The sequence below is a fragment of the Centropristis striata genome, chromosome 11 (genome assembly GCF_030273125.1).
Source record: "Centropristis striata isolate RG_2023a ecotype Rhode Island chromosome 11, C.striata_1.0, whole genome shotgun sequence".
In the NCBI taxonomy this organism is placed as follows: domain Eukaryota; kingdom Metazoa; phylum Chordata; class Actinopteri; order Perciformes; family Serranidae; genus Centropristis; species Centropristis striata.
This window is the reverse complement of record NC_081527.1, coordinates 38,457,998-38,597,635: the sequence shown is the minus strand read 5'-3', so window position 1 is coordinate 38,597,635 and position 139,638 is coordinate 38,457,998. Positions and strand designations below refer to the sequence as shown.

Sequence of the window (139,638 nt, the reverse complement as noted above, 5' to 3'; positions counted from 1 at the left end):
AGAAACTAAATTACGTAAAAAAGACACAAAATTACCAAAAAAAAAAGACACATAATTACTTAAAAAAAAAAAAAAGACACATAATTACTTAAAAAAAAAAAGACACAAAATTACCAAAAAAAGACACAAAATTACCAAAAAAGACACAAAATGACAGAAAAAAACACTAAATTACTTTAAAAAGACACAAAATTATTTTTTTAAAGACACAAAATGACCCAAAAAAGGACACAAAATTACCACAAAAAAAAAAGTAATTAAAGGGACCTTATACACACAACACGGTAAAGTGCCATTCATATAAAACTCACATTAAACTTTCATATCAAGGTGGGGGCCACAAAATATCGTCACGAGGGCCACAATTGGCCCGCGGGCCGCCAGTTTGAGACCCCTGGTTTAGATAATGCCAGTAACATCATGCCATGTGCTTTGGTTGGAGACTTTACATACAAACAAATAAAAGCAGACCAGAACAGTCCTAATGAGTCCCAGCAGCAGTAGCTGGTCTCAGTGCCAGCTGACTGGCTCAGTCTGACCCTGCTGCCACATGGGGACCAAACCATCAACAAGGTCATTGATTTCCTTCAACAGACTGACCTCAAACCCTGCTGTGACTCTTCACGGTGATGTGGTTTTGTTGATTAAACAGTGGTTTTAGATGTTTCTCTACATATGAGTGAGTCTGATAATGGGGTTCATGCAAAGCTTTGAAGTTTAAAGCTGCTTTTTGTCAACCTGGAGTAAATAACAGCCATAACATCAGAACAACTTTATAACATATCAGATTATACCACTCATTTATAAGTTCAGACTGAAAAAGTGTCTCAAATCCACATTTCTTTGCTCATATGTCAGATGGAATCAGATTTTTTAAATCAGACCTGGACCACTGTCATAGTCTGATGTTTCCAGTGTGAACAGTCTTTTAATGGAACTTTTACGTCACTCTAGATTAACTAATTCCACCATTCATACTATGTTGCTCTGCAGCAGCAGCAGCTTCACTGGATGAGTCTCTCTGTTCTCTAAACCAAATATTAATGCAGCTTTAACTCTCAGCACTTATCACCCAGTTGTGTTTTCCAATAACCTCAATTAATTAAAACAATGTTAGAGAACACATTCTAAAGTGAGAAGTGATGCAGGATGATAATCTGATGCTGCTGTAAGACTCTGACATAATAGCATCTTGGCCTTTTGCACATTTCAGAATGAGTCAATAGAGAGCAATGAAACTTTTCTTTCCAAACACATTAGAAAGGTCATCGTTAGTGAAACGTGACGTTAATGTGGTGCCGTTGTGCATTAATCACTATTAAAGCTCCACATCTTCTTTAATACAACCATTGATTATAGCAGTGATTATATTTTCTCTGTCTACAGTAACAGAGCTGTCAGGGTTTACTGTAAACTTTATGTACAGTCATGGAAAAAATTATTAGACCACCCTTGTTTTATTCAATTTCTTGTTCATTTTAATGCCTGGTACAACTAAAGGTACATTTGTTTTGACAAATATAATGATAACAACAAAAATAGGTCTTAAGAGTTTAATTGAAGAGCTGATATCTAGACATTTAACATGGTTTTATTGATAATTACCAAAATCATTATCAGGAAAACCATTGTAAATGTCTAGATATCAGCTCTTAAATTAAACTCTTAGTAGCTAGTTTTGTTGTTGTCATTATATTTATCTGAACAAATGAACCTTTAGTTGTACCAGGCATTAAAATGAACAAGACATTGAAGAAAACAATGGTCTAATAATATTTTTCCATGACTGTACATGTACTTGGTATGGAGTTTGTGTGTCTGTGGACACTTTTATTTACAGTAATGTGCATCAGTGACACAAAATGTAAAAGAAAGTGTGAAATGAACTTTAATGCTGTGATACATGTTGGTAGCACTGCTGCTGTTATAAATATTGTGGGATGTTTCTGTTTAAACGGACATTTCCATCTGAATCAGTAACTGAACTGTAGTTATTTTACAGCAGGAAGTATAAAACATTAAATGAGTGAATGTGTGGTTAATGCTGTAAATATTTAACCACTCAGAGAGAAGAAGCCGTGTGTTAGTAACATCCAGTAATCATGGAGCTGTCTGAGTGTCTGAGGTGTTCCTCTCTGGTCCAGCTGCTCTCTTTACTCTCCTCTCTGACCTGAGCTGCTGCAGGCTCTCTGCTCCAGCTGATACTCTCACATCTGACACACACCTCCAGCTCTCCTAATGCTAGCAGCTCCCAGGGTGTGTGTGTGTGTGTGTGTGTGTGTGTGTGTGTGTGTGTGCTGCATGGTGTGTGTCAGCCTGTGAATATGATGCATCATCATCAGCATCCAAATCTTCAGAAGGGCCAGAAATTATCATCACCACACACACACACACACACACACACACACACACACACACACATTCTTGTACTTCTATCTTTGTGAGGACCCTCATTGGAACAGTGAATTCCCTAGCAAGGTTATAATAGTTTGGGATTTTTCATTAGTTTTAGTTTTAATTTTCATTGTGAATTTTTGTTTTCAAATTTAGTTTTTATTAGTTTTTAGAGTGAGTTTGCTAGTTTTAGTCTAGTTTTTATTAGTTTTAGTGTTAGTTGTAGTTTTTTGTAATGGGGTATTTGTTGGGTGGGAGATTAAAAGAGGTCACAGTAAATGTTTTCTTTATTTCCTTTGCCTTATCATCTTCATTATGTATGAAAAAAGTTGACAAAGACGAAAACGAAGGACATTTTCATTATAATTTTAGTTCGTTTTGTAACCTCACAATACAGTTTCAGTTAATTATCATTATCATGTGACCTTTAACCCTTAAAACAAAGTCTGAAATCTAAAAAAAAAACCTTTAAAGAAGTGAGGACCGGCCGAAATGTCCTCACTTTGCAAAAATGTCCTCACTCTGTTGGATAAAAACATGTTCCAGTCCTCACTATGTACGAAGTACAAGAACACACACACACACACACACACACCCTAACCAAGTGTGGACTTCTGTTTCTGGTCATTTTTTTTAAAGAATTAGCAACTTTAAATGACCTCTACCTATGAAAGAGGGGACATCTATTGACTGAAGGTGCAAACAATTACACACAAACAACAGAGAGACACACACACACACACACACACACACACACACACTTGGTATATTGAGTTACTGATTCACTCCAATGTGTTGATAGTTAAACCTGTTATATGCATTAAACATGTTTTATAGTACTGCAAATGTGCATTTGCAGTAAGTTGAGAGTATGCATCGTTCGTATGCATCGGATAATTACACTGATTTTAAAGTAACTAATTTAAGCCATTGTGTAATTCTGATACATTGATGCACATCCTCCAGCCAATTATCATCTTTGATTTAAATACAGATTCAATATTGTTACAGTATTTCTTCTTGTATCAAATAAATCCATTTATTCACATACCATGTGTAGTAAATGATCAGTGGTCAAACTAAACATGTAGGAAACTTGCAACCATACACTTTTCTCTTTTTATCCACTCAAGGCAACATTTTATTTTATTATTTGTATAAAGGTGCATCCAGTACTCCATCAACATGTTCTACTGCTGCTGGGAGAAAATATCTCCAGGTGAAAAGCCACAGAGCAACATAATGAAATGTCTCCACCTTGATATTACTCTGAAGGAGGCACTTCAGAGTAATATCAAGTTCAACTTTACTCTAATGTGTCAAAAGTCATTAATGTCTCCATATTCACAGAGAATATAATCATATAGGTTTGAAAAGTAGATTTTTCTATAGGAAAACAGTGTATTTGCATAGATTGTTGGCTTTACATTTTACTAGCTGTGGCCTTGTATTTCTCTGAAATATGTATAATATTTATAAATAACTCCTGCAGGCTTTTATTATTATTTTATCAAGGCTTTTATTAGAATAAACAGGAATCTACAGTATATCTGCAAGTGTCATGGATATTGGAAAGAAAATTGGGTCTCCACATGCTAAACATATTTAACTATTTGTACTTTTACAGCCTCTCCTGTCCTCTCCTCTCTGCTCTGTGTAAACAGCCTCTCCTGTCCTCTCCTCTCAGCTCTGTGTAAGCAGCCTCTCCTGTCCTCTCCTCTCAGCTCTGTGTAAGCAGCCTCTCCTGTCCTCTCCTCTCAGCTCTGTGTAAACAGCCTCTCCTGTCCTCTCCTCTCTGCTCTGTGTAAACAGCCTCTCCTGTCCTCTCCTCTCTGCTCTGTGTAAACAGATTTTCAGTGGATATTTAGTGAATTTAATGTTTTTAACAGGATCTGGTTAGTGCAAACTGTTTTTTGGGTTGATTTTTTAAATGTGACATGTAAAATAGAGAGATTTTAAGAGAAGTATCCCAATTTTAAGCTCCGTTGTCGTTACTTTTTCTAATAGAAATGTTGGTAAGCTATGATCAAGGACTGTTGGAGAGATCAAACTATGACGATGATGTCTGTTATTACAGTTTTTCTGTAATAGAATAGAGAATAAGGAGATTTTGACAGAATTATCACTCTTTTAGCCTAATTTTGGTTACTTTTTATATACAGATTTACGAGTAATGCCTGTTGTTACAGTTTCTTTCTTTGATAAATGATGCATTTTTGGCATTTTTTTATACAGAAAACATACTTTAATAGAGTGCAGAATGCATTTATGTCGATATGTGTATATAAAAAGTTACACTATGAACATATATTAAACAATAGGAGGCTTCAGTATTTTACAGAACTTACCTGATGGCTCTACAGAGACTTGGCTCTTCATATACGCATCAGATAAATGGTGATTCAGGTGGAGGTTATATTAAATTTAAAGCGATTCCATACATTTATCTGGCTGTAGCTCCCTACTGAACATCACATTATGTTTCTCGCTGTGCTCTTTGCCAAACCAGTGTGACGGAGACATTCTGGGCTGGAAAATGTCTGAAAGTTCTGTGTTATTTTCATTTGAAAACCTCTTTGTTCTCTCCAGAACATCAGGAGACCACGCAGCTCAAACTAATGCCGACCCGGGAGAGTTTCTGCTGCTCTCGCGGCCCGGCCGGCAGCTGATTAAACCTGCAACTCTTAAAGAAAGAAAGAAAGAAAGAAAGAGCTGCTGGGGTGAATTTGTGTTCTTTGTTGTATTTGGGAGCATCAGAATCTTTGGAGCTAATCAGAGTCTTGATCACAGCTGGAGAGCTCAGAACAGAGTCAGGACGCTGTGATCGGCCTGCAGACCACACACACACACACACACACACACACACACACACACACACACACATCCCTGCTACTGTGTGTGTGCAATATGTGACTCTATTGACATGCTGCCATTATTGATCTCTCCTCTGTTAAAAAGGGCTGTAAAGCCTAATAATCCCCCAAACAGTCAGATCTCAGGTGTCAGAAACAAACCAATCTGCATCTCTGGAGTATTTGTATGAAAAGGACCAGTGGAGTGATCTGCAAACACTCAATGCTGCTGTTGGACACCAACAGCTCAGCATCAGTAGTCAGTAAACACACAGTTTCTCCATGAGGAACTTTCAATGACAATCAATATCTCCATGAATAAATTATGATTACAAATTACATGTAGCATCTCCTTTTCACTGTGCCTGAGCAGCAGTAGTTAACTTCTAATGAGGCCTTAATGTGATGTAATGTGATGTAATGTGCCCTTTGGCAGCGGTATTGGAGGTCATCAGTTCATGTGCAAGGATAAATGTCAACAGCTGATGGTATTCAGCATTTACTCTGCCGGCTCAGACAAACAGCCAGAGCAAATGTCCACTTCTGTTCTGGGGAGCCAGCATTTAAACAGTGATCGGGCCATTACTGATCAATTTACTGTTTATATAACTAGATCTACAACACGTCTGATCTGCACACAGAGACGTGTTGTATCAACATTAATCAATGTGATTAATTAACAAAAGCTGCTTCGTTAAATGAGACAGTTTGTTCAAGGTGTGAGATGATTCATCTTAAACTACAGCTCAGTGTCTTGTGAAGGTGAAACTAGAGATGTGCTACAAAATGTATCAGAATCGACTGAGCAGCGGCCTCTTTCAGTCTATTTTAGCATCGTGTTAAGCTGGATGAGGACTCAAAAGCAGACTCAGGATCCAAACCAGCAGACAGAATCCAAAAAAGATCAGAAAACACAGAGTTAAACTCACCAAAGGAACCCTAGAACGAATGACACGAGGGGACACAGTGCTAACAGGCTAACAGTTAGCTCTGTAGCAGTACAGTGTGTATGTGCTAATAGGCTAACAGTTAGCTCTGTAGCAGTACAGTGTGTATGTGCTAACAGGCTAACAGTTAGCTCTGTAGCAGTACAGTGTGTATGTGCTAACAGGCTAACAGTTAGCTCTGTAGCAGTACAGTGTGTATGTGCTGCAGCAGGATGTGTTCAGTTAGCGACTTCGGTTTGTTTACAACAAGCACCGGACGCTCAGCGTACAGTTATCATGCTGGTTTGTTTACAGATGCTGTGCACAGTTAGCGAAGGCCGCAGGGAGCAGTGATTGGATGACTGTCGGACCAAGTGGGAGGTGTGTTAGACACCTTGTCGGGACGTCCCGTTCATAGAGCTATGGTTAAAATTCGATTTTTGGCGTCTCATCGGACTTCTGTCCTTGTTCCAGTTTACATGCAACTGAGGAAATTTAATAACTGACACCTCCTCAACACTAGGTGGCGATGTGCGTCGTTTTAGCAGGTTAATACAGCCCCCATTCCAGTTGACCTATGAAACGTTAGGGTTAGGTGTGTTAACCCTAACGGGGGGGGGTGGAGCATGTGTTTTAGTTATGGCTAAATCAAATTCCAGTCGCATTATCTGGGTGTCCTAATCAGAGATTGACTGGAGAACTCCAACATTAGTCAGACAAACACGTTTACATGCACTTCAGTAGTCCAGTTATAGTCGGATCAAGGCAATAATTTGTTTTTTTCACGTGTCATGTAAACGTCCTGACAGAGAGCAAGAAGTGAAGAGACCTGATACAAGACAAGATAACATGAAAAATGTAACACAAGGGAAACAAGAACAGAACAAGGAACAGGACACTTACAGCCCAGAAGTCTTCTCAACATTGTTTAAAGCTGATGCTGAGAAAGCTTTATTGTATCCTTGTCTTAATGTATAGTTTAGAGTTAGAGTTAGAGTATAATTTGAGCCAATCCCTGTGTCCTGCTGCCATAAATACTCAGCCCAGCAGCATATTGATCGGAGGCTGAAAGCAGTCCCAACAAATACTCTGTTTCCTCCTCTGAGTGAGCAAACGCTGCTGAAATGTAAAGTCCCCAGCCGCTCACACATCTGAGGGCAGTTTTTTTAGAGATTGACTCTTCCAGTGGAAGCCAGTGGGCCGAGTGTCAAAGACACAGAAGTCAGAAAGAGTTGTGACTCTGAACAACACTTAGCACAGAGCAGATCTGAAGACCTGTGAAAAACATTGTACAGTTGTTCATAACAGTGTCAAAACAGTGGAGGACACATTGTTTTCATGATTAAGTGCTGAAAGTCTTTTCATTTTTACTCCTTCATGAAAAAACTAATGTTGTAATCGATACAGCATAGTATCGCAATATATTGCATGGAAATAATATATTGATTCATGGCCGCCAGGTATCAATATTTAGTGTTAAGAGTAAACTATGGAGATACTGGTATCAGAAACTAGAAGATCTGAGGAGTCTAGAGGCACCAGTTAGTCAGATATCATGTCGGGAAGTTTGGCTTTTTTATGTTTCATTCAAAATAAATCCAGAGCAGTGAAGCTTGTTGTTTGTGAAAGTTTGATAAAATGCTGCAGTTGTTGTCGTCCAACATGTTTGATATCAGTTCAGTTCAGTTTGACTGAATACTTTGTTGGTCAGTCTGTGGGTTTGACTCTCATTGTGGAGAAATAAAAAGACTGAAGTGAGATGAATACTCTGAGAATTCTCTCTGATTGGACAAAACAATTCTTGATTCAATTTAAGTCTGTGGACGCAAAAAACAGTTAAACAGTTAAATCACAGTATATTGTATCAATACTCACCATATCATAAAATCCTTAAAATCGCAATAATATCATATTGTGAGTCAAGTGTCGGGATTAAATCGTAACGTGGGGATTAACACCTCTAGTGCTAACACGCTCATAAAGCTTTGAAGCAGAGCACAATTTGCCTCTTTCATAGATATGACAGCAATAATCCAAGTGGCTCAGTATAAATGCATTGAATTTTCGTGCTCATTTAACTGCAAACATATGAACGTGTGTTCAGAGAGACAGTGTGCACTACAGCTGATCTCCATTGATTATTTTTTAATCGACAGTCAGACCAGCTGATCGATCAGGACCTGATATTAATCAATGTTCTGTGGTTTTTGTTTACACATCCAAAATATCACACACACAGTCCACTTCCACACAGCGAGCATATGTGAGTGGATCAGTTGTGGACAACACAAGAGTCTCAGTCGACCTTTTATTGGTCCTCATAACGACACTTCATGGACCACCTGCTCTCTGGAGACACTGATTACTTCTCTCTAACTACATGTGGCTATTAGAGCTGGTCTTTGTGAGTTGGACTTTTACAATGAGGTTAATTTGCATAGAAAAGGGGCAATTTTGCACCAAATGTCTGCATGTTAGCTGCAAAAGCCCTGCAATCCTTTGAATTTGCCCCCAGTCTTATTTTGTAGGCAGGTCATGTGATTGGTCAGTTTACCACTTTGGTCCAGAGTTTAATCTCAATAACTCATATAACTCTAAATTGTCACTAGCACTTATTGATGCACTAATTATTATTGCACTAGACCTTGATTGTTTGCTTTTACTCTTCCTGTAAGTCGCTTTGGATAAAAGCGTCTGCTAAATGACTAAATGTAAATGTAAACTCTCCATGCTCCTCCAGGATGAATCCCTCAGACTCCAGTGATCCCGTCTTTTCATTCAGCATCATGCTAGTGTGACAGCTCAGGGATCTGAGGTGGTTGTCAGATCTGATCATTGAACAGAGTCTCCTCCAAACCTTGTGATGTCACTATTGGGGAAAGGGCAGTAAGGAGCATTAATATGTCTAGAACACAATAATAAAGTCTGAATTTACAGATTTGGAGCTACTAATTGGAAACAGACAGATATTTCCACGCCGATGTGACTTGTTTAAAATGAGAGTTATCTAGGTTCCTCATAATCATAACCCAGTTATGATGTTTACATACTGTTTCCTCAGACTGAACATGTATTAACTGTTCACCTCACTGAGTGGTTTAATGACACTGTGTTTCTATGTTCCTAATGTCTGGACTGTGTGAGAGAGAGTGATTCATGCTGGTGTCATGTGGATCACAAAAAAAGTTGCTGGAAAAAGTTCACTCTTTAAAAACTTGTATTCAAGTGTCTAAAGTCAAGGTGCAGCTTCTGCACCTCGTTTATGGTTTATTCATAATGAGACTTCATACTCCCAAGGACCAAGGACTGGACTGTGTGACGGCTGTGTGTGTGTGTGTGTGTGTGTGTGTGTGTGTGTGTGTGTGTGTGTGTGTGTGAGGGAGAGACAGTAAGAGTGTGTGAGTTAAAACTGGACAGGCGTTGTGGATGCTGTTGGCTGCCTTCAGATGGCTGGTCTGTTCTGATGGAAAGGGGTGGCTGGGTTTGTACTTGTCACACACACACACACACACACACACACACACACACACACACACACACACACACACACACACACACACACATACACACAAGCTGCTCGGTGGCTGACATTCTCCTTTTTTCACCTCTAATTGGTCCTCTGGGAGTTGTCAGAGGTCTCAGTTGCTGTCTGCAAGGTGGCAACACACACACACACACACACACACACACACACACACACACACACACACACACTGCCATGCATCAGGAGAAGTAGGAGATGGAGGCGACAAAGGAGGAGAGGTGGCGTGATTGTCACCTGAAGGTCATGAACATTTATCAGTGTTTGTAGAGCGACAGGAGGAAATCTCATGTTGCTGCTGCTGTTCTCAACCAGCAGACTGTTGGTGCTTTAATAACAGGCTCACTGCTCTCACTACTACACATCAGCTCATACACATATATATATATATATATATATATATACCTGAGATCCTCCTGCAGGTGATGTGTGTTGCAGGTGTAAATGGATGATTGCATCTCTCAACAGATCAGTCCTGATTTCATCATGCAGCTCTGCACTGTAAAAAATGTTTGTAGAAATAACAGTAAAAAACTGTCAATTTGCATCAGAAATAGGTCGTAAAATTAAACATTCTACTGCCATAAACTGTAGAAAACACACAGTTTTGCTGCAAAAAATATAAATTTTTCATGTAAAGTTAATGGAGAAATACCACGATGACACAATTATCCTAAAAGTAACGAGATTATTCAGTATAAATTACAGTTTTTGCTGATATTTACATTAACATACGCTCACTGTATTTTTTACGGTGATGTTCTGGCAACTACAGCTGCCGGTATTTTACCGTAAATTAAACAGATTTTTTTTACAGTGTGTGTTTGGTGCACAGTGTTTGCTTGTGGAAAGGCTCATTATATTAGTAGGTTGAAGAATTATGATTGACTGGACAAATGCATCACATGCTTGGTCGCCTTGGCTGGAAAAATATGGCAGTTGTTGTAAGATTATTTTTTACATGCACACTCTGTTACAGCAGGTCGTCTAAATCCTAAACTACAAAACAAATCTGGTGTCTGAAGACGTTTCAGGTGCATCAAACCAGAGGTTTGACCTCAGTTTGAACATTTTGAACATTTCTCAGGATTAGGATTTGAAATCCTAAATCTCTTTTGCCTGCTGGCAGAATTTTAATGAAGACATATTAGAGAGCAAACTAGAACCCCACTATGCTGCATAAAGCTGCTCAGACCATCTCTCCTCCAGTCTGGTAACCCATGCAGACTCGTTGGTTAAAGTCCTGCCTCAGTCTCTGCTAGGAGGCAATGCAAAGTAATTGGGAAGGTGCCAAACACTTTTCTGGTAGACACTTAGCCACATGAACACAGTATTTCTACTTTTTACCTCACAATTGTTTGTAAATTCACATATTTCCATGTATTATAATATACAGCTGCATCTCAATACATTATAATATCCTGTCAATTTCCAGTAGCTCAAGTCAAACAGCCCCAACCAAGTATTGAGTCATATGGACATACTCTTCAGAGGACAACATTTCCATATTAAACATACTTATTTTAAATTGGTCTTTTGTAATTTTACATTTATGTCATTACTGACATTAATAATCTTTCTATGACATTCTAATTTATTGAGATGCACCTGTATATTTGCACAAGTACCAGCAGTCACAGTTACCTGTTGAATCAGCGTTTCTGATTCTGTTCTGCTGTTACCTCATTCTGAGTCCTGATTGGTTGATGGACTGACATGTGATGAGGAACAGGGAAGTTGTTGGGTTGTGATTGTGGAGCTGGCTGAGCATGGACCAGAGTCTCATTTAATGTGAGTTTAACTAACCACCATACACCCAACCCTCAAGTTACTCTCAGAACAGGATCACTTTCTGCTTCACTTCACTTGATACTTTCAGGTGTTCTGGTGGCACACTGACCTGCTAATCAGCCAAAGACTGGATAGATAATAATACTCACCGTGATGTCACCAGTTGGTTTGTGGCCCGTTGGAAGCCTCGAGTTCAGCGTTCCACTGGTCTCCATCTTGTTTCTGATACGGGGAGCAGACCATATCTGGACTGTGGAGGAGGAGAGGGATCTGATCACTGACTACAGCCTCTCTACACCTCAACCTGACTGAGAGAAGCTGCTGATAATTACTGTTAGCATTAGCTGGAGCATTAACTGGGATGGTAGTTTTGGCAAAAAACAAAAACTAAATGTTTGTTACTTAACCGTCAGCGCCCCCTGTTGGAATTTTAGGAGAATGCAGCTTAAGGCACTTCCTGTTTGCCTCCCTGCTCAGACCAGGAGGTTGCCGCCTCTATTACATGTTGCATGTGGCTGCATTGGTAATGGGACATTAACCTCAGCAACACCTTAGAAATAGTCATTTTCTTCTTGATCTGGGTACAGCTGTGGCTCAGTTGGTAGAGTGGGTTGCCCCCCAACCGGAGGGTTGGTGGTTCGATCCCCAACCATGGCAGCCTACATGTCGAAGTGTCCTTGAGCAAGATACTGAACCCCAAATGGCTCCCGATGCTGCGTGAATGAATTCCCAGTGGTGGCAGGTGGCAGCGTTTAGGGTAGCCTCTGCCACCAGGATGAATGTGTGAACGGCTGAATGAGTCAGTCTGTAGTGTAAAGAGCTCTGAGTGGCTGCAAAGCGACTAGAAACCGCTATATAGGTGCAGGTCCATTACCATTTAGAAAGACTGTAATGCAGGTGTGGTTTTACTGGAGGAGTTTTGATTGTAATTGGATCCGGGTTATTTCAGTCTGTGTAAACAGCCTCTCCTGTCCTCTCCTCTCAGCTCTGTGTAAACAGCCTCTCCTGTCCTCTCCTCTCAGCTCTGTGTAAACAGCCTCTCCTGTCCTCTCCTCTCAGCTCTGTGTAAACAGCCTCTCCTGTCCTCTCCTCTCTGCTCTGTGTAAACAGCCTCTCCTGTCCTCTCCTCTCTGCTCTGTGTAAACAGCCTCTCCTGTCCTCTCCTCTCAGCTCTGTGTAAACAGCCTCTCCTGTCCTCTCCTCTCAGCTCTGTGTAAACAGCCTCTCCTGTCCTCTCCTCTCTGCTCTGTGTAAACAGCCTCTCCTGTCCTCTCCTCTCTGCTCTGTGTAAACAGCCTCTCCTGTCCTCTCCTCTCAGCTCTGTGTAAACAGCCTCTCCTGTCCTCTCCTCTCTGCTCTGTGTAAACAGCCTCTCCTGTCCTCTCCTCTCAGCTCTGTGTAAACAGCCTCTCCTGTCCTCTCCTCTCTGCTCTGTGTAAACAGCCTCTCCTGTCCTCTCCTCTCTGCTCTGTGTAAACAGCCTCTCCTGTCCTCTCCCCTCAGCTCTGTGTAAACAGCCTCTCCTGTCCTCTCCTCTCTGCTCTGTGTAAACAGCCTCTCCTGTCCTCTCCCCTCAGCTCTGTGTAAACAGCCTCTCCTGTCCTCTCCTCTCAGCTCTGTGTAAACAGCCTCTCCTGTCCTCTCCTCTCTGCTCTGTGTAAACAGATTTCCAGTGAATATTTGTCACCTGACCGTTCGTCTCAGCAGAATCAATCATGTCTTTTCAGTTGCGCTGAGGAATGCAGAATTTAATGTTTTTAACAGGATCTGGTTATTCCAAAGAGTTTGTTTTTGCCAACATTTTAAATGAGACGTGTAGAATAAAGTCATTTTGACAGAAATATTTCAATTTTAAGCTTTGTTTTAGTCACTTTTTCTAATGGAAATGTTGGTAACCGACGATCAAGGACAGTTGGAAAGTTCAAACTGTGACGATAAGATCTGTTATTATCAGTGGTGGAAGAAGTATTCAGGTCCTTTACTGCAGTAAAAGTACTAATACCACACTGTGATATTACTCCACAACAGTAAAAGTCCTGCATTCAAAACTTACTGAAGTAAAAGTATCAGCATCAAAATGTACTTGAAGTATCAAAAGTAAAAGTACTCTTTTGCAGAATGAACCCACTCAGATTGTTGTATATATTCCAAATATATTACTGTATTATTTTTATTGATGCATTTATGTTAATTTTCTCAAGGTGGGGCTCATTTTAAATACTTAATTTACTGTTATAAGGTTTAATTTGTAAAAATGTCTAATTCATTTTAATTTATCATGTTTTCTATGTTAAATCTTAGACTGAAAAGTAACTAAGTAAGTAAGTAAGTAAGTATAGAGTTACATAAAATTTAAATACTCAACTAAAGTACCTCAAAATTGTACTTAGGTACAGTACTTGAGTAAATGTACTTACATTTCACCACTGCTTATTTCACTGGTGGTTTCTTTTTACGATTAAAAGTGTATTTTGGTGATCCACTAAAGAAAACCTACTCTACAACTGTTTCAAGGGTTATAAAGGAACATTGACTATGAATAACGTGATATTTTAACACGTTCTGCAGGATGAAGTCCTGCGTGGCTGTAATCTGAGCGTGACTAATCACTGTGTCCGTCTGATTTGTTTACATCCAGTCTCGATGGCGGTTTGTTGAGCTAAGCCCTGCGAGCAGATGGTGCTCAAGATCAACTGCTGATAGATTTTTTAGTGTCAAGAGTTCCACTGATATTTGTACAGCGACACTCTGTCAACATGTTGGAAAAGCTCCTATAAATAAAAAGAGGAATCATAGTGGAGTATCTGGAAAGTTTCCAATCCAGTCAGCACTCTGATTATCACGTAATGAGCCTGTTGGGAATGAGCAGTGTAGCAGGAGATAATCAGATCTTTGGGGGCTGCTCCCATATTCAGCCTACAGTTTACTCTGTTTACTGTATATATGAGCATTAATTAATCCACATCAGTGTGATGGAGCTCACCACATCCACCTCAGTCATTTTAAACTCTTGCCTGACAACAGAAACACTTTGGTTTGAAAAATGATTAGCATCGATGTAAAATATTTGGGATTTTTTAGTAACCTCAGTGTGCAAAAAACAGTTGAAAGGTTCTTTACAAATATCAACTGTTGGAATTTGTATTTTCTTTGAAAACCTCTGTTTTTTATTTTGTCATGGGAAAATATGAAAACACATGTCAAGGTTTTCCTTTAAGGCATTGCAGATTCTGATCTGTTGTTTGGTAAAAAAACAAGATAGTGAGTGAGTTTGTTTCACTGATGAACTGAATTAAAAATGAGAAAGTATCAGCAGACCTGAGTGTTTGGCTTGTGGAGGGCTTGGACCTGAGCCAGTGATGCTTTCAGAGCATTTTAGTGACTTCACACACATTCAGATACACACTGAATAACCAGGCGAAGGGGGAAATCCCTTTGAACCAGAAAACTTGAAGGCTGCAGCCTCTTTGACTGCACAATAATAGAGCGGTGAGGCTCGTTAAAAAGCCAGTGAAGGCGTCCGGCCAAAATCAATCAGTCTCCTGTGTGTTCTTCACCTGATTAAATTACAGCCGTTTCATACAACACATGGGACTAAACCAGCAGGCAGAGAGTGGCAGAGCAAACACGTAAGGGCCAAGGACAGCCAGGATGTTTGGTGAGGCTTCAACAACTTCCTTGAATAACATTAACCCTATAAAGCCTGAACCGGGAAATAATTGCCAGAAAATTCTACATTTTCAAAACTGGTGTTTGTTGAACTGGCTAAAAAATTTTTAAATTCAATATCAATTTTCATATATGAATTTAATTTGGATCATATCTGATACATCAGGTCTTTTTGTGCAATTTGTTGCTCACAATTTGCTTTTCTTGAACTCACATAATCACATAAAACCTAATATTTTTAACCAAATAAAACTTTGACTTTCCTTTTAACATTTTCCTCAAACATACAAAATATTTTTTTCCATATAAAACAACATCATACATCTGCTGATATGAAGTTTTCACGCAGCAATGACAGATCCACCAGTGGAACCAGCAAATCATTTTTGTTACATCTGGTATTTTTGTGAAATTTGTTGCTCAGTTTTTTTAATCATCAGTTCATGTATTCATCAGGTTTTTGATGTAGAGGTCTCAAAAACTTATGTATCAAATATGATACACTTGGCTTTATAGGGTTAAGGAGATAAAAAGTCTTTACACTGCAGAATATGAGAGTATTTTCTGTGCATACGTGTGTTGTGATGGCTGTAGTATATCAGGGCTGCTCCCTAGTGCTGGAAATGAGAACTGATGTGGTGGATTATCCTTCAGATGGAGCTCTGCAAGGTCAGTGCTCAATGAGTGAAGTTAGTTGATTAGTCCCTTTAATCAGTCCATCACGTCTGTTTTTCCTTGATGAGCAGCTCAAAGAAGCCTCACACTCACACAAACACAGTTTATTGGCCTGTGTGAGTCCTAAACACTGAACAAAGTGTCGCTGTGCTGTGTCAACTGAACGCATCGAGTGCATTTGTATGGAAAGTAGCCCAGATACAAAAAAAGGCACATTATTTTGCTTGTTGCAGCAAGACACAGACGGAGCTGTGTGTGGGTAGATAAAAGCACATTTCCTTTCAGTGTTTCAGGTTGTAATTGCTGTGTAAGCGTTCCTTCCAGATCCTTCATCGTGAATGCGTATGGATTTATTGATCCAGTGCAGTTTTTAAGTGCACAAAGGCAGTTTTTGGGAAGTGTTTTTTTTGTTCAGATGCTACAACCACTAAGTCAGCGGTCAATCAGATCAGATATTTGAGGGGAAACTATTATTTATAGCAATCTGTCTCTCTGAAATGATGCAGGCAGGAGACTGAGGGAGGAGATGTGCTGAACCTGAACCACTCTACTGATACCTACAACAGACTGGAGATGGCATGTTGTTTCCTGTGAACAGCAGAGAGAGAATCTGGATATGAGGCTGAAACCTTTTTGCCTGGGTGAACCAATAAGGATTAAGTCAGCACGATTTAACTGATAAATCTGATGATTACACCTTCAAACCAAACCAGATCAATTAATATAGTTAATTTTGGCAAATTTTTCCAGCAACTCTTTGAGGCCAACTGAAAGTCCTCCTCATATATATATATATATATATATAATGCATATTTTAATCATCAAGCATTGATTTCTTCAGGGAATATACAGTCTTGTGATCACAAAGATGTAAGTCATTTTCATTGCTGTATTTGCAAGAGAATTCTTACCAATTTCGCCAATCAACGCCGTTTTCTGAACCTCAGTTAATACTCAAAAGCTAAAAAAATTCCAGATAGTTGCTTTACTATGTTCAGTAATCTATCTGTGTCTGTCAGCTGTTTGGTGCTGTTGTGTGAACACTAAAACAATGAGTTAGAGAAGCTGAAACGCTCCATAAAGTTGGTGTTAGAGCAGTTTTCAGCGGATGGATGGATGGACGGACGGACGGACGGACGGACAGATAGATAGATAGATAGATAGATAGATCACTGTGTCTTTGTTACAGGTTTTCTGCCTTTTGTTGTGTTAATGTCAGATCCTAGACTGGTTCTGTTGCTTTAGTTAAACTCTTTCTCTCCGTGTGTCACTAATGACGGTTGGGCTGAGCGCTGGAACTGTGAGTGCATTTATATGTCGTCCGGGCAAAAAGAAAGCTGTGTTTATGGAGAAACAAATGTGGTAAATATAACATTTAGTGTTCGGCTGTGTGTCTCTGAGTTTATGAGATTTAGAGAACTGTCTCTGGAGCGGTGTGGGTGTCTGACTTTGTTTTTTTGTGGTTCATCCGAGGTACTTAGCCTGTGTGATTTACTGTAGCTGTTGGGGATCAAATTACACATCATGAAGCATAAATCATCCTCCGTTTGCTGGTTGGCTTTTAATTTGAAGCATTTTCAGGCAGCGTTGCATTTTACTGACTGACAGAACCTGAAAAACAGCAAACGAGTTGCCATGGGACTCTCTGAGTGAATGAAAGCAGAATTTCAATGCATCAAATATCTGCAGGAGGTGCTGTGTTCCATGACAGTTCCTTCAAAACACTCAAACACAAACCATAGAAGAGTGGAAGCAACTGAAATTAATTAGTAAATGAATTAGGAAAAGAGAAAAAGTGTTTTCATGGTAGCAATCAGAATGAGCAGAAAGATATTGGGTTTGTTAGTGATGCTTTTACTTCACTGTGTATTTTATGGCAGTGCCTGTTGTTATAGGGTTCTTAAACCCTAAAGGAAGTTAGCATGTTAGCATGTTAGCACCCTGGGGTCTCTCCTCTTAAACTCAATGAGGATTTAGAAAGTGATGAAATAAAGCCTGTGGTTAACACAAGCTGAAGAGATGTTTGTGTTTTGTTCTATGACATAAAATATGTTAGTTAAAACCCCCGACTGGTGAATTTTTAAGTCTTTATGTGTCTTAAAAAGGCGAATGCTAACAAGTGGCTAAATGAGACAACAGTGGTTGTCGAGGACATAAAACGTCTTCATACTCTCTAGAAAAGTTTTACAGTGCTCTTAAAAACTTTTGTTGATTGTAGATTAGGTTAATAAACAATTAATTAGGCTACAGTTTTGCTAGCATAATATTAGCTTCTTACTTCTTCACTGCAGTTAACTATCTGGTTTGGCTAGCTAGCTTACTGGCTGCTGCTTATAAAGTAAAACTGAACAACTTAATGCTTCATCCACACTCTCTTCTCTCAGTGGAGGAAAGGTTATTGCTATCAACAGAAGAGTGACAAAGTTTTTCAGCTTTGTTTGGCTCATTTTGTGTAACCAGTGTAGCATGAAAACATTAAGCTATCAAGAGGTTAAATAAATATGTCGAGGCCAGGAGTACTCTTTTAAAAAACTTTATTGAGGAAAAAGATACAACCCATTTATAAAGCCTTGTGTATAGAAAATGAGTCTATAATTACAAACAACCACGGGACTAACAAGTACACCATTTTTACAATTTAGAATGGTCTAAGAATACCAAGAAGAGAAAGAGAAAAAATAACAGAAAATGTTAATACATATAAATAAATATCTATTAAAATTTACACTGATGAGGCAACGGGATGTGTCGCGACACGCTCAACATTTTTTAACCCTATAAAGGCAAGTGTATCATATTTGATACACAAGTTGTTGAGACCTCTACATCATTACAGTGATATATTTTTTTCCTGAAAAACCTGATGTATACATGTGTTGGAGATTAAAAAAAACAACTGAGCAACAAATTGCACACAAATACCAGATGTAGCAAAAATGATACAGGTTCATTGCTGGGTGAAAACGTCATATCAGCAGATAAATAATTTTTTTCTTGCATATTTGAATTAAATGTTAAAAGGAAAGTCTTAATAGGATAAAAATGTTCGGTTTTATGTTTTTGTTAGTTCAAGGAAAACAAACTGTGAGCAACAAATTGTACAAAAAGAGCTGATGTATCAAATATGATACAAATTAGAATTCATATATGCAAATTGATTTATTTTTTTGTCAGCAGGTTCAAAAAATACTCTAGTTTTTAAAAAATATAATTTTCTGGCAATTATTTCATGGTTCAGGCTTTATAGGGTTAATACACAGTATTGAAGCAAAACGTGCAATGGAGATGAGACCTTTATGGAGTTGATTTAACTAAAGTTGAAATGCTCTTTCTAAATGAAGTGACAGGCAGACTGATGCACCACCTGCTGCTCCATTGACATGAGTTAGTAGTTAGAGTTAGTACCAGTCAGACCAATGTGCTGCAACTATAAATGGTTAAAAACCTGCTTGTTCCTTCTGTCACAACTTGGTTTGCACACATTTCCAAATCAACAAGATGAAAACTCCCACATCAAGCAGCTCAGGATCCAGAACACATGTAGAGGTATTAACTGTTCTCACTCTGTCTCTCTGCTTCTCTTCCAGCTCCATCATCTCCTATCACCTCCTATCAGCCAACACCTGGAGGACTATGACTGATAGAATCTCCTCCCAAGTGAAGGTGATCCAGCTGGGAAGATAAAACTCTTGTGATCTGTATAATCATACGTCTCCTCCAGAGACATGAGGACTATCTGTCTGGTCGTGGTGTGGCTCTGTCTCAGTCTGTCCCTGGACGCTTTGTCTCTGAGTGGACGGAGAACAGAGACGCTGGATGAAGAGGGAAGTGAAGCTCTGATCAGAGGAGAGAAGAGGCTCAGAAGAGTGAGGCGAGGCTGGATGTGGAACCAGTTCTTCCTGCAGGAGGAGTACACCGGCAGCGACTACCAGTACATCGGCAAGGTGAGAGCTGAGGCCAGCACTGGCACCAGTAAAACCATCTCTGGTACTCAGAAAGACTCTTTATTGGTATTAATTGATGCTAAAGTTAATCACTCTTCACCCATTCTGCTCATGACATCATGACTTACCCTCTGCTGATTATACTAACACTAGTGAACTTTGGACATTACTGAGTCATTACTGAGACTCTGCTGATGATTGTAGAATTAACATAATCCTGTACACTCTTAAAAAAATAATACACTGACTCAACTTAACCCATAAGAACCCAGACCCAGTTATCCTTAAAGGATGTGTTCTATAAGTGGACCACATAGAACACAATTCTGATGTTTTTAAAAAAAATACTATCCCTAAATGTCAAAGATCTGTGATGTGACATAAATGTTACAATGAGCGTTTATGGAATTTATGTTTATGATAGTTCTTATTTTAAAATAGAAAAAAACTGGACACATTTTCTGCTTACAGAGACACAAATTTACCTTTTTCTTTTGCATCTCCACAACATATATCACATTTGTGACTTTAATTTGTTCAGGAAATCTGGTCAGAACAAGTTAAATGCAATACAGGACATTAACGGATTAGAAAAAATAAGCTTTTTAAAATTTTTCACATTTCTGTTTCCAGTCACAGCCACATTTTGGAGAAGTCACTTCTTGTCAAAGTCACATGACCACACCAGGTGTTGAGTATGTGTTGCTTAGGGATTTAATGAGTTAATGTGAAGCATAAAGCTGAATATGGGAGATTCTAGAAGATTTAAAGTGTTTGTTACACAGGTGTCACCATAGGTTCTTATGGGTTAAAATAAATTGAGGTAACAATTTTCTTCCATCTTTTTAAGTAATTCCAACAATGTTCTGATGAAGTAAATCCTCTGAGTCTTTTAATGTCTGACTAACTTAACTTAATTAAGTTGAGCAAACTTAATATTTTTGGTGATATTTAGCGGTAATAATTGCCTAATTTAAGCTATTCAGTTTAATTAAATCCTACTCAAATATGTCAGTGTAAACTGTTACCTTCATTTTTTTGAGTAACTCATTTATATAAATAACACATTTCAGGTCCAGTTTCTCAGATTATCACTTGTGGCCACAGTTATTTTACATGAAGTGTTACTCATTGTGACAAACCCAGAGATTTACTGAACTCTTAAGAAACGTTGTTGTTGTTTGTTTGGTTTTATGGCGTTTGTCACGACACGTTTAGTTGAGTCTCACGGCTCTCATCAGCCTTGATTCAGATCTAACAACACTGAGATAAATGGGGCTCAGTGTTAGTGTTGAGCTGTTACATTTTATTAGAATGTCACAATGCCTATATGTGCCGTCCCTGTCGAGTACACACACACACACACACACACACACACACACACACACACACACACACACACACACACACACACACTCACACACACACACACACACACACACACACACACACACATATAGCTGTGCAGACTGACAGCCGACGGTGTACCATCTGTATTTTCGGTGAGCAGTTGCTGCTGCAGGAACGTTTCATCTGGTGCCAGTGTGAGAAGTTTTCACAACACAAATAATGGGATCTCTAAAACTGTTACAGTGGGATATTTTTGCTCCTCCAAAACTTGTGTTGATGTGTTTGTGGCCCAGAGACTCTGAGCACGATGCAGCATGTATTCAGGGAGAGAGGCTGACAGGAAGGGAACAGACAGAATGTGCAGTGTGACGGGAATATATCAAGAAGATGTATGTTAGAGTGTTTCAGCTCACTATAATCACTCTGTGGTCATTAGTTAATGTCTGGACCATCCTGGGTCTATGTACCTCTCCTCATTCTCTCATTGCTATCAACAGTTTGTTATACGTTGCATACACATAGCAACCTGGTCTCACAGGAATCCGTGGAATAGCCACGGATTCTCTTAACTCAAAATCCGTGGAATAGTCACGGAATCACTCAAATTTCCGTGAAACTGACACGGATTTGGCTACAATGCAAGTTAATGCCAGTCATATCCCGTGGCTATTCCAACATACAAAGTGATTATGTACATTCACTGAGTGAATATTTAGAAAATAAAACATTTTTTCACTAAAAATGAGAGAACTGTCCGCCATGTTTTTTGTTCTGACCGCCGGGACCTTGAAAGTCACGTGACTTGGAACAAACCAATAGGAAGAAATATTAACTTGCATTTTAGCGAAATCTGTGTCAGTTTCACGTTAATTTGAGTGATTCCGTGGCTATTCCACGGATTTTGAGTTAAGCAAATCCGTGGCTTTTTCACAGATTCCTGTGAGACCAGGTTCACAAATGTCAATACTTAAAATGTTAAATGTATCTATATATTGTGCATACTTAATAATAAATGCCAGGTGAACAATATTGCCCAAGCACAAAGGTTAATATGACTCAATAATGAGAAGAGACTAAAAAAGAACATTTTTTTCATCAACTTATATAAATAAATATATAAAAGAATCAACAAAATGGGAGAAAACATTAAAGAATTTCTGCATTTGTGATGATGTTGATCCCTGTAGCAGTGAAACTTGATCTCAGTGTATAAAATGATCTGTTCTGACCTCTAGAACCATCATAGCCTCATCAAACTTTACAACCACTAACTAGACACTAAGATGGTTGGTCAGCAGTTTAAACAACAGAATTGTCACCATTTAATCACTGAAAATGGCTGTTCATTCAACTCATTGCTCCTCCAGATTTTGATTTCTTGATGTGGTATTTTGGAGGGAATTTTTACATTTTTTCCCCATTTTTGGGTGAAATAAATGATTTAGTACCAAATGTGTTGAACAAAAAAAACAAGAATTGCTGCAACAACTTGTGGGGCATATTTCAGCATAACTGTAGCATTAACTGGGATGTTAGCTTTAGCTAGCAAAAAACAAAAACAAAATGTACCTTACTTACTTAAGAAAACTGAGCAGCGACTCTGTTAGTCCAACCAAACGCAGAAAAAGACATTTTAATGAACAAAACGTTCAAATAAACTGTCATTAAGTGAAAATACAGTGAAAGGGTCAAAGTTATGAGACCAAACCGCTAAACGTCCTGACGGCCTTGTTAGCCACCTGTCAATCAAAGGTAGCCCCGCCCCAAATCATACGATTCTTTATCATCTATTTTTTTCTAAATGGGGCCATTATTTACACTATTAACACCATATTGTCTTGAAGAGGATTTTTTACTAGTGATTGAGACCATAGTGTTGTCCTAAAAAAAATCTGAGGTGATAAATCAAGTGAGAAGTTTTCTCATTTTGTATTAAAATGAATGGACCCAAATGCTTCTGCAGCCGCCATCAGCGGCCCCTGCTGGAATTTTGGGTAGAATGCAGCTGAAGACACATTAATTCATTAATTGATGAGTGTTCATTACAGATTAATGACTAGAACAACTTGACACACAGTGCTGATCTTCATGTTCTTTCAGATGCTCCCACCACATCTACTGTTGACCTGCTATCTCCCCTTAAAAACCCACCACTCTATATCTATATTCCATTCATAACCCATAACTGATGACGGCTTTTTACTGCAGAATCTCAAGTATTTTCCAGCGCTACATTAGAAGTGTGGGTGTTCTGTTTGCTGAGTGTGGAGTTTTGTCATTATGTTGATTAATGAATGAAGGTCTGGAATCTATCAACATACACAAGTTAATACAATGAACACAGTGTGTCTCATACAAATTATATGAAGAAAAAAACATTTATATATTACTATATAGAAGATCCGTCTTCCTAATGCTCTTCGTGAAGCTGAAACATGCTGTTACTGATATATTACTGCACTCCTTATTATCAGGTGTGTGTAGTTCAGGTGCTTTGTGTTTCTAATGGCTGCTCTGTTTAATATCTAAAGCAGATTCTCACTCATCGGCCTATTAGTGGAGTTAGCACACAGTGCAGCGTGAGGATGGTTGCAGCGCTGCTGTTTGATCAGCAGCCAGATGCCGGGAGGTATTGTGCTGCTCTGTATGAAGCCTGCTGTCTGACAGCACAAAACAAAGTACGCTTTGAAACAAACAGGAGTTTGCCATGATTGAGGTAAACACGGGGAGAAGCGAGACGGAGTCAGCAGACGTCCCTCCCTGCTGGGTGTTGCTCCTCTGCAGGAGGTCTGCTGCTGCTTCAGATAGGAGCTGGTGACAACAACATGCTTAGAGACAGATTAGCAGGGACAGGGGTATGTTTAGCACAGGAGAAGTTTCTCTTATAGGCATTTTAGACAAAATATTTATCTCAGTGTATTAATATTCAGTTACAGCGTTACCTTCACTCAGTAAACAGTAAACAACAAACTACTTCTGACCTTCATCAACTCCTGGAAGCCAAACCATCCATTCCTCTGCAGTAATATTAATAATATACTATTATATAATATACTCTCCAACCCTCTGCTCACTCACCAGCCCACTGTGTTCACCTGTGCTCTCAGGTAGTGATGGGCAAATGAAGCTTTTGTGAAGCACTGAACCTCTTGAAAAGACCTTTACTTGTTCTGAAGCATTTCTGCTTTCATCACCCTTGGATTTAAAGTATCTTTGCTTTGAAAGTTATTGCATACACACTCTGAACATCATGTTCTATTTACAAATAAAGATTAATTAATGTGTGTATTGTGTTCTTGAAGACGAGTGCTGGAAAATATGGCATATGTTGGGTGTGGTTGTGTAACTATGGCAGGGGGGATTATGTGGGATGGGGAACACTCAAAGATTTTTTATTGAGGCATTCTTTGCCTCCAAGCTGTTTCCTTTGGACTGATCTCATGTTGCTGACCCTGCCTGCCTCTGACGTACCTGCCTCGTCATTTTCCCGGTAAACTATTCAGCTTTCTGTCTCCGACCACGATCTCTAGGCGTGTTTCCACTGAGTACTTTTTTGCTCCGTCCACTAGTTAGTTCCCCTCAGCCTCTGTTCCCATGCAGGTACTTTTGTAACGGCTAACCGACAGAGAATGTGGCAACAGATTGACACAGCAAGCATAGTTGCCAACTTACTGACTTTGTCTCTATATTTAGCAACTATTCACACTATAGAGACTAGCGACAAATCTAGCGACTTTTCTGGTGTTATTGGAGACTCGTTCTTCTCTTCTTTACGAGTAGCGCCGTCCCAAAGCACTCACAAGCGGCCCAGTCCTCTGGCATCGGTCTCTCCCAGCTGCAGTCAGAGCAGGAGATGTTAACCCCTCAATGTCCAGCTTGCAGTCTGCAAATGAATCACACATGTGCAAAATCACCGCTCAGTGGCGGCTCAGAAAGTACCGACCCAAGACTAGGTACTTTCTGAGCTGCTAACCAGTGACGTTGGGTGGATCCTGCCTCCAAAGCCACACCCATAGCGGCTCACTGGAGGGAAAGTACCTGATGGAAATGTGCCTTCTGTCTGAACCCTTCCTGGTGTTAGCCTGCTGCTACACTGCTGGGTTGCATCAACTTGTTGGACTTATATGAGAGGTCATCTCAGCCTCAGGAGACTCTGTGATTCAGCCCTCAGTTAGTTTCTGGACTGCAAACCTATCGCCTGTTTGCTGTAAAGACCATTCAAGAAGAGATTAAAGACTCTGTAGTCAATAATCCTGTGGTTTGGGTTACTGCAGTTAGCTCCTCACACACCTGTTACCATCCAGGCACAAGTGCAGAGTCAACTGTGGTCAAAGATAATTCTGGTCTTTAACTTGGTAGTTATTTTTGTAGCTTTGTCCAACAATCCTGTGTGACTGACATGCAGTTAATGAGACGGACACAAACAGAGAGACAATCAGAACAACTCCCCAGGACAGACACACTGACATCATCACAGTTTACAGACCTGCTGTTGGTCTCAGCAGTGGGACAGTGTTCTCATGAGGAACATGAGCCCAAATGGCCCAAGTGATTAAAAAAAAAGACCCGAGCTGAAATGAATTCCCTGCTGTCACCAGCTGGAAAACAACAAGACATGATGATCAACGCTGAACGCTGTTTTGAGATCAGAACTGTCAAAATGTCATCAATGTTCAGATGTTTCAACAGTCGGCATATTCATTCATTCATCAGCAGCTTCAGATCATCCTCCTTCATCCTTTAATGTGTGGATTCACCAGGGTGTTTATGTCCATTCATTGATATTTTTCCGTGTCCAATATTTGTGGCTAAAGGTGCCCTGGTGTTTATTATCAGCTGTGGTGATAACAGTGGCAAAGAACATACTTTATTTGTATTTTTACCGTAACAAATGAAAACTTGTTGGTCCAATTACAAGATGAAATCCAAGTGTGGGTCTCTGAGCCTCAGCAGCACAGCGAGGCCCACCGCTGCAGGGTTTTTCATTAAAAGTTAGAAAAAACAATGAGAAGAAAGTCTTTCCGTGGTACCAAATAAAGGCGGTGTATTGTCAGCATGAAAGTGATTGTATGGTTGAGATATATAGTGGAGAATCAGCAGCAGAGACAGTAATCTGGGACATGTAAGGACTCAGGAACATACTCTGCTCTGGATATGTGCTGTGGTGAAATGTCCGCAGGCTTCGTCAGCTCGTGTTAGGTGAAAGCATGGAGGTGTTGGAGCCCTGCAGACTGACAGATCAAATCAGACTGAACACTGCTGCAGAGGAAAGGCAGCAAGGATCAAAAGGAAAGAGGGAGGGAGGGAAAGAAGGGCAGAGAGGGAGTGAGGGGGAGGGAAGGAAAGGCAGCGGAGGAAATTAGGGAAGAAAAGAAGAAACAGAAGATTTAAGTTTTGTAATGTGAGCAACATTCACAGAAAAGCTGCTGTTGAAAAGAAGCTGAGAAGTTGAGGACAGGTAGAACAAAAGAACAAGAGGAAGGAAACAAGACAGAAAGGTGAGAGGAAGGAGAGAGGAAGGAGAGAAGGTGAAACACTGCAGCTGAACACAAACAGCAACATTTAATAGGATCTCCTCACTATCCGTCAGTGGCTCCAATAATCCTGTTTGATATAGAATGATACAGGCAATAGTGATATTTGATATTTCAGTTTTTAAACAATACATCCAATATGGCATGAATGGATTATTCTGTTGTGATTGTGTGATGTCGTAAAATATGAGAGCAGCTTCCTATTCTATAGAGAAAGAAAATCTTTGTCTACTGAAATCATGGTATAAATCTTCTACTGGGGACAAAATGTGCACTAATCTTCAGATGGAATAGACACAGTGCACTGGGGGCATTCAGTTTTAACATGCTTTTTAAATCCTTTACACTGGCATTACAAAAAAAAAATCATGTCTCCCACCTGGTCTAATACACCCAAAGATATTACAACAAAGAGATAGATTCCTATATAAGTATATACTGCATGGCAATATCTCATAAACCTAACTAGCTCCCTTTAGCTCCCTTTGTTAGCTGTACCTGATAATAAAGTGTCAGTCTGGTGTTGTGTGTTTAGAGATGGTCTTGAGTTAAGGTGGTTATCTGAGTTCCAGTTGAACCAGTCTGTTCATTCTCCTCTGACCTCTGACTTCTGGCATCAACAAGGCATCAAGGCTCTCTGGATATTTTCTCTGTAAACTCTGGAGGAAATCCCAGTAGATCATCATATCAGACCAACAACGTGCCACGTTCAAACTCACGTAAATCACATTTGTTCCCCATTCTGATGCTCTTTGAACCCAGCAGCTGCTCTTCACCATGACTACATGCCGATATCATGGACTAACTGCCATGTGATTGGCTGATTAGAATCTAATGAAACGGTCTGTAAGTGTAGATTCCTCGGTACACTCTGCATGGAAGATCTCAGACATATTAACTTGTACAGTACAGGCCAAAAGTTTGGACACACACCTTCTCATTCAATGCGTTTTTCTTTATTTTCATGACTATTTACATTGTAGATTCATCAAAACTATGAATGAACACATGTGGAATTATGTACTTAACAAAAAAGTGTAAAATAACTGAAAACATGTATTTTAGATTCCTCAAAGTAACCACCCTTTGCTTACTAGAATATAAGACATGTTTTCAGTTATTTCACACTTTTTTTGTTAAGTACATAATTCCACATGTGTTCATTCATAGTTTTGATGAATCTACAATGTAAATAGTCATGAAAATAAAGGAAACGCATTGAATGAGAAGGTGTGTCCAAACTTTTGGCCTGTACTGTATATAATGTCAAGATGTATGCATGTACAGTCAATAGGTGGACCGATAGAAAATGTATATATTAATAGTGTGAGTCGAGGTTTTGAAGCTGCCAGTTGATGATTACAATATCTAGAATATCATAAATGTGTGTCCTTCTACTACAACATAGTTTCTTTGGACTCTTGCAGCCAGTCCAACAGTCTCCAGGTGGGTTTGTTGAGCTCAGTGGTCCTGTGGTCAGATCTGCTAGCTGTCATTGGTTCATAGCTGTTTGTGTGTATTGCGTTGGCCTAATAGTTAAACATGAACATTTGTTAATTCTTGAGCTGGGAAATTATATTTGAAAAAAAAAACCCACACATGCTGTGGAAAACAGCCAGAAAGAAACCTTGAGTTGGCATCTAAAACTGTTTCCAAGGTCAAGAGAATGGAGTAAGCCAGTAGTTCTCAACCTTTTTGAGTCGCGACCCCCAATTTAACATGCATGTTGTCCAAGACCCCCACTCACTGAACACAATCTCACACGCACAGTTCAGATCACCCAAAAAAGAAACAAAATGACCAAAAAAGGAAACAAAATGAGCAAAAAAGACACAAATTGACCACAAAATGAGCAAGAAAAGACACAAAATTACCAGAAAAGACACAAAATTACCAAAAAAAGACACAAAATGACAAAAAAACAAACATAAAATGACTCAAAAATACACAAAATGACCCAAAAAAGACACAAAATGACTAAAAAAAGACACAAAATTACCAAAAAAAGGAAACAAAATTACCAAAAAAGACAGAAATTGACCACAAAATGATTAAAAAAAAGACACAAAATGACCTAAAAAGACACAAAATGACCAAAAAAAGACATTAAATGACCAAAAAGACTAAAACACATGAACACTTTAACACAGTGGAGACAGAGCTGACTTCCAAAATGATTTGGCGACCCCCAGAAATCATCTCGCGACCCCAATTGGGGTCCCGACCCCAAGGTTGAGAATAGCTGGAGTAAGTGACCTGGAGTACTGCAGCATAAACTGGTGGCTGCATTTCCTGTCAACATTCTCCTGGCTGCTATCAAGTTAAGGCAGAAAATACCCCAAAATAATGTCCCATTACTGGTGATCAGATGGAGAAGCTGCAGCCAGCAGGCTGGTAAACACAGCCAGCTCCTCTCAGCTGCTGAGGTACAAACACAGACTCAGACGTTGATTTGAGATGACGTGAGATTTTCTGGATTTGGATTCAAAGACACACCTGCACCACTGCAGACAGATATTATACAATCCTCTCAGCCTGCTGTAGTGGAGCAGCAGCAGGAGCTTGATATCCTAAAAGACTAAATGTTGATCCTGTACTTTATAACAATACATTAGAATAATACAGAGTTTTATAACGTTAACGATCAATTCATCAATTCATCGCTATGTTTGCATACATACTCCAGTATGTGTAAAAACATGCATACATGGGCAAAATAAAATATATATACAGTACTATGCAAAAGCATGGTTTGATAATGGACGCTTTTATTTTGAAAGGACGACAAGAGACTTCCTGTGGATGGTAAAACTAACTGATACTGTAAAGAAAACGTCAAGGAGTTCAATGTTTTTATGTTTTAGCCCCAAAGAGGCATGAGGTTAGTTTTCACAGTAATCTTTTATTTGAATGTGTTTTGTGTTTAAATAAGTTTTGGATCAAATTAAACTCAGTAATTAATGCTAACAAGGTTTGATACAGTAAGCTAGTTTTGCTCAAATGTATCCTCCTTGTATTTCTCTGTGTTTTATAATTGTTATTGCAACTTTCAGTTTGCAAACTGCAGCTTTATCCAACTTCATTCTCAGCTCATTGGCTTATTGTTTCAGTTCAGTGATTCTGATACACAGTCAGATAGAATTTAAAAATACACAGATCCATTAAAAATCTATCGGACCATTTATGCAGAGAGAAATAAAGCACATTCAGGTCTGTGTGAACCTGATCAGTGACATTATCACCTTGATCCTCCCTGCTATTAATAGAGACGGTGTAAAATATGGTTTTCATACAACAAACCCTGCATTTATTCTGCATTATCACTGCACCTGTTCAGCAATCTGTTCAACGGTTCCTCCGGCTCACAGGCTCAGGATAAAATAATAAAACCCTTAAAGGTGGAGGGGAAAGGTGCAGCAGGTGAGAGTGGAGCAGCAGGTATTGATGATGTCAGAGGCTCAGAATGTTTACATGAACATCACAAAACAGCCTCCATGTTTGACTCAGTGACACAATTATTTCTGTTCACGCACCAGAAGCAGACAGATGAAGTGTGACCCATCCCTCCACACTGCTGGTTTATAATGGTGTGTGTGTGTGTGTGTGTGTGTGTGTGTGTGTGTGTGTGTGTGTGTGTGTGTGTGTGTGTGTGTGGTTAAGTGGGGGGTTATCAGCAGCGAGCCAGGAAGACCCCGAGGAAGAAACTCGCTTTTTGCTGTCTTTGAAATGTGGCGTAAGTGTGGAAGAGTCTAATTATCCCCTCAGTCTCATCAGAGTCTACAGAACTCAGTTTTTAGTGGTTTGGTTGTTCCTCATCCATCATGTCCAGCCCAAGTTTTATTAAAATGATTACTCTCCACTGGAGGAATCGTTTTAATCCAGTTTCGTGCAGCATTCCAGTATTTGTTTCATACATGCAATTACACTGCATTCAATCTTTCAGCCTTCTTCATTTAAAGAGGAACTACAGCACATTAGACAACTTGGATGCATTATAGGAAGTGTAGTTCAGTGTTGTTGTTATTTAAATTAGACTTGTTACTTTTGATGAACAGTATGGCTGCAAGTGACAACTATGGGATCATAATAAATAAGTGGAGAAGTGATGAGATGGAGATGATTCTTCTCAAACCAGTAACATTTGACACATCAGCCTCTTGACAGCCTCTTGTTGCACGTTCTCAAAGTTTTCCACTCTATAAAAGGACATATACCAAAAAACACATGATTTTATCCTGATACTTGACTCACGATATGACATTATTGTGATTTTAAGCATTTTGCGATACAACATATTGAGATTGAACTGTTTAATTGCATTTTGTCTTGGCTGTATATTATTTGCATTAGATTGGAGCAAAACACATCCATTGTTACAAAAAGTTAGAAACAAAACTAACAAAGTGCACATGGTGCCTTTAGACTTCTTAGTGTTTCTAGTTTCATATGATACCAGTTTCTCCAGTATATTCATAAAAGTGAGATGGAGATGATTCTTCTCAAACCATTTGTCATAGCAGCCTCTTGACAGAGTTTAATTTGTTGTGTGAAACATGGCGAGGCTGCTTTCTCTCACCATCATTTTAATTGAGCCACCATCACATGTTGCTGGACCTGATGGTTTGAGACCAGTGGCTCCCAACAGCCAGCAGCTGTGTTTCCAGTAAAGTTGAATTTTGAAGTGACATCTTTAGAGAAAATGTGAATGAGAGAGTTTCCATCAACTGGGTTAGAGCGAATAAACAAACAGAGAAATAAACAAAGCTGTAGTAACGTCCTGTGGTCAGTAGAGGGCAGTGTGATGTGTTGCTGGAGACTAATCCATCAGTAAACAGGAGAAGAAGAAGAGATTGAGCAAAAATATTATAAAACTGGTTGATAATGGGACAACTTTGGCCACACTAGTAGTGTAATGGATGGAATAAGGGTGCATTTGTTGCTTCTATTTTTATTTGTAACTGAAACAATTTTCTTATTTTGTGCACAGTCTTGCTTTAATAGGTTTAATTGATTTATTACCTGATTAATTATGCAGGTTTGTTAGAGATTTATGAGGAGAATAACGTGACGTATGGTGCTGAACTGCATCTCAAAGTCATCTTCAGTTTGCAGCTTTCAGATGTCTGACCTGCTAGCTCCCCCTAAAACTGCACTGCACACCAACCACAACTCTTTCTGAAGGGAGGCCGATCACTAAGGGGTAGACAATCACAAAACGGCTGTAATTTGAGTTCAAGACTAAAAGTAATAATGAATAAACTGGAGGTAACAAATCAGATGTGGAGTTTATACTGAAGCTGTTCAAGCAGCTCACACTGTCTGCTGCTCTCTCCTTTCATTTGTCTCTTGTCTTCTGGGCAAACACCAGATGAAATCAGTGTCAACCCGAGCAGAAGAGCAGCGAGGCAGGCACCAAGTCAAACAGGAGTAAAACCCAGAGAGTCTGTTTGGTGGGTCATGTGTGTGTGTGTGTGTGTGTGTGTGTGTGTGTGTGGCAGCAGTAAGCAGATCTGCAGTCAGCTACATCTGTATAACATCAGCAGCTTCAGCAGGACTTTTTTATCAGGACCTGTTTGTTTTTTGGTCTTCTGTGAGTTCAAATGAAAATCCTCTCATTGACATCCCAGTAAAACTCTCCGACAGGCCGACTCTGCAGATTTTTTTATTTCATTTATTCTTTTTGAAGAGGGAGAAGAGGCTGGGAGCCGACAGGCTTGTTTCCCATCAAGACTCATTGGAGAAGTGAGCTTTGAATGCTGACAGTGTTGCATGTATTTACTGGTTAACAAATGAGTGTGTGGAGCAGAGCAGAGCCCAGAGTCCCACTGAAAGCTGCAGAGCCTGAACGCATCACGTCAGAGTGATCCACATGTGAAACAGCTACTGATCATCTGCAGCAGATATAGTATTATAGATATTAATATCTAGTCCTGCTACAGAGGGAGGCTGCTTCTGAAGGTTTTGCTAGAACTAGTTCTGTTATAACTCTGTGTTAGCGAAGTCCTTATAGTGATTATAAGTCCTTTCATACGGCCATTTCAAGTTGTGATATTTACGCCTCTGCAGCATCTCGTTATCTGAGCAGCAGCAGAGAGGAGGTCAAAAACCTTTTCAGCAGCTCCAAAACCATCTACAGTCTGTCTGAGCTTCTGTTTTGAGCACTGGGGAAGAGCAACATGTAGTATTGGGTGTTGGTGATAATTAGATAACCCAAGTAAGAAATGTCTCTAAGAGCTGAATCACTGAACAGTTCCAAACTTATAATGTAGCTGCTGGTTATTATCATGTATGTCTGGCTTTTTCTTTCTTTTTCCATCATTTTTTAACTCTAGTTTCATATTTTTGTTGCACATTCTCAAAGTTTTCCACTCTATAAAAGGACATATACCAAAAAACTAATGATTTTATACCAATACTTGACTCACGATATGATATTATTGTGATTTTAAGCGTTTTGCGATACAACATATTGAGATTTAACTGTTTAACTGCAGTTTGTGTTGGCTGTATATTATTTGCATTAGATTGGAGCAAAACACATCCATTGTTACAAAAAGGTTAGAAACCAAACTAACAAAGTGCACATGGTGCCTTTAGACTTCTTAGTGCTTCTAGTTTCATATGATACCAGTTTCTCCAGTATATTCATGAAAGTGAGTCCGCTATGGCCTCTGGCAGAAAACAGCCAAAATACTGCCGCTGGAACGCTAAATATTGATACTTGATGGTCATGAATCGATATATTATTGCCATGCAAAATATCTTAACACTATGCTGTATCAGTGTTTTAGCCCACCTCCACTAGCTAGCTCTGTCCTTTCATTCTACAACAACCTGGTTCATTCCAACGTGGGCTGGATAAATGATAGACGTGTAAAGTTAGGAAGGGAAGAGCAACAGAACCAGTCCATGTCGACACCCTGAGCCCAGTTTAACAGTTTACACTCTGGTAGAACAGCCTGCGATGAGCCATGATCTGCAAACACAGAACCCCAAGACAGAACTACAGACGTGTGACATTTAATCCAAATTAAGATTAAGAAGACACAGAACCCCACTGGCCCATAAAAACATTTATAAAAAGTAATTTCTACCATCTGCAGTCGCTATAGTAAATAGTGGCCGGTAACACTGAACCCCACGTCATTCTTTTTATTGATGTTGTGTTTTTACTGAAGTGTTGTTGTTTTATCTCACTTCATGTAATTGTTGGGTGTTTTGCATGAATTTTTATAGCCGTGTCGAAAGACAAATTTCTGCTCTGTTGAACAGACAATAAAGATATATTCTATTCTATATTCTATTCTAATTATACTTAGATTCAGCTGAGATTCTTCTCATAGGAAAGTAGCTCACACCTTCCAAAGGTAGCAATAATCTCTCTCTCTCTCTCTCTCTCTCTCTCTCTCTCTCTCTCTCTCTCTCTCTCTCTCTCTCTCACACACACACACACACACACACACACACACACACACACATGCGTGTAATCAAAGCTTCACCTGAACACCTGGCCTGGAGGAGTAAAGCAGGAATGAAGGGATGAAAGGTGAACAGCGAGCCACTTGAGGTGGAGAGATGCAGACAGAGAGAGAGAGAAAGAGCTGAGGCTAGAGAGTCAGAGAGAAAGAGCTGAGGCTAGAGAGTCACAGCAGCAGATCTCATAGATGTTTACAGCTTCAGGCGCAACACAAACTCTGCTTTCTGCTGCTTCTCTTCATTTGCAGCGCGCTTTTTGCCTTCAGAAGATTTTTGTTTTGTTTCTCAGTCTTGAGCTGACTCTTGGTCTTTCTTTTGTCTTTCTGTCTTTGCTCTTCTTTGTTTCTGTCTTATATAAAGCTGTCAGCATCATCCAGCAGCCGGTCCAGCCTCTCGGCCTCCCAAACATGTATACATACAGTCATGGAAAACATTATTACGACCTTGTTTTCTTCAATTTCTTGTTCCTTTTAATGCCTGCTACAACTACAGGTACATTTGTTTGGACAAATATAACATTATCATTATATTTGTCCAAACAAATGTACCTGTAGTTGTACCAGGCATTAAAATGAACAAGAAATTAGAGAAAACAAGGGTGGTCTTTTTGGGCCTTTTTCTGTAAAAGAACTGTAGAATCACATGTTAACCTGCAAAGAAAAGCATCTTTGCATTGGTTCATTCCATTCATTAATGTCCCTCCACTGAGGAGGCAGCAGTAGTTTTAACAGACTTATTTAAGCCCTTAAACTCAGCAGCTTCAGACTTCATTATCCATTGCTTTCCAAAGAATGATTTCCAGTCTGCCAATACTATCTGACCTCCTCACTCTGCAGCAAGTCCATCTGAGCCAGTTTTGTTTTCTTTTATTTTGAAGGCTCTGTCATTTCTTAAACCAGCTGGTCACTGTAGGAGAAATAATGCATCTGTGTGGGACAGAGGTGGAAGAAGTATTCAGATGCCTTACTTCAGTAACAGTACTAATACCACACTGTGAAATTACTCCACTACAAGTACATTTACCATGTTGTTTTGTTAAATCTCGAGCTGTAAAGTAACTAAAGCTGTCAGCTAAATATAGTGGAATAAGAAGTTCAATATTTGTCCTTTAAATGTAGTGGAGTAGAAATATAAAATTACAAATGTGGAAATACTCAAGTAAAGTAAAAGTACCTCAAAATTGTACTTAAGTACAGTACTTGAGTAAATGTATTCTGTTACATGCCACCAGTGGTCTGGGACTATTTTCAGAGGCGGATGAATCCACATCAGGACTATTCACAGCAGCAGGATGGTGTGTGTGTGTGTGTGTGTGTGTGTGTGTGTGTGTGTGTGTGATGTGCTTTTAATAGTTTTTGAAACATGGAGTTCAATGTGACAGAGAAAGAGATATGTCAGCTTTGATACACATTATACTTGTTAATGGATACATGCACTGTTGGTTTGGCTTCTGCACAAAAATAAAAATATAGAATGTCACACTGATGCTTTAATGTCAGGAACAGATATTGATAGGATGCCATGTTGTGGTTTGATGAAGTAGGAACACTAGTAGAGAAGTTACTGTTTAATGCACATTTATTCTCATCTGACTCATCTCTGACATGCTGACACTAAATGTTACAGAGTCGTCATTGCACAGTGCCACTTTAACTTACAGTCATGGAAAAAATAATTTGACCCTTGTTTTCTTCAATTTCTTGTTCATTTTAATGTCTGGTACAACATTTGTTTGGACAAATATAATGATAACAACAAAAATAGCTGATAAGAGTTTAATTTAAGAGCTGATATCTAGATATTTTCCATGTTTTTCTTGATAATAACCATAATCATTAACTAGAAAACCATGTTAAATGTCTAGATATCAGCTCTAAAATTAAACTCTTATGACCTATTTTTGTTGTTATCATTATATTTGTCCAAACAAATGTATCTTTAGTTGTACCAGGCATTAAATGAACAAGGAATCAGAGAAAACATGGCTGTCTAATATTTTTTCCATGACTGTATATGTCTGGTCAGGTTGGATTGTCAGTGCATGGTCAGCATATCAATATCTGACTCAGGTTTTCAGTGTAGACACAAGTCTAGTTCCTCAAATACCACATACCATAAGAATCACTGAGCCTCAGAGTATAAGCTGTGCAGAAACCCTAAAAATGCATTAAAACAGATAGATGTTCATGGTTAAAGTAGAGAAACATCACGGTATGGAGTCACGGTTGGCTGATACACCATCTGCATGGCACATTATGTCATGATACTATGAGCATACATAAGCTACAGAGGGAGTTGTGTATGAGATGAGAACATATCCAACATGTGACCACGTCACTCAGATACACTGATAACGGCTTTGAAGCCCAGCTGGAACTAACTGTAATACTGCTACTGATGCATGGTCTGAACAGAGTTTGTGTCTGTTCTAGGATCATTTGTGTGGTTTGATGAAGTAGAACTAAAGTGTAGAAGTGATTGTTTAATGCACATTTATTCCACCTAAAGAGGGAGTAATCTCTGACATGCTGACAGAGATTAAATGAACGTTACAGAGACTGATACACCTGTCATGGCCCGGGGACAGGTAGTCTGGGACGCTGCAGGCTGCTGAACATTGATGTTCACACAGATGTTACATATAAGTCTTGTACCTTTATGGAATCACCACCATAATTGCAGCAGTAGGAACAGACCAAAAATGTATTTTGTGCAGAATAACACAGTTATAATGGCATGCATCATAAAGAAAAAGAAAAAAACAACAGCTGAATTTCTTCGATATTTTTTTTTATATGTGATTAAAATGGAATTTATATACACAATACATTCCTACACGGTGGTCTGGTGGTTAGCATCACATCAGGAGGGTTGCTGGTTTGGTTCTTCTGTGGTTAGTTCTCATGTTCTCCATGTCAGCGTGGTTCTCTCCAGGTTCTCCTGCTTCCTCCCACAGTCCAGAAACATGCACTTAGGTTTAATTGGCGACTCTAAATTGCCCGTAGGAGTGAATGAGAGCTTGATTATCTGTCTCTATGTGTCAGCCCTCCTTCTGCTATACAAATTGAACTATTTGCATTTTTACAACGTCTCCTGTCCTCTCCTCTCAGCTCTGTGTAAACAGCCTGCTGTTCTCTTATTCTCATATTATAAAAAAAAATTAAACTGTTCTCAAAAACTTAGATTGTCCTTTCCTAAAACTGGTTTTAATAGATATAATAAAAAGATAATAATAAAACCAGCAGTTAATTTACATGAATGGGCTCATCCATAAAGAACATTTATATATTTATATTTATATTGATCTGTCTGCAGCTCCAGTCGGACCAGGACCGCAGCAACGGCGTTCTGAAGTACGTCCTGTCTGGCGAGGGCGCCGGCACCATCTTCGTCATCGATGAGAATAACGGCGACCTGCACGCCACGCGGCGCCTGGACCGCGAGGAGAAGGCGTCCTACGTCCTCAGAGCCACCGTGGTCAACAAGCAGACGGGCATCAAGCTGGAGCCGGAGACCGAGTTCATCGTCAAACTCCACGACATCAACGACAACGAGCCGCACTTCAGCAGAGAAGTTTACACCGGCAGCGTCCCCGAGAGGTCCGACATCGGTGAGTAGCTCCCAGCTCTACAGCGCCGATTAGGGCCGAACCTCATCAATATGATACTCTTTTCTCATAGATTTGCAACTTTAAATCCCATGAACCTGCGACTTTTTTCTCATTGATTAACCACTTTTAATTTCATAAATCTGCAACTTTTGTCTTGTAGGTTTGCCACTTTTTCTCATAAATCTGCAACTTTTTTCTCCTAGATTTGCCACTTTTAATCTGATAAATCTGCAACTTTTTTCTCATAGATTTGACACTTTTTTTCTCATGAATCTGCAATTTGTTCTCGTAGATTTGCCACTTTTAATCTCATAAATCTGCGACTTTTGTCTTGTAGGTTTGCCACTTTTTTTCATAAATCTGCGACTTCTTTCTCCTAGATTAGCCACTTTTAATCCCATAAATTGGCGACTTTTTTCTTTTATATTTGCCATTTTTCATCTCATAAATCTGCAACTTCTTTCTCCTAGATTTGAGACTTTTTTCTCATAAATCTACAACTTCTGTCTTGTAGATTTGCCACTTTTAATCTGATAAATTTGCTACTTATTTCTCAAAATATTCCCCCCCTCCCCAGGTCCATATTTTATTTAATTTTTTTCATACTTGGCCCGAACACACCGTCATAGACCTCTGACCCCTCTGAGTTAGTGTGTTTTTTATTGTACAGTACAGGCCAAAAGTTTGGACACACCTTCTCATTCAATGCGTTTCCTTTATTTTCATGACTATTTACATTGTAGATTCATCAGAACTATTAATGAACACATGTGGAATTATGTACTTAACAAAAAAAGTGTGAAATAACTGAAAACATGTCTTATATTCTAGCAAGCAAAGGGTGGTTACTTTGAGGAATCTAAAATACAAGACATGTTTTCAGTTATTTCACACTTTTTTGTTAAGTACATAATTCCATATGTGTTCATTCATAGTTTTGATGCCTTCAGTGAGAATCTACAATGTAAATAGTCATGAAAATAAAGAAAAACGCATTGAATGAGAAGGTGTGTCCAAACTTTTGGCCTGTACTGTATGTACATCTCATTATAAATCTAATAATAACCCAGATGTTTAATATGTGTCCTCAGGTACGTCAGTGATCCAGGTGACAGCTACAGATGCTGATGACAGCATGTACGGGAACAGCGCCAAGCTGGTGTACAGCATCAGCCAGGGACACCCGTACTTCTCCGTGGACCCAAACACAGGTCAGTCTGACACCAGCAGCATCAGCCCACTGCCTACTACACAATGTTTTTATTTTTATTTTTTATAATTAAAGTATTTATTTAATTTTTAATTTTTCAACATATAATACAAACACTTACAAACAGCCAAGACAGACACCAAAAACAGACAGAAAAAAAAATATTTAAATAAATAAATAAAAAATAAAAAAACAACAAGACAAGTCCTTAATGTATCGAACGAAATAATCCCATACTAAATGGAAATTCCCTTTAACCTGCTGAGACCCTGCGTCCTCATATGTGGACATTTCATTTTAGGTTTTCTGGACCTTATACTTCATTCTGCTTAACTATATATGCACTCTAGAATAAGAACAATACATCAATCAGTGTAAAAATCAGATGGCAGCATCTTGGTAAAGTCAATTAACAGCTTTTAACCAGACAACAGTGGACCAGGTACCAAAGCTGATCAGATTTTATGGCTAAAACTTGTGTATTTGTGCTTAATATGGTTTGTAGTTTGATGTTCTGTGCAAGTTTGACTATTTTTAGCATTAGCAACAAGTTCCGACTCTGCTAATCAGGAAGTATTCATTTGAAAACGAATAGACTTTTACTATCATTCTTCAAATGAGAGGGTGTAAATGTAAGGAAATAAAAAGTTTTATTCACTGGTGAATTAATTGCGTTATACAGTAAAATGAACCCATTGTTTTTTTTCAAAAACTAATTCCTGTTCAAAGACAATGCTTAGTTTTTGTATTTATCAGGTCCTACAAATCCTAAATATCTAGGAGAAACTAACAATACATACCAAACAAAAGCTTGGCTCTCAGGAGGTTAACTTTGTTTTTCCTGGCAATCAATATATTCAAAAGATGCCGTCTCTGTCATCCTACACAATGATTTATACTTACAGGAAGAAAACAAAAGCAGTCTTACGCAGCCCAAATATCTAGCAGACGTTCATCAACACAGTGATGCAGAGAGACATGAACATCAGAGATCTTTTATAAAGTCTTGGTATCCAAACACAGAGCATAAACACCTTTCAGACTGGATTCATGCCTCTTTACAAACCAAGAACAAATAGTCCACGCTGTTAAACTGCACCATGCTGTTAGTCTGAGGTCCAACCAGTAAGAACGCCTCGTATCATTCAGCTTTTTGTTCATTTCAATGAAAGATAAATCTAACTCTTAAATTCCACTCAGCCGTTCTGCAGAATGAGTCTTTGTCTGAAACAGGCTCATAGTGCTTTCACATTTCAAACGTCCTCTTTTTTTGATAAATAAATCATATTTTACTAAAAGCCTCTCTGTTAACTGATCTGTTCCTTTGATGGTTTTAGCTGTTAATGCACGCTGAACACTTAATACATTTAGTATATATCCTGTCATCCTCACTCTCCTCCAGCAGAAACTCTGTTTTCATTCACTAATTATCTGCACTCTGTCTCTCATTAAGCTTCACTATTATTATTATTATTATAACCACTGTCCAACCTTTCCTTCAGAAGTGTTTTACTGGTGCCTCTTACTCTGTGAAAACTGGCTTTTAAGATTAAGAACTAAAGAGGAAAGTTGTTTTTCTGTAGACTGAGTTCTTCATTCATCAAAAGAAGCCAAACTCACATTGAACTTGTTCTTCTGTGCTGAACACAGAGATGAAACTGATCTCAGCCTCCATCTGACAGCAAACTCTAACGGCCAAAGCTTTGCTCTGAAGAGAGAGAGAATTAAAACTCTGACCTCAAGTAAAATCTACAAGAAGTGACAAATAAAACCTGAGTCACTAACACTGAGTCTCATTTACATTTGGATTGCTGACTGTAAACTTCCCTCTGCATTCATCTGATCAGATATGTGAGGAGGAGAGGACAGGCAGCAGGAACAGGATGTTAAAGACATCTATTATTATTATTATTATTAATATACATCTCACACACTGAACCGTGCCTGATCTCATGTACTTTCTCTGTAAAAGTTAGTCATCCATTTAGAGCAGTAGTTCTCAACCTTTTTGAGTCGCGACCCCCAATTTAACATGCATGTTGTCCACGACCCCCACTCACTGAACACAATCTCACACGCACAGTTCAGCTCACCCGAAAAAGAAACAAAATGACCAAAAAAAGGAAACAAATGACCAAAAAAGACACAAAATGACAAAAAAAAGACACAAAATGACCAAAAAAGACACAAAATGACAAAAAAAAGACACAAAATGACCAAAAAAGACACAAAATGACAAAAAAAAGACACAAAATGACCAAAAAAGACACAAAATGGCAAAAAAAGACACAAAATTACCAAAAAAAGGAAACAAAATGACCAAAAAAGGAAACAAATGACCAAAAAAGACACAAAATTACCACAAAAAAAGGACAAAATGACTAAAAAAACACAAAATTACCAAAAAAAGACACTAAGTGACCAAAAAGACTAAAACACATTAACACATGAACACTTTAACACAGTGGAGACAGAGCTGACTTCCAAAATGATTTGGCGACCCCCAGAAATCATCTCAAGACCCCAATTGGGGTCCCGACCCCAAGGTTGAGAACAGCTGATCTAGATAACCAGGCCTGTAATCTTCCTCTCTCTGTTTGTTTCTGACCAATAAAAGGCTGCAGATTATTGCTGCCTGGATTAAACACATATCTGAGACCATGTTCTCATAGACAACAACAACAACATATAATATTTAATCACTTTTAAACAGTTGTTTTGTTTTGGTTGTGCAGCAGCAGTAGATTATATTTGTTATTGTCCAAAAATAAGAAAGCAGTGCACGACTTTGTGGCCTCATACGAGCTCAGAGGAAGTCTGAACCAGGAGGAGGTGATTATTCTCTCCACAAGTCTTCAGGTTAGAAGTGACATTAGATTTATCCAGAACAAGAAGTCAGACTCCATCCAGGCGCTTTGGGAACATTTGGAGTGGAGACGTGGAAATGTCCGGGGGAAAAAAACTAAATATTGCAAAGATGGTGCTGCTGTGTCTGGTGTGTTTTCTGATGAGTGGAGCGACTGGAACCTTCCTCACATTAATACAATATAAACAACCAGAAATGCCACATTTCCATCACGTTTTCCACCATTTGAGGCATTTATTTATCATAAGATGCATGTTTCTATGGTGACCCTCTTGCTGTGAGGCCACTACACCACCATGATAACTAAACTCATTTTACCCATTTAATCAAATAAATGGTAGTAGTAATAAACCTGCTGCTATTTTCCAAGATAAAAACCACAAAAATCATTTTTATTAGAGGTGTGTACCATTTTTTTCCGATACCTGAGTCACGATACAATGCGATTTAAATGTTTAATTGAATTCATCTGACTTCAGTCTTTTTATTTCTCCTTTTATTTCTCTTTTTATGTCAAACCCACAGACTGACCAACAAAGTATTCAGTCAAACTGAACTGAACTGATATCAAACATGTTGGACGACAACAACTGCAGCATTTTATCAAACTTTCACCAACAACAAGCTTCACTGCTCACAATGTTTCTGAATGAAACATAAAAAAGCTGAACTTTTCTGATGCACATGGTGCCTATAGATTCATTAGATCTTCTAGTTTTATATGATACCAGGATCTAAATTATATATCATTAAAAAAACGGTAAAAATACTGATGGCACTAACACTAAATATTGATACTTTGCGGCCATCAATATAATATTGCCACGCAAAATACTATACTGTATCGATTTTTTCTCTCACCTCTAATTCTTTATGTTTATGTGATGTGTGTTTAAGACAGAGCCAGGCTGGTCTTTAACCCTTTAACTGTTTCTGCAGACACATGACTCTCATGTTCATGTTCCCTGCTCCGTCTCAGGTCTTATTAGTTTGTTCACCAGAAGATTTGTAAATCTAGACACGCTTTAAAAGTCAAGCTCCTTGTCAGCTGATTTAAACTATTGTATATATGCCCAATTTCATCTGCAGAACACGCGTAGCAAGCTGTGTATTGACTGGAAACTTCAGAATATGAATGTGACAGATGGCTGGGTCCGTCTCAACAACCCACAGGAGAGAAACAACTGTTGCAGCAGAGGAAGTCAGCTGTGTTCCCTCTAGTCTTACCTTGACAAATGCATTTTAATTGGAAACAGCATGTTCTCTGATTGTTCTGTGAAGTTTAACTTGATGTAGCATTCTGCTCAGAAGGAGGGAGGAGGTGGAGAGTTTTAACTAATGCTGGGATAAAACATTTACACAGATAAAAAACTGAAAGTCTTAAAACGATTAAAAAGATAGATGAGCACAAGAAAGGTCCACGGTGCCAGTAAAACCACTTCCACAGGAAAAAGTAACATCACAATACTGCTAGTAAGCTCAGTCCTCAATACAAATATAGTGATGTCATAGATTTAGATGTTTCTTAGTAAAGAGAACAGTCAGGAGACCCAGTTAAAATGTATAAATAAATGCAGGCTATACATAAATATGTAATAAATAATCAATGATAAATGTATGATTAACTAAATTAAAGTTAATAGAGCTGATAAATATAATTATTCAATTAAACAAATTATAATTAAATAGGACATAAATGTATATCATGAATTCATTTCTTCATTTTCCTTTCCTTCATTCTTCCTTATGTCTATTTTTACTGTAAAATAGTCAACTTTTCATGTGATAAAAACAGAAACCCTTTTTGCTTTGTGAGGGGCATTTAGTGGCGTCTTCTCTTCTTTTTGTTGTTGTTTTTTAATCACAAACCACTGAGTCACACATTAAAGCAGCTGGAGACAAAAGCTGCTTCTCCTCCATTTAGTCAGTTTTTACTAAGAGCATGATGGGAAATAAATTGCATGATATAAAAAAAACTGCTAAAAGAATCCAGATGTAGTCTTGTAAATAGATAGATAGATAGATAGATAGATAGATAGATAGATAGATAGATAGATAGATAGATAGATAGATAGATAGATAGATAGATAGATGATAGATAGATAGATAGATAGATAGATAGATAGATAGATAGATAGATAGATAGATAGATGATAGATAGATAGATAGATAGATAGATAGATAGATAACAACACAATTAAATAAAAAGAACAACCTAGGCATACTTCAAGCAATAAAATATAAAAATACAATAAAATATAAAGTGTCTAAAGAAGGAGTATGTATTAGAATTCCAGTGCAGAATAAATATGAATATACAGTATAAAAATAAAAATGTTGGTGCTACGAAACAAATAAGGTGCAATGAACAGTATTAGTATCAAATAGTGACTCAGTATTATTTAGTCTGTCTAAAACCTCAGTGTGAGACTAGACAGGACTAAACACTCTAAACACTTTAGATGTGAGCAGGTGTGACACCATAGTTTTTTCCAGGATTCTTTTACTATTTTTCTATAAGTCTTGTGGTGTCTCTGTAGCATTGAGCATGTTGTTGTGTGCAGGCGTGATCCGGACGGCCCTGGGTCCTGGGGACATGGACCGGGAGCAGCGGGAGCACTACCAGGTGGTGATCGAGGCTAAAGACATGGCGGGGCAGAGAGGAGGACTAACGGGGACCACCGTGGTCAACATCTCCCTCACTGACGTCAACGACAACCCTCCACGCTTCACCCAGAGTAAGACATGATCAAACACTAGTCACTCTCATCCATTATACAGGGAGGAAGACCAGGAGAAGCTAGTTATCAAGCGTTTACCCATCATCAGCTCTCGTCTCTCACATTGGTTCAGTCAAAATCTGCTGTTCACTTTAAATTGAACAATGCAAAACAAAAGGGCAAGATATGGAACAGAAGCTGGTTTATGTCCCCTCAGGAGTTTATCTAGTGTTTCACCTGCTTCATTATACAGAACAAATGAGCTCTAGAGGCACAAAATACATTTAAAACTCAACAGGCCACATCTGAAAGCATTTATATCTTTTAATCTAATGACAAAATCATCTAATGTTATGGATTTTGCATGGACAAATCAATACTATCTGCTCTACTATCTGCTGCTTTATGCTTTATGCTATATGCTATATGCTTTATGCTACATGCTTTATGTTGGTTGAATTGATTGTGAGGTTTCCAGATTGACATCTGCAGCATGTGATGTCTTCTTCTTTCATGTCTGGTTGCTCTGCTAAAGAGGAATGTATGTGGTTGATATTAAAACAGCCGTGCTGAACGTTTATGTGCCGCTGATGGAAAGATTAAACCAAACTGCAGCCGGTCTGGATCACCAAGAATCAGGATCTGAGAAAGAAAAAAGCAAGAGTAAAAGGAGGAGAAGAAGATGAAAGGAGCAGAGAGGAGGAGGTGAAGCTGAAGGAGGTGAGGAGCAGAGGAGCAGGTAGATCTGCTGCTGAGGCTCAGAGAGAAGATATGAAGATATCTGACTACATGATCTGATGCTGGTAGAACGCTGTCTAGTGAGAAAGAGGCTGAAGAATGCTCCTAAATTAAGCAAAATCTTGGTGAGAAGAAATGGCATTCCCTCCTGAATGAAGGAATAAAACTGTCACCATCTAAATGGAATCATAATTATTATGTATGCAAAACAGATCCATGCAGCATGGCTGGGATTTGGAAACGGTTATTGTAGACTCCATCACTGACTCTATGAGACTGACTGGGCTCCAGGAGCTCTAGAGGACCTCTGTTGGTAGAAGAAGTCAGAGTGACCAATAGGAAATGCTGTCAAAGTCCAGAACGGTCGTCTAAAACAGTAGTTCTCAACCTTTTTGAGTCGCGACCCCCAATTTAACATGCATGTTGTCCGTGACCCCCACTCACTGAACACAATCTCACACACACAGTTCAGATCACCCAAAAAAGAAACAAAATGACCAAAAAAGACATAAATTGACCACAAAATTGTCAAAAAAGACACAAAATGACCAAAAAAGACCCAAAATGACCCAAAAGAGAAACTAAATGACCAAAAAAAGACACAAAATGACCAAAAAAGACAAAAAAATACAAAAAAAAAGGAAACAAAATTACCAAAAAAGACACAAAATGACCAATAAAGACACAAATTGACCACAAAATGATTAAAAAAAGACACAAAATGACCCAAAAAAAAAGACATTAAGTGACCAAAAAGACTAAAACACATTAACACATGAACACTTTAACACAGTGGAGACAGAGCTGACTTCCAAAATGATTTGGTGACTGCAAGAAAATGTCAAATAGGAAGTGTCAGGAGAAAGATGGCTGCTAAGAATCAAAAGGGAAGAGGAGGAGGCATTAAAATGTAAAAAGCTTTCTGTGTTATTTAGTGTTGGACCACCTAGTCAGACTGGAGGAAGATGAACCTACATTATCAGGGTTCTGTTGATATGAACCAATAAAATCAGGAATCAAAATAAGGAATATTGAAAGCAATATTTACAATAAATTATTATAATTCTATTATTCATTTGAAAAGAAAAGAAAAACTAATAACAATAAAAGAAAGCAATATTTACAATCATTTAATTACAATCAACATATAATTTATACAATCTAACTGTCCCAGCAAAGAGTCTCTCTCTCTCTCTCTCTCTCTCTTTTATTTTGAAGGTGTAGTTGTGTTTGGGTTGTGGGCCTGAGTTTAGTAAATGTGCAAGGCCTTCTGTAGTCCCAGCCTGTCCCTGGTGCTGCTGGTGCTGGAGCTGGTTTGGTTGGAGAGTCTCTTCCCCTTCCATGATTCTTCATGTCTGGTTTAGTAATGAGTGAAGTCATGTAGTGAAGTGAAGTCATGTAGTGAAGTGAAGTCATGTAGTGAAGTGAAGTGTTGAACCTCTTCATACATCTGTTCACACCTTTTATCAGAAGCGTCTCCAGGATGAAACAAGCCCTTCAGCTGCTTTTTTACACTAAATCCCTGGATGCAGCACCTTCCTCAGGGCTCCAGGGAGGTGTGTCTGTGTTTATTCTTTATAAAGACGTAGCTGCTGTGAAAACAATCAGATCATGTATTCCTCTGATTCACAGCTTTGTTTTCACTAGTGCTGCTCCCTCTCTTCGTTCAGTGTCGAGCTCGCTCAGCCACCATTGCTCTATCTTATTCTGGAGGGGACAAAAGTTGGGTTGTTGTCTAAAATAAATATCAATAATCAATAAAACAGAATGTGAGCATGTGCCAATCCTTTGTGACAGATATTCTGTTGGAAAGTGGAGACAAGACAGGATGTTTTTTTTGGTGCAAACTGACAACTGACATTCTGTTTTCTGATTAATATTTACAGCGAACCAAACTTTTTTTGGAATTGTATTTGTAGCTTTAAACATAAAACACGTTGGTTGCAGTCTTGGTGTTGTCTGGATCTGTTAGGACGTCTGGAGGTTTGTGTCTCAGTGGTTCAGACAGAAGAGATGTGTGATTGATAGTGAAGAACTCTGTTTCTATGAATAGTGTCAGAGCTTTTTGTCAGATGAAGACCAGCAGCTGGACTGATGACTTCCTGAGCTTCTCTGCTGCTTCAGTCACTCTGACAGCTTCCAAAGTTTAGCACCTGAAGTTTCTTAAGACACAGTAGTGGAATGGAAAGGAAATATCTTTGAAATGTGTAGAAAAATAGAAAAATTTCATTTCAGATTTCCATCTGAAAAGTTATACGCTTATTTAATGAATATCATTCTCTGAGAAGTTACACAGTAATTAAGAGTTATTAATGGCATAAAGGTTTTTTGTTTTTTTAGGTTTTTTTGGAGCATTTTCATATGCTATACATCAATACAACAATCCAATATTTTAATAATATATATGGACTTGTGTCATACTAATGAAGTAAATTGCTAAAGTGCCAATAAAACACACAAAAAATAAAAATATTTTTTTTACTCATATTCTTCTAAATACAGAAATGTCATAACTGTATCCCTCAAAAGTATATATGAAAAAAAAGTTGCACAAAATCCTTTAAAACCACAGGACATTTATTTACTAACTAACTATAACCAAAATGAAAATAAAATGCACATTGTGCACATTTGCAAGAACACAGTATACACACACACACATATGAGACCACAAAGTTTTATTGAACACCATTTATATTTACATTTTCATTTTAATTTATCATTGATGTAGGCCCAAAGCAATTTGTATTCTTCAATTGTAAAAATGGGAAGCTTATATAAGACCATAAAGCATTTTTTGCACATATTAGTCATCTAAAATGTGCATCATATCTTACATTTTAAAAAAGCCTAAACCTATAAACCTTTACATTTTACCAACTTCACTTCACTACTTTTCCAGAGCGCTAAGCTAGCTTTCGATTCCAAACTCCAAAATCTTATGAGTAAATGCTCATTTTGACCAATTAGTCATGTTGGTAGACTAATTTAGACTCAGTAGGCTATTTTATTTTCATTCAAAATCAGGTTTACTGCTCAACAATGGCTCTTTTGTTAGTGCAGGTTGCCGACCCCTGTACTAGCCTGTATGTGACTATTTAATAATCATATGTGGCTATAGCTGCAATCACAAGTCAAGCTACTGACTGACTAACTGTACGTAGACTAATAGAGTAGTAGTAGAGTAGTAAACTCCTCATGCAAACAATAATGTCGCTTCGTATTTTCTCTGGACCTCAAGTTCACTTTACACCTGTTGGCACCAACTCATGTTGAAAAAGGAGAACAAGGCAACCATTCTGGTAACTGCTGGCTTTTATCTGACACAATTACTACTCACAGAACAGTTATGGATCAGTAAATCACTGGACTCAGAGGCCAGATGTCTTGGATGTCAGAGGCCTGAAATTGCTGCAGGCCAGCCGCAGCAGCAGACAATGATGTTTCTAACTAACTCTATAAGTCTTCCTGTCCATCACAGCAGGAGCAGCGTGTTGATTCATTAAGAGTCCGGCTCTTTGTGCTGGAGAGTGGAAATGAGTTCACCAGTTGTTTGGTCCTTCCAGGGGAATTACACCAAGTAACATTAATTCTTCCCGAAAGCCTTCTTAATCAATTAAACTTAATTAATCCTTAATCACAGGAGCATTCTCACTGTAAACATGTGGGCTTTGGACCAAGAACTCCAAACTCTCTGCACAGTGTGTGAGCTGGAGACAGGCTGGGATTAAATCTGAGTCAAAAAATCTATTAACTATCTTTATTGTTGTTGATTAATCTTCTAGTGATAAATATATATATATATATATATATAAAATAATTATTTGAATGACAGCCTTTATTCCAGAGGCTTGGGGAGAGTTTTATCCAGTTGTATCACTGAGGAAACGTACAGAGTTTTACATTTAAAGAAGTTACATTAAAAGTATAAAGTATAGTCATAATCCAGCATAATAACTCAGGAGCCAGAATGAAATGTGACAGCATGCACTTTGGATTATCCACAGTAACAAGAGCCCTGTCTCTGGAAAAAGATGTTGCTGCTGAATTTTTTAAACGTCACTTTTTTTAGTGCTGAGAGGCGAGACAGGATCAGGGCAGAGCAGGCAGCGTCCCCGGGGCCCGGCCCTCCGGGGCCCGAGGCTTCTGTGTGCCACAGAGTCTCTGGTAATTTTATGGAATTAAAATGTGTTTGGGAATATGCACTACCAGCCCACAGAGTAACCTGAAGTGACAGGAACCTGAAGCTGGCCTCTGCATTTTTATTTTCATGTAATCTTGAGGGTCTCTTGAGTTTTTATCACTTTAGTCAATGCTATGCAAAAAAAGTGCATGCTGTATTAATCAAATTACCATGAGAGAATTCCTAATTCTTGCGGGTTTTATGAGCTTTTAGTAGCCAGACATACAGTCGCTCACTGCTGCAGCAGCTCCCGGCTGCACACTGGGACTGATGATGACTTTTTTCATGTGAAATGTGTGTGTAGGGAACCAACTTCCACTAGTAGAACTAGAGAACTTTAAACTCAAATATCCACAGAGTGTTTCCTGATTCAGCAGCACTGAAACGACTCATTCTGCAGACAATACGTCCACATTTCAAATCAGACGTGCAAGTGCAACATACAAGAGCAGCCAGTTTAAAAAGCACTTCAATCATTAAGCCCCAAACAAGAAGCCCACCAGTCAGCCAGGTAGTGACAGGTCATGCAAAGCTTCGTACCTGAGCGTTTGCACTTTCACCACATCTTCAGAATGGACCTCTTCTTGGTGAGTTTTTGCTTTTATACACGGATCACTGAATGGTTCTAGCAGGCTTTGGTCGGGCTTTTAGGCTCTGCAGAGGGATTAGAGGTCTGTTTTTTTCAGTGAAAGAATTTCTGCAAATTAGGAAAGAAAACTTTCCTATGGCACCTTTTAGTATTTTTATTATTAGTTCTGTGCCATAATGATGTCATTTGGGTTAAAATATCTTTGTTTGTTTGTTGGCCCAGGCGTGGAACCTCTCCACCAATCACACCACGGCTATGGCACACTCCAATCTGCATATAAAAAAGGAAAACAAAGACACAGGGCACACATACAAATGCAGTTTGCTAAACAATAACTATAATAATGACCACAGTCATAACAGTTGTCCTGAGGAGAAGCAGTTGAGAAACTAGTTCCAGTAGCTGCTGTGGAGCTTCCAGTCGGACCACATGGGGCCTTACTGGGATGATCTCTAGTAATGGTCTGAAGTGGTTAATATTTAACCTGTTATCTGCCTCTTAACTCCTCCCACATGTGTCATACATACATACATGAATGAAGGCAGTCCGTGTCCTATCCTGTTCCCTTCACCAGCCTGGTGCTTCTGTACCTGCTGCTCTTCATTTGGCAGATTCAGCAAATTGGAGCAGCGAGCTGATTTCTGCTGAGGAAACAAATCTGTGAAAAAAAAGTGAAAGTGCAGCACAGCAGTGACTTTGACAGGAAGCCTGAGTGCAAAGGGACAGCTGGCATTAGTCTCCTTCACCTGACAACAGTAGAGAGCTGCAGCCTGCTGGGACCAGCAACATTAGAGGAGCTGCAGCCTGCTGGGACCAGCAACATTAGAGGAGCTGCAGCCTGCTGGGACCAGCAACATTAGAGGAGCTGCAGCCTGCTGGGACCAGCAACATTAGAGGAGCTGCAGCCTGCTGGGACCAGCAACATTAGAGGAGCTGCAGCCTGCTGGGACCAGCAACCTCCTGCAGCCTGCTGGGACCAGCAACCTCCTGCAGCCTGCTGGGACCAGCAACCTCCTGCAGCCTGCTGGGACCAGCAACCTCCTGCAGCCTGCTGGGACCAGCAACCTTCTGCAGCCTGCTGGGACCAGCAACATTAGAGGAGCTGCAGCCTGCTGGGACCAGCAACCTCCTGCAGCCTGCTGGGACCAGCAACCTCCTGCAGCCTGCTGGGACCAGCAACCTTCTGCAGCCTGCTGGGACCAGCAACCTTCTGCAGCCTGCTGGGACCAGCAACCTTCTGCAGTAGGCTGGGACCAGCAACCTCCTGCAGCAGGCTGGTCTTCAGCGTGATGTGGCAGATATGTGAGCCTCGTGCTCTGCAAGCCACCGGGCCAATCAGGCTCAAGACATTTATTTCTTTATAGATTGGACTTGTGACTTCATTGATTATTAAATGACTCTGACAGATCTCATGTTAATGAATGCAACCTGCGTCTCCAGAGCCTCATGTGGCTCCCTGTGGCTCTGACAAAAAAATTATACAACATGAACACTTATTAACAGTATTAACCTTCTTCTTGTGTTAGGGTCACCTGTTTTAGGTTTTAAATGCATAAAAGTACCACACAACTTGTGTTTATTGCATCAAGGCTTTTTGACTTTGTCAGGAACTTTCCCAGAAACTATCACGATAAACTACAGTATCGTTGTATCAATGTCGTTTTAGTTTTATAACAATATTAGAGCAAAATAAGTACATCCTTTAACACAGCAATTCATTTTTAAATTGAATGTGAATGTGGAAAATAAATATTAAAATATTCTAGATAAATAAAACATAAATAAATATACAACCAAAACAAATAAAATAGACGTTCATTATGTATGATATTATTCTATTCTTAAAATCAAATATAAACAGCTGGAATGGCTGCTTGGGAAATATAGTTGTTTTTTTTCAGCCATTCGTACTGCCTGTCAAACATCTGCAGCATTACTTTAAACAATAACACAAAAAAGCACAAAAAGTCACGCATGTAAACGACAATATTGAGTCCAGTAAAAAACTATTGTGTCCATTTTTATGTATCGAACGATAAGTCGATATAGTAATTATCGTGACAGGCCTAACTGTGGTGTGAAATTAGCTTTTTTAATCCAACATTGATGAGAGAAAAACTATACACTATGTTCTATCTTGAAGAGGTTCATTAGGCCTACTAATATACTTTTTCACACTGTTTCTCTATATAAGGCCAATATAGCAAATAGTTTCTTGTACCTGACAAGTTTCGGCTACCTGATGAAGGCTACAGAGGCAAGGTAGCCGAAACTTGTCAGGTACAAGAAACTATTTGCTATATTGGCCTTATATAGAGAAACAGTGTAAAAAAAATATATATATATATATATATATATATATATATATATATATATACACTATGTTGCATTGTATTTAGTTGTCAAGACAACATTCAATTTGCTATATTATTAGCGTCACTCAGCTAACAGCAGCTACGTCTGTCAGAAGTGGTTTGTACGCTGCATCTCAGTGTAAATCATCACTAATCCACCTTCAGTAGAAGCATTATAACATATATTATAACAGGGGAAGTTAGCACGCAGCAACAGCTGGCGTCAATGTGACAGATTCTCATCAAGAGGTGTGTGTTTGTGTGTGTGTGTGTGTGTGTGTGTGTGTGTGTGTTTCAGCGCCTATAGCAGTGTTAAAGAAGTGAGTAAATTGCTTCTGCGTTGGCCTCGATCAAGTCACTCATTCTCTGGTCTAATCCTGGTGAGCTGACATGAAGCCAGTTCTCCCTCTCTGCCGTTCTGGATCCATCTCTTCATCTTCTAATTGTTTTCCTCTTCATCCATCTCTGCCTCTCTGGATCCATCTCTTCATCTTCTAATTGTTTTCCTCTTCATCTCTGCCTCTCTGGATCCATCTCTTCATCTTCTAATTGTTTTTCCTCTTCATCTCTGCCTCGTTCCATCATCGTCTCTGTGTCTCAGTCTCCTCCTCCTCTCTACGCACCATTACCACTAGTTCACCCACTGTTTCCTTCTCCACTGAATCACCGCAGGATCTGCTGCCAAGATTGCAAGTGGCATGATCATTCTGTTTAGGTCACACACACACACACACACACACACACACACACACACATTCTTGTACTTCTATCTTTGTGAGGACCCTCATTGGAACAATGCATTCCCTAGCAAAGTTATAATAGTTTTGAATTTTTCATCAGTTTTAGTTTTAATTTTGTTGTGAATTTTTGTTTTCAAATTCTGTTAGTTTTAGTTAGTTCTTAGAGTGAGTTTGCTAGTTTTAGTTTAGTTTTTTTATTAGTTTTAGCTCTTTGTAATGGGGTATTTGTTGGGTGGGAGATTAAAAGAGGTCACAGTAAATTTTGCCTTTATTTCCTTTGTCTGATCCATCTTCATTATGTTTGAAAAAAGTTGACAAAGACGAAAACGAAAGACATGTTCACTGTAATTTTAGTTAGTTTTGTAACCACACAAAACAGTTTCAGTTAATTATCATTATCATGTAACCTTTAACCCTTAAAACAAAGTCTGAAATCTCTAAAAAAAAGCCTTAAAAGAAATGAGGACCGGCCGAAATGTCCTCACTTTGCAAAAATGTCCTCACTCTGTTGGTTAAAAACGTGTTCCGGTCCTCACTATGTAGGAAGTACAAGAACACACACACACACACACACACACACACACACACACACACACAGGCTCGTGTGCTGTATTTCCTGTCCCTTAACTCCACATCCTGTCCTTCACTCTGAAGGTTCTCATCAAAGTGGGACACACACCTTGGTCCTCACATGTCAATTCATCTCAGTTCACAGCAGGACTCCAATCAGCTGTTGGGAGGAAACACAATCTCTAACCAGCCAGAGAGAAGAGAGAGAGAGAGAAGAGAGAGAGAAGAGAGAGAGAAGAGAGAGAAGAGAGAGAGAAGAGAGAGAGAGAGAGAGAGAGAGAAGAGAGAGAAAACTGGGAGCAGATGAAGTCTCTCTGCTGTCTCTAACTCTGCTGTCACACAGGACTGTTTCTCTTTGTTAGTTGTTGTTTTTTTTAGCATTTTGGTAAGAAATAGGTACGTCAATAGACCAGAAATATTCAAATAGTCAAAATATAAATAGTAAAATTTGCTTTTTGTTGTCATTGATATACAACAGTATTTATAACCATAAACTGAGACTGTAAAGGCCTCACAGCTTGTAGATTGGAAGCCCAAGAGATGAAGTAAGGTCTCAATGTCAGCCTTTATTTTGGTCACAGGTAAAGATGCAGCCCTCGTCTCATCATTAGAGTGAGCCACGAACACTATAGAAGTTTACATTTAATTCTTCTTGGGCTAGACAAGAACTGGACGTACAGACACGAGTTCTCTTGGCCAGTTACTACTAACAACAGCTGCTCATGTGTTCGTTATAAACCATGTGTGAGAGTGTGTACATGTTGTGTATCTATGAGTTACCAAGCTAGCTAGCCAGGTGGAAAGTTACTCTGCACACTATTATAATTATCCAAATATAACAAAACTACGCTACGTTCAGACTGCAGGCAAAAATGGACAAAATGTAATGTTTATCTGTCCATAATAACTCACAAACAGCACAAATCACATGGATTTAGATGGATTTTTCAAATCAATTTTTCCAATGTGACCTCAGTCTTAACAGTCATGACTCACTCATTTAGGTCACTGTGGATCATTACCACCCCACCACTCTGGACAGACTGAGCAGACATCACTCCACTAAAGACATAATTAGATCTGTTGCTCTCTTTCTCCACATCATTCTTCTCATTCATCTGTTCAGAACGTCTCCAGCTACGACTGTGAGCTGGTCACATTGAAGTCTGATAAAGGCCAAATTTAAAAATAATGTGAACCAAACAAGAGAATCTAAATGGAGACGTAAGAGCTGCAGAGTGAGCGTAGCCTCAGAGCATCCAGAGGACGGATGGCTGTCAGAGGTGTATTGACTAAAAGATGTCAAAAGTTCAAAAGTTTTGAAACCAAATTGCAGCATGGCTTCTTCTTTTTGGCTTGGCTGATTGGACTCGGCCCATTTATTTTATTTTAGTTTGGTTTGTTTGTGTGACTTGGCTTGGTGGTTTTATTCTGGTGAGTTATGTTTGGTAGAAAGATTTGGTTTGATTAAGATAGTTGGTATTAAAAATGGATACAGCATCGTATTGCCATATTTTCATGGCGATATCATATCGATTCATGGCTGCCAAGCATCGATATTTAGTGTTTATTTAGCATCAGTTTTTTCGCCGTTTTTGTTTCTTTCCGCAGGTCATAGCGGGCTCACTTTAAAGAATATACTGGATACACTGGTATCATATGAAAGTAGAAGATCGAAGCTTGTGAAAGTTTGATAAAATGCTGCAGTTGTTGTCGTCCAACATGTTTGATATCAGTTCAGTTCAGTTTGACTGAATACTTTGTTGGTCAGTCTGTGGGTTTGACTCTCATTGTGGAGAAATAAAAAGACTGAAGTCAGATGAATACACTGAATGCTTAAAATCTGGATAGAATTCGAATAAAAATGGTATCGTGGGGATTCACACCCAGCAGGTTGTTGGTTTAGTTTGAGTTCAGCTCTGAAACACAACTGTCCTCAGATCACTGTCCAGTTCTTGTTGTCCTCTGTGGACACACAGCTGGACAGAGAAACATATGTACATAAGTGTGTGTGTGTGTGTGTGTGTGTGTGTGTGTGTGTGTGTGTGTGTGTGTGTGTGATGAAAGTAGTGAAATTATCCCTTGTTAAATAAGATAGTTGGTGCTGGCAGCTGCAGCTGTGTCAGTGTGATAATGTGTGTACTGTGTTTACACATTAGCACACACTTTATCTCACTCTCTCTCTACACACACACACACACACACACACACACACACACTAACACATAGAAGTATACCCAAACAGTAGCAGGTTGAGTGTGTGTGGCTGCCAGGGTGTATGACGCCCGCTGTGTCACAGCAGCATATAATTACTCACTCAAGTGGTTTATACACACCACTAGATTTCTGAGATGGAGTGTATGCACACACACACACACACACACACACACACACACACAGACACACACCCAGCGAGCAGAGGAAGCGTCCTGATATGGAACTGCCTCGGGTTCTTTCAGCAGAGTGACATCTCATTTGCATTAATTTAAACGTGTTTGTGTGCTTGGACTCATTCAGAGACTCGATGCTGAATATTCCACTCAGGAAGAGGTTGTGTTTGTTTCACAATGAGGAGGAGAACTGTTAGCGGGGCCATCTCACACTGCCATAACAAACTGATGGCAAAACACAGTGTTAGCACTTATTCCAGAGAACAAAAGGAAACATCACACCCACAAAAATACATTGAAATGCTTTTTTTAATGATAGTCAGCAGTCTGGCAGAGAGACATTGTTCCAGCGCCTGGCTTCCATCAGCATTTACACTACTTTCTTTTTTTAAAGAATGCTCTTTTGTTCTTGCTGTCTACCTGTCTAACCTTCTTTATGAAGTTGGAAGACAACAGGAAGATGTTGTTTCTTCGTTTATGCTGTCATATGAGTTTTTTCAGCCGAGGAAACTTTCCTGATGTCTTTGTTTAAGTTTGTGCTCTACCTGCTCCAGTAGTGACTCAGCCTGTATGAAAGGTTCTTAATCAGCAGCAGTCAGTCAGCCAGCCTGACTCAGGTGGTGATGTTTGGGCTTTTATGTTAAGTCAAGCTTACAGGAGTCCCTTTTAATCCCAGTAACATTTTAGCAGGGCCTCCCAGGGCCACATTAGAGCAGAAACACAAACACCTAGCTAAGTGAACAACAGAACAAATCCCTCACAGAAACCCCCAAAGGAGAGAATAATATAAAAAAAACAACCTTTAGATGAATTACACGAGACAAAACCCCCTCCAGTGTTAAAAGGCAACAATGAGCAAATGACAGGGTGGTGGCTCATTGACACACTCACACTCTGTAATATAGCTCTCCTTTATGAGATAAAGAGGCAGGAACATCAGTCTGAGAGGACCAGGAGGAATCTGGAGCTCAGCAGCCTGCAGGAGCCGTTTGTTTCTTCTGATCTTATTACGTCTCAACACTTTTATCAGATAGATTTCTTTTGTGCCACCATCAGAATACAGAAGAATAATTGTGATGCACATTTTATGTCGGAGCACATAAGCAATAACACTCAAAGGATTCACAGAGAACAGTTGATGGCAACATGAGTTGCTAATCATTTGCTCTCTGCTCCATCTGAAGGACAAGCTCACAGAAAATACTGAGCTAATGACATTACAGTCTGACTCCTCTTTACATTACTGCTTTTATCTAAAGAGGCTCTCACACCTCAGCTGTTCGGTCCGTTTGAAACCAACTCTGGGGCATTTTGTTGGATGGACCACTTGGTTCTTGCTGTGTGAATGCTCAAAGGAACCAAAGAACCAAACTCTGATCCACTAAGAAATGGGGGTCTTGGTTGGCTTTCAAATGCAGCAGAGTTAATTTCACTGCAACACTGCAACCAAAGGAAGGAAGTCCACCAACACACCATTCTGGGTTGCATTTGTGCGGAAATTTGAGAATTAACAGCAGGAAAGTTAGTAGCAGGCCTGAAAAATGTCCTGGACAGACATGGTCTGAAGGAAAAGTCCTTAATGGAATATGGACATATTGTATTTGAATATTTCTGCATGCTGGAGTCCCTAAAAGACTTTGAATTGTAAAAACTTGTGTCTGACCAGAACACCGAGACTCTTGTGGAGTCAATGAGTCCAGTGTTGTCCATGTGTGATGATAGTAGCCATTTCATTGCAGTGAAAGCATGTTTGGAGACTTTGGAGAGTTTTTCTGAATGTGTGTTATCTTTGAATAGTAGTCTAGACGGATTTCAGAATAAAGGCCTCCTATAAGAAGTGAGGAGCATTTATGGGTACAAGTCAGGAACCGGCCTACCTTACAGATCTCAAGGGTGCTGAGTCCAAAAAAAATGGTTCCCAAGCGAAATTTTGAGTTTTTGACCTTCTAATTTGTATCAAATGGCCAAATTGCCCATCTTGCTCAGTCATTGGACCATTTCCCCTTAGTTTTTTTGTCAGTAGGCAATCAAAGATGAGGAAATTAAGTTTCTAGATCTATAGTCTAGGGTCAGAGCAAGGATATAGTGGAGGCTCAGTGTCTTTTTAATGTATAGGGTTAGGGTTAGGGTTAGGGTTAGGGTTAGGGAACCATTTTTTTAGATTCAGCACCCTTGAAATAAGTAAAGTAGGCCGGTTCCTGACTTGTACCCATAAATGCTCCTCACTTTCACTTTTTGGACAATTCCGTCTAGACTATAGTGAGTCCAGTCTGGAGGCGCCCAACAACAATGACCTCAGCATTAATGCATCAAAGCATCACCAGTCTTATACCAGTCACCTGATGGCCCTGTTGTTTCCTTTATTACAGGTATTTACCAGTTCAGAGTTCCTGAGTCGTCCAAGTCTGGCGCTGCCGTGGGGAGGATCGTGGCCACGGACAGAGACATCGGGAAGAACGCGGAGATGTTCTTCACCATCGTCAGTGGAGACGGCATGGACATGTTCGACATCTCCACCGACAGAGACACACAGGAGGGAGTCATCACCGTCAGCAAGGTGAGGAACAGCACCGCAGCAGGTTACAGACGGAGTGGTTAAAAGATGCTTTATGGTTAAAAGATGCTTTATTTAGGGTGCTTTCACACCTGAAAGTCCGAACCAAGGTCCGTGTTCTGTTCCAGTGTCTACATTTGGTCCTGTTGGTTTTGGTTTCACACTGCAAAAGGAAAAACGACTTTACAAGACAGTTCTACTGGACACGTCATCTCCCTGTGGACTTCTGCAGCTCGCTTTATTGTGGTTACGCTGCGTTGTTAGGCCGGCCGGCATCTGACCTCAGAGTTACTTCCTGAACGTGTTTACACTAAATGAATCCAGCGAGACACCTTTTACTCTGTTTGACTCCTTTCCCCATGCGTTATTTCAGTCTTGTGGCAGTCAGTTGTGGCCTTGTGTGCACAAGGCTGCTTGTGCACACAACTAAATGTTTGTCCTTGGTCTTGTGTTACCTGCCGCTGATTAGTGATTGTGCTCACCTGCTGAGGCGCCGCGGAGCAACGCACAGCTGCACCTCCAGGCAGATCGCCGCAACTAATACTGTTGCTGGTCTTTTGCTACCAGCAGCACCAGCTTAATGAGCAATACGTGAGTGCTTGGTATTCACAAGTACCGTAATTCGAGAGCAGAAGAAGAAAAAAACGTGTTGATACGAAGGTCCGAACTATAAAAAAGTTGTTTTCACACTGCAAAAGGTTCGGACCTTGGTTGGTTTGGTCCGAGACCACCTCTTCTGGTCGGACCAAACTTTGGTCCTTTGGTCCGGACCGTGGTCCGCGGCACCTTTCACACCTGGAATTTAGGTTCGGATCAAACTGAAAAGTCCGAAAGTCTGGACCAAACGAGATAGGTGCACTGTAAAACTTTTTACTGTAAAATTACAGTAAATTACTGGCAGCAGTTTCGCCAGTAAGTTACTGTAAAATTTACAGTACCTCTACTGTTTTATAGAAATACAGGTCCATTTACTGACATTTAGCATGAGATTTAAATGTTTAACTCTAAATTATGTTACAACTAATCCATTTAAACTCTATATTAGGATTGCTGGAAAAACACCACATTGTGATTATTTCAGCCCAGACAAAAAATAAATAAAATAAAACTTGTCTTCTTTTCGAAAATAATGAATTTATTTTCCTGACATGCTCAGCTGAAAACCTGAAAAAAATATATAATTTTGATCGTTGGAATGCCTGAGCAATCATGATAACTCCCACAATGCTTTGTTTTCACAGCAATATACTGTACAATCATAATACAGCAAGTTACTGTTAGAATTTGACTGTAAATTTACAGCAAAGTCTTACAGTGTGTGAAGGCGCACTAAAAGAAGCTTTATGGTTAAAGAAGCTTTATTTCATCAGTAATGTGTTCTCAGCAGTAGAACACTAAGCAGAGAGTGAAAGCAGAAGTCAAACAGCGTTCTGGTAAATAATGTGAGATGTGTTGCGTTGCTGATGCCCGTGTTCAGATGAGGCTAGATTTTAATTATCTTGATATTTTTCTCACGGCTGCTGTTAAATCAGATGAATGTAAAGCAGTGATTCAGCAGATCCCACACTCTGGACTCATCAGGATCCTGCCCACGTCCTCTGTTTTACACGTACTGTTAAATATGCAAAGCCTGGGCATGCTTGACAGATGAAAGAAACCAAATTAAACTTATTCATCTTTACCTTCACAACCCCCAGCCACACACACACACTCACACACACACACACTCACACACACACACACACACTCACAGGGCTGCAGCTCTTATCACCGTGTCCTGACAGAGTGCCTGTTTACTCCTGTACAATCAAAATTGATATTTAGAAATTCTTTTGTTCCTCTTGCTGACACAACCAGAGAAAGTAACAAAGACAGAATGATCTTCTGTCAGCAGGACGAGGACGATGTTCAGGATTCTTCGTTCCTGTAGAGCTCTTCAACACAATCTGAGCTGTGTTCTGGTTCTAAACAACAACAGGCAGCACACGGCAACAACAACAACAACAACAACACACTTTATTCAACATTATTTGCACTTTTTTGAAAATTACTGTCATTTCTCATCAGACTAAATCTGAATTTAGCTGCTTTATATCACATTTTTATTATATTTGTTAGATTTTATATCACATTTTTATTATAATGTTAGATTTTACATCGCATTTTTATCACATTTGTTAGATTTTATATCACATTTTATTATAATGTTTGATTTTATATCAACTTTTATTATAATAAATCTGACTTAAGCAGTTTTATATCACATTTTTTATAATAATGTTAGATTTTACACATATTTTTATTTTACTGTTAGATTTTATATCACATTTTGTATTATAATGTTTTATTTTATATCAAATTTTATTATAATAAATCTAACAAATGCTGCTTTATATCACATTTTTATTAAAATGTTTGATTTCATATCAAATTTTATTATAATAAATCTAACAAAAGCTGCTTTATATCACATTTTTATTATAATGTTAGATTTTACATCACATCTTTATTATATTTGTTAGATTTTATATCACATTTTATTGTAAGGTTTGATTTTATATCAAATTTTGTTATAATAAATCTGACTTAAGCTGTTTTACATCACATTTTTTATAATAATGTTTTATTTTATATCAAATTTTATTTTATTTTTTAATAAATCTAACAAATGCTGCTTTATATCACATTTTTTATTAAAATGTTAGACTTTACATCATAATAAAAATGTGATAAAAATGTATTTGTTAGATTTTATATCACATTTGTATTATAATGTTTGATTTCATATCAAATGTTGTTGTAATAAATCTCACTAAAGCGGTTTTATATCACATTTATTATAATGTAAGATTTCACACCACATTTTAATGATAATGTTAGATTTGATATCAAATGTTTTTCATAATAATTCTGACACACACACACACACACACACAAACACACACACACTGTGAGAGAAATGTGTATTATATTAACTTAAATACCACGAGGTGCTCACATGAACAGTAGAGTAAAAACACAAAAAACATTCACAAAACCATTAAATAATTAATTATATAACCCAACACACACACACACACACACACACACACACACACCCAACAGTCCTGTCTGTCCTGAACCAAGATGGCGGTGGAACCACTGTGTGTTTGAGGATGTATCAGTGTTTTAGAACAGACTGTAACTTCCACATCTACCAACACGCTGCCTCTTCTTCTCTCTGCAGAACTGAACTAAACTCTGTTTCTCTGGTTTCTTCTGTGTGTGTGTGTGTGTGTGTGTGTGTGTGTGTGTGTGTGTGTGTGTGTGTGTGTGTGCAGCCTCTGGACTTTGAGAAGAAGCCGTCCTACACGGTGGAGATCCAGGTCCAGAACACGGCGGTGGACCCTCGCTTCCTGTCGGCGGGCTCCAAGGACATGGCCACGGTGCGGATCGGCGTGGACGACGTGGACGAGCCGCCGCTGTTCGACAAGGCCAGCTACCTGATGGAGCTGAAGGAGGACGCCGCCGTGGGCGTGGCCGTGGGCTCCGTCAGCGCCATGGACCCCGACGCAGCACGCAGCATGGTCAAGTAAGGACACATATTATTATTATTATATCATATAAGATATTATATAATATATTCTCATAATGTCCCTGAATATAGAACCGAAGTCTCATTCTGCTACTTTCTCCTGACTGCAGTTCAGATTTATTCTCTTTCTATCATATTATGAGCAAAGTTTTTAGCAAATTGTGAAAAATCCACCATTAATCTATACTTTGGTTTTTCTGCAGGATTGACATAAATCACTGTCACATTTTTATTCCAATTATGGAGATAAAAGATTATTGATGTCAAAGTCAAAGTAAATCTCACTAAAGCTGCTTATATCACATTTTTATTATAATATTTGATTTTATGTCACTTTTTTTTTATTATAATGTTAGATTTTACATCACATTTTTATTATAATGTTAAATTTTACATCACATTTTTTATTATAATGTTTGATTTTACATCACATTTTTATCACATTTTTATTATATTTGTTAGATTTTATATCACATTTTTATTATAATGTTAGATTGTACATCACATTTGTATTATACTATGATGTTTCACATCACATTTTTATTATAATATTAGATTTTTCTCTGTGCCGTTCTTTCAGTTGTTTGACATCACTGAACCGTTTTGAGAGTTTTGAGGTCCAGTCTCATTCTTCTACATTCTCCTGACTACTGATCAGATTTACACTGTTTCTATCATTTTACCAGCAAAGTTTTTAGCAAATTGTGAAATCTGTACTTGGTTTTTCTGCAGGATTGATATAAATCACTGTCACATTTTATTATTTTATTCTCTAGATAACAGATTATTGGTGTCAGTGCTTCCTGACAGATGGGACATGTTGTATGTTTCAATTCATTTCCAGCTTTGAAAAGAAAAAAAATGCAGCGGTCACAGCTGTGACACCAACTGGATCTAATTTGAGCCGGATAAACCTTAAATTAACCATTTCCTGTCCCTTTCTCATTATTTTTATATACTTTGTTTTTAACTGGGCTTTAAATAGAGGTCTGAATCAGCATATCGGCCCCATGATCAGTTTTATCCTGATACTTGAGTCACAATATGATATTATTGCGATTTTAAGCATTTTGCGATACAGTGAGTATTGTGATACAATTTAAGGCTTTGAAACTCCCCTCTGAGTGACACAAGGGTCTCAGATGCACTTGCTAGATATTTGCTTGCCTGCAAAATATCAATGTTTTGTTTTTGGAGACTTTGTGAAACAATAGTTTCCAGAATTTTACCCTGTATCACTGTTTTTATTTTAAATATTCGTTTTATTTTACGCTCAAAATACAGACAATATCATGACCTGAACCCTAAATGTTACGGTAAAAAAAAAAAAAGTAAACAAAAATAAAATAAAATAAAAAAATTTTGTTTTACAGGCAGGGACGGGGTATACTTTACGGCCCAGATATATATATATATATATATATATATATATATATATATATATATATATATATATATCAGACAACAGGAACCCTGTTTCTGCAGAAAGTTAACATTTCCTCATTTCTTGATGTAAAAATCTCAGCAGAACCACAAAGACATGAAATGAACCTGAATCCTCTAAAGGCTGGTGAGGAGTTGTGATAAGAGTCTGAAAAGAGAAATATGAAGTAGGTTAAAAGATAACTAGTATAGTGATTATAGATTATAGATTAGAGAGCAGGCTGTCTGACTGCTCCTACAGGCTATAGAAGCTCTGTGCAGCAGGCCCAGTATTGATGCTGGCATCAGGACAGTTTGAACTGTGTTCCTGCTGTTAGTAACGACCATCAGTCAAACAGCATCATACATCTGGTAAATCTGCTCATGTTTACCCAGTAAACTCTGCAGCCTTGAGCTGATCTGATCTGTTTCTGCTGCTATAGAAGCTTTAATGATCTTGGAGGGCTCTGCCAAAAAAAAAGGGAATAGGACACAGCAAAAGCTTTAATATAAATCTGTATCAAAATTAAATCACAAAAGGTGCAGTGTAGACAGAGAGGTGTAGGATAAAGTAAAGGAGATAATGGTGATGTAAGGATGGAGGAGGACAGCAGTGAAGGAGTTAAAGGGACGGAGACAGGACGGAGCCCAGCTGGAGGCTCAGCTCAGCTCTTATTCTGCACATTTAAAGCAGGCGAGATGATGAGGAACGTATTCCAATTAAAACAAGCAGGGAACCATGGAGTGCTCTTAAAATGATGTGTCACAAGGGGCACACACACACACACACACACTCCAATTACAGCAGTGTTTGTGCCTTTGTATGTGCGACTGTATCATCCATTCACAATGTGTCAGTGAACTATTATTTTACCACTGAGTGCTTTCTAATTATGATGGAGCCGGGATGTGCTCCAGCAATGTTTTACATTCATATATCTCTTTATGGCAAAACAATCATTGAGACTGAATGGGACATAATTATCAGCTGATAGCAGTTTGATGTTATATTCTGTAGCTGATAGTGAGAGAGCCTTGATCCAGACTCCCAGCATGGTGGAGGAGCTGCTCCTGACTCCCAACATGGTGGAGGAGCTGCTCCTGCCTCCCAGCATGGTGGAGGAGAAGAGGACCTGCTCCTGACTCCCAGCATGGTGGAGGAGCAGCTCCGGACTCCCAGCATGGTGGAGGAGCAGAGGAGCTGCTCCTGACTCCCAGCATGGTGGAGGAGCTGCTCCTGACTCCCAGCATGGTGGAGGAGCTGCTCCTGACTCCCAGCATGGTGGAGGAGCTGCTCCGGACTCCCAGCATGGTGGAGGAGAAGAGGAGCTGCTCCTGCTCAGAGGAGCAGTTTGCCTTGGTTTGACTGGCAGGCAGAGAAAAAGACAGAAGCAAAGCATCTCACTTCTATTATCTGTGGAGCTGTGAAGCTGTGAATAGCTGCATTCAGCAACTAGTTCAGAAATAGAGATAGCTGTGAACAGCCACAGACAGTAGGGAGAGATTCTCAAGTAGCTGTGATGTTTCAACAGCTACAGTAAGACTGAACCAAAGCTGCAGCACTATTATCTTTACACTTCATATCAAGCCTGGACATTGATCTGGTGGACAAAAACATAAAAAAACAAAGTCTGTACACCATTCATATATACAGTCATGGAAATAATGATTAGACATTGTTCATTTTAATGCCTGCTACTAGTAAAGAAACATCTGTTTGGACAATTATAATGACAACAAATAAAAATAGCTGATAATAGTTTAATTTAAGAGCTGATATCTAGATATTTTCCATGGTTTCTTGATAATGATTTTGGTTATTATCAAGAAAAACATGGAAAATGACTAGTCATTTTTGTTGTTATTGTTTTTGTTATTAAGATTAAGATTTGCTTCATTAGTCCCACAATGGGGACATTTCAAGAGTTATAGCAGCAAAAGTGGACAGCAAAAAAACAAAAAATAGTTAACAGCTGTATAAACTAGAAACATAAAAGAGGTATTAGCAAATAAACAAGTAAACTGCTCTGGGCCACGGACTGCCCTGCTAAACCCAAAGTTCACAGGCCTCCATTCCTGTTTCTAACACAGCTTATTGTGAACAATAAGAGCACATTTTACACCACAGAGTCAACTGAGAGGCAACAAAAGAGCCTGACAGCAGTAATGGAGGTTTATAAAGAGTTAAAGACGAGTCAGCAGGAGCTCTGCTCCATCTCAGCCTGTTGGTGGACAGCTGACTGTAGTTCATCTCTCCTGCTGCTCTAACTGAGACTCTCTCACCTGGTCTCACCTGGTCTCACCTGGTCTCACCTGGTCTCACCTGGTCTCACCTGGTCTCACCTGATCTCACCTGGTCTCACCTGGTCTCACCTGGTCTCACCTGGTCTCACCTGGTCTCACCTGGTCTCTTGTTCCAGGTACTCCATCGACCGGCGCACCGACATGGACCGCCTGTTCAACGTCCATCCAGGGAACGGCTCCGTGTTCCTGCTCAGGAGCCTGGACCGAGAGGAGACCGCCTGGCACAACATCTCCATCATCGCCACCGAGTTCAGTAAGTCCTGCAGAGATGATGAGATGTTCTGATGTCTGCTCTCACTCATTTACACACACACTACTGGTCAAAAGTTTTAGAACACACCAACTTTTCCAGAATTTAATTGAAAATGATGCAGTTTAATGTCTCAGTGTACTCTGAAATTAATGCACATTTGCAACATTTAAAATTCTTTATTGAGCATGATAGTGTTTTGAAAGTAAAAAAAAGATTCAAAATCACATTTTATGTTGGACTAAAGGACTAAAAAAAGACACAAAATGACTAAAAAGACACCAAAAGATACAAAATGACTAAAAAAAGACACAAAATGACCAAAAAAAGACACAAAATGACTTACAAAGACATGAAAAGAATTCCAAAATGGACAAAATAGCCCAAGACTCCATAGAGTTAAGTTGTTAACCCATTTCTTGTTCCCTGAAAAAGGCCTACTTGTATAATTCTGAAATGTACATTATTTTCCAGTTTTGGTTAAGCTTACCTTTTTTTATTTACCTCTGGCAGTTCACCACTTACCTTTGGACCCTTTCAAGCTGTTCATTTGACTTGAACTGCTTGAATTTCAATAAAAAAAATGGGAAAATTGTGGTGTTCTAAAACTTTTGACCGGTAGTGTAGTTTCACTCTTTCTGTCTGTTCAGAGTCTGCTGCACCTTCATCTGCTCTCCTCTGAGCATTGATGGGAAAAAGTGATATTTCAAAAACAAAATTCAGTTTTGAATGTAATTACTTCTCCACAGAAGCCTGTTGTTTGTCAACAACAATATCAGGGACAGACTCTTTGATGTAGAGTTTTACAGATGTCACTGTAGTGATGTGAGGAGCAGAAAGATCTCAGGATGGATGCAGAGTCCAGAAGTAGATATCTCATAACCTCAGAGAAATAAAATAAATTAACTCCATTCTGGGCCAAACAGCACAAGCATTATTATTATGTTTTATCAGTCATACTCAGCTGTTATACATGGATGATGCTCATTTGTTAAAGTGTCTATGGTGGAGAGAATCTGAGCTCAATAGTCCACTTATAATTGACTAATAGACATTGAAACAAGTTATTAAATTATGATCCACAGAAATACATAGAATGCACTGTAAACTTAAATATATATAAATTTCTGAACAGTATTCTGCTGCATTGACATCAAACAGTCATAATGTATATTGTAATGCAATCTGGGAGAATAAATATGTGATAACAGCCATTATTTACAGGAATTTACTGTAAATGTACACTTGTATAGTGCACTGTACATATTCAGACATTTACTGACAAATCTGTGAACAGTATTGTGTTGTAAAGAATACTGCAATAGTGTATTTCTAATAATAGACTGTATTTCTAAAATGCACTAAGAAACTGTAAATAATAATAATAACAATATTAAATCAAATCACATCAACTTTATTTATAGAGCCCTTTAAGACAGCGTTAGCTGATACAAAGTGCTGTACATGATGGGACAGAGCAACAATAAAAACAATAAAAACGAAGCGAGTCTCATGCTGGGTAAAACAAAAAACAGTAAATAAAAGTTAGAAGAATAAAATAAAAGTGGGTTTTAAAATTAATCTCAATTTTAAAATTAATCTTAATTTTAATATTACAGTGTTTTACAGGCAAAACTGCTGCCATTTAATGACTGTAAAGTTGCACTGTAACGTTTTACAGTATGGATAAAGCCCTTCACTGAACTCTCTTCTTTACCGAAAAGAGACGAGGAAGAAATCAAAGCATAAACACCTCAGAGACACGCTCTCCGTACGACCCGATGAGAAAGTGAAGGCACACAGTACAGGGACATGTTTGTTTACATGGGAAAGAAACATGTCATGTGTCATTAACTGGCTCTGTCTGGAAGTAAAGCAGTGACCAATCACTAACCAACCAATCACTAACATTGTGTGTGTGTGTGTGTGTGTGTGTGTGTGTGTGTGTGTGTGTGTGTGTGTGTGTGTGTGTGTGTGTGTGAGAGACGCTGTTGGACACTGATGATTTTGTGGTAATGAAAACCGAAAATATCCCTAGAAATATTGTTTTTGTTTGATTTTCATTGAATTAATAATTTATTTCTCTCATAAAATAACCTCAGCTTCCACAAACGATTTGAGGTGTGAAATAGAAGTCTGATTGGTCTGCCGGCTCCAACTGGAACCTGCTGAGAAAATTATAGGATTCTATAAAACACAGACTCAGACATTGGTTAGAGGAAACACTGAAAACTTTTGTTTTCTTTAATCTTTGATATTAATGTGTGAACTCCGAGATTAAAGACTGAACAGGAGGTGAGAAGGTGTTCCCATGCATTTTAGTGTTTCTGCTCTTGTTCATTTTATTTCCTGGTTCAACTAAAGGTACATTTGTTCAGACAAATATAATGATAACAACAAAAATATCTGCTAAGAGTTTAATTTAAGAGCTGATATCTAGACATTAATGGTTTTCTGTATAATGATTTTGGTTATTATCAAAAAAAACAATGAAAATATCTAGATATAAGCTCTCCAATTAACTCAGCTATTTTTGTTGTTGTTTTGTCGAAACAAAAGTTGCACCAGGCGTTGAAATGAACAAGAAATTGAAGAAACAAAGTGGTCTAATATTTTTTCCATGACTTTATGATACGTCTGTGTGAGAAATTGATTATGTATGTTCAATGTTCAGCAAGCTGCAACATCAGAGATGAGTCCAACGTTAAACATTAAACTTCTCTACTTGTGTTCCTACTTCATCAAACCATGACATGCATCCTATCAGGAGGAAAGCACTAACTTCCTCCGTCATCAAACCATGACAAGGTGCCCCTAACCCTTTATCAGGCAAACAACTATATTTGGTAACTTCAGGTAATATTTCCAGAAAAAAGTTGCAAATTTACTAGATTAAAGTGGCAACTCCAGAAGAAAAAATGCGCAGATTTATGAGATTTAAAGTGGCAAATCTGTGCGAAAAAAGTCGCAGATTTACGAGAAAAAGTGGGGAAAAAAGCAGCTTTTTTCTCCCAGATTCACCACTTAAAATCTCATAAATCTGCGCATTTTTTTCTCGTAGATTTGCCACTTTAATCTCGTAAACATTCTGGCAGTATGTAATATCCTCCAATATTCTCAAGGGTTGAAATCTGGAATTTGCAAGTATTTCAATGAGTCCTATGAAGGGTTAAGAAAGGCGCTGCGTGGCAGCAGACGGGTGGAGGAGGAGGAGGAGGAGGAGGTGGAGGTGGATATGAAAGTCGTGTCATCTCTCCTGTGTTCGTCTGCAGATAAACCCCGTCAGATCAGCCACGTCCCCGTCTACATCCGCCTGCTGGACATCAACGACAACGCTCCAACCTTCGCCAACGTCTACGAAGCCTTCGTCTGTGAGAAGACCAAGGCTGGACAGGTACTGCAGCTCACCTGTTGGGACTATACTCTATAGTATAGTTTACTGTATAGTTGGGAAGGGTTGGACTCTGTAGTCCAGATAGAAGGACAGATGGTCCCAGAGCTCAGCAGTGATCAGGACTGGTGTTGGCTCTGCAGATCATATAAAGAGAGCACACAATCTGCAAACAGCAGCGTGCACTGTGCAGGCAGCACATGAACCAAAAGTTACTCAACGAATGATTATTAGTTATTGACAGATCATTTCATCTGCGACCAACAAAAGCAACAGTTAGAGAGTCTGACTCTTCTGTATACTTCTCTCTCCAGAAACAGAAAGGCAGGGAGAATATGTGCATATTATAAGAATCATCTATATTCAGAATGGGTTATTGAGGGTGAAAACTGCATTTTCCTCCATTGTCAGAGAGCTATAAACTGTAAACACAATGCCAGTTGGTGTAGTTGTAGTTTAGATATGAAACACATTTTAAATAGAGCATAATAGACAGAAATGTCCTGAGAGGGTTTTCTCCGTGTGAAACTCCCTCCAGTCCAGAAGCTGCTGCTGTAGTGATGCTGTTATCACTGATCAATGATGATCCTTTATGGATCAATGATGGCCGTGCCAAGTGCACGAGGTTAAAGTGAGCTGATAATCCCCTGCAGCATTTGCATTATTAGCACAGTGACCTTTGACCTGGGTTTGATGAATATAGGCCAACATGCATCGCTACAGTCTGAAGATCTATTTTCTCTACCTAGTATATGTAGTTTATGTGTTTAACAGGTTTATTTCTAAACACAACTGATTTTTTAAACCAATACAAGTATCATTATAGATCTGTTCCAGTCTGTTTGATTCCCCTCTAGCTTACTAATCAACCTACTTTACTGTCAAATGGAAAATAACTGTGACTTTGTCAGTAATATTGAATATTTCATCAGTCAAAAACGTGAATTTGAATCCCTGAAATAGTTCTTAGTGTTATTGTATTCTGCTGTAATGCTGTTTGATATGAGTCATCACGTACTGTATGGGACGCAACTAATGAGATTAAAAGGCTTATATGCATATACTGCACACACACACACACACACACACACACACACACACACACACACATTCTCCTGTAGCTGTGCCGCTGGAGACCGAGCGTTTTCTTCTTTTGTGGTGGCTGACGAGTTAATCTGACAGCAGCTTTAACACATCAAGTGTTGTAAATAGTGTTTTACACACATATCACACACACAAACATATCATTCATCTAATATCATGTAGCAACACAAATCTGTCTGTAATCACACAGAGAACAGGTTAAATATATCACCACCACCAGGTACATGATGCTGATGTCATCTCCTTCATCCTTCATTCCTCTGTTCATCAGAGCTAATCAGCAGGATCTCTTCACTGGATAACAACATCAAAACATATTATATAGTAGAACATATTTCATAAGAACACATACAATACTTTAAGGACAACAGTACACCGACATAAACAAAGCTGTCAGTGAACCCAAACATATGACAACAGACAAGTTGGTCTTCAGAAAGAAATAGTCAAGGTCACGTTTATTTCTAGAGCACCTTATATACAACCAAGGTTGACCAAAGTGCTTTACATAACTGAATCACAACAAAAATCCAATCCAATACAAGATACATGATGAATAACAATAAACTCACAAATAAAAATAAAAGACAATTTCATCTAATAATATATGAGATGAGATGTACAATACAGCACACAGAAACAACTTTCTTCTCACGCAGGTTCGAAAGCCTGGGAGAAAAAATGAGTCTTAAGAGAAGAGATTTAAAATTGTCCAAAGTCTCTGACGAGCGGTTATGCAGCAGTAAACTGTTCCACAGCTTCGGGGAGACACTGCAAAAGAGCCATGGCCTCTTGTTTTTAGTTGCATTTAGGCTCATCCAGGTTTGACTCATCAGACCTCAGAGCTCTAGTCGGTCTGTGAACCTGTATGAGTTCAAAAACTCGTGTTGAAATAGAGTTTTATTAGTGATGAAGCAGCAGCAGAGGGAGATCTATGATGGAGCTGAGGTTAACTGAGGGAGAGCAGGTGAAAACACAGAGGGTTGATGATCCTGGAGCACAAAAACACACAAAATAACGAGTCAAATTTTAGATCTGGCAGAGAGTGAAGCTACCACAGCAGGTCTGAGAGGAGCGAGGGGTTCATATTCTACGGTGGAGGACTTGATGATGTTCAGGTGTGCTGACTGAGAGCAGAGTATGGTTTCACATGTGACTCTTGTGTTTTAATCATGGTTTCAGATTAATTTTAAGTAGAATATGTGTCCCAGGCTCTGATAAATGTTGGCAGACTCTTCCATCATCTATCTAACTCACTAAATGATGCTTTCTTTGGCAGTAACAATGGAAATAAGTGTTTTGGCATCTTGTGAGATACCTTCAGATCCTGGTGGTTTACACACCAACGTGACATGAGCATCGCATTAAATATAGTGTTGCATAGTGCAGCTATTCTCCACCTGGGGGTCCCGACCCCAATTGGGGAATTGGAAGTCAGCTCATTTTGGTAATTTTGTGTATTTTTTTGGTCATTTTGTGTACTTTTTTGGTCATTTTGTGGTCAATTGATTCTTTTTTGGGTCATTTTGTGTCTTTTCTGACAAATCCCAAAGTAGCTCAGGAGGTCAGAATGGACCTTTAAACTGATAGCAAAGGACTTAGATTAAAAGTAACAATAAAATATAAAACAAAATATATAAATGCACAGACAGAGAGATGTTTTAGTTGTTGTCTGCTTCATTTTTTGTCCAAAATTTGTCGTGTCAACTGAGTTTGTATGATCTGAACTGTGCACATGAGAATTGTTCAGTGAGTGGGGGTCACGGACAACATGCATGTTAAATTGGGGGTCGCGACTCAAAAAGGTTGAGAACTACTGGTATAGTGAGACGCTTTCTGTTCATTTGACTTTAACTTTGTTACTTTTGTTACTATCTTCATTTGATATTTGAAACCAGACACCACAGTCACATAAACATGAGGTGTGAGGTTATGTCTTCTTCTCTGTCCATGAAGAACATTCACATTTTCTTCATGTCTAAGTGGAGTTATTGAGGAGTTATGAGGAGTTATGAAGCCTGTGTGAGCTAACATGCAGCTTGCTGTTTGCTCGTTGCGTGTACATTAATACCAGTATTATCTGCCTACATTTTAATCTCAGACTGTAGGAGGATCCTAACACTAACATTTAACCATCATCTGAAGTTATTATGATGGCTCTTTATTCTCATAGTTGACTTGTCGTCATGTTTCTGTCCCCCTAATGATGCAGCTTTAGCTCTGTGTTTGGTCTCCACCAGCTCCTGAGGGAAATCTCTGTCTTTAGCTGCTAAATGCTTCACTCTGTTCACCAGCTGCTCTCTAACTGAGTCTGTCTGCTGCTAACTGCTGAGCAGGTAGTGTACACTGGCTTTATCTCAGCCTTTTCATTAAAAACAGCTGCTGCTGCTGTTCCTTATCTGCTGCTGAAATGTATCTGTAAGCACGAGGAGAATGAAACACACAAAGCATCTAAAGCAGTGATTTTTATACATACTGTAGGAAATGAAACCAAAACGTTGCTTTGCACAATAGGAGCAAACTCAAAATAGTCACTTTATCCATTGCAAATATGCAAATATTTATTACTGCAGTTTTAACAAAGAGTACTCAAACTATTAGTAAAACATCCTGCAGATTATTCAGATCGGAGTTCAGATTCTTAAACCTCTAAACATAAAACATTTATTCCTTCATCAGATACTTTTAGATAGATTTAGAAAGATAGAGAGAGAGAGAGAGATAGAGAGATAGATAGATAGATAGATAGATAGATAGATAGATAGATAGATAGATGATAGATAGATAGATAGATAGATAGATAGATAGATAGATAGATAGATAGATAGATAGAGAAACTGGACATTACTGTGAAATTAAACATTTGCAGAGAATTAAACATTTGCAAAGATGAATTAAACATTTGCAAAGATGACCAGGAAAATAGTGCAAGGTCATCTTTGCAAATGTTTAATTCATCTGTATATGATTCAGTTCATTAATTTGGACTATGTTGCATAAAGCTAACCTCTGTTATTTAACACAGATGTGTTCAGTGGGATGGAACATTTTGTTCAATGAAAATAAAGGCTAAAACGTTTAAATTTCCTGATGTTAGATATCAAAATATTGTTTTATTTAGGTTTCGTATTTGCATCAATATTGATACGCAGCATTAATGTTTGTGATTGAAGCTCATATTCCTCATGGTTTCTTTATCTGGATCCATGCAGCACCCTGAAACCAGTGAGATATGTTGAGATCTTTTGTCAGTTTTTGTTGCCTTTTTAAAGTCCTTCCCCACCCAAAGTCTCTGTTTGAGTGTGGCTCTCCCTGTAGACTGAAAGCTGGCTGTAAGAAGTTTATAGCTTCTTCTTCACAGAGAGCAGCAGCTGTGCTCAGCTTGAGTTCAGTCGGCTACAATGGATCCCAGCGGTGACGAGTTTACACTGAGGGAAAAGGTATCAAAACACCCGAAAAAAACTTCTCCAACCACAACTGTGGTATAATCCGCTTCTCCACCCGATCCAACGCTCATTGTTTAGCTCAGATAAAGCTTAATACGAGCCAGCAGGGTATAGAACATTTAACAAGAGATGAGAAATACTGAAGAATATGTTGGGAATTTAGGATGCCTCGTTTATGAATGAATGATACCTTGAATAGGGCGTCAAATATATTAATAAAAGGGCGTCATCATAAATGCTTTCCCTCCCATAAGGATATAAAATATGTAAGGATGAACCTGAGCAAGACTTGTGTGGATCTTGCAGGTTCAATAGTTCGGTAAGATGGCTATCATAATTATTAATAATTACCATAAATAATTATAAATTATAATAAATGATATGACTTGATTTTCTCTAAGTCATAACTCATTGGGGCACCATCTGTAAAACAGAAAAATATAGCCAATTCACCTAAATCAGTCTCATAAAGTTACTAATCTATCAATTTGGAACACTGATTAATAATGATGAATATAATTATAATCAAATTACCATATTTAGGTGTAAGTGGATAAAATGCTGCTGCACTCTAGTCCACATCAAGTAAAGATTCACCTGTAGTCTGATCACAACAAATAGCAAAGAAATTATAACAGTAACGCAACCATTTCCTGTTTAGAGTTGTGTGTAACATGATTGTGTGTAACATGATTGTGTGTGACATGATTGTGTGTAACATGATTGTGTGTAACATGATTGTGTGTGACATGATTGTGTGTAACATTATTGTGTGTGACATGATTGTGTGTAACATGATTGTGTGTAACATGTGATTGTGTGTAACATGATTGTGTGAACATGATTGTGTGTAACGTGATTGTGTGTAACGTGATTGTGTGTAACATGATTGTGTGTGACATGATTGTGTGTAACATTATTGTGTGTGACATGATTGTGTGTAACATGATTGTGTGTAACATGTGATTGTGTGTAACATGATTGTGTGCAACATGATTGTGTGTGACATGATTGTGTGTAACATTATTGTGTGTGACATGATTGTGTGTAACATGTGATTGTGTGTAACGTGATTGTGTGCAACGTGATTGTGTGTAACATGGTTGTGTGTAACATGTGATTGTGTGTAACATGATTGTGTGTGACATGATTGTGTGTAACATGATTGTGTAACATGATTGTGTGTAACGTGATTGTGTGTAACATGATTGTGTGTAACATGATTGTGTGTGACATGATTGTGTGTAACATGATTGTGTGTAACATGATTGTGTATAACATGATTGTGTGTAACATGATTGTGTGTAACATGATTGTGTGTAACATGGTTGTGTGTAACATGATTGTGTGTAACATGATTGTGTGTAACATGATTGTGTGTGACATGATTGTGTGTAACGTGATTGTGTGCAACGTGATTGTGTGCGACGTGATTGTGTGTAACGTAATTGTGTGTAACGTGATTGTGTGTAACGTGATTGTGTGTAACATGATTGTGTGTGACGTGATTGTGTGTAACATGATTGTGTTTAACATGATTGTGTATAACATGATTGTGTGTAACATGATTGTGTGTGACGTGATTGTGTGTGACATGATTGTGTGTAACATGATTGTGTGTAACATGATTGTGTGTAACATGATTGTGTATAACATGATTGTGTGTAACATGATTGTGTGTGACGTGATTGTGTGTAACATGATTGTGTGTGACATGATTGTGTGTAACGTGATTGTGAGTAACATGATTGTGTGTAACATGATTGTGTGTAACATGATTGTGTGTGACATGATTGTGTGTAACATGATTGTGTGTAACATGATTGTGTGTAACATGATTGTGTGTAACGTGATTGTGTGTTACATGATTGTGTGTAACATGATTGTGTGTAACATGATTGTGTGTGACATGATTGTGTGTAACATGATTGTGTGTGACATGATTGTGTGTGACATGATTGTGTGTAACATGATTGTGAGTAGCATGATTGTGTGTAACATGTGATTGTGTGTAACATGATTGTGTGTTACATGATTGTGTGTTACATGATTGTGTATGACATGATTGTGTGTAACATGATTGTGTGTGACATGATTGTGTGTGACATGATTGTGTGTGACATGATTGTGTGTAACATGATTGTGTGCAACATGATTGTGTGTAACATGATTGTGTGTAACATGATTGTGTGTGACATGATTGTGTGTGACATGATTGTGTGTAACAGGATTGTGTGTAACATGATTGTGTGAAACATGATTGTGTGTAACATGATTGTGTGTAACATGATTGTGTGCAACATGATTGTGTGTAACATGATTGTGTGTAACATGATTGTGTGTAACATGATTGTGTGCAACATGATTGTGTGTAACATGATTGTGTGTAACATGATTGTGTGTAACATGATTGTGTGTGATAACAGGAGGAGGAAAGTCATGATTAATTAGTTTGATATGTAAAGCAGGAGGGAACACATCAAACACGACACATAGATGTTATGTAAATATTTTGTTTGCATGATTTAGTAAAGCCATCTGCAGTGTGATATATTACTGAATGAGTTATGATGTTGACAGAGATATTGAGGGCTTATTTAGCACAGACAGACCTCAGTGATCCTGATAATACCAAGCTGCTCTGTTGGCAGCCGAGCAGCACAGACAGTGAGGACGGTCCTGTTACATCAACAGACTCTTCATTCACTCTTAATGTCTCTTAATGTCTGTCGTCTCACAGAAGATCCAGACGGTGAGCGCCGTCGACGCCGACGAGCCGGCGATGGGACACAAGTTCTTCTTCAGCCTGGCTCCTGAGGGGACGCACCGCAGCAACTTCACCGTCAGGGACAACGGAGGTAGAAACACCTGGACACATACAGAAACACCTGGACACATATACAGAAACACCTGGACACATACAGAAACACCTGGACACATATACAGAAACACCTGCACATATATACAGAAACACCTGGACACACATACAGAAACACCTGGACACATACAGAAACACCTGGACACATACAGAAACCCCTGGACACATACAGAAACACCTGGACACATATACAGAAACACCTGGACACATACAGAAACACCTGGACACATATACAGAAACACCTGGACACATACAGAAACACCTGGACACATATACAGAAACACCTGGACACATACAGAAACACCTGGACACATATACAGAAACACCTGGACACATACAGAAACACCTGGACACATATACAGAAACACCTGGACACATACAGAAACACCTGGACACATATACAGAAACACCTGGACACATACAGAAACACATATACAGAAACACCTGGACACATACAGAAACACCTGCACACATACAGAAACACCTGGACACATACAGAAACACCTGGACACATATACAGAAACACCTGCACACATACAGAAACACCTGGACACATACAGAAACACCTGGACACATATACAGAAACACCTGGACACATACAGAAACATCTGCACATATATACAGAAACACCTGGACACATATACAGAAACACCTGGACACATACAGAAACACCTGGACACATACAGAAACACCTGGACATATACAGAAACACCTGGACACATACAGAAACACCTGGACACATATACAGAAACACCTGCACACATACAGAAACACCTGGACACATATACAGAAACACCTGGACACACATACAGAAACACCTGGACATATACAGAAACACTCATACAGAAACACCTGCACACATACAGAAACACCTGGACACACATACAGAAACACCTGGACATATACAGAAACACTCATACAGAAACACCTGGACACATACAGAAACACCTGCACACACATACAGAAACACCTGGACACATACAGCAACACCTGGACACATATACAGAAACACCTGGACACATACAGAAACACCTGGACACATACAGCAACACCTGGACACATATACAGAAACACCTGGACACATACAGAAACACCTGGACACATACAGCAACACCTGGACACATATACAGAAACACGAGGACACATACAGAAACACCTGGACACATACAGCAACACCTGGACACATACAGAAACACCTGGACATATATACAGAAACACCTGGACACATACAGAAACACCTGGACATATATACAGAAACACCTGGACACATACAGAAACACCTGGACACATACAGAAACACATATACAGAAACACCTGGACATATACAGAAACACCTGGACACATACAGAAACACCTGGACACATACAGAAACACCTGGACACATACAGAAACACCTGGACATATACGGAAACACCTGGACAGATATACAGAAACACCTGCACACATACAGAAACACCTGCACACATACAGAAACACCTGGACACATACAGAAACACCTGGACACATACAGAAACACCTGGACACATACAGAAACACCTGCACATTTATACAGAAACACCTGGACACAAACAGAAACACCTGGACACATACAGAAACACCTGCACATATACAGAAACACCTGGACACATACAGAAACACCTGGACACATACAGAAACACCTGGACAGATACAGAAACACGTGACACATACAGAAACACCTGGACACATACAGAAACACCTGGACACATACAGAAACACCTGGACAGATACAGAAACACGTGACACATACAGAAACACCTGGACACATACAGAAACACCTGAACACATACAGAAACACCTGGACACATACAGAAACACCTAAACACATACAGAAACACCTGGACACATACAGGAACACAGATACAGAAACACCTGGACACATACAGAAACACCTGGACACATACAGAAACACCTGGACATATACAGAAACACCTACATTCAGACGTGCTAATCATTCTCAGCAGGCTCTTAACTAAACAACAATGCACCTACGAGCAGATGTGCGCCATGATTTTAATTTTAATTAGGAAAAGTTTTACCCTTGTAGGACTCACCATGATTTTATTAATGCTCTTAAAAGTTTTCTCCTTGAAAAACATATTCTAGGGCGTTTAGCCACCCTTAAATGATTTGATGTTAAATCTGAATGTGAACATGAACCTTTCACTCATTGGTGTGACACAGTGATTGTTGTTGTTATTGTGCGTTGCTAGGCGATGCACCTTATCACCAGCTGATAGAGTTTCTTGTAGTGATATTGTGGATATTGTGTCCTGAGATAAGTACAGGTATTGTTTCTGTCAACGCTCCCTGCTTGAAAGCTTATTTGCCTCAAGTTGTATAACAGATTCATCCTCATGCTTCGTCTCCTCACCGAGACACAATAAGTGACTTCTGCAGCATTTTTTTTCCTTCCGACCTGGTAATAAAGTGATTTTTATTCGCCCGCTGCTGTGTGATAAAGTGTCCGCCACGCTGTGCTCCACGTGTGTCTTACAATGATACTTTCTCTCCTTAGATAACACCGCCGGGATCCTGACACGCCGCGCCAGCTACAGCCGGCTGCACCAGAGCGTCTACCTGGTTCCCGTGGTGATCACGGACGGCGACTACCCCATGCAGAGCAGCACCGGCACGCTCACCGTCAGGGTCTGCACCTGCGACCGCGAAGGCAAGATGGAGGCGTGTAACGCCGAGGCTCGGAGCAGCTCGCCGGGCCTCAGCACCGGAGCACTCATCGCCATCCTCCTGTGTGCCGTCATCCTGCTGAGTGAGTACCAGACTCTCCTCCAGGAGCTGCACCAAGGACACAATACATCCTGTTAATCACAGCTCATCTTAATTAGTTTTTACGCTCTGATTTGGCAAAAAAATATATTTAATGGGTTCTTCTTTGGTCCATGCTGCACTCTTCCACCAACTTCTCCTTGTCAGAGATACAGTCAGAGAAAAATTATTACAACACTTTTTTTCCCCTGCAATTTCTTGTTCATTTTAATACCTGGTACAACTAAAGGTACATGTGTTGGGAAAAATATAAAGATAATAACAAAAATAGCTCATAAGAGTTGAATTTAAGAGCTGATATCTAGACATTTAACATGGTTTACATGATAATGATTATTAACAAGAATACCATGGAACATGTCTAGATATAACTAAAAAAAAATTGTAATTGCTTGTGCAAATTACACAAAAAAGCATTAGGAAATTCAAATCGAACAACAGAGACAAGGCTTCAAAGTGAAGCATACAGTAAATAATAAAGAATAACAACTGTAAACAAAGATGACAAATAAAGAGAACACACTCCCTCCTCCTCCTCCTCCTCCTCCTCCTCCTCCTCCTCCTCCTCCTCCTCCACTCAGCTCCTTCCCAAATGCAGCAGTAATGGCTGCCACGAGTCTCCATCATTGAGGAAGTGTCTGATCCTCAGATCTGTCCCAGTCTGCTTTTATCTACTTTGAGTCATGTTGGTCCAAAATGTCTGAGATGGAGTCATTTACTGATGTGCTGCTGGTGAGGACAGACTGAGCTGAGGCTCTGCTGGGTAGAGCTCACTATTCTATGTTTCCTCTATATAGAAGTCAAAATAATGTGAATGAATGGTCACAATATATCCTGTTGATTGAACTCCTGAGAGCCCTTTAACCCTTTCTGCTTTGAACCATGAATCTACTCAAAGAATGCGTGTACACAATGCTGCAAAACACACTCACAGTGTCCAACTAGGGATGGGCGTTGGAAAGAAACCTGAAAACCTATATATATATTTATATTATTATTATTATATATATATACAGTACTCTGCAAAGGCCTGTTTTGATAACGGGCTCTTTTATTTTGAAAGGACAAAAAGAGACTTGATTGTGTCAGTCTTGAAACTAACTCCAGTGAGGTGATACTGTAGGAGTTCAGTGTTTTAATGTTTTATCCCCCTGAAGAGGCATGAGGTCAGTTCCCATAGTTATCTTTAATATTTAAATGAGTTTTGTGTTTAAATAAGTTTTGGATCAAATTAAAGTCAATAATTTATGCTAGCAAGGGTTGATACAGTTTTGCTCAAATAGAAGAAAGAATAATACTCTTGTATTTCTCTGTGTTTTATAATTGTTATTGCAACTTTCAGTTTGCCAACTGAAGCTTTATCCAACTCTATTCTCAGCTCATTGGCTTATTGACGTACGGCCACAAAACTGAACGATCAGTTCAGTGATACTGGTACACAGTCAGAGATTTTTAAAGACATTTGAATTTAAAGGATATATAACTTTAAAAAAATATATAGGTAACGCTTCATAATAAGGTCCAAAGGGCAAAGACTGGGGGGGTCATGGGTGTTTGTAATGCCATTATTAACACTTATATAAGCTTATAAACACACAATAATGTTAATAAGCATCTTGTAAGGACTTACAAGGGCCTTATTACTTGTTAATTAATGGTTATTACAAGGACCTTAATATAAAGAGTTACCAAATATATATATATATATGTGTGTAAATAAAACCTAGTAAAATAGCAGGGATCTATTGTGGCTGAAGTGAGCTGACATGTATGTAGCCCTTATGTAGCCCTTATGTAGCCCTTATGATCACACTTGTGTGGTTCTATTTGTAGAGAAGTTAAAAGACAAGAAGCCGTTGTGCTTTTCTCATTTGCTGTAATGAAAAAAACAGTGTTGAGCTGCAATCTGCTGCTGCTGCTCTTCAAAATCAAACTTCACATGGAAATGAATGCATCTCATCTGCCACCACATCCCCACTTATCCTCTTATTCATGCAGTGGTCACAGTCCAGTGGGCTGCTGGGAACATGAATACATATTTATGCTTCTGAAAGTGCAGTCATTGCAGACTTAGTGGACACACACCAGGGACGCTGGGAGACAATCAGAGTCGGGGCGCTGAGGGGAAAGTCTGTAATGATGTCATACTAAATCTGCACCACATTCATGTTGGGTTTTTAGATTTATTTGAATTTTTGAATGTTTTACATGCTGCAAAACACCAACATATAGTCCTGTTTGTCAGAGCATGCAGGCTTTTGTTTCATCTCTCTCTCTCTATATATATATTTTTTTTTTTTACAGTATCTGTTCTACTGTATACTTGAAAACCAAATCACATTCCTGTTGTCACCATACAGTAGCTGTAATTACAGTTCACTCACACACTCTAGCTGCAGGATGGAGGCAGTCTGTAATGCTGTCCACGCTACATGAGAGCAGAGAGATGAGAGCAGCCAGCCATCAGCAGCTCCACACACACACACACACACACACACACACACACACTCACATACACCCCCGACTTAACACATTTACATACAGAGTGATAACTGTCTTAACCTGGTTATGGCAAACGTTATAATCAGAACCACTCCAGCAGATTGTTCTCCATGAGGGCGTCTGACTGTAGATTTAAAACATGCAGGATTCAGAATGATGTCACAACTCTACAGATTTATATTACAGCAACAATGAGCTCCCTGAAGCTCTTGTTGTGAGTTATTACATGACATGAAACATCAACATGATGCAAAGCAGCACAGTGTGATAGGAAACACTGCAGGTTAAAACGCTTCACAATACAACAATGTAATATACAATACAACAGAATATAACACAGTAGGAAACAATCCTGTACAACTCTGTAATACAATGACAGGGCAACAATGTATCAGGTGGCTCTGAATGTCAGAATCCCCCAGAACTGCTTTATTAGTACCAACATCATTCACAATGATTTGCCATTCTTTATATGCTTTTAAGCAATAAATGCCTCAGTACTGTATAGTGACTGAGTCCTCCTGCTACCAGTTGTTCCTACATGCAGCAGGATGCATTGCAAATAACAAAGTAAGCTCAGAAAATGTAAATATTCTTATACCCAAACAGATATATATGACTGTAGACCTTCTGATTCATTAAATTGCTTCATTATCTGATCCAGTGGCCGAGGTGTTCAGAGTCTGTGGGTGCTCCAACAAGGACTGATGAAGTCACCAGCTAGAATTACATTTAAGCATTTCAAATGATTGTGTTAGCTCTGTACTAGCAAGCTAACTTAATAATGCATAGCTTTCTGATTTATTTACATATTCCACCACTACACAAGTTACATCGTGTCAAAATATTTTATCATAAAACTTTCAGAAATGTTGTTAGCCTGGCTATATTGAATTAATGACTTAAGCCCTTTACATAATCCACAAGAACAGAGAAATGTGTTCTTGTTCTGGAGGTGGCCAGGACATTTCATACTTCATGACTAACTCCTGGTGAGTCCTCACAGGCCCCTCCCACTGCAGCACACCTCTCATTCACATTCACATTTCTGACCAATCAAACAATAGTTCTTGGACACAAGAACAAAGTTCAACAACAGAGACATGTGTTCTCTCTCTGAGAGCTGCAAGAACTAAATGCACCATGCATCATTGTGTTCTTGCAGCTCTAGAAGAGAGAACACATGTCTCTGCTGCAAGCTTGTAATAGTTTTGGATTTTTCATTAGTTTTAGTTTTAATTTTGTTGTGAATTTTAGTTTTCAAATTCAGTTCAGTTCAGTTTTAGTTTAGTTTTTATTAGTTTTGGTGTTAGTTTTAGTTTATTTGGAATGGGCTTTGTGGTGCGAGATTCAAAGCGGCCGTAGTAAATTTTTCACAAAGCAGGAATACACACACTCAGCGGGGGAGAATAGAAACTCTGGATAAGGTATGAAAAAAGTTGATAAATACGAAAACTAAGGACATTTTCACTATAATTTTAGTTCGTTTTGTAACTACACAATACAGTTTCAGTTAGTTATCGTTTTTTTAAAAACTCTAGTTTTTATTTTTATTTCAGTTAACGAAAATGTTTTTTCAATTCTAGTTTTTGTTATTTTGTTAGTTTTCGTTAACTATAATAACCTTGTTCTGTTCTTCAGAGTATGTATTAGCCTTTAGTGACAACAACATCCTAGTTCCTCTATTGTCACTGCTGATGCCACAGGACTGGACATGTCTGCATACTTTTTTAATTTCCTTTGAAAAACGTGCTTTTTCAGTTCATCTGCTTGAAAAGGCCTCGTCACCCTGTTGGTTGTGCATTTCACCTGACAGTGTAGTAGAAAATCTACTTTGAGACATTTTTCTGTTGTTTGCTCACGAGGAGGCTTCTTCATCAATAGAGAGTCAGTGGAGAGAGATGATTGGTCGTCCCTCTGGTGGGGGCGGGGCTACAGCAGGCTCTATGTGTAACACATGTCAGTCAAACTGGACAGAAACCAAGCTGTCCCTGTTAGTGTCTCCACTGTTCCAACAGTCACCAGACCCTTAAAGCAGCAGTGAGATGTGAAGAAGCTGCTGGTTAACCAGCCGTCTGCTGACCAGCTGCTGCTCTGATGCTCTCGCTGCTTCTTCACAGGAAAAACATTAAAGAAGCAAAATACGGTGACAGAAATGGCCCCAAAATCACCTGCTGGTCCTGCTTCTCTTCTCCCATTTATTATCTGGATCCTGAAGGATCTACAGCACCACTAGGGCTGGGAGATAGGGACCAAAGTCAAATCCCATTATATTTAGACTGAATATCCATATACCATATATCTCATGATATCTATGTTTTTGTAATACAAGACATGTTTAGACAAGGATTTTAACTTGTCATTTTAAGGACGGGGGTGGGAGTTTATAAGTTTTACTTCTTCTCACTCCTTTTCAAATATGTATTCTACATGTCATGTTAAATGTTTTGTCTGACTCTTTTTTTTAATTATTATTATTTGTTTTCATATTCGAAATCAACTTAAATCGATCAAATATCATGATATCGTGAAGTGAGAGCAGATGTTCAGTCAAAATTAAAGCCAGATATGACATGTCACAAGTAGTTTTATTGAAACCGTTTATTAAAGTGAACATAAATACTGTATAACAACAGGAGAACCTTTTTTAAATCAAAGCTCCATAAACAGCACATTTAAATAAATAAAAAACTTAAATAAAACTAGCCTATGAAATAAAATAGGCCAATCTTTTTCTGAAATAAATATATTTATACGAGAAAAGAATAAAGAACATTACAAAATAACCAAATATGACAAACGCTAGTAAGAGCATCATTTATATATAAAGAAAGAAAAAATTGAACTACATCGATATATGCGATATGGTCTAATTCCATATCACATTTATAAATATATGGATTTATTTTTTAGTAAAACTTTCCTCTCAGAACAGAAAGTGCCCACGCTGACTTCTATTGTAGCAGAATCATTCTGTTTCTGTGGGATCAGAGGACAGTCCGTTCAGAACAATAGAGGAAAAAGACTCTTTCCCTTTAAGGAAATAGATGTAGATATGTAATATCTGCTGCTCATATTCAGCTACAATAGTTCTTCAAAAGTGCTCTGGACTGGAATGAATAGCAGAGAAGAGACAGGTTCATCATAGTCATCCTATTATATTATATATATATATAAGTCATGTTCTCACCACAGGAAACACTCTGTCAGTGTGAGCACGCTCACAAAACATCGTCTTCAAACACATGTGAGATAAGAATGTAAATATTACACTCACACAGACAGGAAGTGTTTCAGACCAGCTAGTTCTCCGTTTGGCTCCTCAGAGAAATCAAATAGTATTGAATAGTATTGAATTGTATTTAACATGGTAATAAAAAGAGAGCCTTCAGCTGTAGTAGATGCATGTGAATGAATCCATCATCAGCTCAACATCTCAGGTTTTGTTTGCTCCTCTCTGTTTCTGAGCATTAATCTTTCAGCAGCTCTCTAACCTGCAGTCTGCATAGTGTAACTGTCTGTTTTATCTGTCTGTATTCCTGCCTCACCTCCCTCTATCTGATATATTTATATATATATATATATATATATATAATAGGCTCTCTTCACATCACAGCTCACGTTCTGCTGCTCCTTTGCAGACATTTCATGCTGTGATTTGCAGAGCTACTGTGTGTTTTATCGGTTATTTCAGTTCCCTGACCTTAACTCCGCCTCTGCTTCTTTCTTGTTGCCACTGTGCTCTCACTTGATTTAAATTCAAACTGGCCTGCATGAGCTTAGCCAATCAGATGTTCTGCATGATTATTTATGGCGGAGCCCTCTCTGAAATCAAAGGCTGCTGTCCTGTCTGCTGTAACCAGCCTGTAACCAGCCTGTAACCAGCCTCTGCAGCCCGATCTGTCCTGCTCAGATAGGAACCACACAGTTAATTGCTTAGATGTTTCTGAGTCTGTTGACACCTCAAAAAGCTCAAGAACCATCAGCAGTCACCCGATCAGACGGGCTAGAGACAAATCCCCAGGTGAGACAGACTTATTGGGGAGAGAAAACTAAAGCATGGCTCCCCACTGAGTCTGCTTGTGGTTGTTACAGAGGATCAGATCAGAGGAGAAGATCTCACTATCTCACGTGTAGACAGATTTGTGAACAATATTTGAGAGAAATCGCACTGAGCACTGGTCCCATACAGCAATAGCTGTAGGGACCACAGTATAACAGTACAGTAACAGTAGTGCTTCGCCCCAAGCACTACTGTTATACTGTGGATTTTTTCTTCTTCCTCTTCCGGATGCAATTTCGTCCCGTTACTAGTCCTACAACTTGGAAGAGTGACGTAAATCGCGAAAAACTGCCCAAAATTTTGCATTGAAATGAATGGGGCGGCCGACAAAAAATGAGCGAAAAAGAACAATAATTGTAGATTTTTAAACGTCTACTTCTCTGGCATAATTTCACCTAGAGACTCCATTTAAACTTTAAACAGTAGACACAAGTCTTGTGTATCGGTGTATTAATCCACGTTTCGATAGGTCATATAGTTTTTTATCAATTCCTGTTCAATGACCATGATCATTTTTGGAGAAATTCTGAGATTATAATGGGTGTGTATTGCACGGAATGTTCGTGTCACAGTGTGTGACATCATCGCCAGAGTGTAGAGGGAGAGAAGAAACTGTCAAAAAATACATTTTAAAACTGCGCTCCAGGCCGCAAATTCCACTCTACAGAAATAATTTATACATAGAAACGTAGGAAAATTAGTCTTCTCACTCACAATCCTCCGGTAAAGCTGTCAGAGTTATAGTTTGGGCGTAGGACGCACAGATGATCCACCAACACCACCAACAGCCTCATTGGCTCCCATATTAAAAACACAGGAAGATTTCTGAGCTGTCTGAGATTTAACAGTTTTTTTAGATCGCTCTAACAAAGCTATTTTATTTTTTTTCTTTAAAAAAACCATATGTAGGCGTCAATGATAGGTATTATGGTTTTGCCAAAAATGCTTTCTGTTCGAGGACAGAAATTCCAGTCTGTCCACCTCTATTACGGAACATTAGCAGGTGTCAGTTAATTCTGTTGATTGCTTTGATCTGATTGCCTTTGATCTTTGATGTGATTACAGTTACAAATACACACACACTGAAAATTCCTGAAATTTCCTGAAAATTAGCCATTTTCCATGGTTTTCTTGATAGTTTTGGTTATTATCAACAAAACCATGGAAATGTCTAGATATCAGCTCTTAAATCAAAATCTTATCAGCTATTTTTGTTGTTATCATTATATTTATCCAAACAAATGTACCTTTAGTTGTACCGGGTATTAAAATGAACAAGAAATTGAAGAAAAAAGGGTGGTTTAATAATTTTTTCCATGACTGTAGTTATTTTTTCACAGCGCTCACCTTTGTACAATGATAAAAGTTGGTTGTTGTGCCAGGTTTTTTTTACTTTAACGAGCTACTGGAGTCTGAATTTTTTTTTTAATCTATGTTTGCTTTGGAAAAGAACTACATTGCTGAGTGCTGGCCAATGTTAGGAAATAAAATATTAAAATATAAGTATATAAAGTACATGCTCAAATACAAGCTGTGGGTTTGTTCCAGGCAAGAGGGAGTTTGCAAACTTATGTGTGTGTTTTTATAGTGGTTCAGATAATCTGGATCAAGTTTTAGCGTCCTAGTTTTAGCTTAGTACAATGATGTCAGAACCATAGACTATAAATAATGGACGTCCATTTGAGGCATCGAGTTCACTGTTGCCTCGTCCCCATCTTGTTTTTGGAAACTGAGGGATCTGATCACTGACTGCAGCCTCAACCTGACTGACTCATGTTAGCATTAACTGGAGCATTAACTGGGCTGTTAGTTTTGGCAAAAAAACAAAACAAAATGTTTGTTACTGACCTCAGAATGGAGTGTCTGTTAGTCCAACCAAACACTGAACAAGACATTTAATGAACAAAACGTTCAAATAAAGTCAAAAATTGTATTTATATTTAACTTTGTCAAATCAAAGTTATGAGACCATAACGTTAAACGTCGTTTTTTAATAATATACATTATCTTAATTGACATGTTGCCGTGGATACGCATTGCTCTGCTTCTCTCCTGATGACGGCTCTCCTTGTTAGTGACCTGTCAATCAAAGGTAGCCCCGCCCCAAATCATACGATTCTTTATCTTCTATTTTCTTCTAAATGAGGCCATTATTTACATTATTGACATCAAATTGTCTTGAAGATTTTTTACTAGCGATTGAGACCATAGTGTTGTCCTCAAAAAACATTTCTGAGGTAATAAATCAAGTGAGAAGTTTTCTCATTTTGTATTGAAATGAATGGACCCAAATGCTTCTGCAGCCACACTTAGCACCCCCTGCTGGAGTTTTCAGTAGAGTGCAGCTGAAGGCACTTCCTGGTTTGCCTCCTGCTCAGACCAGGAGGTTTCCGCTTGGATTAACTGTTGCCATGATCATGATCCCAGACCTGCAGCTGGAATTTGAGTACAATGATGTCAGAACCAATACAAACAACCATTGAAATGACCTGAAAATGTCTGTTCACTATGGTTATGGATTCCTTAATCCAGGATTTGGTCGGTTTAGATGTAATGCTTGATAGGTTAGGGCTATGAGAGTATTATAGTGGTTTTAGGTTTAGGGTCAGGTTACAGTGGTCAGTTAGGGTTGGTAGGTCATTGTATACAGAGCTGGTTTTAAAGGTTTTGGTAAGGAATTATTATTTTTGGTGTTTTTACTTACAAAAAATAGGGTTAGAATAAATGAATGTGCTAAGGGTTCTGAATGGGAGCATGTAAGCAGGTTGGGGTTGTCTAGTAATAATTAGGGCCTCGGGGCAACCTCATTGGCTCCCATATTAAAAACGCAGGAATATTTCGGAAAAAGTGAGATTTAACAGTTTTTTTAGATCGCTCTAACAAAGCTATTTTTTAAATTTTCTGAAAAAAAAACATATGTAGACGTTCAGAAAGAACTCAGGACGCTCAAAGTGAAGTTGGATCAATGATAGGTATTATGGTTTTGACAAAAATGCTTTCTGTTCGAGGCCAGAAATTCCAGTCTGTCAATGTTCCGGGACATTAACAGGTGTCAGTTAATTCTGTTGATTGCTTTGATCTTTGATGTGATTACAGTTACAGATACACACACACACACACATGCGCGTAAGCACGCACACTCCTCACACATGCATACACATGCTTCAAACACACGGGCGCACACACACACACACACATTTTGAGGTTAAAGGGCATAGTTTGAAATCTCTGAAGAATCTCATCATAGTGTACACACGCCGGCAGTAGCCCCCGTGGCCCTTTCAGAATTTCCCCAGAGGAAATTTTCTAGTTATTTCTGAGATATGTATGATATAGTTGTCTAATCTCTGCCGTGTCTCCTCCAGTGATCGTGGTTCTGTTCACGGCGTTGAAGCGCCAGAGGAAGCAGGAGCCGCTCATCATCTCCAAGGAGGACGTCCGGGACAACGTGGTGAGCTACAACGACGAGGGAGGAGGAGAGGAGGACACGCAGGCCTTCGACATCGGGGCGCTGCGCCACCCGGACGCCGCCGCCGCCCTGGAGGAGTCGGCCAAGCAGCGGCGTGACATCATCCCCACCGACACGCTGCTGTACCCGCCCCACTGCCGCCCCGCCCCCGCCGCCCCCGGCCTCATCATGCCCCCGGTGGGCGGCATGGCGCCGCGGGACAACGGGGACGTACGAGAGTTCATCAACCAGAGAGTGCTGGAGAACGACTGTAACCCCACGGCGCCGCCGTACGACTCGCTGGCCACCTACGCCTACGAGGGCGCCGGCTCCGTGGCCGAGTCGCTCAGCTCGCTGGGCTCGGCGTCCTCCGAGGCCGAGCAGGACTACCACTACCTGAGTGACTGGGGGCCCAGGTTCAGGAAACTAGCCGACCTGTACGGCGCCGAGGACGGCGACTTCTCCTAACACACACACACACACACACACACACACACACACACACACTGGAGAAGGTTCAGGGAAGAGTTGAAGCAACGGGCCGAGGACAGCAACAACCAACTCAATGTTAGAGAAAAACACACAATGAACCACCAGAAGTTAATCCCATTTAATGGGATCTTCAAGAACTGGACAGAAGTCTTAAATATGTGATTTTTGGGGGGAACAGGATGTAGAAATGTAAATTTACCAGCGCAACAGTGGAGCCAAACATCTCCAGCTCCACCAGTGGAACCTCCCGTTCATCCTGAAGGGAGCTTCAATCACAAACTGACTGTATTTTATATTAAGGAACTGGACTTGCTTTCAGGCTTTGCTTTAATCTCTCTTGGGGAACCAAATAACCATTTTCAGAGTGTTTCTCGTGGCTTTACATGTGCCATTCAGGGCAAAGTGAACGGAGGGAAGAGTTGTGAAGCACACCTTACCTGTGCAGGTGTTGGGTAAGGAGTGTGGGGACGACACGTTTTTGATTTTCTTTTTGACTAAGTGCCCTTCTGCTGCCCTTTGAGCTGAACTGTGGATGTCTTGTGTCGGCTGAGACTGAAGGGGCTAAAGACTCTGACAGGATTTGTCTTTTGTTGCTGTCTTGTATAAAAGGACCATTCCAGAGCTGTTCTGAAGGACTCTCGCTTGAAAAATCGCCTTTTCTCGGGACACAGAGTAAAAAGAGGACAACTCATATGATTAAATGCACTGATTTCTTTATGTTTATGCAGGTTTTTTGACTTTTTTTTTTTTTCTTTTTGGTTGATTTTTTTTTATGTGATGCACACAAAAAGAAAAATATTTTACGTGGCATTACTTCTAGATTTTTAGCTTAAATGTATATTGTGTCAGAAATGTGGTTGAACTGAGTTGTGTTGGGAGTTTACTAAGTTCTATAAATCTTTATTTCACTGCAGTCTTTTTTTATAACAAAATACAACTTCACAGACAGAGATGTTGAATAATGTTCAAGTGTTTTCATCCACAATATGATTTATATTTACATGAAGGACAGTAGGACTGTCACAGTGTGAAGGAACGCACCAAATTCAGCATCATCTCCTCAGTGAATGATTGGAACTATCTGATTGATCTATCTGAATGACTGGTGTGGTTAGATACCAATGATCCAATGATGTCATGTGATGTGAAGGTGTCAGCTGTTAGTAAGGAGCCAACAGCTGGATGGAGGGTTTTAGCTTCTTTCAGCTCTTTGTTTTGGTTTTTCCAGTCGACAAAACTATAGATTTGATTGAGGCGAGGAGCAGCAGGCTGGTGAAACATTAAACAGCTGGAGAGATTTATTTTTCCGTTGGAGTTGGTGGAGACCAAAGCAGAGCTAAGAGGAGAGAGAAGACGTAAAACTGAATGTACACAACTGCTCACACACTATCTTTCTTCTGGTCCGTCCATCGTTGATGACGACCACGGCGTCTCTGGGAGATGTAGATCTGGATTGGTGTGTCCAGAGGCTGATCAGGCCAATCCGGGCTCCTCGGGGTGTTTGTGGGTCGTTCTGGATGCTGGCTGCTTGGGTTTCTGCTGGGCGAGGTGGACCTCCCGGTCCTCTGTCTGCTGTAATCAGTCTGCTCCAGTAGGACAGTCTGTGTCTCCCAGGATTCAGTTGTGAAGCTTTGTGAACCATTTTCTTTCCATTCTGAGCCCACTAGATGGCGCTTTTTGTTCAACAAACAGCTGGAAACACTTAATTGCCATTTATAGAGCCTTTATTTAAGCCAAGATCGTCATCCAGTGGGGTCAAAAAATAAAGAAAATGGTTCAGGAAGCTTCGTTGTCACCTCACTACTTCAGGCTGACCTTCAAGAGCTTCTTCTGACCCCAGCTGAGAGTTTTGGTGTTTGGTGACGATGCTGGGATACTTGGCTGCTTCAAGACCTCAGTCTGGATCCTGTGAAGGAGGTTGAGATGAAAGTGGTCCAGCTGTCTCTCATGTCTCCTGGAGGCAGTCCAGGTTTCACATCCATAGAGTAGGGCTGGGTGAATGGACCAAAAGTCATGTCCCAATGGATTTAGGCTGAATATCGATATACGATATATATCCTGATATTTTAATCGTAAGTGGGAGCAAATGTTCAGTCAAAGTCAAAGCTAAATATGACATGTCACAAGTAGTTTTATTGAAACCGTTTATTTAAGTGAACATAAATACTGTATAACAACAGGAGAACCTTTTTTCTAATATCAAAGCTCCATAAAGTGCACATCTAAATATAAAATATCGCTAAAAATAGCCTATGAAATAAATATATTTATATGAGAAAAGAATAACGAATATTACAAAATATCTAAATATGACAAACCCCAGTAGTGCAGCATTTATTTTGCAGCATTTATTTTGCTCATTTTGCTTGTCTGGAGCAAGGATCCCAGCGCAAATTTGAACTATATCAATATATGCAATATGGTCTAATTCCATATCACATTCAAAAATATATGGATAAATCGCCCAGCCCTACCACAGAGTTGCTTCCTTGCAGAGGCAGTGAAACTGCTGCTATCCAACCAAACATCCAAATGTTTCTGTAGGTAAAAGTAGTGATGCAACATGATCACAACAACAGATCCAGAGTCAGCAGAACCACAGCAGACCAGCAGAACATCAGTTTCAACCTGGTCTCACAGGAATCCGTGGAATAGCCACGGATTTGGCTACAATGCAAGTTAATGCCAGTCATATCCCGTGGCTATTCCAACATACAAAGTGATTATGTACATTCACTGAGTGAAGATTTAGAAAATAATACACATATATTTCTCGCTATAAATGTGATCAAAATCCATTTTTATGCAGAAACTAAGTCAAAATATTGATTTTTTCACTAAAAATGAGAGAACTGTCCGCCATGTTTTTTGACCTTGAAAGTCACGTGACTTGGAACAAACCAATAGGAACAAATATCCATGGAATAGCCACGGGATATGACTGGCATTAACTTGCATTGTAGCCAAATCCGTGTCAGTTTCACGGAAATTTGAGTGATTCCGTGGCTATTCCACGGATTTTGAGTTAAGCGAAATCCGTGGCTATTCCACGGATTCCTGTGAGACCAGGTTCTCAGTTTACGATGCACCGTTGGATCTGTTGGTAGTGTTCAGTTAAATATATGAACAAGTAGTTTGTTGTTTCTCATTCATTCTGATCCGACCTTCTGAACAATGGCGTCCTCCTCCAGCAGCGTTGGAGCTCCTGTATCTTCCTCATCTTCAGCTTCATGTTGTCTCTCCGTCCACTCACACAGTCTGATCCAAATGTTTTTGCCCAAAGGTTTCCTGGCACAGATTTCACTCGCTGCTTTGTCTGAGAAAATAAAAAAATATATAAAAAAGCAGCTTTCCTTATTTACTGGTTTATTTGTTTGGTTTTATTCAGCCACTCTTGAGGTTTTGTTGTTTAATGTTGTAATTAACTGACACTGGAAGGCAGCATATTCATCATTTACAGTAATTACTGAAGCAAAAGGTCAAAATCACAACAATCAACCTCAGTACTATGTTATAAATGACATATTTCAAGTGAGGAGTGAGACTTTTGTGGTCCTGGGTGGATATCAGGAGTGTTTCTGTGTTTTGGCTCCAGTAACAGCAGCAGTTTGTTCCAGTTGTGTTTCGTGACCGTGCTCTGCTCTGAAGGCTTCAAACTACAAATGTCCACATATTTTTCTTTATATTGTAACTCATTCTTTTTGTACCAAATATTTATAGGACACAATGATATTCTTGGAGAGGAAAAAAAATCAAAAATACTTTCCAGTTTCACTGTTTTTTAATGTCATTTTGCAGGTGTGAATCTCGCTGTGGGCAGTCTACCGTCCGTATATGATGATGTATTATCGAGTTGTTTAATTTTATCAAAATAAAGTTTTACAGTGAAAGAATCATGAGAAATCACGTTGTTACATCATCTGTCTCTCACTCATCACAAGTTATCAACAGTGCAATATGAAGGAAATAACACATTCTGCTGCTCCTTCACTTATTCCTTTAACTCCATCTGATTTATCCTGCAGGTGGCCCGAGGGTTAACCCTCTATGGTACAGTATTGCCCATTTTTGGCCTGTTAAATTTCTACAATATATGTTTTTGAGTGATGCAATACTTTCGAAAAGATGGAAGACCATAGGGAACCAATAACAAAGCTTTAATTTGTCACATGATCTCCAGGAGGCCATATTGACTTTTCCAAAGGAAACAGCTTTTCCATTTTTTGCCACAAAAAAAAACACTAAAAAAACGTCATTTATATAATATATTCATACTTATAGGTGAGTAAACCTTCATTTTTGATTGTTTCATACACTTAGACTGTTCAAGATATTCATTTCAATGGGTCGCTGGTTCAATAGTACAATGTTTCCTACAGGCAAGAAACCAGTTTTATCATGTTTTTAAAATTTAAAATGTTATGTATAGTACCCTGTTGAAGCTACTGAATCTTTTACACGTTTATGAAATAAATGATGTTGAAAAACGTTCTTTTTCACTTGTGCACCGTTATGGTACAATGTTGCCTACGGACAACAAACCCCAAAAACTTCCACAAAAAAAATAATTTTAAAATTTCTTCTTTTTAAAAGATGTTTTCCTTACAGGCAGCATGATGCGTACCATAGAGGGTTAATCTGACCCAGTGCATGCTGGGATACGCTCCAACCCAAAGCATCACTCCACACAGGATCTCTGGTGAGTTCAATGATTCCACAGGTGAGACAGATGGAGGGAATGATTGAGATTTCCAATGAAAAGACCAGAGAAGTGTGTTCCCACTGTCGTCTCTGGTATCTTAGTTCATCAGTGGATTAACATTCATCCTTTATTAATCCCACAATGGATCTGCATTTAACCCTTTATCAGGCAAAGAACTATATTTGGTAACTTCAGGTTATATTTCCAGAAAAAAGTTGCAAATTTACTAGATTAAAGTGGCAAATCTACAAGAAAAAAAGTTGCAGATTTAAGAGATTTAAAGTGGCAAATCTGTGCGAAAAAAGTTGCAGATTTACGAGAAAAAAGTGGGAACTATTGCAAGTATTAAAAAAGTGGGAACTATTTTCTCCCAGATTCACCACTTTAACCCTTAATAGGACACTCATTGAAATACTTGCAAATTCCAAATTTCAACCCTAGAGAATATTGGAGGATATTACATACAGCCAGGATGTGTAAAAAAAAAAAAAAAAAACATACAAAAATAATATTTTGAGAAAAAGTTTACGAGATTAAAGCGGCAAATCTACGAGAAAAAAAATGTGCAGATTTATAAGATTTAAAGTGGTGAATCTGGGAGAAGAAAGTTGCTTTTTTCCCACATTTTCTCGTAAATCTGCAACTTTTTTCGCGCAGATTTGCCACTTTAATCTAGTAAATTTGCAATTTATAATCATAACAACAAAAATAGCTGATAAGAGTTTGATTTAAGAGCTGATATCTAGACATTTAACATGGTTTTCTGGATAATGATTTTGGTTATTATCAAGAAAACCATGGGAAATATCTAGATATCAGCTCTTAAATTAAACTCTAAAGCTATTTTTGTTGTTATCATTATATTTGTCCAAACAAATGTACCTTTAGTTGTACCAGGCATTAACATGAACAAGAAATTGAAGAAAACAATAGTCTAATATTTTTTTCCATGACTGTATATCATTTTCGAGTTTTTTACATTTTCAACTGTTATTTATTTAGTTTTGTTCATCAGCTGTTTCATAAACTGGATCAGTTAAATGATGACAGTACCTGGTTCAACAGTATCAGTTAAAGGCAAAGAAAGAGCACAACAGAAGCTTTTTTCACAGATTCAGATGAATTTGTTTGCTGGTTACAATGCTTTTTATAATGATCATGAAACCTCGGGCCTTTGACAAAGACAATATAAAGTTCAATCTGATGTCTTGTTTTATTTCTTTTGCATGAATTCTGAACAAAATTATATTCCAAAAATGGTCCAGGTTTGTTTTGATCCACATTTTGAACCCCACATCACCATGTTTCTGTCAGTAATTGAAACAGGAATGAATAAATAACCTGAATAAAATGCCCTTACATAAAAGATTCACACTTCTTATTCTGGGCTAAAGTCAGACAGATAAATGTGGTGAAGCTGCTGTTACTGTTGTTTTAGATTCTCTTTCCTCATCTAAAGCCTTTAACCTGATCCACTCTGGGTCCTGCACCTGAGAGAGGTCACTTCAGTCCAGTGTGTGTGTGTGTGTGTGTGGCTGTGTGTGTGTGTGTGTGTGTGTGTGTGTGTGTGTGTGTGTGTGTCAGCAGCATTAGTGATGCTACAGTACTCTTGGTGCCTCCATTAGTGCTTCATGTTTTCTCTCACTGTTAATCTTTGATGGGGCTGTCATGTTAGGAGATAAAATATGACTGTCAAACTCTCTGAGCCCACACACACACACACACACACACACACACAGCCACACACACACACACACACACAGCCACTGTGTATTTGCATGCATTAACTGAGTCTCTCAGAAATGCATGACCGTTCACTCTTCAAGGCACGGATTGAGCGAGGTGCTGAGCTGTTCCTGCAGGATGCTGTAGTGTGTGTGTGTGTGTGTGTGTGTGTGTGTGTGTGTGTGTGTGTGTGTGTGTGTGTGTGTGTGTGTGTGTGTGTGTGTGTGTGTGTGTGTGTGACCTCTGACCTCTGTGTGTGACCTGCAGGCCCAACACACACCTGGGGAGGAGAGACACAGAGCCAGAGAAGGAAACCATTCTTTTATGTAACCATGTAACACTGGGAATTGTTGTCAATGGATGCTTGAAACACAAGAGAACCTCTCAGAGTTCAGAGGGCCTCATGGATTGTTCCTCAGTGGGAACAAGAAGGATGATGATGCTGGAAGGAGTTAGTCTGAAAGGCTGGGAGTCCTGGTCCTGGTGGAGAAGATGTTTATTCTGAAGAGTAGACCCTATGGCTACTTTTACATCTGGTCTGAACAATATAATTGTCACACCGCGGTGAGGGAGGTCTTGTCTTGGGTTTTTTTGTCTTGTGAATTTACGGTTTTATTTTGAAAAGTAACTTCCCTCTCGTTTCAGGTCACTTGCCCTTCCTCCTGTGTCAGGTCTGGTGTCTTCCCTGATCCCTGATTGTTTCCACCTGTGTTCCCCTCCCCGTCTGTATATAGTCTTTGTCTTCCTCTGTCCTCGTTGCCAGAGTATTTCGTCGTCCTGTCGTTTGCGTCCAGCCTTGTTCACAGTCCTGTATTAATTAAGTCAAGTTAAGTGTGTCAAGTTTTGTTTTCTGAATTACTTTTCCTCTGAATCAGAGTGATTTTTTGTTCATAGTTTTCTGGTTAGCTTCTTTTTATTTTCAAAGTCAGAGTAATTTTTGTAGCGTTGTTTTCCTCCTTTTGGAGCGTTTTCTGTTTGTTAATTTTGTAACATAGATTAGAGTAGATAGTTTCTTAGCCTGTTTCCTCTTCGGACTGATTTTGTTTTGTTTCTAATTTTTTCATAGAGTATTTCCTGATAAGATCAGAATAGTTATTTTTCCTCCTTCGGGAGCGTTTTTGGTTCTGTGTTTGTTTTGTGTTCTTGGTGTGTCTTCGGACGTTCTAGATGTTCATAGCTTGTTGATTTATCATTTCTGTCAAAGAGAAATCTATCCAGTAAAATAAAGCCTGTCATTATCGCTGCCTATCTGCATCTTAGTCCTCCTTTTTGCCCAAGCCTGACAATAATGACATCTGATCTATACATTTATTCAGTTATTGTTGTTTGCACTTAAAAAAACATACAATCATAAAGAAAGAACAGTACAAGAAACAGGTAAAAACGTGCAGGAAAGATCAAAAAGCAGAAGGGCTTATAAGCCTCTTAAACCATAAATAACTATACTTTACTTAAAATACAAAGCTAGATGAAAATTTAAAAAAAATACAAACAAAAATACAAATAAAACAATGGTAAAAAGGTGATTAGAACATCTGTAGGGATTTTTAGAGCTTGGTCCTAAATGTATTAAAAGAGGAACATGATTCAGCACCGCACAATGATAGACTAATGAGAATTTAGCAACAGAGGTCCTACAGAATATGTAAATCATTCTTTCTTCTTGTAAGATGTGCATGATAATGAGAATGAAACTCAAAATAACTATGAAAAAAATACGTAGAGATGCAGGAAGGCAAATTACTTTATACATAAGAACCCTGTTTGATACATAAGAACCCTGTTTGATACATTAGAACCCCTGTTTGATCCATAAGAACCCCTGTTTGATACATAAGAACCCCTGTTTGATACATAAGAACCCCTTTTTGATACATAAGAACCCTGTTTGATACATAAGAACCCTGTTTGATACATAAGAACCCTGTTTGATACATAAGAACCCCTGTTTGATACTTAAGAACCCCTGTTTGATACATAAGAACCCTGTTTGATACATAAGAATCCCCGTTTGATACATAAGAACCCCCGTTTGATACATAAGATTCCTGTTTGATACATAAGAACCCCTTTTTGATACATAAGAACCCTGTTTGATACATTAGAACCCTGTTTGATACATAAGAACCCTGTTTGATACATAAGAACCCTGTTTGATACATTAGAACCCAGTTTGATACATTAGAACCCTGTTTGATACATTAGAACCCCTGTTTGATACATTAGAACCCTGTTTGATACATTAGAACCCTGTTTGATACATTAGAACCCTGTTTGATACATAAGAACCCCTGTTTGATACATAAGAACCCTGTTTGATACATTAGAACTCTGTTTGACACATAAGAACCCTGTTTGATACATTAGAACCCTGTTTGATACATTAGAACCCCTGTTTGATACATTAGAACCCCTGTTTGATACATTAGAACCCTGTTTCATACATAAGAACCCTGTTTGATAAGAACCCTGTTTGATACATTAGAACCCTGTTTGATACATGAGAACCCTGTTTGATACATAAGAACCCTTGTTTGATACATAAGAACCCTGTTTGATACATAAGAGCCCTGTTTGATACATAAGAACCCTGTTTGATACATTAGAACCCTGTTTGATACATAAGAACCCTGTTTGATACATAAGAACCCCTGTTTGATCCATAAGAACCCCTGTTTGATCCATAAGAACCCCTGTTTGATACATAAGAACCCCTGTTTGATCCATAAGAACCCCTGTTTGATCCATAAGAACCCTGTTTGACACATAAGAACCCTGTTTGATACATGAGAACCCTGTTTGATACATTAGAACCCTGTTTGATACATAAGAACCCTGTTTGATACATAAAAACCCTGTTTGATACATTAGAACCCTGTTTGATACATTAGAACCCCTGTTTGATACATAAGAACCCTGTTTGATACATAAGAACCCTGTTTGATACATTAGAACCCCTGTTTGATACATAAGAACCCTTTCTGATACATTAGAACCCTGTTTGATACATTAGAACCCTGTTTGATACATAAGAACCCTTGTTTGATACATAAGAACCCTGTTTGATACATTAGAACCCTGTTTGATACATTAGAACCCCTGTTTGATACATTAGAACCCTGTTTGATACATAAGAACCCTGTTTGATAAGAACCCTGTTTGATACATTAGAACCCTGTTTGATACATAATAACCCCTGTTTGATACATTAGAACCCTGTTTGATAAGAACCCTGTTTGATACATTAGAACCCTGTTTGATACATAAGAACCCCTGTTTGATACATAAGAACCCTGTTTGATACATAAGAACCCTGTTTGATACATTAGAACCCCTGTTTGATACATGAGAACCCTGTTTGATACATAAGAACCCCTGTTTGATACATTAGAACCCTGTTTGATACATAAGAACCCCTGTTTGATACATAAGAACCCCTGTTTGATACATAAGAACCCTGTTTGATACATTAGAACCCCTGTTTGATACATTAGAACCCCTGTTTGATACATAAGAACCCCTGTTTGATACATAAGAACCCTGTTTGATACATAAGAACCCCTGTTTGATACATTAGAACCCCTGTTTGATACATTAGAACCCCTGTTTGATACATAAGAACCCTGTTTGATACATAAGAACCCCTGTTTGATACATAAGAACCCTGTTTGATACATAAGAGCCCTGTTTGATACATAAGAACCCCTGTTTGATACATAAGAACCCTGTTTGATACATAAGAGCCCTGTTTGATACATAAGAACCCTGTTTGATACATTAGAACCCTGTTTGATACATAAGAACCCTGTTTGATACATAAGAACCCCTGTTTGATCCATAAGAACCCCTGTTTGATCCATAAGAACCCCTGTTTGATACATAAGAACCCCTGTTTGATCCATAAGAACCCCTGTTTGATCCATAAGAACCCTGTTTGACACATAAGAACCCTGTTTGATACATGAGAACCCTGTTTGATACATAAGAACCCTGTTTGATACATAAGAACCCTGTTTGATACATAAAAACCCTGTTTGATACATTAGAACCCTGTTTGATACATTAGAACCCCTGTTTGATACATAAGAACCCTGTTTGATTCATTAGAACCCCTGTTTGATACATAAGAACCCCTGTTTGATACATTAGAACCCCTGTTTGATACATAAGAACCCCTGTTTGATACATTAGAACCCCTGTTTGATACATAAGAACCCTGTTTGATACATTAGAACCCCTGTTTGATACATTAGAACCCCTGTTTGATACATAAGAACCCCTGTTTGATACATAAGAACCCTGTTTGATACATAAGAACCCCTGTTTGATACATTAGAACCCCTGTTTGATACATTAGAACCCCTGTTTGATACATAAGAACCCTGTTTGATACATAAGAACCCCTGTTTGATACATAAGAACCCTGTTTGATACATAAGAGCCCTGTTTGATACATAAGAACCCTTGTTTGATACATAAGAACCCTGTTTGATACATAAGAGCCCTGTTTGATACATAAGAACCCTGTTTGATACATTAGAACCCTGTTTGATACATAAGAACCCTGTTTGATACATAAGAACCCCTGTTTGATCCATAAGAACCCCTGTTTGATCCATAAGAACCCCTGTTTGATACATAAGAACCCCTGTTTGATCCATAAGAACCCCTGTTTGATCCATAAGAACCCTGTTTGACACATAAGAACCCTGTTTGATACATGAGAACCCTGTTTGATACATTAGAACCCTGTTTGATACATAAGAACCCTGTTTGATACATAAGAACCCTGTTTGATACATAAAAACCCTGTTTGATACATTAGAACCCTGTTTGATACATTAGAACCCCTGTTTGATACATAAGAACCCTGTTTGATACATAAGAACCCTGTTTGATACATTAGAACCCCTGTTTGATACATTAGAACCCCTGTTTGATACATTAGAACCCTGTTTCATACATAAGAACCCTGTTTGATAAGAACCCTGTTTGATACATTAGAACCCTGTTTGATACATGAGAACCCTGTTTGATACATTAGAACCCTGTTTGATACATAATAACCCCTGTTTGATACATGAGAACCCTGTTTGATACATAAGAACCCCTGTTTGATACATAAGAACCCTGTTTGATACATAAGAACCCCTGTTTGATACATGAGAACCCTGTTTGATACATAAGAACCCCTGTTTGATACATGAGAACCCTGTTTGATACATAAGAACCCCTGTTTGATACATAAGAACCCTGTTTGATACATTAGAACCCTGTTTGATACATGAGAACCCTGTTTGATACATAAGAACCCCTGTTTGATACATAAGAACCCTTTCTGATACATTAGAACCCTGTTTGATACATAAGAACCCTTGTTTGATACATAAGAACCCTGTTTGATACATTAGAACCCTGTTTGATACATTAGAACCCCTGTTTGATACATTAGAACCCTGTTTGATACATAAGAACCCTGTTTGATAAGAACCCTGTTTGATACATTAGAACCCTGTTTGATACATGATAACCCCTGTTTGATACATTAGAACCCTGTTTGATAAGAACCCTGTTTGATACATTAGAACCCTGTTTGATACATAAGAACCCCTGTTTGATACATAAGAACCCTGTTTGATACATAAGAACCCTGTTTGATACATTAGAACCCCTGTTTGATACATGAGAACCCTGTTTGATACATAAGAACCCCTGTTTGATACATTAGAACCCTGTTTGATACATAAGAACCCCTGTTTGATACATAAGAACCCCTGTTTGATACATTAGAACCCCTGTTTGATACATTAGAACCCCTGTTTGATACATAAGAACCCCTGTTTGATACATAAGAACCCTGTTTGATACATAAGAACCCCTGTTTGATACATTAGAACCCCTGTTTGATACATTAGAACCCCTGTTTGATACATAAGAACCCTGTTTGATACATAAGAACCCCTGTTTGATACATAAGAACCCTGTTTGATACATAAGAGCCCTGTTTGATACATAAGAACCCCTGTTTGATACATAAGAACCCTGTTTGATACATAAGAGCCCTGTTTGATACATAAGAACCCTGTTTGATACATTAGAACCCTGTTTGATACATAAGAACCCTGTTTGATACATAAGAACCCCTGTTTGATCCATAAGAACCCCTGTTTGATCCATAAGAACCCCTGTTTGATACATAAGAACCCCTGTTTGATCCATAAGAACCCCTGTTTGATCCATAAGAACCCTGTTTGACACATAAGAACCCTGTTTGATACATGAGAACCCTGTTTGATACATAAGAACCCTGTTTGATACATAAGAACCCTGTTTGATACATAAAAACCCTGTTTGATACATTAGAACCCTGTTTGATACATTAGAACCCCTGTTTGATACATAAGAACCCTGTTTGATTCATTAGAACCCCTGTTTGATACATAAGAACCCCTGTTTGATACATTAGAACCCCTGTTTGATACATAAGAACCCCTGTTTGATACATTAGAACCCCTGTTTGATACATAAGAACCCTGTTTGATACATTAGAACCCCTGTTTGATACATTAGAACCCCTGTTTGATACATAAGAACCCCTGTTTGATACATAAGAACCCTGTTTGATACATAAGAACCCCTGTTTGATACATTAGAACCCCTGTTTGATACATTAGAACCCCTGTTTGATACATAAGAACCCTGTTTGATACATAAGAACCCCTGTTTGATACATAAGAACCCTGTTTGATACATTAGAACCCTGTTTGATACATAAGAACCCTGTTTGATACATAAGAACCCCTGTTTGATCCATAAGAACCCCTGTTTGATCCATAAGAACCCCTGTTTGATACATAAGAACCCCTGTTTGATCCATAAGAACCCCTGTTTGATCCATAAGAACCCTGTTTGACACATAAGAACCCTGTTTGATACATGAGAACCCTGTTTGATACATTAGAACCCTGTTTGATACATAAGAACCCTGTTTGATACATAAAAACCCTGTTTGATACATTAGAACCCTGTTTGATACATTAGAACCCCTGTTTGATACATAAGAACCCTGTTTGATACATAAGAACCCTGTTTGATACATAAGAACCCCTGTTTGATACATAAGAACCCCTTTTTGATACATAAGAACCCTGTTTGATACATAAGAACCCCTTTTTGATACATAAGAACCCTGTTTGATACATAAGAACCCTGTTTGATACATAAGAACCCCTGTTTGATACATACGAACCCTGTTTGATACATACGAACCCTGTTTGATACATTAGAACCCCTGTTTGATATAATGAACCCTGTTTGATACATTAGAACCCTGTTTGATACATAAAAACCCTGTTTGATACATAAGAACCCTGTTTGATACATAAGAACCCCTGTTTGATACATAAGAACCCTGTTTGATACATTAGAACCCTGTTTGATACATAAGAACCCTGTTTGATACATAAGAACCCCTTTTTGATACATAAGAACCCCTTTTTGATACATAAGAACCCTGTTTGATACATAAGAACCCCCGTTTGATACATAAGAACCCCCGTTTGATACATAAGAACCCCTTTTTGATAAATAAGAACCCTGTTTGATACATAAGAACCCCTTTTTGATACATAAGAACCCTGTTTGATACATAAGAACCATGTTTGATACATTAGAACCCTGTTTGATACATAAGAACCCCTGTTTGATACATGAGAACCCTGTTTGATACATAAGAACCCCTGTTTGATACATGAGAACCCTGTTTGATACATAAGAACCCCTGTTTGATACATAAGAACCCTGTTTGATACATTAGAACCCTGTTTGATACATGAGAACCCTGTTTGATACATAAGAACCCCTGTTTGATACATAAGAACCCTTTCTGATACATTAGAACCCTGTTTGATACATTAGAACCCTGTTTGATACATAAGAACCCTTGTTTGATACATAAGAACCCTGTTTGATACATTAGAACCCTGTTTGATACATTAGAACCCCTGTTTGATACATTAGAACCCTGTTTGATACATAAGAACCCTGTTTGATAAGAACCCTGTTTGATACATTAGAACCCTGTTTGATACATAATAACCCCTGTTTGATACATTAGAACCCTGTTTGATAAGAACCCTGTTTGATACATTAGAACCCTGTTTGATACATAAGAACCCCTGTTTGATACATAAGAACCCTGTTTGATACATAAGAACCCTGTTTGATACATTAGAACCCCTGTTTGATACATGAGAACCCTGTTTGATACATAAGAACCCCTGTTTGATACATTAGAACCCTGTTTGATACATAAGAACCCCTGTTTGATACATAAGAACCCCTGTTTGATACATAAGAACCCTGTTTGATACATTAGAACCCCTGTTTGATACATTAGAACCCCTGTTTGATACATAAGAACCCCTGTTTGATACATAAGAACCCTGTTTGATACATAAGAACCCCTGTTTGATACATTAGAACCCCTGTTTGATACATTAGAACCCCTGTTTGATACATAAGAACCCTGTTTGATACATAAGAACCCCTGTTTGATACATAAGAACCCTGTTTGATACATAAGAGCCCTGTTTGATACATAAGAGCCCTGTTTGATACATAAGAACCCCTGTTTGATACATAAGAACCCTGTTTGATACATAAGAGCCCTGTTTGATACATAAGAACCCTGTTTGATACATTAGAACCCTGTTTGATACATAAGAACCCCTGTTTGATCCATAAGAACCCCTGTTTGATCCATAAGAACCCCTGTTTGATACATAAGAACCCCTGTTTGATCCATAAGAACCCCTGTTTGATCCATAAGAACCCTGTTTGACACATAAGAACCCTGTTTGATACATGAGAACCCTGTTTGATACATAAGAACCCTGTTTGATACATAAGAACCCTGTTTGATACATAAAAACCCTGTTTGATACATTAGAACCCTGTTTGATACATTAGAACCCCTGTTTGATACATAAGAACCCTGTTTGATTCATTAGAACCCCTGTTTGATACATAAGAACCCCTGTTTGATACATTAGAACCCCTGTTTGATACATAAGAACCCCTGTTTGATACATTAGAACCCCTGTTTGATACATAAGAACCCTGTTTGATACATTAGAACCCCTGTTTGATACATTAGAACCCCTGTTTGATACATAAGAACCCCTGTTTGATACATAAGAACCCTGTTTGATACATAAGAACCCCTGTTTGATACATTAGAACCCCTGTTTGATACATTAGAACCCCTGTTTGATACATAAGAACCCTGTTTGATACATAAGAACCCCTGTTTGATACATAAGAACCCTGTTTGATACATAAGAGCCCTGTTTGATACATAAGAACCCTTGTTTGATACATAAGAACCCTGTTTGATACATAAGAGCCCTGTTTGATACATAAGAACCCTGTTTGATACATTAGAACCCTGTTTGATACATAAGAACCCTGTTTGATACATAAGAACCCCTGTTTGATCCATAAGAACCCCTGTTTGATCCATAAGAACCCCTGTTTGATACATAAGAACCCCTGTTTGATCCATAAGAACCCCTGTTTGATCCATAAGAACCCTGTTTGACACATAAGAACCCTGTTTGATACATGAGAACCCTGTTTGATACATTAGAACCCTGTTTGATACATAAGAACCCTGTTTGATACATAAAAACCCTGTTTGATACATTAGAACCCTGTTTGATACATTAGAACCCCTGTTTGATACATAAGAACCCTGTTTGATACATAAGAACCCTGTTTGATACATTAGAACCCCTGTTTGATACATATGAACCCTGTTTGATACATTAGAACCCTGTTTGATACATAAAAACCCTGTTTGATACATAAGAACCCTGTTTGATACATAAGAACCCCTGTTTGATACATAAGAACCCTGTTTGATACATTAGAACCCTGTTTGATACATAAGAACCCTGTTTGATACATAAGAACCCCTTTTTGATACATAAGAACCCCTTTTTGATACATAAGAACCCTGTTTGATACATAAGAACCCCCGTTTGATACATAAGAACCCCCGTTTGATACATAAGAACCCCTTTTTGATACATAAGAACCCTGTTTGATACATAAGAACCCCTTTTTGATACATAAGAACCCTGTTTGATACATAAGAACCATGTTTGATACATTAGAACCCTGTTTGATACATAAGAACCCCTGTTTGATACATTAGAACCCTGTTTGATACATAAGAACCCTGTTTGATACATAAGAACCCTGTTTGATACATAAGAACCCCTGTTTGATACATAAGAACCCTGTTTGATACATAAGAACCCTGTTTGATACATAAGAACCCTGTTTGATACATAAGAACCCTGTTTGATACATAAGAACCCCTGTTTGATACATTAGAACCCCTGTTTGATACATAAGAATCCTGTTTGATACATTAGAACCCTGTTTGATACATTAGAACCCTGTTTGATACATAAGAACCCTGTTTGATACATTAGAACCCTGTTTGATACATAAGAACCCTGTTTGATCCATTAGAACCCTGTTTGATACATAAGAACCCTGTTTGATCCATAAGAACCCTGTTTGATACATTAGAACCCTGTTTGATACATAAGAACCCTGTTTGATACATAAGAACCCCTGTTTGATACATTAGAACCCCTGTTTGATACATAAGAACCCTGTTTGATCCATTAGAACCCTGTTTGATACATTAGAACCCTGTTTGATACATAAGAACCCTGTTTGATCCATTAGAACCCTGTTTGATACATAGATACAGATTATAGATTGTTGCTTCAGAATGCTGACATCAGCAGTCAGATTCAGGGTGAGACTCTATTCATAACTACATACTAACATTCACCACCATTTACCAACTTCCTGTACTATAAACGACATAAAACTGAGTATGTAGCAGATGGAAAATATCTGAATGTTCACTAGACCAGCAGGAAGGGTGAGGTAAGGGTTAACACTTTTAAAGAGTGCTACAGAGGGCACAGGCAGGGAGAACCATATAAAAATATACTCTCCTAACCTTCCTAAAAATGTGTTTAAAAAGAGTGGTTTTAAAAGATGGAGGCAGGAAACCAGGGCAGAGGTTGAAGGAGCGACCTGTCTCTTCAGTTAACAAAAAGTTTTATTCATAAAAATATCTCATACATAAAATTTACGATAACGATCTGATCCGGTCAGCTGCTCAGAGGAGATTAAAAGGTGAGTAAAATTTACAACTAAAAACCTTTGGATAGACATAGAAAATAAATAAGAAATATTGATACATATTATAAATATCATATCTGTATATATAGAGAAGGTACATTTTAATACGTTAATTAAAACAATTTAGAAAGTGTAGATCTTGAATAAGTGCTGTGGGATTTATAACTCTGTATTAAACCAAAACAATAAGAAAAGGAATAAAATGTGTGTTGTATGTAAAGTCTAAGTGCTTTAAAAGGGTAAAAACAGTAGATTAATAAGTGCCTTAAAAGCATCAAGTCAAACCATATATACAATAAAACACACATGAAATTGATAAACGCAAACACATATTGGTATTTTCTGTTTTAGCTTGTATTCTTTTTCTCAATTGAACGGTGTGAGGGGGGGCAACAGAAAGGGTTTCTGGCCAGATCGTAGTTTCTCTCATTGAACCAACTTCACTTTGAGCACCACCCATTCCTCAACGTCTCCATGTGTTTCATGAAGAAAAATAAAGAAATCAATCACAAGAAACTGGTAGCTCTGCTGTTCCCGCCTTTTTAACACAGTCTCATAGAACAGCTGTTCTCAACCTTGGGGTCGGGACCCCAATTGGGGTCGCGAGATGATTTCTGGGGGTCGCCAAATCATTTTGGAAGTCAGCTCTGTCTCCACTGTGTTAAAGTGTTCATGTGTTTTAGTCTTTTTGAGACTTTTGTCTTTTTTTGGTCATGTTGTGGGTTTTTTGTCATTTTGTATCTTTTTTTAGTCGTTTTGTGTATTTTCTGGTCATTTTGTGTTGTTTTTTTTTGTCATTTTGTGGTCAATTTGTGTCTTTTTTGGTCATTTTCTTTCCTTTTTTTTGGTCATTTTGTGTCTTTTTTGGTCAATTTGTGTCTTTTTTTGGTATTTTTTTTCTTTTTTGGGTTATTTTGTTTCTTTTTTTGGTCATTTTGTGTCTTTTTTGGTCAATTTGTGTCTTTTTTTGGTCATTTTGTGTCTTTTTTGGTCATTTTGTGTCTTTTTTGGTCAATTTGTGTATTTTTTTGGTCATTTTGTGGGTTTTTTTGGTCAATCTGTGTCTTTTTTTGGTCATTTTGTTTCTTTTTTGGGTGATCTGAACTGTGCGTGTTCAGTGAGCGGGGGTCGTGGACAACATGCATGTTAAATTGGGGGTCGCAACTCAAAAAGGTTGAGAACTCCTGCCATAGAACACAGCAGTCTATGAGGCTGTTGGTGGTGTTGGTGGATCATCTTTGCGTCCTACGCCCAAACTATAACTCTGACAGCTTTACCAGAGGATTGTGAGTGAGAAGACTCATTTTCCTACGTTTCTTTGTATAAATTATTTCTGTAGAGTGGTATCTGCAGCCTCAAGCACAGTTTCCAAATGTATTTTTTGACAATTTTTCTCTCCCTCTGCACTCTAGCGATGATGCCATCCACTCTAGCCTCTCCATAGGGTAACATTGGGGGGATTTCTTGGCGTGTTTTTGCAGATTAATTTGAAAACCGTTTGCCAAAAACCCTTCAAAATAGCACACTTGTCATGGCCGAGCCGAGGAGTAGTCGACCGAAGAAAAACACAGAAGAAATGGGTTAATAATAGAAAGAAGCCCGGTGTAGAGTATATAGTGTGCTCTTACAAACACACTCAATAATTACGAGTGATGGCAGGTGACATTAAGGTACAGTGAAGAGGAATATACAGTAAAGAAAAACAAAAAAACATAATTAACAGCCAAATCACATCACAGTCCTGGCTCTCCTCCAGTTTGAATCAGCTGAGATTTGACATGTAACTAGCTCAGCTAATTTTGAATAAATGAAAATATTATCACATGCAATCCAGTGGAGATAAAGGAGAAAAGAAGCATGCAGAAAAAGTAGAAGTATTAAAACTGCGAAGGCGGTAAAGTGAAAGCAGATAAAATATGTGACAGATGGCAGGAAGAGAAACCAAATTACATGCTTAATGCTTAATATTCACTATTTAATCAGATACCTTCTAATTAATTACAAACTGCTTAATAATATTTCCAAATGATTAAAAGATTATCCTCCGCTTTGATTATTATAACCTCGGAACATATGCACGATTAGATTTTTAAATGAAACTCTTCTTTTCCCTTGATCTTCACAGGGAGACAGTTAAAGAATGATTAGTCCTCTCCAGCTTCTCTAAATGAGACATTTCTACTCTTTAACTTACAAATCCAAGCAGAGAAGAGCAGGTCAGCCTCCTGCAGCGTTCACAGTCAATACTTTACTCCAACATTTAGATCTGAGCCTCAGAAACATGAACATTCTGCTGGGAATGAATGGGCTGATCCTCACAATCACTCTTCATTCAGCTGCAGCCAGACACTGGGCCTGCTCTATTCAATGCTACTCAGATAACAATGTTTGTAACTGTTCAAAACTGTGGCACATGTTCCAAAGAAATATGTGAATGATTTATTATAGAGAATATCAGGAAAAGACAACAGATATATTGGCTCTCTCCCTGCAGACAGAAGCTCTACAGTCGGTCCAGGTTTTATTCTTTATGGCTTCTTTCAATCTGAAGCTCTGACCACACAGCTAACTAACTAACTGATGACTCATTCATGATGTCACAAGATGTTTGATGATGATTGGCCAAGAAAAACTAGAGATAAGGTCAGTGGCGCTTCTTCACAGGGGTCACTGCCCCCCCTGTGTCAAATTAATAATAAAATGATGAAATGAAAAATTAGAAATGTCAGTTAACAGTTAAACAGTTAAATCACAATACTCACCATATCGCTAATCGTGACTCAAGTAACGGGATAAGATCATATCGTGTGGCTGATACTAATACTTATTTCTAATTAAATTTATAAATACTAAATTCTAATACTGGAGCTGTTACAGTCAGAAGAGGAGGAGAAAAGAGGACAGAAGAACAGACGGGAGGGTCAGACGCTCTAAAGTGCTTTTAGGAAGATGGAGAAGTGGTGTTTCCTGTGTTTGTGTGTGTGTGTGTGTGTGTGTGTGTGTGTTCTTGTACTTCCTACATAGTGAGGACCACAACACGTTTTTAACCAACAGAGTGAGGACATTTTTAGCAAAGTGAGGACATTTCGGCCGGTCCTCACTTCTTTAAAGGCTTTTTTGAGATTTCAGACTTTGTTTTAAGGGTTAAAGGTTACAATTAGGTTTATGTTTAAAAAATATAATTAATGAACTAACTGAAACTCTATTGCGTGGTTACAAAACTAACTAAAACTAACTAAAATTATAGTGAAAATGTCCTTTGTTTTCGTTTTTGTCAACTTTTTTCATACATAATGAAGATGGATAAGACAAAGGAAATAAAAGCAAAATTTACTGTGACCTCTTTTAATCTCCCACCCAACAAATACCCCATTACAAAAAACTAAAACTAATAAAAACTAAACAAAAACTCACTCTAAAAACTCACTAAAACTAACAGAATTTGAAAACAAAAATTCACAACAAAATTAAAACTAAAACTAATGAAAAATCCAAAACTATTATAACCTTGCAAGGGAATTCACTGTTACAATGAGGGTCCTCACAAAGACAGAAGTACAAGAGTGTGTGTGTGTGTGTGTGTGTGTGTGTGTGTGTGTGTGTGTGTGTGTTAATGTATTCTAGTAAAGGTGCCAGGAGAGCAGAACTTGAAGGAATCCAGGTTTGAAGGGTTTCTTTGTGTGTGAAGTGTGAACCAGGAGAGAGTCAGAGAGACAGACTGAAGCAGCATCTGTTACTAAAAACTGGAAACCATTAAATATAATGTGCCAGCTCAGATCAGCATTTATAAACGGAGCACCCTGTTGGAATAAGAAGAAGATTCTTCAGCTGAGAATCATAACGCGGCTAATTTACCTGAAACACATCAGTTATTAGACAATTACATGCAGAAATTAATATTCTATTCAACAAAATCATATTTACACCTGGTAATATAATGCAATGTTTATGGATTAATGTAATAACAACAGTGTGTGAAATCATTTTTATGCCAGATTTGAGTTGTTTAATGTCTCATTGGCAGGATTCTCCGTTAGCTGAAGACGACTTGCTGTGTAGTGACTTGGCAGCGTGACATCACAGCGCTCAGCCTCCTCCTCCTCCTTCTTCCTCCTTCTGGCTCCGCAGATAAAAATAGAAGCACCATGTGAACATTCACTCCGGAGCAGACTCAATGATCTACGGTTCCTTTGGTGAGATGCTTTACCACAGATGGGCTGAGAGGAAAAACCCAGAACTCTAGACGAGAAGATGCAGAAAGTTGGTTCTCCTCCAGGAAACAGTAACTTTCTCAATAGTTCAATAGTTCCGTTCTGAAGAATGGCACATGAAAAGAAAAGTCGTATCTCACATGAGCAGAGAAGCTTTGGAGACGTTTTCAGGCTTCACAGATTTAAATGAAACATGTTTTACTTTTCAGTAAGCACCACTATACTGTCATCAGATAGAAGCCATTTCTAGGGTCATTTATTGATGAATAATCGCACACTGTAAAAAAGAAAAAAACTAAAAATGTCTGTTTAATCTACTGTAAAATACCATCAGCTGTGGTGGCCAGAAGTTTAACGGAAAAAATACAATGAGTTGGTTTTCTTCTGTAAATTTAGATGCTAATATCAGCAAAAACTGAGATTTTCACTGAATAGTCCAGTTATTTTAGGGTCATTGTGTCATTGTGACATCATGTTATTTCTCCATTAATGTTACATGAAAATCGTATATTTTTACAGCAAAACTGTGTGTTTCCTACAGTTTATCACAGGAAAAGTTAAAGTTTTGTGTTATTCCTTGATTTACAGTAATTAAAAGTGTCTACTACGGTGATTTACAATTTTTAATTTGTTTTTTTTTTGTTTAATTTGACAGTGTTTTACTGTAATTTCTACAAACATTCTTTACAGCTCAGAAACACTGTGATGTCACCAGCTGATCTATAGAGCCAGAGGGGTGTGTGTGTGTGTGTGTGTGTGTCAGGTGTTGACATTTACTAACAAATCTTTCACAACGAATCTTCAACCTGAAATGACGTTGGCAGTTCGATGTTTCTTCTCCATCTCCTGTCAACGCATTAACCAACAAGCATAAAAACTTTGATGTGCATTTTCAAAGGTTTTATCAAAGTTTGGTGTTTCCATCAAGCTTTTTTCATGCAAATCCTCAAAATGCTCATAGAAAGACTATTGTCCACTCAGTTATGATGAAAAGGGGCCTGAACTGATATCACAAGCTCAGTAATACTGATGCTAGCTGGTTTCACACCAGAAAATATAGTTTTAATCCAAGAACATGCAGAGGAGGTGGAGTATTGACCCCTAGAGACAGACTCCCATAGACTCCTATGGTATTTGGACTCGCAAACTCCACACAGAAGAGCCACAAGCTGGATTTGAACCTGTGACCCTGTGATTGCAAAGCAAAGCACTCACTGCACCACCAGCTGTTCTCATTGTTCAGATCTAAAGTAATAACTGACCTGAATATCCATATTTCTATCATCTCTTCTCTTGCCTGGTCCATCGTGGCTGGACAGCAAGAGAACAAAGTTCACAGAGACTTAAAATATTTTTAAAAAACATTTAAAAAAAAAAATAAAAAAAAACAAGTGAGAGTGGGGATTGCACTTATTGTTACAGCCATGTTCCAGTCATTGATCCTGCAGCAGGATGTGCTATCTGCTAACAGTGCTAATGCAGAAACAGCTTGCTGTGCATATGTATCTATGAAAGAGACAGAAACAACCGTAGTGTGTTCCCTGTGTGGCAGATGGCTGCTGAGGCTTTATCTATGAATACTTCATATACACTCTAGTGTGGTAGTGAGCAGTTCAACAGCAGCAGCCTCATCTTTAAGCTAAGGATGGTAATGTCATGGCTTTACTTAGAAAACAGGCGGCAACCTCCTGGTCTGAGCAGGGAGGGAAACCAACAGAGCCTTCAGCTGCATTCTCCAGCAGGGGGCGCTGTCGGCGTCCATTTATTTCAATACAAAATGAGAAAACTTCTCACTTGATTTTTTACCTCAGAAATTGTTTTCAGGACAACATAAAGGTCTCAATCACTAGTTAGAAATCTTCTTCAAGACAATCTGATGTTAATAGTGTAAATAATGGCCCCATTTAGAAGAAAATAGAAGATAAAGAATCATATGATTGGGGCGGGGCTACCTTTGATTGACAGGTCACTAACAAGTCTTCATCAGAAGCGTATCTACGGCAACGTGTCAATAAATTTATATATTTATATATACAAATATATATAAGGACGTTTAGCGGTTTGGTCTCATAACTTTGACCCTTTCACTGTATTTTCACTTAATGACAGTTTATTTGAGTGTATTGTTCATTAAAAATGTCGACTAATTAACAGACACTCCAAGGAGTCGCTGTTCATTATTTCAGGTCAGTAACGTACATTTAGTTTGTGTTTTTTGCTAGCTAAAATGAACATCCCAGCTAATGTTAACATGAATTAGCAGACTTCTCTCAGTCATGTTGGGGTGTAGAGAGGCTGTAGTCAGTACAGTCTATGTTAGACCAGTAGTTCTCAACCTTTTTGAGTCGCGACCCCCAATTTAACATGCATTGACTACAAAATGACCAAAAAAGACACAAAATAACCAAGAAGACACAAAATGACCAAAAAAGACACAAAATGACAAAAAAAAACAACACAAAATGACAAAAAAGACATTAAGTGACCAAAAAGACTAAAACACATGAACACTTTAACACAGTGGAGACAGAGCTGACTTCCAAAATGATTTGGCGACCCCCAGAAATCATCTCGCGACCCCAACTGGGGTCCCGACCCCAAGGTTGAGAATAGCTGGATTAGAGAACAGTGAATGAGCAGCAGTTAGTGATTACAGGTGATTTGTGTTTTCAGGCTAAACTTCAGATCTGTGGTCTGCAGGACGCTGCAGAGAGACTTTAATGACTCTGATGTGCCTCTTTTTATTTATTCTGATCCCATCACTCCCCTCCCTCACCACCTGAAACACCTTTCTGCTCTGTTTCAGTCGTCCCATCGATTGAGCCCCTCTGGATGAATGTGGCCATCACAGCAGAGTCTTGCTGCGTCTAAAAATAGGTTGTTTTTCCCCTCACAAAACAGCACCACTCTAACCTGATCAATACAACACTTTAAGTCAAATGCTAGATAAGTACGCCCATGTAATTCTGTTTTCGGCCGTGCAACATCAAAGACGAGACCTTTACACTGTAAAACAGACTTAATGAGATTATTCCTGTGCCCTCTTTGTTCTAATCCAAGATAAATGCTTACAGTACATGCAAACTGTGTGTGGAGCTGCCAATGATGCAGAGAGATCAGTGGTTCTCTCTTCTGTTCTCATGTTAAGCCCACAATCTGATTGTGAAAACAGCGCAACAAGATCTGAGGTTCATAATGGGATAAGATGATCTATTTCTGCCTGAAAGCCAGAGCAGCACATATCAACACTTGATTTAGCAGCACACTCATGTTTCACACATGCTGAATGGGATTTGTGATACACTGTAAATTTCTTTATTTCTTTTTTGTGATACGTCTGACTAAAACCCAGAAACGTCAAATGGGCCAAAAGTACATTACATTCACCAGAATAAACCCGACAATCAGGACTCAAGTCTTTCCATCAACACCACCCAAAACATCACACATGATACAGGATATCCATCAACAAACACCATTCTGCTGTTTTCAGTAAATGTATTGAAATTTTAGTCATAATTTAAAACCAGTTTTAATGTACATATATTCAGATTTGAATGTTCCCTTTCTGATGTAACATTTGTTTTTTTGTTTGCTGAAATGGCATCATCTCATGTTTGATTTGTATAACAAAACTAGAAAATATCTAAAGAAATTGAGTGTGTTTGACTCTCATCCATACATTATTGGGATGCCGAGTAGTTTACAGTATCTCTACCTGGTAGCCTAGCAACCATGGGCAGGTGACGGTCAGGTGAAAGTTCCCCTCCAACAGAAAGCTTTTTTGGCCAAACCGTAGCTCCCATCATTGAACCGACTTCACTTTGAGCATCCTGAGTTCTTCCTGAACATCTTCATATGTGTTTTGCAAATAAAAATGAAGAAATTGTTTTGTTTTTAGAGCAGTCAGAAGAAACTGGTAGCTCTGCTTTCCTCCGTGAATTTTTCCACTTTTTAACATGGCGGTCTATGAGGCTGTTAGTGCGTTTTGGTGGCGCATGTGTGAGTCCTACGCCCAAAATATAACTCTGACAGCTTTACCAGACCAATGGCCGCTACTAGTGCCGCTACTAGCCCCCCTACTAGCCCCGCTACTAGCCCCCCTACTAGCGCCGCTACTAGCCCCCCTACTATCGCCCCTACTAGCGCCGCTACTAGCCCCCCTACTAGCGCCGCTACTAGCGCCCCTACTAGCGCCCTTACTAGCGCCGCTACTAGCCCCCCTACTAGCCCCGCTACTAGCCCCCCTACTAGCGCCGCTAATAGCCCTGCTAATAGCGCCGCTACTAGTGCCACTACTAGCCCCCCTACTAGCCCCGCTATTAGCCCCGCTACCATAACAGCCGTGATCTGGCTACGAGCCGGGGGACAGCGGAGCCCCCAGAGACCCCCAGCAGCTTGTTTATTGCCCATAAAATCAGTGGATGTGTGGCTGAATGACATGAGGGGGAATAAAGCGTGAAAATAAATAATCTTGCAGAAAGCGAGAACTGGAGAAGCAAAGCAGCAGCAACACTCTCTCACAGACACACACACAACAAACATCCATCTCTGTTGCTCTACTACGTCATCTGGTATAACTGATCTGATTGGCTAAGAGCTACCTACAGACGCTTTGATAGACATTCTAAGCGCCCAATAAACGGCTCCGGAGGATCGTAAACCACACCTCCTCTACGGAGAAATGAACGGCTGGTTTCCAGGCTAATCTCATTTGTGATTAGTCTGGTGTTAGCCAGGCTAACATTTTCCTCTGTTTCTATGTATAACTTATTTCAGTAGAGTGGTATCGGCGGCCTGGAGCACAGTTTCCAAATGTATTTTTTGACAATTTTCCTCTCCCTCTACACTCTAGCTATGTTGTTATCCACTCTAGCCTCTCCATAGGGTTACATTGGGGGGACTTTTTGGAGCGTTTTTGCTGAATAATTTGAAAACCGCTTGTAGAAACCCTTAGAAAAATTATAGTACACTTGATTTGATACCTTTTTAGTGTATGTGCAACCAAAACGGGGAGGAGTAGTCGACAGGGAATAAAACACAGAAGAATCGGAAGAATAATAGGAAGAAGCCCGGTGGATAGTATATAGTGTTACTTGTTATCCTGTATGTGTTTCACCCTGGTACACTAGAGATGTCTCATTATAAACATACAACTTTCCAAATCCACATTTTGAATTAAGAATGCATGAAAGAGGTCATATTTCCTTCAGGAGCCAGTGGAGACCAAACCAGAGCTGAAAGGATTCAGCAGGTGGACACAAATGAATGCTAACATAATAAATATAAAGATATAAGATATTAAAAGATATAAAATATCTCCTGCACCGGAAGCCTTCGGTCAAAATGTATCCCATGAGGCAGAGTTTTTATAAGAATTGTCACAGATACTTTTATATTGTTCATCAGAATGTTACAGGTAAAAAAGGAATCAATTAAGATAAAATGAGGCACTCAAATGTGTTGCTTATCTTGTAAACAGGAAGAAATGTCTGGTTGTCAAAAACCTAAATTATTTTGTTTTCAATTTTTTTGCTAAAACGTCAGAGCAAATAATGGAAAAGACTAAACACTGATTTATTTGACATGTATTCATGTAGATGTTGATGTTTCTGGACTCATCATTTCTCCAAAGACCCATTTATATATTTCATTATCCTGGATTTTATTCAAACCAGGTACATTAGTGAAGCCCCACAGTAAACCTACAGGTCAAAAAAATATCAAGACGCATTTAATGTAAGGCATTTTAATTATATTTAAGAAAAATATCAACACATTTTGGACGTTTACTTTGAGGACTTTGAGAAATAAATATCGGTCTTTGAGAGAAAATAATATATCGGCGAGCATGAAGCTGAAACAGAAAAACAAATCACTGATTCAAGTCCAGCAGGTCTAGACATGAGAGACAACTAATGGTCTCTGCTTCTAGATTCCCCAGTGGAGGACACACTGTTTCTGCTGTGTGTGTGTGTGTGTGTGTGTGTGTGTGTGTGTGTGTGTGTGTGTGTGTGTGTGTGTGTCTGAATTCTTCATTCCTCCTTACACTATCTGTGCTTCTGTTAAATTATAGATAGAGCTGCTGCACTGACTGTTCTGACTCTCTGCATCAACACGACCATTAACCATTATCCTTCTATCCTTCCTCCCGGAGCCCCACAGGAGGATGGTCTCCATGTAAACCAGTGGTAAACCAGTGCATTATGGGCCACTTATCACTGGAGAACCTGTTGCCTGCACCAGTCTGTAACATCTTCTCTCTACACCAGTTACACCATCAATAAAGCAAAGCCTTTGTATTCTGGTTAGCTGCTCCACCTTAATGCTCAGTCCACCTTAACTCTAATGAGGCCCATGTCAGAGCCAGGTGCAGCTCCTGTATTTCAGTCTCAATCTCAAACTGTAATGCAGACTGCTTCTCATCTGTTTATGTCATTCATTGGAATCCCCCTTTATGACTTGTATAAATATTGTAGCCTCCCTGTCTGAACGACGGTCGACTCTTATTCTGACGGTTCACAAGATTTATTCAAAGACGGCAAAGTCACCTTGTGAATTCACCTGAAGAGCAAACATTAGCATCAGCAATTTAGCAAATTAACACTTTTACAATAGTTATGACAACAATAATAGTCACTAATATATATATATGGATATATATGTATATATATATATATATATATATATATATGGCAGAAGAAAATAAACTCCAACAAACCTTGTTCCCTGTCAGCCAGGCACTATGTTAATTTCTGTTAATTTCCTGTCACTACCTTAATTAGTTTTATATATTTATATATATCGGAGAATTTCGGATGATTTCAGCAATGAACAACATTTTTTATGACATGAAATTTCTGTTCTGACATCCAACCACACAGCAAGACATCGTTATCCCCTGAAACTCTGCTGTTGCTTCTGTTTCCTGATTGTTTTCACAGATCCTCATGTTTTCCTGCCACCAGTCTACGCACGCAGCTGTCAGTGATGTAACCGTGACTCCAAACAGTGTGCTGTATGTATTCATATAGAAACAAGTTTAGTAATCGTCCATCATGCTCGTTGATGATTAGCCATAATGTTGTAACCAACTAAGGAAGAGCAACCACCAGCTCTGAGATCACATGACAGCGCTGCAGTAGAAGTCTCTAACATGCTTTCTGTTGCTTTTATCACAATGAAGGTTAAATTCAACAAGCACTGCACTAAACTACTGAACGCTTGGAAGCTGCAACATTCACAATGCTTTATGGGAAAAGCAGTTACTTAACTTCTAAATTATGAACAGTCTGGTACCTTTGTTGTACCTTGTTTTCCCATTTTGCAGCCTTTTTGTTGTTGTTTGCTCACAATTAAATATTTTATGGTATTGATGTATCTCTTGGTAGTTTGGCTTGGTCCCAGCACTATATACTGCGTGTATGTATATATATATCTATATATATATAGATATATATAGATATATATGAATGATGAGTGGAGTGACTGAACAGGAACATCCCTTCTGTAACGGGAGCTGATCAGAACTGAGTGCTGATCTCTGCTGGGAGGCTGGACCAGCATGTTTAGTGTAGCGTTGTTGTTCAGGACTCCATGTCATTGTTTTTCATTTGACTAGGGAGCAAAACTGTGAACAACACTGACTCATCCTTCTTTACAACACTAATAGTGCTGTTTGCTGAGGGAGCAGCGTCACAGAGAGAAGAAGTGTTTTCATACTAAACAAGAGGAAAATGTTTGTGTTTCATCTTGTTTTCTTTTGGCCATTTTTAGTATTTGACAGTGAGAGAGAGAGAAGGAGACAGATCCAGACCAGGACTAAGCCTCTGTGGTCGGTCCACCAGTGTGGCACCAGGACGCCCCGGAAAGAGGAAATTGTGACCTTGAAATCCATATATCTCATCACAACACGGAGGGAAATAACCACTTCTGAACGGCAGCATAAAACCAAACCATTAACTGCAATGTATTCCATTAGAGTTCTCCATTTAAAGGATCGATTGTTTAATTTAACATGGAAGGATGCTCCGTCTGACACGTTACTGCTGCAACAACAAATGAATTTAATCTCCATCTAGTGTTTTTCATTTCCCTTGTCCTTTCCTCTTTTGATTAACAACTAACGCTTCCTTTTTATTGCTCCTTATTCTTCCTCCATATCCTCACTGAAGGAAACCTTCGCTCAGCAGGGTTCAGTAGTGTGTCGGCTGGTCCCGTTTTATTTCAGACATGTTTCAGGGATCACACTCATGTATTTACATTCATGAAAGACCTTTATTTGTATTTGCTGACATGAATTAATATTTTTAATTGTTATAATGAAACCTGCTGTACATGCTATGTTACAATTTATAGACAAAATGTATAAAGTGCATCAATAATTGGTCATAATCCAAAAAAGTGAATGCACCAGCCTAAAACAATATGGTGATGAGTAGGTTGAAAGTCATCATTACAATATATCAATACAGTATTTGTAACAATGACAGTAATATAATGTTTTCAACTATGTTTATTTGATAAGGAAAATGCAACTATAAAACTAGACTATTATATTCTAGAGCCTCCTTTAAAGGCTGTTATTCACTTTGTTGCAGATTTCTGCACTACTTCTATTGAAATCATTGTAAAAGATTAACATCAGAATCTATCTGACTTTTCAGCTTCCCTCTGAAGTTTCAACAAGATCTCCAACCTAAAGGACCGAACAGACCGTTTGTCTACATCACCCATAGACTCCTATGAGCGTTATATCTATACTATATCTATCTATATATATCATATATCATCTTTACTTCTTGACTAAGTCAACCAGCTTCGCTTGACTTTTTCCCAATTGACTAACTGTCTACAGGTATAGTGACATGCCTTTTGGGGAATCTGAGAGGAATAATGAATATATTTTTGAATTGCTCTTGGGGGCCCCCTAGTGGCCACGGGGTCCTGGCTCGCCTCTACAGGACCCGACTCACAAGGACCTGACTCACGAGGACCCGACTCACGAGGACCCGACTCACGAGGACCCGACTCACGAGGACCCGACTCACGAGGACCCGACTCACAGGGACCTGTCCAATCTTGACTTTGGGACGCATCTAATGTGATGTCTGACAGCATCTGAAATCCTGAGAAACCTGACATTAACATGCAGTTTGTATCTGTCTTTATTTTAGGAAAGAAACTCCACCAAGTTGAAAGTGGACCTCTTCCTGCTCAAGGTGCCCAGCAGAAGTTACACGTCCTACAGCAGGAAGTAAAGTTGTTTCCTGACCGTCTGAGGCGAAGGTTTCCTTGACCTGGATGCTCCGTGTCTGTTATCCCACCTCACTATTAGCATGGTGAGATCAGATTACAGAGTGGGCAGCGTCGGGATAACGAGTTGTAAATGGACCAAATGTCATCATCCAGACGATGTCTCCAGATACAGATCACTGGGTTTATTTCTCTCCCAGCTCTCTGTTTTATTCCCCACACAGCTACTCCCATCATTGCTCATGTGAACCACCAACATGATGAATGCCTCTGAGAAGAGACTGTCCAAAAAAGTTTGCCCATATCACCGTTTCTATGATTCATCGTGTCAAGAATAAATAAAAACAGCAAACAACTCTGCAAAGAGATGAGGAAGGCAGTGGGATAGCAGCAGGAGGCTGACAGCTGCAACACGTCCAGGTAAAAGAAACACCTGATGGTGTTCTGGACGGCGTGCACCACCAGGTTGAAGCTTACTGCATGGTGTCTCAGCATGGGGAGAAGTGATGCAATCAGCTTAAAGCTGATTATAGATCACTGTGACTTTGTGTGAAAGTCATAAACTCAGAGAGTTATACCTGACTTTACAGTTTCCTCATGTTGCACCCTTAAAATGAACTGCAAAAAACCTTATTTACATAACCCCAGTTCTCTGAGTAGCACGAGTGGGGAACTTGAATGTCTTCCCCTTTCACTCTATATATCTATCAATAAAAGCTACACAATGCCCCAAAAAATATCTATTAAAAAAAGAACAAAAACAAAAAAATTTTTCAAACACATGCCATCTATGCTCATCTGGGTGAGGGTGAAAAATCTCTCAGGTCTCTGTGACAGCAGCCAGCCAGCACTTCAAGCCAAAAGCCAATGAGGGGCTACCAGGATCATGGACTCTCTTCCTCGCTCTGGCCGGAGTCGGAGGAATGAAAGCCACTGGTGGGAAAGCATTCAGGAGAGCATCCATTCCCAGTGGCGCTCCCTGATCTCGTAGGGAGTAAAAGCATTTATCGAATTATCGAGATACTTCGAAATCCTGTGAGAACCAGTCACTCCTGCCTCGCACATATATATGCCCAATCTTCAACTTTCTACCGTACGGGGTCAATAAAGGTCAGGTACCAGGGTCTTAGACCAGATCAAAGTAAACCTTGATTAACTAAAAAAGCCGCTCATGCCTGCTTCCATTCAGGTAATTTAGAAAAGAGGACAACCTTCAACAGATCAGGCAGGGGTGTCAAACTCAAATACACAATGGGCCAAAATTTAAAACTATAATAAAATCTATTTTACCAAACATGTTTTGCTTTAACATTAAATATGGAACCAGAAACGCTTATAAACATACAAATAAATATAATAATAATAATAACAATATATAACTAAATAGTGCAGACATGCAAAATCAAATTTCAAATAAAAAACACATCAATGTCATTAATTTACAATAATAATATAATAATTTGGTATTGCCTCGCGGGCCAGAGTTTGACACCCCTGAGATAAGGGAACAGGAAGGTTAAGAGCCTGTTGATGAGGCACATTAACCTGTAAAATAATCTGTCAGCATTGAAATAATTCCTTAAGAAGGCAAATAAGAGCTGCTCTGTCCCACTGCCTTGTTTAGTGTTTGCAGGCCCTGAATGGGTTTTCCTCCAGCCCTAAATGTGCACGATAGCTTACGAAACGTCTACATTTTGCCAATCATGTCTTGTTTTGTGTTTCCCTTTCGATTCTAAATCTCCTGAGACATTTCATTTCTTTGCTGTCCAGCCTCTCATTTGCACTCAGGTCCTTGCTGCATTCAGCATTCTGACAAATCATATTAAAAAATGCTCATTATGACCTATTAGTAATGCTGGTAGGCCAATTTTTGGCTTAGTAGGTTGTTTTATCTTAATTGTTAGTTAGTCTAAACGCTGGTGTCAAGGAACTAAAGATCTAAGGAGTCCATTGGTCTCCTTCCATCTTGCTGCGAAAGGTAAAATAATAGTCCAGTCAGGCTAAATTAAAGTGACAGAAAAGTGACATATTATCTGAATGAAAAAGGGTTCTATGGGTACCCACAAGTATCCACAAATCATGCAGTATAAGGCTGAATCCCATTCATTAATTGAGATAGATTCACAACTCTCACTGCAATAACATCTCTGTCAGGTAATTTAGAAAAGAGGAGAACCTTTAACAGAAAAGGGAACAAGGACAGTTAAGAGCCTGTTGATGAGGCTCATTAACCTGTAAAATAATCTGTTAGCATTGAAATAGCATTGAAATAATTCCTTCAGAAGGCCAAAAGAGCTGCTCTGTCCCACTGCCTGTTTAGTGTTTAGGCTCTGGATGGTTTTGCTCCAGCTCCTGGTCCCCAAAGATCTGTGACAGCCTGTTGTCTGGCAGGCTGCTGCTCTCTGATCCACTGGCTAAACACGTTCACACATCCAATGTGCTGCTGTGTTCACAGCTGCTCTGGTGTAGCCACATAGAAAATTGGCTCTGATCAGCCAGGCCTGAAAAGGTTCAGAAGTTGAGACGTGTCCAAAAACGCAGGTCTCCTTGAGGCCGTCTGTCACCGTCCGGGCCCAGCTTTTATTGATTTGTGGCATTATCTTTCATGCTCCACTTGACATTTGTGGGGCATGGTCAAGTGTAAAACACAAAAACTAAACCTGACAGACACACACGAGTACACTAACGTTTAAAGAGGCCGTGCACACTCTTCATGCTGCAGAAAGAAGTCAAGATAAGGCTTCTACACACACACACACACACACACACACACACAGCCTCATGTTAGTCACTGCATATTACAAAGTCTTGACATTCTTATTGGCTTGACAGAGCACATATGTTCACTTCAGTTCTCACAAACAGGCCCACTCTCCATGCACATACACAAACACATGTGCACACTGACAGCGTGCACACTAACTCACCCTCCCACTCACTCTCTGCAGAGCTGTGGTGCCAGCCTTGTGTGGGCTGTGAAGCCTAAAGCTGTTTCTGCATCCTCAGGCTGCTCCGTCCATCCTCCGCCCTCCCTCTGCTGCTGCATCCATCCACCGCTCTGATAACTAACCAACAACTTTCAAAACACAATATGTGTCAGATTTTCTTGCAGTAATCCACATGTTACAAAATGTTGTGGTAACACTTTACAATAACCATCATTTATAGATAAAGGTAAATAGACCATTTATAAATGGTAAACAGATAGTTTATTAATGTTTAATCATCATTTATAAACCGTATATAGGCCATTTAGAATGGTGAATAGAAAATGTAATAATGTTGAACTATAATTTATAAATGCCAAATAGATTTCTTTACCATAAACAAACATAATTATTAGTTTATTAATAGCTTTACACTCATTATAACATGTTTAACACCATATTAAGTGTGTAAATGATTTCAAAATGATTCGTATACCTTTAAGAAATTGCCTGAAAACATTTAAAGATTAAATATGTAAAGGATTTTGTAAATTGTTAATAATAATTGGTTTATAAACCATCTATAAACATCACTTAAATGGTTATTGTAAAGTGTTACCAATGTTGTTTTTCTTTATTGGTGGGATTTTTTTTTTGCATGAGTAAGATTTTTTTATTTTCCTAACACTGTGCTTCATATTGCTCCAGCTGCCCGAAGCGTTCAGGCCTCTACTGTAGTCCATCGAGCAGGGAGGAGACCAGTGGTCAGAATCAGATTCAGTGTTTTCTCTTGTCTTCGGAGGAAAAGTGTGACAGCTACAATTATTTTGTTTTGGCTTGATGCCTTGTTTATAATGGTGGGGGGGCTAGGGGGTCCCGTGTCCCTGTGATGTTGGGTCCTATCTATCTCAATACAAAATGAGTCAACTTCTCACCAAGGTTATTATAGTTAACGAAAACTAACGAAATAACGAAAACTAGAACTGAAAAAAGATTTTTGTTAACTGAAATAAAATAAAAACAAGAGTTTTTAAAAAAAAAAACGATAACTAACTGAAACTGTATTGTGTGGTTACAAAACTAACTAAAACTAACTAAAATTATTGTGAAAACGTTTTTGTCAACTTTTTTTCATTCATAATTCAGTGTATTTATTTGAACATGCAACACATGGTGAATATGTTTACTGAGACTGGGATGTTTACACTAGAACCAAAATTCAAAACACCAGAACTGTAAGAGTTAATAACCTTATTGGGGCTGAGATGATAAACCAAAGGAAATAAAGGAAACATTTATTATGACCTCTTTGAATCTGGCACCAACACATAGCCCATTACAAAAAAACTAAAACTAACACTAAAACTAATAAAAACTAAACTAAAACTAAGCATTTTCAAAAAAATAAAAACTAAACTAAAACTAGAAAACTCACTCTAAAAACTAACTAAAACTAACTGAATTTGGAAACAAAAATTCACAACGAAATTAAAACTAAAACTAATGAAAAATCCAAAACTATTATAACCTTGCTTCTCACTTGATTTATTACCTCAGAAATCTTTTCCAGGACAACACTATAGTCTCAATCACTAGTAAAAAATCTTCTTCAAGACAGTTTGATGTTAATTGTGTAACTAATGGTCCAATTAAGAAGAAAATAGATGGAAAGAATCGTATGATTTTGGGCGTGGCTACCTTTGATGAAGCCGTCATCAGAAGAGAAGAAAAGCAATGCGTATCCACGGCAACATGGACTTTTAAACAGCCGTGAACTTGTTTGTTGTTGTCCGTGTTTTCCTCCAGTTTCATCTCATAACTTTGACCCTTTCACACTGTATTCACACTTAATAATTTCACTAAATTTATTTGAATATTTTAGTCATTTTAAAACGTCTTGTTCAGCGTTTGGTTGGACAAACAGACACTCCAAGGACTCGCTGCTCATTCTTTCAGGTATGAAACATACATTTTGTTTTTGCTTATTTTTTGTGTTTTAGGCAAACCGCGTAGTGCCTTAAACCTGCGCTCCACACAGTGAAATATTACATATGCCGTCTCCCTTGTTTTCTTCTGAATGCTTGGTGTTTATAACAGTGTTTATAACAGTGTTTATAACACTCTCCAAACCTGCAGAAACATGTGACTTTCTATAGTTTCTTTAATCGTGGACAATCATTTTCTTCTTGTATCAGTGTTCTCACAGTGTTACTCTGCTACTGTACAGTTGGTTATGATGAGTAAATGTGATTATATTATATTAGTGATGTGTGATGATTGGTGGTGTTTTCCCTCAGTGAGTCCATAGATAGATAAACGCTGCAGCCTGCTGCATGCTGATCATCTCTTTGGCTCAGGTTTATATCTGCAGACACTCATTGTTGCTCAGAGTTGGATTAGAGAATAAATAAAGAGTCTCATGTGTGAGTTAATCAGAGATTATCTTAAATTAGAGAACAGCTGCTCTGACCTGATGACCTGCTGGCTCCAGCTCCATACGCAGCATATGTGGATGTAGTATTAATGTTCTCAGCTAATTCTCAGCAAGAATGTTTATTTCCCAAGATGTCAAACTAAAGAAGCCAGTTATGGATAATCAATATGGTGTATATATTTGAACAGCTTATAAATGTGGACTGGCTTTGGACCGTTTGACCTGCTGGTAGATGCTACAGGTGCATCAGAGCAACTAACAGAATCAGAAACAGTTTCTGTTCTTTCCCAAAGCATCACTGATCCCACAGTCCAACCCCACACACTCCCTTCACTCCCACTGTTACATGTCTCATATGTATTACTGCCACCATTGCAGTGCAATACTTATCACTTGTATATTATAGTATTCTAACCTATTATAGCATTCTCATTTATATTTCAGGTGTCCTTATCTTGTTTTATCTCTTTTTTTAATGTCCTATGCACTGATTGCACACATACATTTGTGCAATAACAATAAAGACTATTCTATTCTATTCTAAAATTATACAATGAGAGGGCTTTTTGTAAACTGATATAATAGAAAAAAAGAAGCTTTTACGACAGAGGACAACTTTAAATTTAGACAAATAAGGTTCAGTATGAGTGAGGTTGATGCTTTTTATGAATCCTTCTGTGATATTATCCTCGGCAGGGGTCAGCTGACACAAAGCTTTTAAAAAACGGACAAGTGTGTGCAGAACACCTTTGTCTGTCATGACAGTTTGTCATACTTTACTGAGGGCCTCTGGTTTATACTAGTGACTCTCTGAACAGCATGCGGGCGGAGGCACTAGGGACTCGATCCGTTTGTGTGGTACGGCTAATGGTGCATTTAAGGTCTACACAAATGCCAAATGCCAGAATTTTCGACGTTGTTCCGAGCTCCAACTTCCGACTTTCAACTTCCAACTATCAGTGTAAATATCGTTAGCCTCGTAGCATAATTGCCTAAGTCATATTTTGGCCAAATTGTGATATCTGCCTAACTTAACTCTCCTACCACTGCTGCATCTTTCTGCCTTATTGCATATGTTCTCAGCCTATCAGAACACTTGTTAGAGTCCAAAATCACTTTCTGCCTTAGTCATCTCTGTGACTTAGGAGCTACATTTAAACCAAACTACATTATTTCTATGTGAGAGAAACATTGCCTTAGTCAGGACATATTCTGCCTAAGTGACTTTTATCTGTTATGAAATCAATGTGTTTAATTTTTTATGCAAACTTGTTCTATTTGAACTTACTGTTACAATATCAATTAAAAATACCAATGGGCTTACTAAAAATTGTGTTTTTTCTTGTTTTCCGAAAACATTCAAATATGACTTAGGCAAATATGCTATGAGGCTAACGATATAACACACCATAAGGCGTTACGGTAAGAACATGTTAGAACCGCCTTCAAAATAAAAGCAAACACATGTAGCTTTCAAAATAAGAGCCCATGAATGTGTTAGCAGATTCACCACAGAATTTACAAGAAGACTGTCAAAATATGACGCCTTAAATAAAACAGAACCCTTATTTTCCTTCACAATACTTCGTTAAAATATGCAATGATAAATATGGAATAGTGGCATTAGAATGTGCAAGCGGCACCAAATTTAGGATTTTAGGGCAAAAATTTCTGGCCAAAAAAATCCTGTGGGAAACACTGATTCTTAAGGCCTGACAGACTGGACAGACAAGAAATTGTCCAGCAGGATGTTCAGGGTAATAAAGGAGGAGAGATGTTTTTGGGTCCTTCATTGAATCAGCTTCAAGTCAGTAATTTGTTTGGCTGCACTGGGATCTTTCACAAGCAACCAAACGAACCATAACAAGGATTTAACCAGCAGAGTTTGATTAAAACGGACTAAACTTCTGGTGAAAGCACCTTTAGTGTCAGGTAGTGAAGCTCTGATATTAACGTACATGATGATTGACCAAGTTAAGGCTAAAGAACAGGACTGGGCTTCAAACTACTCCTACTGTACTGAACCACTGGATGAATCCAAATAACAACATTGAACTTTAAGTCACACGGGACCAGAACACCAGTCTTCTGGGTCAAAGTCCAGGGTTTGTTTATTCATATTTACTGTATGAATAAACAAACCCTGGACTTTTGGCCCTGCAGTGAATATGTATTTGCTGGCAAATTACAAAAGATAAAGGAATGAAGGCGTATTTTTATAGACAGATCTGAGATGACCACTTATATAAATATAAATATATTTATTTATTGATGTTGGTCAAAAGTTTTAGAACACACCAACTTTTCCAGAATTTAATTGAAAATGATGCAGTTTAATGTCTCAGTGTACTCTGAAATTAATGCACATTTGCAACATTTAAAATTCTTTATTGAGCATGATAGTGTTTTGAAATTTAAAAAAAAGATTCAAAATCACATTTTATGTTCGACTAAAGGACTAAAAAAAGACACAAAATGACAAAAAAGACACAAAATGACAAAAAAAGACACAAAATGACTTACAAAGACATGAAAAGAATTCAAAAATGGACAAAATAGCCCAAGACTCCATAGAGTTAAGTTGTTAACCCATTTCTTGTTCCCTGAAAAAGGCCTACTTGTATAATTCTGAAATGTACATTATTTTCCAGTTTTGGTTAAGCTTACCTTTTTTTATTTACCTCTGATTCATCTCTGAACCATTTGACTTGAACTGCTTGAATTTCAATAAAAAACTGGAAAAATTGGGGTGTTCTAAAACTTTTGACCGGTAGTGTATATATATATATATATATCTATATCTATATCTATATATATATATCTTGAGCTGCTGTGACGACTAAATTTCCACTAAATCTTATCTTATCTTATGTACAGAAGGCTGCAATATGTTTCATAATCCTGCTATCTTCAGATGACAAGATGATTATTTGATTGTCTCATGACTCATTAAACTGTGCTGTGGTGTCACGGGGCATGAATCTCTCCACCTCCTGCTGCTGCTGTGGGAGGTTTTCTGGTCTGAAGACATCAGGTGAGATTCTCTGGTGATTCTAAATTGCCCTCAGGTGTGAATGTGATGGTTGTCTGTGTGTGTTGGCCCTGTGATGGACTGATGACCTGGTCCAGGATGTAGCCAGGCCCCAGCACACCGTCAGCAGGAAGAAACTCTGACCTTAGTGACCCTGAAGGATGTATGGTGGAGGTGTTGTCCTGAGGGTCCAGGTGTGAATCAGAGAGCAGCTGACCTACTGAGCTACCTGAGACAGATATCAGCTGACTGTGAGCCTGCTGGAGGGAAACAGGAGAAGTTCATCCAGGTGATACTGCGGCATGCGGCATTTTCTTTTCTTTTTTTTTAACTTTATTTTTATTCAACAAGTACGGAAGCCCTGAACCACAAGTGAAGAAAATTTTTTTTGAGATGTAATCTTGTTATTTCGAGATCATATCTCGTTATTTCAAGATAATATCTCATTATTTCGAGATAATACACCTATGTAAAAAAAATTTTTTATTTTTTTTACATAGGTGTGTAATCTCGAAATAACGAGATATTATCTCGAAATAACGAGATATTATCTCGTAATTACGAGATATTATCTCGAAATAATGAGATAATATCTGAAGAAAAAAAAAATTTTGGAAGATTTTTTTTTTTTTTATTCTTTTTTTTTTTTTACATATGTGTATTATCTCGAAATAATGAGATATTATCTCGTAATTACGAGATATTATCTCGAAATAATGAGATAATATCTGAAGAAAAAAAAAATTTTGGAAGATTTTTTTTTTTTAATTCTTTTTTTTTTTTTTTACATATGTGTATTATCTCGAAATAATGAGATATTATCTCGAAATAACAAGATAACATCTCAAAAAAAAATGTCTTCACTTGCGGTTCAGGGCTTCCGTAAACAAGAAAGAACATGGTAGAAAACATTCCTTGCCAGCAGCACAGAGAACACATGGCAGTGCGAAAAAACTAAACAAAGACAGAAGACATACTGGGTTACAGCCAGCTGAATAATAATGAATACAGTATAATTAAATAAATAAATGAAAGAATAATGGACAGTCAGGACAGTGTGAGGTCCCTTCAGCTGGAGAAATACCTTGCAGTAGGTAGCCACCTCCGCATGAAGCATCTTCATTAACCTCTTACCATTCCAGGTCCTTTTTTCTCAGAATTGGTGGTTGTGGGCAGTGGATGTTTAGGGGGAGATAGCAGGTCAACAATAAATGCCACATAGAAGTGGTGACATCATCTGAAAGCTGTGAACCTGAAGATTAATTTGAGATGCAGCTCAGCACTGTGTGTCAAGTTGAAAAAATGTAGATTTTGACACCAAAATTGACCTTCTGAGTGGCTTGGAAGATATATTGGTTCTCATAGACTTTATATGGCTGCCATCTCTGATCCACAATCTTGATGAAGTGGCTCCGACCAAAAATTGAAACCTATAATGATAGAGAGCATGTGGAAAACATGTTGGTGCTTTTGTCCGACGTGTCCCTTTATTTGGCTAAGACGCCGGACTAATTGTCAAGTTCTGTCTTCTTTTTGACCACAACTTTGCCCAAACTTGAAAAACTGCCTTATCAGTATGCGAAGGATGCAAAGGAACAACTCATTTTTCCACTTTTTCTTTGTTTTTTTATTTTCTTGAAGATGGTTGGTGATTTATGGTTAAACAGAGTTAGGCAGAGTGGTGTGAAATAGTTGTGAAATAGGTTGATAACCTTAAAGAAACAGAAAAACAGGCATTAGTCTTGAAAGCAAAACACTAAACATTTAACTTAACAGTTTTTCTAGAAAATAAATGTTACCATTACTTTAAACAAACAAAGTAATTCAAAATTAACCAAGTAAACAATTAAAGTAATGATTTACATACTTAATAATAAGGTTTACTTAAACAAATGTTACATTTTTTGTAATTAATCAAATCAAAACAGTCATAAAAAAGCATGACCTCAACATATATCATTCCCAATTTAGAGTGGGTTCCTCCTACCAGTTGCATCTCCGATCTGATTAGAAGTTGTGGTCTTTTGTTGTTTCCAGCAGCAGGTGAAAGGAGGTCAGACACTCAGGGGTTAACTGTTTGTTGTGTCTTAGGGATGCTGGAGAAGGAAACCATGCGAGGAGAGACGATGTTTCCTCTAAAGCGTCTCATGAAGTGATGTGCTGTGTGTTTGTGCTGACAGCAGCAGTGGATCAGCTGTCTGCAGCTGTTTAACATGAAGAACAACCTGCTCTCTGTATTTACTCTGTGTGTCCTGCTTATAGAGCACAGCAAGGCTTTCTGCTGACACAATGCATTCACAGTTTTTATTTATTGATATCCTGATGAATGTAGATTAATTATTTAACAACCCAAAATATGATTATGGTGTCTTTTTAACACGGAAAATTTTAATTATGTAACTTATATGAAACACTCAGGAATGATCTCCCTCACATTGGACTGAATGGAAATGAGGATAAATTGTGTAAACAGTGATAGACTATCCTGCTGTCTCACATGGGACTTTCATTTTATCCATGATAAAAGTTAATATTGGACAATAGCAGATCATGAAAAGTAAAATAATTCCAATAAATGCAGAAAGTTGTTTGTGTTTCTATTTGTCCAGGCCTACAATTACCACAGTTTTTTAATTAGGCAAGGATTTAGAAGACACATAAAACACACAACTTGTGAGTGATACACTCCCTCCTGAACTGAATCATTCTGATCAGTTGTAGTACGCAATCAATAACTGATATCCAATAAGTTGGTAAAAAGACTCCTGTAAGGTCCTCGCTCAGAGATTCTCCCTGCTCCTCCATCCTCACACCAGAACAACTTACAGCTTAAGTGAAGATCGAGGAGCGCAGAAATATTAATGACGTGCACCCAGTCTACTGTCACAATACAGTGACACATACAGTTTGAGCAAAAATGACCAAAAGAAAGGTATTTTAGTATAAAAGTTACCAACTGTAACTTTATTTTGGCCCTCAACTTCTTCAGATACCACCTTCTTAGAGTCCATGTTGGGATCTGAAGCTGTTTTGATTGACTACCTGTTAAGGTCGCTGATGGTCTGAGAGCATGTTTCTGCCTCCTCTGGCTGGAGTGAGTTAGTCCCCACAGCGAAGGAGTTCAAGTATGTTTGGTTTTGGTGCTGTGTCAGCAGTGGTACGGGAGTACCGGAGGGCAAATCTATCAATTTCTCAACTCTCACCTATGGTCATGAGCTCTGGCTAGTGACCGATAACAGAATAAAAGATACAAGCGGCCAACATTGGGTTTCTTCTTAACATAAGAGATTGGAGCCAGCTGAGGTGGTGTGGGCCTTTAGATAGATAGATAGATGGATGGATGGATGGATGGATGATGGATGGATGGATGGATGGATGATAGATGATAGATAGATGGATGGATGGATGGATGGATGGATGGATTGAATAGATGGATGGATGGATGGATGGATGGATTGATGGATGGATGGATAGATGGATGGATGATAGATGGATGGATGGATTGAATAGATGGATGGATTTTTGTTTGCCTGCAGTTTACTATGCAGATGAATGGAACTCTAATATTTTAATTGAAATAATTTGAGCGAATAACCTGTGTAACACAGGTGATGCTTTAATGTAGTTTAATTTGAATGAATTGTATGAAGACATAACAAACAGAGATGTTTGACAGTCGCTGGAGCAGATCCTGTTTGTATTGGGATCAGAATACGCTGCTGTGTCTCTTTAACCAGAGGTGACAGTACAAACATTGCACCGGCGTTCAGAAAATGTTTCAGCCAAGGACTCCATTGAAATCAGTCCCTTTGAACTCTGACGCCTGATGTTATTTTGCGAGGGAAAAATGATTCAGGAATTTCCAAATCTATGTCACTCTATTCAGTTCCCATCTAATGCAATCAGCAAAGCCAAGCATATCCCTGCTTTCATCCTTTTGATCAGAAGGAAAAACAATTTACACTTTTTCATTTCAGAGGCAGTGTGAAATGAAAGCAGAATAAAGAAGAGTCAGTGGAAAGGGCAAAAAACAGAGAGTTGAGAAACGGTGGGGTGTTAGCGAATGGATGAAAAGCACTGAGCAAATTTCATTAAAGTGATCCATCATAAACGTGCCCAGCACACCCCACACACACTCAGCCACATTTACAGAATTACATGCCTCAAAGAGCCACTCCACAGCTCCTACAAGCTGATCATTTACTCCTTTTTTTCCTGTAGGGTAAAATTGAATTTAGTCCACAGATTAAATATAAACCTAGAAAGGATGTGTAGGTATTCACTCAGAAACATCCAGGCATTATTGCACCATCTACAATCCAATAACGTGTTACATTATCGTGTTATTCTTGTGACCAAACATTAATTCAATTTAAACTATTTACATGTTATCCTTTGTAAACACTGGTTAATAGCAAAAATCCATCTGGTCTCACAAAATGACAGGAAATGACCAGAACTTCTTAATGAGCAATATTCCAACAAGTTCTCCAACATAAACGGTAGAAGAGGTCGTGTGTCTGGACCACAAATTACACAAATTACAGCACGTATCACGGCGAACTTTTCATGGCACATATTCACATATCACACCGCGGAACAACGGCGTATTCTAATAATAGCATGCATGTACGGTCTGCAGATGTAAAAAAGACTGCAGTTTCTGTTTCTTTTATGTTATAAAACCACTGACCTAGGTTTAGGGCAAAAAAATCCTGGTAAGGCGTTATAGAAGACAGTTTAAACAGTAAATAAATGTACATTAATGCCGGAAATGAAGTAGTTACAAGACATATGACTGCCGCAAATTACATAAAAAACATAAGTTATGTTCAAAGACGTGATTCACGTAACTTACGTAAACAACATAACTTAAGTTAAAAATGGTTTAATTTCGTTTTGAATGTTGCTCTCCTGGGAGAACGTCTGGTTCAACCATTCCACCACCCCGACCGCCAACTGATGGTGGGAATCTGCCCTTTAAACTCCACCTGGCTGTCAATCACTACGTAACAAAGATGGAAAAAATTCCGTGCCACCAGCACGGTGTTCGGTTTCCAGAAGTTGTGGTCATTTCACGTAATTTTGTGAAACATCGGAGCGTTCTAAAAATATCACACAGGTCATTATACATGCACGTTTGGTTCACGGTTGTAAAATAAGCTGCAGTTTCTGTGGATTTAGGCTGCAAAACCACTGACCAAGGCTTAGGACAAAAAACTCCCAGGTTGGGTGTTATGAAAGACAGTTTAATCAATACTACCGCAGTGCATTATTTTGAAAAAAATAGCAAACATTAGCATTAGCACTAGAGCTAACAAGCACTTTTACTATAGTTAAGACAACAAATATAGCCACTAATATGTATGACAGAATAAAATAAACTCTAACAAACCTTGTTTCCTGTCAGTCAGCCACTATAGAAGCCTTTTAATACTTTATATCAACTTTATATGAATTACGACGCACTCGTTATTATTTACCGTTCGTTTTTTCATTTAACCGTTTCACCTGTTATTTCCTGTCACTACCTTTCAAAATTAAAGCACCCGTTTCACACTGGACGGCACCTTTTCAAAATAAAAGCATCACAACATCGTTAAAACACCTTGAAAATGTACAAACATGAAAAACAAGCTATATAATACAAAAACACAAATAGGAAGCTTACTAAATGTCATTTACAGTTGTGTTTAAAATAAATGTTAAAGTGATATAGTGATTGGAGTATTTACTACTTTTTACTGCTATATTTGATTTACTCCACATTAACAGTCTTATCATAACATTATTCCTATCAGTAGCAGCTCAAAACCAGATAATTAATCTGTTAATCTGGTCTCTTCTCTTCAGGATTTCAGGATGAGCTGATCCAGTCCTTCCTTCCTTCCTTCCTTCCTTCCTTCCTTCCTGTCCAGTGATTGAACCTTTGGATGTGAACCAGGTCTCTCTATCTCCTCTTCATCAGGCTGCTTCCTCCTTATCTTCAGGATGAATCCTGACGTTCCCTCATGTTTATAATCAGCTCTCAAACATCTCACACCACTTTTATTCAAGTCTGCCAGCTTTGCCTTTTTGCTTTTTGTATGATTTTCCTAACCTTTGCCTGCGCTTGCTTATATTTAATTAAATTTTGAAAATCATGTGTTCTTCTTAATATTCTGAGAGCTTTATTCTTTTATTTCACTCTTCCATCCACCAGGGATCTGCTTCTATCTTCAACCTAACTTTTCTTCTAGAAATCACACTTCCTTAAAATTCCACATATATTTTTTTGCACTTCGAAATACCAATCTCACCTTGTTTCTTATTTCAACATATAAATGTACATGTACAGTTGTCGATTCCATATTTTAAATAAGAAGAAAGATTTAGCCACTCAGTTTTTTTCATGTTTTCATCCCAACTTTTTAGTATGTTTTCATATATAAGTAAATGGATTCTTTAAATATATTTCATTTTGAATTCTGTATTTTTATAATATTATCATCTTCACATTTCACATCACTTCAACATGTTTTTCATTCCAGCATTCATTATATGGACCATCATATCAATAAATTCTCATTTTTTGCACCAGTCACTCAAAATCAAATGTATATTTATTGTTGACAGGAAGAACAGAAACTGAACCTGAATATCTTTTGATTTGTTGCCCCAAACCTCTGAGTGACCTGTACTTAAGTTAGTTTATTTCTGTTTTCTAGGTAAATATAATACTTTTATGCTTCTAATTTGTACCAGTTTATTCTGTGGCTCTTCTTGTTAGACACTATGATTAAAAGAATTGAAAATCCTCAAACGTATTTAACATGTTTATCATTATATTCTAATCTCAAAATGCTCCAAAAGGCTTCATTTACTTATTAAAATAATTTAAACTTCCTGCAAATTCCCCCGAACCTCCCTGCCAGATTTAAGTTAAGATTGAGATTCCCTCATGCAACAAAGTGACATGTAATATAATATAATTTAATTGATTTTAATCACCTAAGTTTTGATTAAAATGTAATGATTAAGTACAAAAAGCAAGAGTTAAAATGTGTTGGATTTAGTAATACCAAGCTAAAATATGAATAAATATAACTCATATATTAGTAAATTTAAATGATTTTCCCCTAGATATTTAGTAAATATAAATTGACATTCCTTGTGAAATTGATTTATATTTAATGAATATTTTTGTAATTAGATTTAGTCATAATTTAGCCTGGTATTACTAAATCCAAAACATTTAAACTCTTAATTTTAGTAAGTTGTACTTTTCTTCTTTTTGTTTACATTTAGATAACTTAATCAATACATTTTAATCACAACTTAGGTGATTCAAATCTATTCAATTATATTACGTGTCACTTTTTACTACATCTGCAGAAATGCATATATATATATGCATATAAATACATATATATATATATATATATATATATATACAATGTAATAAATTATTCTGTAGTCATTTCATTTTACTTAATATATTTGATAAAATGTATTAAATATAAATGCGTCCTTGATTTTGAGGCAGTTGTTTAAGTAACTTTAATATAAAAATGTTTGAGATAGAATCTACTTATTTTGATCACATGAAATATAATCTTTATGTGTCTGCAATTCTAAATCAAGAGAGTTTTGAATGAATCCAACACAATAGAATTAGTCTGTTTTTAATTGACAGGCACTTCCTGTTAAGTTATTAACTCAACTTGTAACGTAGTTAGATTTAATTAATAATATTGCGTGCAATCTGTTGCCTCAATTTTATTGAGTAGCTATTGTTTATCTTTTTTACATACATCTACTATATCTGCAGAAATGCATATATATATATAATATAGGTAGATAGATAGATAGATAGATAGATAGATAGATGGATAGATAGATAGATAGATAGATAGATAGATAGATAGATAGATAGATAGATACTTTTAGCACAGAAACGTCCATAGAGAATTATTTTTGTGTACTTTTTGTAATTTTCTATTTTCATTTAATTGAACGCCTCTGAATCTGGATTGAAACTGCTGTTTTAAGTAATATCTTATATATATATATATATATATATATATATACAGGGAGCGTCCCTGATCCCAGCTCTTTTCTTCCGTTCTACATCTGCTCTATTTGCTCCCATTACTCCCATTCTTTCATCTGCAGCATCTCCTGCTGCGTTTTTGTTCACCTTCCTCTGTCTTCCTCTTTCTTCGCCCCCCCCCCTCCCCCCCCTCCCCCCCTCCACCAAATATTGTGCTATACTTAAATCTTTCTTTCTTCCTCTCCTCCTCATCCCTCTTCTGTCTGTTGCTACCTCCACTCATCATCCTGCTGTCATCTCCTATGGGCTACGGTCCAAACCAGCAGAGATCAAAGCCTCCCATTGCTCTCAGAGGCCACCAAGATCAAAGGCTGGAGATATATGCAGACACACACACACACACACACACACACACACACACACACACACACACACATAACTGGAGAAATCCCATCACACATCTATAGAGGAACTGGTCCCACTGATAGGGTTGGACTCAGATGATAAGGAAGAAAATGTTTTCAGCTGTTGAATGTGTGTTTGTTTGATGAGTTAGTGATTACATTGACTTTATGATGTTTATGAATTACTTTCAGCATATTTCCTCTTTTCCTCTGAGCTCAGAATGACCAGTTCCTCTTTACTGGAGCTGTTATCACCACCAACTCTCTACACAACCACAAAGAAACTCACAGTCCAGCTGCAACAGAACATACAGCATGTGTCTGAGAACCTGGTCTCACAGGAATCCGTGGAATAGCCACGGAATCACTCAAATTCCCGTGAAACTGACACGGATTTCGCTACAATGCAAGTTAATGACAGTCATATCCCGTGGCTATTCCATGGATATTTGTTCCTATTGGTTTGTTCCAAGTCACGTGACTTTCAAGGTCCCGGCGGTCAGAACAAAAAACATGGCGGACAGTTCTCTCATTTTTAGTGAAAAAAATTAATATTTTGACTTAGTTTCTGCATAAAAATGGATTTTGATCACATTTCTAGCGAGAAATATATGTTTTATTTTCTAAATATTCACTCAGTGAATGTACATAATCACTTTGTGGTGAAGATCTCGCCAGAAAAATATGACTGTCATTAACTTGCATTGTAGCCAAATCCGTGTCAGTTTCACGGAAATTTGAGTGATTCCGTGGCTATTCCACGGATTTTGAGTTAAGCGAAATCCGTGGCTATTTCACGGATTCCTGTGAGACCAGGTTGGTGTCTGATCAATCATGAGGGATACATAGAACACTAAATGGCATGTGAATATGACCCAGTACTGTGTGAATATTTAAGGATAGTAACATTATAATTAAATAAAAGCATTTAAAACCCTTTGAAGCTGAATGACCGTGGTGCTTGTAGAGAGTTTGTCTCAGTTGTTTCTGTTAAATAAAGGTTAAATGAATAAAGACAATAACCAACAGTTGTCCTCTGGACCATTGTTTAGTGTTTACTGGACACATATAGTGTTTTGGTCCAACCTCGCTCCGAGCTGCAGGGAGGACGCTCTAATAAACTGTTTGCCAACCTTGAACAAGTCTCATAACAGAATAACTTTCATAACTGCAATATGTCTGAACAAATGTGCTGCATTCCCTCTGTAGTCTCTCACAGGCTGCTCAGCTCCGCATCACACTGTTCAATAACAGATAATAGTCTGGTTTATTACATACTGTCTATGCACTTTATGTGTTCTTAATGCACACTGTTCATTGCACCTTATTT

At 38.5% G+C, this 139,638-nt stretch overlaps 1 protein-coding gene across 1 annotated transcript; it reads left to right on the top strand.

Moving 5' to 3' along the window:
• Window positions 1-19,443: 19,443 nt before the first annotated feature.
• On the top strand, window positions 19,444-91,261 carry cdh6 (cadherin 6). The gene is made up of 11 exons (XM_059344955.1): window positions 19,444-19,792; window positions 37,468-37,762; window positions 38,854-38,973; window positions 44,403-44,576; window positions 58,492-58,679; window positions 61,997-62,247; window positions 66,093-66,229; window positions 69,499-69,620; window positions 76,908-77,025; window positions 79,582-79,833; window positions 89,781-91,261. Exons 1-11 carry the CDS (start codon window positions 19,574-19,576, stop codon window positions 90,329-90,331), a joined length of 2,427 nt encoding a protein of 808 aa, XP_059200938.1. The 5' UTR covers window positions 19,444-19,573; the 3' UTR covers window positions 90,332-91,261.
• Window positions 91,262-139,638: the final 48,377 nt, after the last annotated feature.

Excerpts from the sequence above, each read along its gene's own strand:
- cdh6 (XM_059344955.1), top strand. The coding sequence starts at position 19,574 with ATGAGGACTATCTGTCTGGTCGTGGTGTGGCTCTGTCTCAGTCTGTCC. Across the intron at positions 19,793-37,467 it reads ACTACCAGTACATCGGCAAG|CTCCAGTCGGACCAGGACCG; the intron begins GTGAGAGCTGAG and ends ATCTGTCTGCAG. Across the intron at positions 44,577-58,491 it reads CCCTCCACGCTTCACCCAGA|GTATTTACCAGTTCAGAGTT; the intron begins GTAAGACATGAT and ends CCTTTATTACAG.